Source organism: Onychomys torridus, chromosome 2 (assembly GCF_903995425.1).
Source record: "Onychomys torridus chromosome 2, mOncTor1.1, whole genome shotgun sequence".
NCBI classification, from domain to species: Eukaryota; Metazoa; Chordata; class Mammalia; order Rodentia; family Cricetidae; genus Onychomys; species Onychomys torridus.
In genome coordinates, this window is record NC_050444.1 from 153,319,773 (window position 1) to 153,462,738 (window position 142,966).

The window sequence follows — 142,966 nt, forward strand, 5'->3', positions numbered from 1 at the left end:
TTCAACCCCCTGGGAGGTAACTGTTGTTGATTAACTCTTTGCCCATGGGAGTGGAGGAGATCAGATCATACATGGTGCGGTCTTGCTATATTTTCTGAACAATGCACATCAGTACTTTACTCCTCTGGGATGAAATTAGGACTCCATCCCTCTCCATGCCTTAAGATGGATGGGGAAGTACATCCTCCATCCCCTGACTTTGAGATTGGCTAGGAGACTTGCCTTGGTCATGAAGATGTCTGGGAACTGGGAGTGAGATTGTAAATAAATTGAACTAAGTGTACCCACAGTTACTGGGTCTTTCCTGCTTTATAATGATGCTGTGCTGCCTAGTTTTTGTCTACTTGACACAAGCTGGAATTATCTGAGAAGAGAGAACCACAACTGAGAAAACGCCTCCATAAGATTGGCTTATAGGTATTGTCTTAGTGATTGATGTGGGAGGACCCATCCCACAATGGGTGGTGCCACCCCTATGCAGGAGGTCCTGAGTTGTGTAAGAAAGCAGGCAGAGCAAGCCAGTAAGCAGCACCCCTCCATGAACTCTGCATAAGTTCCTGCCTCCAGGTTTGAGTTCCTGTCATGACTTCCCTAGATGATGGACTACAAGCTGTAAGATGGGATAATGACACCCTCCCCTCTGCTCCCTTTCCCCACCCCTCCCACAAGTTCCTTTTGGTCAACATGTTTTATCAGAGCATTAGAAGCAGTAACTAAGATACAGACCTTCTTCGCAGGCCCCAGAAGAAATATAGTCAGACCTGCAGGCCCTCATGTCCCCTGTCCCTCTGTGGGAGTTTCCGTCGTCACACAAGTTAGGTACTCAGACAGCACACACTGAACACCTCATAAGATCTGAGCTCAGCAGAGCCGGGTCCCTGGCTGAGGATCTGGACCGTGGTGGTCAAGCACCGACATGGGCTGTGTTTCATAGGCAGGTTCTAGAGGAAAGATCCCCTCTGCAAGCTCGCTTGGGGGTCAGAGGGGCTCTGTTCCTGTCACTACAAGGAGGACCTTGCCTCCTTACAAGGCTATTCTCAGCTTGCAGAGATGGCCATTTCTATCTGTGTGACTTCCCACTGATATTTCTTTATAGCTGGTAAGGACCCTCTCTCTAGCCACCATGATGGAGACCTACAGGATCTTAAGAGTGACTTCCATTGTGTGTGTCCATGATTTGTACGTTCTTGTATTTGAGTGCACATACATGTGTGGGTGAGTACCCCTGTGGAGGGCACAGGACAACCTTGGGTGTTGTACTTCAAGCACCATTCACCACTTTTTGAGACAGTCTGTCACTGGGACCCGGGACTCTCCAGAGGTGTATTGATTACTTTCCTGTTGCCTGACAAGATGCAAGCTGGGGAAGAAAGGGCTCATTTTGAGGATGGTTCCAGTTCCCCTTTGAACTGTGAGCCACAGCAGACCCCTCCTTAAGTCGCTTCCTGTCAGTCACTGGGTCACAGCGACCAGAAAAGCATCTATGTGTTTGTAGTGCCGGGGATTGGACCCAGGGCTTGGCACATGCTGAACACTCTACCATTGGCCACCCCTAAGCCACTCATTACAACGCCCATCTAATGAGGCAGGAAGCCCTTCCCAGGCGCTGAGCAGATGTAGCCCCACACTCTTGAGCTTCCCAGCCTGCAGAACCATGAGCCAAATCAATATGTCCACTCTTTCTAAACTTTTTACACTTTTTTTTTAATCATTATATGTATGTGTGATGTCTGTGTAGGTGTGTGTACCACAACATGAGTGTGGAGACCAGAGGACAACTTTCTGGAGCCAGTTTATGCCTTCCTGGACTCTGAGATCAAACTCCGGTCTCCAGGTGTAACCAGCAATCATCTTTACTTGCCAACCATCAGGATAGCCATGCCCACTCTATAAATTTCCCTTCTTTGTAAACAGTGACAAGGGACACACACACACACACACACACACACACCCCTGCTGCAAGCTGTTGATGTTTGAAGCCAGCAAACCATGGCATTGTTGGCTATAGTTCTGATGTAGAGTGACAGACTTCATTTCCGTCTAAAGGGTGGGACAGTTGAGGGAAAGTGACTTGCCTCTGGTCACACAGAAGGGACTTGGGCCCAAAGGTGAGGCCTGATTGAAGGAATGTATTTCAATTCTTTGAGGGGAGGCAACAGAGGTAGGGGGGGATTTGAACCCACTCCACAAAGCCTCCAGGGAATTAGTCCCACTCCCAGCAGCAGCTGCTCACGTGACTGGGATTATGAAAGTAAATCTTTGCTCAGAGTAGGTCATGTAGCCTGAGGAGGGGAGAGAATGGATCACCAGAAGCTCTTAGGAAGACCAGTGTGGTGGTCTAAAAGAAAATGGCCCCCAAAGGAGTGGCACTATTAGGAGGTGTGGCTTTGTTGGAGTAGGTGTGGCCTTGATGGAGGAAGCGTGTCACTGTGGGGGTGGGCTTTGAGGTCTCCTATGCTCAAGCTACACTCACTGGCACAGTTCACTTCCTGTCGCCTCCTGGTCAAGATGTAGGACTCTCAGCTCTTGCTCCAGCACCCTGTCTGCCTGCATGCCACTGTGTCACACCATGATGACAATGGACTGAACCTCTGAAACTGTAAGCCACCCCAGTCAAATGTTTTTCCTTTATAAGAGTTGCCATGGTCATGGTGTCTCTTCACAGCAATAGAAACTCTAACTAAGACAGCCAGATATGCAACCACTGGGATTGGGCTAGTGTCTGTCTGGGTATCCCTCCTACCTCAGAGGTTCCATGTGTCTGCTGTCTTTTTTTTTTTTTTTTCAAGACAGGGTTTCTCTGTGTAGCTTTGAGCCTTTCCTGGAACTCTCTTTGGAGACCAGGCTGGCCTCGAACTCACAGAGATCCACCTGCCTCTGCCTCCTGAGTACTGGAATTAAAGGCATGTGCCACCACTGCCTGGCATGTCCCACCACTGCCCGGCATGTCTGCTGTCTTATGCAGTATTATCACTGACATAGCTGACAGATACAAGTATCTGTCTAATGTCTATCTCTTCTTTTTCTTCGGAAATCTGACTTTATGCCAGGTGGCAGTGTGCCCTCTTGAAGACCATTCAGTTTTCCATGGGATGCAGACAAAGGCTGTCAGGAAATGGATGACCACTAGGAATGCTTCCTAGGATTGGGTCAGGGAGCTCTCTGGGTCCCTGAGGGCAAGGTCTGTGTCTTGGTGTCTTATACTTCAGTTCCTTTTCCCAGCGCTGAAGGTGGACAACTCTGAGCTGTACCAGCATGCTGTAAACTGCCTTCAAGCCCAGTCTTTGGCTCAGAGGATCTCCATGGTAACCTGAAAGGTCCTTAGAAGTCATCTGGCCTGCTTTCTAAAACACATGGAGATCCAGTCCCAGGGGCGGGGCATGGAGAAAATAGCCTCAGGTCCTACAGCCAGTCTGATGCAGAACTGAGGGTAAAACTTGGGGAGGCCTTCACTGTCCTCAAATCTTCTTAACTTAGGGTTAAGGGTGCTTGTTGTCTGTGGTTGAGAGCTTCAGTTATAACATTAAGGGTGTGTATGGGGCTCAGCACACACAAGAATTCTGTGGAGACGGTACTAGGCAGCTTCCAACTGGTCTCAGGCCCACGGCACACTCAACTTCCTTCTAAGCCCTGCTCTGGAGAGCTTGACCTTGGCTAGATATGTTCAGGTCAACAGCAGTGACTGACCTGTGTCCTCTTTCCATCTCTAACTACCACACAATCTTTTTCTATTCAGAACTTCATCCAAGGAAACCAGCACCTTGGGGTGGCATGGACTCCCCAGTCATTCTGCCAGAGAGTACACACACTACATCTGGTACTGCTCTCAGGGGAACAGGTGCTTCTGAGGTCCATCCTAAGCAGAGTGAGAACTACCAAAGGTTCTCGGCTCAGCGTTTGTTCAGAGTTCCCCCATTCTCTGCCTCTGGGCTGCTCCCTTGAGCCCACAGAGATGCTCCAGTAGCTACCTGATATGTATCCATCTGTGTTGATACTTATTAATACCAAAGAGGCACACACAGCATGCCACCAGCTGCTTCATTCTCGGGGGGGGGGGTCATATGCAATGGGGGTTCATACCCCACTCCTGGTACCAAAGGAGATATGATTGTGTGTCAAGTTGACAAAGGGCAGGCTTGTGGTGCTAATTCTTGACTATATCTGGAATTAACTAAAGCCCAAGTGGCTGGGTTCAGCTCTGAGGGATTTTTCTTGATTGGTTTATTTCAAGTGGGGAGACCCACCTCAAATCTGGATCATTTTTGGTGGGAAGATCCACCTTTAATCTGGACCACACCTTCAGGTGGCGGGCTATATAAAGGATATGAAATCAGGAAGTGCTTGCTTTTTGCCTTTTTGCCCTCACTCTTGCTGGCAAGTTCATTCCTTCAATGGCATTAGCATCCACTTCATGATGCCAGCATCTGCTGGAGACCAGCTGAGACATCCAGCTTTGTGGACTGAAAAACAACTGGATTCTTGGGATTTTCCATTGGGAGAGAACCATTGTTGGTATAGTTGGACCACAACCTGTAAGCCAGTCTAATAAATCCTGTGTGTGTGTGTGTGTGTGTGTGTGTGTGTGTGTGTGTGTGTGTGCGCGTGTGCGCGTGCGCGTGCGTGTGCATGTGTGTGTTCATTCTATCAGTTCTGTGTCTCTAGCAAACCCACCAATACAGAGTACAAGAGAGACATTCCCACACCAACCCATTGTATACCCAGACATCCTGGTCCCCAGCCATGGGATGACAGTCAATTGAGGATACAGAACCTTCACGATGTTTTTTAAATTTCTTTTAATGTATAACAGTTACGCCTGAGTTACAGAGGCAGCGCTTACAAGCAGCAGGTAGTTAAAGCGAATACCAGTTTGTCTTCCTACTCTACTACTCCATATAGCTGAATAAATTATGGTGCGATTATATTTAGACACCCGCCCACACGCACACATCCCACTCACACCCCTCATGCACACACACTCACTTCGTATGGAGGAAAATGGCTGAAGCAACAGTGTTGCAGTTTTTAGAAAGAGGGAATGTTCTCCAGAAGTACCGGTATTTTTCCCAGTAGGAGGCTGCCCAAGTCAATGTAGACAGAAGCAACGTTAAATGCACAGGTGTCCAGAAGCATTTCAACATGGCAGCCCCAGTACCCCCATTTGGTCTTGGCTTGGTGCGTCTGCAGAAGGTGAGGATGTTTGTGTACCCTAAAAAGTGTCTGATAGGGAGAGATCTGTCCAGGAGCCTGGGGAGAATGCCAGCCTCAAAGAGGATCTACACAAAGTCTTCGTCATTGGCAACTGTGGAGTTGCTCAGCAAGGCCCAGCTCCACCTTCTAGAATATTCTATCAGTTCCACACAAAACAATACTGGACCCGGTGGAGCATGCCAATCCAAGCTCTGTCCGGGGCCACAGCCATCATCTTGCCGCAAAACTGCCCTTCTCTCTTGTCTCCCTAGCCAGCCTCTCCTCTTTCTTTTCTCCTCCTCTCTTGCTTCCCAATATCTGTTTCCCCTGCTCCTTCCTGGTCCCCGCAAAAGAAGGGCAAAGGTAAACTGAATGCAAGACAGGAGGACAGAAGCTTGGTCCTTACCACCATGACTTTCATCTTTATAGCAAGAGAAAGATACCGAATTGAGGGGACAATGACAAAAACAAAACAAAATAAAATCAAGGAACCCAAGAAAGGCTGGAATACATAATCCAAAACACAGGATGAGCAAATCCCTACAGATGGTCCCTGGCACTAGCACGACACACACCATGGGGGTTTCTTTCCTTCCCCCCCTTTTTTAAGTATATAGATTTATATATAAAAAGCCAATGTTCTATAAACAATAGCACAACACCACATTTCCAACTAACATACAAGGAGTTCAGAGGGGCCTCCACAGAACCGGTAGCCACTTGAGGTGACATGGAGGGCGCCCCTCTTATCTTGCTATTGACTCTATATACAGGGACGAGGGGTGTTTCTGGTCTGCCTGGCTAATTGGAAGTCAGGTCTCCTAGGCTGTGCTCAACCCCAAAGGGAAGGAGGCCTGGTGCCTCTCATCAAACTGACATCACCTCTCTAGTGAAGCTACAAGCTGCCCAAAGCAAGGCTGAGTTTTACAGACCCAGGTGGACAGATACACAAAAGCATGAGATGCTGGGGAAATCTGTTGGGGGTCAGAGGCCCCTCAGAACCCAAGTCCAGTTTTATACCAAGATGGCAGCTTGGGGAACATTCAGAGGTGTTGGATGGAATGGGAAGTCATTTTGTTTTCTCCCAAGCAGGTCTTGGTTGCATTTACCATAGTGAGTAGGTCATTGTGATTGGTCCAAGCAATGGAATGTTGTTCCCTGGGCTGGGGCTGGGCCCTGTAGATGTCACCTGCTTGAAGTTCCTGATCCTGAAGTGTACTGGGTGGAAGGAGATTCAGATGCATCCAGAGCCAGGCCTCCAGGGAGTGAGGAATGTGGAGGAGACAGGGGTGCTTGCTGTGAGAACTACAAACTGGGTTTCCAAGGGGTGATGTGGCTTTCCTCTTGTCCAGACCTTGAAGAGCCCAGAAGTCTTCTCTCTTGAAACCTGGACTGAGCTGACGAGCCCCATCTGTCTGGTGCTTGTTACTACCAGAGAGTCCATTTGTCCCCAGTTATTGATAGGCGTCTCTAAACCACAGATACAAGCCACCCGAGTCATGGCCCAGGTCAGGCTTCAGATGATGGGTCATGTGTTCATGGAGATAAGTGTCCCAGAGTCCTGCCAGTCCAGCTCTCCAGGCAGAAGGAATCAGTTGGGGCTCCTGAGCAGCAGCCTCTTTCTAGGAATGTCTTGCTGGCTGAGGGCAGGAGGCACGGATCAGGTCAGCAGGCGGCCTCATGTGTACAGGTGGGGACAAGCACTCAGGCCCAGTGCCCATGGGGTTGGTGCCATGGCATCACAGCACTTGATGAAGGTAGTCCGAGTGTAGATTATATCGAGGGAGAGGGTAAAGATGGGTACAATTTTGATAAATAGAGGGTGATGAAGAGCTCCAGAAAGGAGAATTGGGGGGGGGGTCTGAGCAATCCATTCCCCCTAAAGACCCAGCTCTAAAAGAGGTGGAGTGCAAGGAAGCCCCTAGAGTGCTTAAGGAAGGTGCCATGTCCCCTTTGCTGGGACTTTTGGCATCTTCCTGTGCCCAGGGGTGGTGGTGTCTTAAAAACAGTGCCACGGGTGCACTGTGTCTGGTGAGGCCACAAAAGCCTCCTGACTGAGAGCAGCCAACACTGAAAAATGCCGCTCTGGAAAAGGACAAGGACATGGCCTTCCACTGAGATGCCAAGGAAACTGGAGCATCTTCTCCAGGGGTGAGGACCAGCAGTCTTGCCTGGTCCCAGAAGGCTGTCTGCATCCAGTGGCATCATGCTGCATCTTCCATGCTGGGAGAAGGAGGCCCCTTGTCAGAGTACCAGCATGTATGAGGCAGGTTCCCATTGCCAGCAAGATGGTGTGCAGAGCTCCAGTGTTATGAACGTGAAGGCTGAATGCCCTCAGACCCTCTGAGCCTGCCTTGTGCCTCTTGTCACCTCAAGGCATTCCCCTCTCCCACCAGCTGGGGAGACTGACAGGTTCCGTGGGCTCCCTAGGTCCTGATGCAGTGGGCAAGCCTCTATAGACTGTGGCCTAGGAGTCCTGCACCTTCTGATGCTGGCCCCGGGGCCTGCCATTCTGGGATAGCCCACGGCCGACAATCTCTGCCTCTATCTGCCCTGTCCCTGGTAGAATCTCTTCCTGGTCTCTCGATGCCCAGCAGAGGTGTGTAGGGACAATCCCAAAGTCCTCTGGATTCCTGGGTAAAGCTGAGATGCCGTCTGCTTTCTTCCCTGGGAACACCCTAGGGCCTCATCTCAGTGTCCAGTGAAAGGAGGTGCAGTTCTGATGCCAAGCAGGAGGCCCACCCCTGTGAACTCCACCTTGCCCCCATGGTCAGGGCACCCAGGACTCAGAGGTCAAGGACTCCAGGGCCTTGTCTTTGGCCCCATTTTCCTCTGATGATAGGTGCTCAGTTCGGGTTGACCCTCAGTCTCTGTGCTGAGACAGGACCAAGGCCATGACACTGAAAAATGGATGTGGGCTGGAGATCATTGCAGGATGGCTAGGAGCCCCTCTGGAGATGGGGGAGGGGCAGACATAAGGGGCCACTCTGGGTCACTAACCATGGGTAAATGACACACTGGTTGTCTGTCTCCAGAGGGCCATCTGTGGGAAGGAAAGGGGTTCCTTTCCTGACCTCCTTTAGCCCCAGGGGGATGAGGGGACTGAGGTGAGGAGGCTCAGGGGTTGGGAAGAGCTAGGCTGGGCCATTGGCTGGGGCAAGTCGCCCCAGGGGCCCTAGTAGGCCTGGCCCGTTTCCACAGGGAGAAGTCCCAGCACCGCGGAGTGTTCCCCAAGCTTCATGCGGCGCTGTGTGGACAGGCTCACGTTTTTGGCCAGGTAATCAACAGCAGCTGGAAAGAGAGAGAAGCTTCTAGAAATTGAGGTTCTTTCCATGTATTCTGCCATTAAACCTTCACCCTTCAATCCATCTGTATGTACATCCACCCACCATCCATCCTTCCTTCCAACCACCTATCCTTCTGTCCATCCATCCATCCATCCATCCATCCATCCATCCATCCATCCATCCATCCATTTTCTGTCTGTCTGTCTGGTTACACATCAATTTTAATATCCACCCATTTTCCATTCACCCATTATTCTGTCCACTCATCCACACATATATTCTTCCATCTATCCATCTGCCAGTCTATCCTTCTGTCCTTCCATCCATACTATTCATCTACCCATTCTTCTGTTCATTCTTCCTCCTGTCCATTTGTCCATCTTTCCCTTATCCTCTGCTGGCTAGCTTCTATTGCCAACTTGACACAGCCTGGAATTACCTGAGAAGTGAGTACCACTTGAAGAATTGTCTAGATCAGGTTGGCTTGTGGGCATGTCTGTGGGGAACTGTCTGGATTGCTAATTGATTATTGATCAACCCATTCCATTATGGGTGACACCATTCCCTGGGCCAGGGGCCTTAAGCTATATAAGAATGAAGAAAGCTAGCCAAAGGCAAGTAAGTAGGTGATATGGGTGTATGTGTCTCTCTCTGCTCGTGACTGTACGTATGATGTGACCGGCTTCAAGCTCCTGCCTTAACTTCCCTGTTATCCTGGATTATTACATGTTATTGTAAGCAAAATGAACCCTCCCTTCCCTAAGTTGCTTTTGATCAGGGGTATTTGCCACAGCAGCATAAATCCCCTCCACCCTTCCTCCATCCCTTCTTCCTTCATTTATTTCTTCATGAATCTCATTTTCTCACCTCCTTTCCAGCCACTCTGCAGATATTTACTCAATGTTTATTTTTTCCCCCCAGCTCTTTTGTTGGCTCTTTGGGCAGTACAGGCACACATCCCAGTATTCAATGGAGAATTAAGATCCTTTCCCACAAGCCCTCTGGATATCCAGGCCACGGGGAGGCTAGTGAACCCTGCTGAATGAGTCCAGATGGCACTGAGGACGAAGGTTCTCTACCTGTCCTGGACCCTGAGTGTGACTCATGCACGAGGTCCAGCAGGGCTTGTGCAAGAGCCAAAGTAGATTTGCAAGTGAGCCAAGGGGGCCATCAGGAGGAAGAGTGGGGCTGAGGCCCGCAGCCCATCAGCTCCAGCAAAGACAGGCTAGCATTGGTGGGAATGAGGTGTGGACATGAGCAGTGATAGTGGCAGGATGCTGCCTTGTGGCCACACCTTCCAGGGTGCAGGATGCTGCCTTGTGGAAATGGAGTATCCTCACAAGGTAAATGCTGAGCATAGCATGAATGTTCATACAGAACAATGCCTACCCGTGCCCATTTGGGACACACACACACACACACACACACACACACACACACACACACACCAAGCAAGCACACACATCTGTGTGAGCCATGTGCACCTTGTGAGCAGATGCACAAATGGGAACACCCGTGCACACACAGGTCCTGTGAACATGAGGGCTCACCTGAGGGAGACACAGGTGTCTGTCACATGCAACTGCTGGCCCGCCAGCATGCAGGTCTGTCCTGATGGAAGCTCTAGCAGAAATCTGTCCCAACCAAGGCACTAGACAGGCATGTGGCCACACCTCCCAGGGTGCAGGATGCTGCCTTATGGCCACACCTCCCTGGGTGCAGGATGCTGCCTCCTAGGCAGGGCCTCGTGACTGTAGCCAGTGCACCCCTAGAGGACTCCCATGACACGGAGGGCTTAGGAGAAGATAGAAAGCTATGCCTGAAGAGTCACAGAGCTTCCTCTGTCACCTGCCTTCCAGGGCTCCCTGTAGACAGCATCTGTGATTCCCCGAGCTTGGCGCCTTCTGCATAAAGCAGGGTGGGTGCAGGGAGAGCTGAAAGAGTGACACAGCCTGATGGTCAAGCCAGGGACCCCAGAACTGTGTCACATGGGGGTTCACATAACGAATTTAAATTCTGTGGCTGTTCACCTGGAGTGTGATCTGGGGCACACCACCTCAGCCTCAGTTTTCTTGTTTGTATTGTGGGATAGAACATCTGGACCAAAGAACTGTAGGGAAAGTTAGCAGACCCCACACACATAGTCTCTGAGGGTAGAGTGTGGCACTTGTGAGCTCAGGCCCAGAACAGATGTGACCTTTAAGGTGGTATGGAGGAAGGGGTGGCCAAGGGTGGCCACATTCCTGGTCCCATGATTTTGAGCAAATTGTCTTCCCTTTTAGGTCTATTTATCCATCTGCAAAGTGTTCTTAAACACACTGTCACAGAGGGCTCAGGACAAGGCTCCCAGATCCTAAAGGCTATGCAAATGTCCAGGGGTCTCTTTGGATCTTGTCTGTGCCTCAGCTAGTCAGGTTCAAGGTGGGTAAATGGAGGAACGTCCTGTAATGAGTTCCTAGGCTTGAGGGTCTGTGACATCACTCACTCAGTCCCAGGCCCCCAGCTTGGGGAGCAGAGGCAGCTGTGGGGAGTGTGGGGTTCCCAGCAATATAGCTTTGGGAAGACCCCAGAGCGCTGAGCACTCTGTCACTTCTCCTTGGGTTCCTGCGTGCATGGACCAGTAAGCCACCTCTTAAAAGGGTGACAGGCACAGAAGGGGCAGAACCAGAAGCTGCAGACAGCTAGCCCTGTGCCGTTCTGCTCCCAGCCCTGCACTCAGGGTGCTTTTTTGTCTCATTCCAGCTCTGCAAGCCAAGTAGTGTGACTCTCTCTTTTCCTGGTTTGACAGAAGGTACAGCCAAGGTCCTCGGGGACTGTAATTAAAATTAGCTGCTTCCTCTTATGCTTTCAAACTCCGGCAGCCTGGGCCTCACCAGCAGCCCCTGGAAATAATCCTGGGGTATGAGCATCATGGCAATGGCCCCCAGTGTGCACGTGGCCCCCGGTGTGTATGTGGCCCCCGGTGTGCATGTGGCCCCCAGTGTGCATGTGGCCCTCAAGACTGAGGCATTTTGCCCCCCATGCTCACATTGTCCCGTTTCCACTCAGGCAATGTCATGGACTTACCAAGGGCACACATCACCTCAGATGACCTTTCTTTGGTCACAGAAGGCAGTGGCCTGCCTTGCCTCAGTCTATGCCATGCTGGGCTCTAACACTGCCTCGTTAGTTATTCCTGTGGTGGGCTATGGAGTCTGTCACTGAGCAACGATAACAGCAAAGGTTGGCACTTACTGTGTACTAGGGGAACATGAGTTCTGTGCCTTAGGCAGGACAGTTCCCCCTTCATAAATGTGGAAACTGAGGCACAGTACAGTTGCCAGTTCAGAGTTACACTTCACATCTTGCCTGAAGGAGCTTAAGTTGACACCCGTGGAGCAGGGGAGATGGCTCAATGGCCAAACTGTGCAAACATGAAAATCAGATCCCTAGAGCCCATGCAGAAAAGCCAGACATGGTGGTGTCTGTACCCCAGGGCTTGGGGGACAGGTGGCTGCATCTCTGGGGCTTGATGGACAGCTTGCCTGGTGGCCTGCTTGGTAAACTCCAGGCCAGTGGGAGATGCTGTCTCAAAAAACAAAATGGACAGTGTCTGAGAATGATACCAGAGCCTGACCTCTGACCTCCATGTGCACAATTGCACACACATAAGCATACACACACACACACACACACACACACACACACACACACACACACCTAGAGGAAAAATAAAGAATTGTTTCTCTGGCACCTCTACCCACTCTGTGCCTCATTCCTGGTTACCCTCCCCTAGCACACAGTAGGAGCTTTCCCAGGCTCCTTGGGGTAGGCAAGGAAGCAGCCAGAGGTCAAACTTTCCTGCCAACCCTGACAACTTCCAGAGCACTCCGGGGGGCCAACTGTAGGGCTTTCGTGCCTCTTCCTAGGGTAGAGCCAAGGGGAGAAGACAGGGAGGTGACATTCCTCATTAGGGACTCTGTCAACAGCCCTCGATGTCCCTCTGTCCCTCCGTGTTTCCCTTCTCCTGCCACACACCCCGCCTGGGCTCTGAACATCTCCAATTACATTAATCAGGAGTTGGCAGGAGATGGGCCAGCAATGCCAACCCGTAAACAAATCTCAGCCATCAATGCCTCGTCAGCGAGCGGCCCCAGAGGAGGACCCTTCTAGACACAAATTCTTATTAGAGTTGTCAGATCTATTAAAATTCTTTTCACACTCCTGCGTTCTATCAGCCCCATCATTAGTATGGCCCTGGCCTCTGGGAACACTGGGGCCATATTAATCTACCACGTGCCCCATCCCTGGCCTCCTGCCCCCACCCACTCCAGGGACAGTGAGAGATGGGCAGATGGATGGACATGGCCAGAGCTGGAAAAGAAGGTGTGAAGGTGTCCCTGGGAAGGTGAGCAGCCCTAGGAGATGGGGGAGGGTTCTGCTGCACAGGAGTTGGGTCATACACACATTCCAAAGACACCTGAAAAGTGTTGCTTGAGGGCCAGGATGCAGGCGTGGCTACCTTGCCCATCAATACCTCAGGCAAGTAACTTCTCCAGATGCCATTTCTGTAGCGTGCAGTGAGGATAACCACGTATACAGCTCCGTGTGGCAGTGTAGTTAGGATGTCAACTCTGTAGTAGATGCTCAACTAACGAGCATTCTCCTCCCTTCCGGCACATGCGGTTAGCATAGCTAGGCCTTGGCTCTCTGCATTTGCTCAGTGGCACTCACATACATGAGTCTGCACCTGGAAGAGCGTGCACCAATCAATACCAAGCATCTTGCACAAGACTGGCTCACCTGTGATTTGAGGTTAGAAAGCTGAGTCACAATGCTCCTGCTGTGGGACCCTGGGACACTACTCTACCTCTCTGAGCCTGGCCAAGCTGAGGACTAGGAACTGAAAGCTATGTGAATAGGCACACATTTCACACAGTGCTGCCAGGCTAAACTCAAGCATGGGGGACAAGAGGCAGCAGATGGCAGGTGGGTCAGGACCAATATAAGGATGTGCAGGATGTGTGACTTTCTAAGCTTATCAGGGAACCTGGCCACCATGTGCTCAGGGGTGTCGGCAGGTGGTTAATGGGAATATGACATGCCCTTGGGCTGCTCCAGAATGTCAGCAGAAGAGGAGCCGGCATGACAGGAAACCTCTGAGACAATGTGTCTGGTCCCTGGTCCCATCCTGCAGGTGGGAAAGCAGAGGCTGGATGTGTGTCTTGTCTTGGGTCACACGGTGGTGGAGGAGCCTCAGTGAGTGGGGTCTATGTGGGGCTGGAGAAGATGGCCCCAGAGGAGCCCCGAGTTCTCCCTGCAGCGACAGAGGAGCAGGGGAAAGAGGGGAGGGGCAAGGAAGGAGAGGAAGGGCAACTGCCTCTCCTTTCTGGCCTCCTGGGCCTCTTCTCTTTTGATCCCCCTCCCTACCACCCCCATGCTGACTTTGGGGTTAATTTTATTTCCGAATTGGGCAGGCGCCCTGGAGCAGGGCAGGGGCTCCAGGCTCCGGGTGTGACTAACGCCTGCCCGGGGCCAGCCACGCTGCTGCTTTCTGCTCTCAAATGTTTTATCAAGAGCATGTGTGTCCCGTGTTGGGCTGGGAACATGCACTAGGTCAGGAGGTCAGCCAGGGACCCACTGGAAAGGCTCTGTGCACATGGGTGTGTCCTGCTCACAGATGGTTGTGTAGAGAGAGCTGTTTCCCATGCATGCATTCACACTCACGGTCCTGCATATCCATAGTCACACATAATTGCATACACAATCATGCCCAGACACAGCATATGAACATACAAGGCACACACATCACAACCGTGCAAGCAACCAAGCATGCATAATCATAGACACCTTTAAGCACATGCACACACCAAAATACACATGTACCACAACCACACTTATCTGCATTCTCATTGTACACAAAGGGCACACACACATATATTGACACACTAGCCTATAAGAACTCACCTATGAAAACTAAAATGTGTGCATATTGCCACCACATATTGTCATATGTATGCATGCCTATGTGTGCTCATACATGCAAAGCCATATATACATACCAGTGTGTACACAGAATGGTCACTTGTATGTACTTGCATGTAGTTATAGGTAAATATACACACATATGTCCATCACATATTTACACACATATAGTCAACTCATTTATCTGCAAATATATGGACACTTAGCAACTGCTGAATTATTCAAACCCCATCACTTGTACACACTATGTGCATAGACACTTGACTGTAATATACCTGTGATGCATGCACATATGCACATGGGAGGTAGAGGCCCACACAGCTGGCCCTCATTTAACCATGGAGGCCAAGGCCATGCGGTTGGAATGGGCTGGGGGCCTCAGGAAGCAGAGGTCAGTGTGGCAGGCCCAGGCAGCAGCTGGAGGAGAGGATGCCCTCGGGCTGGGGGCCTCACTCTCTCCACACGCCCTCCTGATTAGTTTGACACCAGCAGGTGAGGCCTTCGCTGGGAGGTGGCAGGAGGGCAGCCTTGTGACCTTTGGCTCCCCTATCCTGTCTGGGCCTGCCCTGCTGCGGGCCTCATCAGGTGGTGGCCAGAGATTGTGGCCAAACCCATCTTGCCCAGCTGTTGGCCTGAGGGTCTGCCGTCCCTACATCAAGGCAAGATGCCAAAGGGACAACGGCTGGAGTGGGTATGTGAAACTCTGGAGTCTGAGAAGCGGGGTCACGCAGAAGACAGGGCTCTACACACATCCGTCCCTCATGCATAGGGGAAAAGGGAGCAGACCCCCACTGTACTGTCCCTCTTCATGCCACTGCCCACACGTGGCTAGCTGTCCTGCACTTGACCTGGACCTAGTGCAATGGGGAGCAGACTCACAGATGTTTTGTGCCATTCAAATTTTATAAGCTGATCTTCAGTTTGTTTCCCAGTTGAAAATCTTACCAATCTATTTAGAAGGACTTGGGGTGCAGTACTGTGTCCCCAATAGCACACTCATGAACTTTAAGTGTTGATGAAGGACAGCAAACTCAAGTCCCATCTGGGCTACATAGTGAGTTCAGGCCAGTGTGGACATCTTACTGAGACCTTGTCTCAAAGTAAGAAGAAAATAGAGGCCTGAGGATGTAGCTCTGTGGTAGTGCTCTTCTCTAGCTTGGGCAAGGTCTTGGGTTCGATCCCCAGTACCACCAAAGAATAGCAACACAAGCCACTGGGTTTTAAAAACAGAGTCTGAACAAAAGAATATAAACTGCTTCCTGGGTAATCATGTGTGGACTGTGTGAAGCAGTGACCTACTCGGAGTATATTGGGTTAAATAAAATGCTAATAAAAATTATTCTGCTCCTTTCTTCTTACACTTCAAAGTTTGGCCTTTAGAAAACACAGGGGCATATGTGGCTTCCAGGACGGAAGCAGGAGTGAGTCACCAAGAGTTGAACCGGGTTAGATGGGCAGCTGAGAACATTTTAGGTCACCTCTGCTGCCTTTAGGGACCTCTGTTTTCCCACCTGTGAAAGGGACATCTGGGTCTGTGCAGTGATTCAAAGGGTAAAAACACATCCTTGAGTTTGAGTCCCAGAACCCATGGAGAGGTGGAGAGAAGCAATCCCCAAAATTTGCCCCCTGATCTCCACTTAGGTGCAAGTCCATGCCTCCACTCACATACATTACACACACACACACACACACACACACACACACACACACACACACGCACACACACACACACACACACACACCACAATTTGAAAAATTGGTTTTGTTTTTGTTGTTATTTGTTTTTGAGACAGGGTTTCTTTGTGTAACAGTCCTGGCTGTCCTGGAACTTGCCTTGTAGACCAGTTTGGCCTTGAACTCACAGAGATCCATCTGCCTCTGCTCACCAAGTGCTGGGATTAAAGAAGTGTGCCACCACCACCTGGCTTATTTTAAATTTTAAAAGAGGGTCTGAGAGATGGCTCAGTGGTTAAGAGCACTGGCTGCTCTTGCTAGGACCTGAGCTCAGTTCCCAGCACCCATAGAGTGGCTTACAAATATCTGTAACTCCAGTTCCAGGGGATCAGACGCCCTCTTCTGGTCACTGTAGCACTGGATGTACACGGTACACAGTCAGGCAGGCAAAACACTCATACACATAAAGCAATAAGATAATTTTAAAATTTTTCAAAGGAAGAGACACCCTCCACCCTGGCCACCACCTTGCCCAGGAATAAGCCAGCCCACTGGAGATGGACAACGAGGGGAGACTCACTTTGGCCATACTGGCCATACTGGTAGCCAGCCACAGGGTCCACACTATAGCCAGTGGTGCTGTAGGTGGGTGGGCAGTAAGACTGGGACGTGGGCAAGCTGTCTCCTGGCTTGATGGAGTCGGCCCGCTGGCTGCAGCTGGCAGAGATGGAGGAAGCAGAGTCCAGGCCTCCGTGCAGCGGAGAGATGGAGAAGTCTGCCTGCGGCTGTGGAGGCACCGCACTCGGGTTGCTGAGGATGCTCATCACCTGTGGGAGAGACAGGCAGTGCCAGAGGCTGGACCCCAGGGCACCGTCACAAAGGGACCATGCCTGGAGGCCCCAGGCAGGCCCCGGGCAGACCTCAGCAGTGTCACAGCCTTATGCAGGAAATGGATGCTGGTCTCCAGTGTTTCCCCTGCCCAAATGTGGGCCCAAAAGGCTGTTCCCAATCAAGAGCTCCAGGAGCAAGGCAGGCCCCTTGTCACTTCTCTGTCCATTATGGCCTAGTTTGAGGGGTTACCCTATGCCTTCTGCTGAATGAATGAATGAATGGTTGCATGCACAAGCAAATTCACTAACTAAATAAGGGGTATCCTGAATCTATTGGCTGAATGAGTGAGTGAATGATGGATGGGTGAGTGCATGGATTAATGAATGTGCTTACTTGACAAAAGGCACCCTGGGCCTGTCAGCTGAATGACTGAATAAATGCTAGTACATTAACTAGGCACCCTGAACTTACCAGCTTATCAATGAATGCATGAATGAACCAGTGGATGCATGCATGAATAAATGAACTAACTTCACAAAGGGCATGAGTGAAGAAATGAATGAATGCATCAATGAATGGGTGTATACATATATGAACTAACAAATGCACTCATTACACAGGGTTCGTCTACCCACCAGATGAATGAATGAATCAATGAGGAAGTGAATGGACACTAACTAGATAAAGGGCACTCTAGATGTTTGATGGATGGACAGACTGACTGACTGCACACATGCACAAGAGATAAATTTACTAACTAGATAAAAGGCGCCACGGGGCTATCAGCTGAAGGGGTGAATGAATGAACGGATCTGTGCATGAATTGATGTGTGCATTCCCAAGTGTCCTAACTAGATGATGGTGACTCTCTCACCAGTCGGGGGGCTTTTCCCCCATTAATTAGATGACTGGGCCACCTCCATAGGACTGGGATGCCCTTCGTCACACACACTGAAGCAAGGCTGATCTTCCTGGGTTCACGACTCTCACACTGTTGTGCTAAGTTAGATGGTACCATTCTCGACCTCTGTGGACTTTGGGCTCCTGCCTCTATGACACTAAAGCACAGTCTGTGCTTTCAATATTTTATTAACTTACTTGTAAGTATATGTGTTTTTGTGTGTGTGTGGGGGGGTGCATATCATAGCATGTATGTGGAGATCAGAAAACAACCCAAGAGAACCAGTTCTCTCCTTCCACCAAGTGGGTCATGGGGATCGAACTCAGGTCATCGGGCTTGGCAGACAGTGCCTTTTACCCACTGACACATCTCACCAGCATGCTTGATGTCTCTGGCCTTCACTCATGACCCTGCTTGGCCTGGCTCAGCAGTAGAACCCCCAGACTGAACTCTAGGAACTGAGCCTGAAGAGTGGATGTTGGGGTACTTGGGTGCTCACTCAGTCATTCAATAGGTATTGGTAACAAGTCTAGCCTCATGTCCCAGGCTGAAGGCCATGGAACATCAGAGCAGAGAGTCCTAGCCCCTGCCCACTGAAGCAGGAGAGTGGAAGCAAAGGGTCCAGGCAATGAGCAAAGACTCTCAAAGCATAGTGCATTGAGGGGTTTATAGAGACACCTTTGGCTATGAGAGCCATGGAGGGCACCCAGACTGCTCAGAGGTCCAAAGAAACTTCTGGAGAAGGTGGGACCTGGCATGGAGCATTCCAGGGACAGTAGGGACAGGTGATACAGGTGGATGATGCTAAAGAATGAGAGGGCACGGTGATCCAGAGGGGTCAAATGTGGAGGTAAGCAAAGCCTCACAGACCTGTCTGGTGACCTCCTGGGGGATGCCACCCTATAGGAAAGAGGCCCTGGGCCAGGAGAACACAGCTGGGTTTGTTTGCCCAGCTCTGGGCAGAACATGAGGCAGCTCCTACTGACCCTGAAACTGTACTGTGACCTCTTCACCTGTCTCTAGGGATAAGACTAGCCGCCAGCACAAGAAAAGGTGAAGGCAGACCCTTCTGAGGACATCTGTCTCCCCAGTGACTTGTCCTGCACAGGATCTGAAGCAAGAGAACAGGTCAAGGGAAGACACATGGGTTCTTCAAGCCCTGGACAGAGGCAGAGCTCTCATACTTAACAGCTGTGTGACTGAGGGGGTGTGAACAGCTTGGAAATCCCATGACCCCTGAAGTCCCACGCAAAGGAATTGTGAGAGTGCCTGAGTCAGAGGGTGGCTGGGAGGATGCTGGGAGCTCTGGCTAGGACATGCTCTGCTTTGAGCCTGCCTAAGAGCTGGGGAAACGGGGTCCTGTTATCACAGGCCTCCTCAGTTGCCCCTCCCCTGCACACTTTTTCTTACTCATTCACCTACATGGCATCCCCAATCCAGAGCACTATGTATGGAGACACGTGGGGCAGAGCTAAGAACCCATTGCTCAGGCAAAACCAGGGAGGTCCACAGAGAACTATGCCTCCACCAGACCTCACAGCTGGTCAGGGAGTCAGCAGGCTAGGGCCTGGTTCATGGCCCAGATCACCTGCCACAGATTCCCAAAGATCGAGTTGACCCATCCAAGCCCTTTAGAGGGTATCACCCCAGGGTTATGTAGTCATCTGTTTCTTGATGAACCAATGGAAGAGGAGTGGAGCACCTCCTTCGGTGCCTGGACTTTGTGAAGTAGGTGTCTGACCTTACCAGAGCCAAAGGTAGGGGATGGTAGGTTGCCCACAGACTTTGCTGGTGGGATTTTTAGGCTGGATGGAACCCTGTTGACCCCTCCAAGATGGTGAAGATATTATGTGTCTTTGGGGAGGTGGGAAGGGGAGGTATGAGGCAGGGTGGGATGCACCCTGCAAAGCTCACAAACTGGTCCTGCCTCTGGCATCTCTGTCAGGGCAGGATCAAGAGCAGGGCACTGGGTTTTGGGGATGTGAAGACAGCCAAACCCTAAGCTGGGTCTGTGGTGTTCAGATCTTCAAGATGGGTTTCCCCAAGCCTGGGAAACCTGCTGTTAGGGGCAGTACAGGGACTCCATGGTGAACTCAGGACTCTAAAGCTGAATTGGTCCTGGGAGACTCCACTCTTCCCAGCTGTGTTTCTGTGTTGACTCCTAATCAAGACCCCACTTTCTCATCTAAATGATGACGCTGTCACTCATCTTGTCTCTCACAAACAACCTGCTACCCCTTATAGGAAGCCTGGGTCTCAAGAATAGACTCAGTGGCCCCTTGCTTTCTTTCAGAACATGCATCAGGGTGGGAGGATCCTGGAGGAGGTTGGGACCAAGCTTGACTCTAGTCTTGCCCTTTACCAAGATGGCCAGCTCAGAAGAGATGTGGGGAAAGTAGAAAGGGGAAGGATGGGTAGGGAGAGAAGGTGGTACTCCACAGACCCCATGCACATACATTCTCTGTGACACACCCACCCACACACATGGTGGCCAGACCTGACTGCATCGCTCAAGAACTATCAAGGGCCCCAGCAAGGGCTTCTTGTGACCACACCTTTCTCTGCTCATCCAGTTTCCCAGCCCCTTTGCGACCTTGCAATATTGTATTCTCTAAAGTAGACAACATTCATGCCCTCATTTATTATTCAACAAACGTGTCATGGAATGCTGCCGTGGGCACAACGTCTGTGCTCTCAACTGCTTTGGCTCCAGTGTGTGATGTGTGTGTCTGCCGCCTACAAGGAGCTCAGAGGGCTCACTGAATCCACACAGAGAGCTCTGATGATATTTATTGAGCATTTATTATGCACCTGACCCTAAGCCCATCACTAGGACATCCCGAAGAATAATCCCAACTCCCTCTTGGAGCTGCCAGTCTAACCAATAGGTAGACAGATAAAAAGCCTAATTATCTACTACTGGAACCACTGTGGACAAAACACTGAAGGGCATGGGGCGGCAGAGCAAGGGAGGCAGGGTGGGGGGAGGGGTGGGAGTTGGGTCAGGGAAGACCTGCCCAGAGTGTTGATAACCATCAGGCCCAGAAGAACTAGTCATTGCAAGATGTGCTCATCAGAGACTTTTCCACTGTAAGTGCAAAGGCCCCAGCGTGGGAGCACTCCCATTAGGCTTAAGAAACAGCTAGAAGGTCAACACTGAGGGGTTGGGGAGATGACCAGCAACTCTTGAAAATGACTCGTTTGCTACCCAGAACTTACATCGGGCAGCTCACAATGGCCTGTAACTATAGTTCCAGGGGATTTGATGCCCTCCTCTGGTCTCCTCAGGCACCTGCATATACATGTTGCTCATAGCCTCTCACACAGGCACATATGCACACTTATGTGTATATATGTACATGCCATTTTATAATGGAAAGTAATGAAGTCTGTCTTAAAAGTATTTTAAGCTGAGCATGATTCTAGATGCTCAGCACTTGAGTGGCAGAGATATATGAAGCTCCATGAGTTTGAGGCCAGCCTGGTCTTCGTAGTGAGTTCCAGACCAGCCACGGCTGCACAGTAAGGAGACCTGCAAGCTGTGAGACCCCCCACAGCCCTTTGTAGGAAGGGGTTTGTGTGGTGCCCAGTGGCTCCGAAGGCCTTGGACCCTGCCGGTTATCAGACAGCTCTGCCCAGGGAGCTTTTCCCATAATGGGATTTGCTCAATGGGATTTGGCCTGGAACATCAAATCAAATCCACATCTGGGGTAGGTGTGAATGGTGGCTCTGCGTCCCTGGAGGCCTGTGGATCAAACGGTTTCCATTTCATCTGCCTGGGAGCTGCTTCCCAGCAAACAGACAGGGCACAACCCATGGAGGTGAGGCTTCAGCCAGGGCACTGCAGCAGCTTCTCAAGCGAGGGGTTTTCTACCCCTAACCTGTAAGTGGGGAAACTGAGGCACCAGGGAGTGAAAGACCTGTTGGATTTCATAGAGTTGGTCAGTGGCCACTCCAGGGTGGGTCTGCGCCTGGGTCTCAGATCTCTCAGGTGTTGCTCCCACTATGCTTCCAGGTCTTCTCAACACTGATGGCATGGAGCCCTGGGGACCTCTACCAGAAGTCCCTCTGCCACAGAAGCAGGAAGCGTCTTGCCCACAGTGAGGCCTGGCGGAGGTCTGGGCCCCCGCACACTTTTGAACTTGAGGAAGTATTGGTCTGATGTGGTAATGTACACCCCCTCAGGAATGCTGAGGCCTCTCCCGGGTGGGGTTGGCTTTATCCCAGTGACCTTGCTTCCACTAATGTATTACTTCTTGGTAAGGTACCGTTACTAACTCAAAATCAATACTGACCTCCACATCTGTAAGGTTTTATCTGAAGGCAAATCTCGGGGCTGTCCGTCAGCCTGACTGACAGCCTTACCTTCCTCTCTCTTCCTTTCTTCCCCCTTCACTAACCCCCCCACCAACACTCCACCCCCACCCCCTTCCCCAAATCAGTCCCAGCCCAGACCTGGCTAAATCAATAAGGGGCCAGCCTCACCCACCCCCTTCCGCCCCTGGGGAGAGGCCTGCTGCTTTCAGGGGTGCCCCCCCTCCACAGTCTCTGCTCCGCAGCCCCTCCTCTGTGGATGCCCCAAACGCACTCCCCTGCTTTAAAAGGGGATGGTAGAATGTAATTAATTCCCTCCGTTCTTGAGCTGGCCTGAGGGCCTGGGACTGAAGAGCCCGAGCTTGGAGCTCTGCACCCTCTGTGATAACCCAACATGGCTTGGGGAGCGGAGCTGAAATTAGAGGTGTCATAGCTAAACCAGGGCTGTGTGGCAGGCTCTGGGTGGTGGGGAAAGGGAAGAGATGGGCCTGGGACTGAGAGGGTAATGGGAGGGTTACTGTTAGGTCAAAGCTGCAGGTTGGAGACTTCCTTCTCTGAGGCTATCCCCAAGAGCTATAGCACTTTTGCCAAGGGCCCTAGACCAGCTGAAGGCAGAAAATCCGGGGACCCTCCTGGAGCCTGGAAGGTGTTTGTGTTTTGAGCTAGTGTTTCACTGTAGCCCAGGCTGGCCTCAAACACTCAACTCTCCTGCCAGATCCAGTTTCATAAGTTCAAGGCTGCTCTGGAACTCCTTGTGTAGTAGTAGTAGTAGTAGTAGTAGTAGTAGTAGTAGTAGTAGTAGTAATAATAATAATAATAATAATAATAATAATAATAATAATAATCCTGAATCGCCTTGACAGGCAGAGCACTGGGATGACAAGTGGGCATTCCCACACCTGGCTTTGGGAACAGTTCCTTTAGTTCAGGTGCTCAAGACCAAGTCGCTGACCCCACTATGCCCCCACTCGGACCCTCACACCATCTCCCACCACCACCCCTGCTGCAAGTTCTTTAACCTAGGAGGCCTTTGTCTTCTCTCTGTGGTGGGGATAACACTGAAGATGCCTGGAGGGTTAGCGTGCAGAGGAAGACACAGTGAGGATGCTGAGGATGTGCCTGCATCCGGCCAGCCTGTCCTCCCTGCCTGCTGGATTCTGGCAAAACCTGGGTTGCAAGGGAGGAGCAAGGAGGGGCCCTGGGACCCCCTGAGATGGAAATGGACCTAAGAGGGTAGAAATGGGGGGCTCTTCTCCAGCCACCTGGGCGAATGTGTCCCTTGCACTCCGCCACCAAGCTTTCTCCAGAAGCCCTGGACAAAGCTACCTAGGAGTTGGCTGCAGTCTCCAAAAGGGAGCAGGCACAGGACACTTCAGCAAGCCACTCCCCCTCAGGCATGATGGTGCTCACCACTAGGGAGGTGGCTGGGAGGATTTGGAGCAGATCTCTGAGGTTTCCTAGTCTTGGGCTGCTGGGAAACTCACACTTCGTTATAGGCACATATAGCCACACAGATGGAGCAACCTTCTTCTGGTCCCCAAACAGTTTTTGCTCCTTTCCCATCAAGAACACCCTTTTATCTCTACACACACATTTTGGTAAAGGGTCAACCCATCCCCTCTCCCATCCTCAGACTGTGTTTGGTCATAAGGACTCTCTGACTTAGCACTCAAAAGACTGGTCCTCCAGCCTCGCGTGCAGCTCCATCCCTGGCTCGCCCTCTTGCTAACACACATCACTGTGACTTCTGAAAGTGGCCAGGCCAGAGTGGGCACATACAGGGACAGCCTGTTCCATCGCCAAGAATGGGAGGCAGGGTTTGTTGGAGCCACACAAAAATGTCTTGAAGGACCAGGGGGTAACACAGACTGGGATTAGCTGGGGATAGCCCTGGCTCCAGGCCCACTCCATCAGGGTGGACTGAGGAGGGAAGTGGAGTAGAACTATGGTCCAATCTCTGTTCCTTCCACTTAGCTGTTCACTGGTGTCATCTGCCTGCATACTGGGAATATTTTCAGTCTCCCCAGGTGACTCCAATAAGTACAAATGCCTACAAGTCTGCAGTTGCTACACAGGTAGCCCCAAAACATAGCCAGGGCCACTTAGACAAAGACATGGGGTGTACACAACACACACACACACATACACACACACACACACATGCATGTATATATATGCGCATATACAAACATGCACACACACATATATGCATACATACATGTTAGGCCACAAGTCATCCACAAACCCCACAGTGGCAAACTGACCCACACTTACTCCCATACACGACAGCTTCACACCTCAACATTCTCCAGCTCTCCTGTGCAGACCTATGCATCTATATCATTCTCCTCCAATCCCAACACAACACACACACACACACACACACACACACACACACACACACACACACACAAGCATTTCCCCCTGCTGGTCCCCTGCCTGTCTCCAGCTGGGATTAGTGCAAGCGAGAAATCCCCCACCCAGGCAGCCAGCTACCACTGCTCCCCTCTCCCGCCTCTCAATTCTCTGCTAAGAGGATCTATGCCCCCCCACCGCCCCCTGTGGACAGCAGTAATGGGCTTCGGGTGCTGACTCGGAACTTCCAAACAAGATTTCTCCCAGGTCTCCTGGGCCCCGCCCCTTCACCAGCAATTGCTGTGTAGGGCCTGCACCCCATCCCCCACTTCACATGGAAGTCCCCAGGCCTGCATCCCTCCAGCCTCCAGTGAAATTCTTCATTTGCTGAAGCACAGCCCCCGGTTCCCAGAGCCTGTACCTGTCAAACCCACCACCTACTCTGAGGCAGTTGCCCTACTTGGCAGAGAGGAAACTCAGGCTCAGGGGCTTCCTGGAGTCACCTAAGGGGGAAATAATAGTGAGGTCCTGAGCCCTGGCTTCAGTGCTGTGCTCTGGTCTGTCCCTGTGCTGAGGTATGCCCTACTAGACAGCTCAGCAGCTCAGTATGGTGTGTACTCCATGTGCATGGGCTGTGTACAGATCACATGTGTGCATGGGAGTGCAGAGTGCACATGACTGGTATGTATATGCAGGATTACTGTGTGTATGTATGTTTACATGGGATTATCATACAGAGGACTTTGTCTGCATATGGACATGAGTGTGAAAATTGTGTGTGTGAGGGCTATGTGAGCAGGTGCATGAGTATGGGAATACTGAGTGCGAGCAGGTGCATGAGTATGGGAATACTGAGTGCATGTTTGCATAGCTGTTAACTGTGTGTGTGTATATGCATGAGCATGAGGTGTACATGTGTGTGCACAAAGGACTATTGTATTCAGGATTGTGTGTGTACAGGGGAATATTATACATTCCTAGGAGAATCTTTTTGTGTCTGTGTACATTTGTGTAGACGGCACTATTTATCTCTGTGTACATGGATATATTGTTTGTGCACACATGTGAGTACACCTGTGAGTTTGGTGTATGTGTGCAAGGTAAAAGTTGCAGGTAAGGTCTCCTGGAGTGAAGAGGAAGAGGAAAGGCCCACTGAGAGCTAGCATCAGAAGGGATCCATGAGAGACTTTGGAAGGCCCTCTTGGAATCAGAAGTGGAGTGGAGAAGGCTCATCAGGGAGAGGCTGGAGCCTCACCTCACAGAGGCAGCCCTCACCTTTCCTGCAGCCCCATACTCTTCCCAGGCTCAGGCTGATACTGACCTCTGTGCTGCTGTGCACCCGCAGATCCCCGTGCACACAGACACCTCTTCAACATTTACACATTCTATTTTGGCCATCCACGACAGCCCAGGATGGGCAGGAGCTGCTTGGGGACAGACTGAGTGCCTGGCACACAGTAGCTGTCCAATAAACATTTGCTAAATGAACAAGTTTAGAAGGAAATCAAGGACTGGATCTTTTTTCTCTCTAGCCCAGGCCTGGCACATATCTGGCTTGCTTAAATGAAAATCAAAAAGGCCAGGTCTAGTGGCATGCTTAAGTCCCCCAATCCTGAAGATTCTCAAAGGACCCCTCCCCAGCTCACAGAGCCAGGGAAGCAGGACAGGAGTTGTGGACAGAATGACCTCTTGCATATATATGAACACACACACACACACACACACACACACACACACACACACACACACACATCGGTATTGTATTTGGCTGACAAAATGCCACTCTCCAGATATCTAGAAACATGGCGGAGGTTTTGGCCATCCCTCCCGGGCAGCTCCTTAGGCCGGCCAAGGTTGGAGGTGTCCATGTGGGGTGGGGGTGGGCAGGGGGGGTGAGATCTATGATAGCTGGATAAACACAGCCAGGGGATTAGAGCAACTCACTGCTCAGAGCAGTGGCGGAGGGGTTGGGAAGGAAGGGACCAGCCGATCGCTGGGAAAGATATGACTATTTAAAGATAATGATTGCATAAATTTAATTAACAGAGTTTCACGCGGCAAATGGCCGTTTTGTAATTAATGTAGCCGGCCTTACTAAGCATGAAAGGTCCCCTCCCTCTCCCGCTCCCCCGCCTCTGCTGCCCTAATGAAAGACAGAGAGCAAGTGACAGAAACAGTTTGTCAGCGGCTCCAGGTGTCAGGGGCCTAATTGGCCAAGCCGAGGGGGAGGAGGAGGCAGAGGGGTGAAGGGGAGTGAAGCAGGAGGGGGCCTCAGTTCCCCGCCCCCCCCCCCCGTCTGTGTGTGTGTGTGGGGGGGTCCCCTTCATAATTGTCAGAGAGGAGAGTGTAGATTGGTGGTGGCAGGGACTGGGTGGTGGCAGTGAGGCCTCATTAGTCTCTGGGCAGACAAGCTGGCATGCATCACAGTGTGTTAGGGACCCACAGCCATGATGGCTTAGGCCTACTGCTCTTCCAGAGTGCCAGTTCCCCACAGCAGAGTAAAAAGACCCATGGGTCTCAGTTCCTTCTTCCATTTTGTCCCTGACACTGACAGGCCCACATTGCTATATACCTACTGTGTGCAGGAAGCCACTCCTTTCCACCTACTATGTGTGGACAGCCACTCTTTCCCACCAACCCAAAAGACACCACTGGCTCAAGGACACACCCTTCAATCTTTCTGAAACGGGGCTGTCCCTGCACCCACCAGATGTCTTCGAATGAGCAGGCTGCTGGGATGCTTCATGAAACCTTTTCTGGACACCTCCTGGTCAGCTCAAGGATGAGCCAGCATCCACTCCATGGCCTTGACTTAGTGAAGTGTGGGTCTAATGAAAACCAGCTATCTAGAGGTTGCAGCAACAGCTCAGAGGTTGAGAGCACTTGCTGTCCGTCCGCGCACCTACACAAGGTGGCTCAGAACCACCTGTAAGTCTAACTCCAGGTGCCCTCTTCTGGCTTCCATGGTGCCTACAGACACCTGCATGTACACAACACACACACACACACACACACACACACACACACACTAAAGTAAATCTTTTTTTTTTTTAATAAAAAGGAAAAAGAACCTAACAACACAGAGGTTTCATTTTAAAGTCAAGGGAACTGAGGCTCCGGGAAGCAAACTAGTTTACCCTGATTAATATGCTCGGTCACTTTTGAGGCTGGGATTGGAACCCATAAGGTATAAACTGAAAGCCAATTCCATTCCTAATACCTCCTGGAGGGACTCACTGTGGGGCCAGCCCAGATCCTGTTCCTACTCCACAGTGACCTCACTGGCTATCAAGCAAACTCTCCTTGTGATGTGGGTACAGCCACCTGTCCCCAGGGCCACTTAGCATTCTTTTTTTCTCCTCTCTCTCTCTGTACACATATGCACTGATACACATGGGTGTGGAGGCCAGATGACAACCTTACATGTTCCTCATCTGTGGCCCTCCACCATGTTTTTTGAGGCAGGGTCTCTCACTGACCTGGAGCTAACTTGGCCCTCTTGTCTCTGCGCTTAGATTACAGGTGTTCACCACCATATCAGGCTTTTTATATGGGTTCTGAGGGTCAAAGTCAGGTCAGTTCCTTTCCCCCTAATGCCTTACAACTTCTCTGTTGCCTCAGCCCCCACCCATTCTTGTTGGCTGACCAGATGGTGAGGTAGAGAATGAGTGGCCACTTCTATCTTAGGCTGTATCAGTGAGGCCGAGGCCATGTGCATCCTGCCTCTCGGATGATGGCCATTATAAGGTCCTTATTGTCCTCTCTGCTGTATTCTGTCATGCTCAAAGCCTCAGCCCGTGCCCTCAGAAAGCCAGTCCTTGCCCACCAGTTTTGTCTGTGGAAGGCAGTGAAGGGAGACCCTGAGCCAGCCTGGCTGGTGGAACTGTAGTGGGGTGGGGAGCAACCACCCTCTCCCAGGCCAAATTCAATTTCAAAGCTTAATGGGCTTGCAGAAGAGCCTGGTGAACTCTCTGACGCAGCTCCTTGCCGGCTGGGTGGTTCTGGGCCGGGCCACCGAGCGCGCAGTAGCTAAGCAGAGAGAGAGCCCTGGGCCCCATCAAGAGTGGCGGGGGCACTGAGGGAGTGAAAAATGTCAGAGCAAATTGCTCTTGACAGCGTTAATATCTGCACCTCATAGCAATAATTACATGTAAATAAATAGCAAAATCACACTCAGCTGGAGGCAGCTTGGGAGACTGAGAGGCTAAGGACCAGCTGAGGGCCTGTGGCGCTCCGCTCCACCCATTTCTCTCTCTCTCTCAGCACCTCTGCTCCCCATGCTCCTCAGCCAGCACAGAGGAGATCTGGTCACCCCAACCACTTACTCCAAGAAGGGCCAAGGGAAAGGAGCCATCGGGGTCCCCCACCACACTTTTTCTACCAGCCTTCATGGTTTATCTGACCCCCTTTACCTTCTTCCTTCCTGTGTCTTATTGCATCTCCAGCTGCTGCAGGGACCCCTCTGACCTCTACCCAGTCCACCTATCTGGTTGCCTCCAGCCTTGACCTCTAAAGAGCTGTGCCTGGTCCAGAGCCTTCCCCCGACTCCCTGTCTGTGTCTGTGACTTGTCACCCAGACATCTTTGCTTTCCCTTGCAGACTCAACACCTGGTAGGCCATCACGAGCCATGCAAAGTCACAAGCTAAACATGGTGGAACTTCCTGGAGACCAAGGGTCAACTTGACACGATGCTAACTAATGTCTCATGGATCCAACAGTCAAGTGCTAACACACATTTTACAGGGAACACTCAGGGCCCCAAGGAGAAGCACTCTCAGCTACAACCTGGGGTGACTGGAAGGTGCCCCACAGGCCCCAGATAGCCATTCCTCAGAGATCACCAATGCTAAGGAAGTTCCAGGGAACATTCTAGAGTCTCTTGCTTCCAGAGTTCCAGGGCCTGCAAATTTGTTGCTGTGGTTTTGTTCATTTGGATTGGGGAAGTAGGTAAGAGCTGAGCCTGAATCCCCAGCCAAGTCACAATGGAAAGGCCAAAAAGACAGAAAGTAGAGGCTGGAGGGGAGGGAAAGAGGGGACAGCCATGGGAGAATTCCACCCAAGCAGGTGCTCCCATGCTCACATGGTGAGCCCAGGTGGTTCATGTGTCTGGAAAGAGTCCAGAGTCCCCTCCCCACCTCCACAACTCCCAACCCCTCCTCTTGGCTCCCTGGTTGCTTTGCAGCAAGTTCTAAACTGAGACAAGGCACGCAGATGGCCCTTCCAGCGCCTCAGACACCCCGCACAGGGCAGAGAATGCAGTCTCCATTCTTCCGGAAACAAACATCCTCTGTGGCGCAGCCCCCACGCCCCACACCTCCTTGTTTAGCGAAGAGACTAATCCACTTATCAAGGCTAAGGCGCCTGTGAATCCCCGTTTGATAAAGGCAGCTACAAAATTAGCAAAAAACGTGCCCACGGCATGGAGGACTCCATAGCAAACAAACAAGAAGCTGAGGACGCACTGAGATGTTGTCTGTTCCCATCCCCAGGCGGGAGAGATGCGGTTAGAGATAGGGGCTCACTAGCTGGGACGGGATGCTGATGGCTCAGTTTATATGGTTATACGGGAAAGGGGGGACACAGGGGAACCAGACTGCTATACTAATATCCCCAGCTCCAATCTGAGCCCCCACTCCATGACCCTGGAGTTGGCTGCACTTCTAAATATAGCCATACATAACTGAAATTAATGTCTTCTGACCGCTGACCCATACCAAGTACACATATAACCTTCAGAGTACCTAGGTCGTTGGCAGTACAGAGAAGTCAAGTCAGCTGCTTACAATTGTACAGCTGGTGAGCACTGCTTCTCACTCAAAGAATGCTCTCTGACTTGACATGATCAGTTTTAACTCTAGCTGTGGTCCCCAAATCTTGACGACAACCTCCTAAACTGGCCAAGACCCCTTAACCATGGCTGTCCTTCCAGCGAGGTAGGGTTCCCTCTATTGCCATTCTGTGCAGAGACTATGAGTTCTCAAGGTTCTGGATGTGATCTGAAAACAGTCTCTCTCCCACATTCCTGAAGGAGTCCAAGTCTGTACCCCATGTCCATTGGGGATGTCTAGGGAAGGGAGAGACCAGGAGAAGATTCTAAAAGGCCAGGCAGGATTCTGTGCTGCCCACCCACAGCCAGCCATGGCTTGGGGAAGAGAAGCTGGTCCCAGGGCTAGGGGATAGTGACATTAATCACAGAAAGCACCTGTCAGGGTAGCATCTGGAACTAAAGGAAAACACTTGGCCAGGGGCAGGGCTTCTCACCTCGGGCTCTGGGAGTTTGTGGACCACCACTGCCACACTGGGAAGCCAGGACTTCTGAGGTTCAGGCCCGGCAACTCTGACAAAGGTCCCTGGCCAGGGACAATGTGCCAATGCTAACTCTAGCATGTCACCCCACTGGGCTACAAAATGGGCCTGTGTTGCTGCTGATGGGGTGGACAGGGTAGCCCAAGGCTGCACAGCTGGGCGCTGGTGCGGCTGGAATTCCTATTTGTGCTCCTCTGGCTACAGAGTAATGCTGGGTCCCCTCCTCATAGGAGCCCTCTGACCTCTCCCTGCACCCGACCCCTTGCTCTGGGCCCATCTACCCAGACTCCTGATCTCTGCCTCACTGAGGGAGGGCTCTGGCCCTCTGTCAGACTTGGCCACAGTGCCCTTTCCTCTCCTCTGCTTCTTCTGCCTCTCTCCCTGCCTCTGCCCCGTCACAGAGCCCCAATTCACCCCTCTGCTCTTAGTCTTCTGTCTTCTCTCCCTCCTCTCTCTCCCTGCCCCCTCTTCTTTCCATGACCCCCCTTCCTTCTCTCTCCAGCATCTCACAGTGCAGCTCTCTGGTCCATCTGTCCATAATAGGTTCTTTTGCTTCTTTATTCCCCTCTGCCCATGCCCCGCCCCTCACCATAGGCCTCCTGGTCGAGCCTGGTCCAGCTAATGGTCAGCACAACTCTCACAGACCTCAGGGTCGAGGAGCCTTTGGGCTACCTGTCTCACGCCCTTGCTGTTTCCTCTTGGCCCCTGGGGTCTGGGGTCTGGAGTCTGGGGGTTCCCTCTCACATGCCCTCCTCTCTTCACCCTCTGCTGCCCAGGGTGGTATGATATAAGTTGGATTGCTGGGAAAGGGAGGTTGGAGAGGCCACCTGGCCAGCACTGCTCACACCTTCAGGACACAGTATCCCTGGAGACCCTCTCAAGAACAGCTTAGATCTAAGCAGCAAAGGTGACAACCAGCCTGTCCCTCCGACTGGGGTGGCCCAGAGAGGGGAGGACATCTGCCCCAGAGTAGATCTGGGTTTTGGATTCTGACGTTGTCCTGGCATGCTGACCTTGGATTTCACATCTAAGTCAGCAGAATGGACAGGCTACCTACAGGTCCTCTGTGCTCAGTCACCTTCAGACCGCCAGTGGGGACAAACATACTTGGTCAAGCTGTGTGTGAAATCACATACCCGTAAACCCAGCCATTTTGAGGCCAGACTGATCTACACAGTGAGTTCCAGGCCAGCCTAGGCTACAGGGTAAAAGACTGTCTGTAAAAAACAAACAAACACACACACAAAATAACAAAACAAAACAAGGTTTGGGATGTAGTCCAGCGGAAGCACACTTGCACAGCACCTACCTACAAGGCGCTGAGTTCCATGCCCAGCACGGTGAAAACCAAATAGAACCATTACTTCAGCCACTGTGTGCAGTAATCATATCAGACCTACTTCTCAGTGGCTCGAAACAGAGCAAAACCCCAATGGTGGCAGCTATTTTACCCCAGAGACCTCGAGAGAGGCTGAAGTTGGCTGGGAGTGGGATGAGCCCTGAGGGAGCTCAGAGCAGGATGCTGGAGTTTCAGGCAGGGAGAGCATGTCTGTGGCTGAAAGGGAAAGGGAGCCCTTTGGGTAAGGATCAGGAACTTCTGCCCCTGGGCACCACGTCTCAATTTCAGCCTGGACATGTCCCCTTTTTGATAAGACACTTGCCAGGGCCCTCATGGGACCTTAATCCTCTGATGCCTCTGGTCAGACAGCGCTGGTCTGATGAGAGGGTCTTGTTCATTTGGCCTCGGGCCAGCTCCACTTGGCAGACCTCTGGGCCTGGGGAGCTGAGGTCTGAGCCACTGCAGGATGACAGGACAGAAAGAGGGCAGGGTGGGTCTCCTGTCCCCTTGGTCACTATTGTCTCACCCACAAGGCTGCCTCTGACTCTGTTTTGGATTTGTGACTTACCAGGCTCTGTGAGACATCACCCTGGCTCTGCAGTAGAAACAGACAGCTATTCAGAGAAGTCTGAGAATAGGTCCCTCTGGCAGCCAAGGTTTGGGGCCTCTCTAGGTGCTAAGTAATACAGAGGCTATTCCGGGGTGTCTCCCAGCTCTGAGAGGTCAGGGGCAAAGTATTAGGGCAGTTCCCAAACAGTCAATTTTGTTTTTCCTTTTTGGAGGAAGTGGGGTATGTGTGTGTGTGTGTGTGTGTGTGTGTGTGTGTGTGTGTGTACATTTGTATGTGTGCAGGTGTGCATTCACATGCCTGGATATACATATAAAGACCAGAGGTGGATATCAAGTGTCTTCTTCTTTAAAGAAGTACTTATTTATCTTAATTTTATGTGCATGGGTGTGTCTGTATGCCTGCAGTGCCCACAGAGGCCAGAGGGCATCAGATCCTGGAGTTAGGGACTGCTGTGAGCTGCCATGTGGTTGCTGGGAACTGAACCCAGGTCTTCTGGGAGAGCAGCCAGTGCTCTTAACCATTGAGCCATCTCTGCAGCTCCCTCAAGTGTCTTCTTTAATCACTTTTCACTTTATGTTTTGAGACAAGTTTTCTCACTTAACCTGTGCTTGCTGTTCTGGCTAAGACCAGATGTCCCGAGAGCCTGAGGGGTCTTTCTCTGTCTGTTTCCCTGCACTGGGGTGACAGGTGTGCACCACTTCACCCAGCATTTTTGGTGGATGCTTGGGACTGAACTTGGGTCCTCATGCTTCGTGTAGTAAGCTCTTAACCAGCTGAGCCATCTCCCCATCCTGGGGGAGGGGCTTGCTACGCAGCCCAGGCTTGCTTTGTACTCATGACAGGTCCCCTGCCTCTGCCTCTTACACAATGGGGCTGCTGGCTTGTACCACCACACTTTGCTCCAGAGTCATGTCATAAAGAAAAGGGGGTTGGCATGCTGATGCTGTTGGGATACACGGGGCACCCAAGCATACTGAAACCAGGGAGGCCTTTGACAGGGTCTCCAGCCATACTGGGTAAGACTGCCAATGTTAATCCAGTGCTCTGAGGTGTCAGGCTGCCAATGGGCTGCCTCAGATGGTTGGTGCTGTCTTTAAAGCCAGGTTCCCCAGGCCCACTGCAGACCCGTCATGGCTGTTATGGACCAATCTGGAAGCCTGAGTTTTAACAGACACCCCAGATCATTTTGGTGCCCAGCTCAGGAAAACCCTGATCTGGTACTGATCTTATATCTCTGGCCTGTGAAGGACCTGCTCTGCTCGTACCATCCCAGCACCCATGGGTTCTCATTAGTTTTCCTAACTTCCCCCTCCATCCCTGGCTTTCAGGACTCTTGAGCTGAATCCAGTTCCTTTGACCCCTGCTTCTGCCACCATGCACACACAAAAGCTCTCTGTGCCACACACCATGGAGGGAAGGGGTCTGTCATGGGGGTTCCTAAAAGTTCCCATCAGTGAGGGTCCTCCAGACCTTACCATATAGAATCTTATCTCCTGGTCTCCATGCTGAACCCTATGCCAGGGACAGAGAACTCAGCCCAGCCTCCTAGAGACCTGTGTGTCACACCAAGAAGGTATGCCCCTGGGTTGGGGTGTCTAGGACCCACAGACCACCCCCTACTTTATCTTGGGCATGTCTCCCTCTCTGAGGGCTTCTGCCTCAGTGCTGTTTCTTGGAGGCAGGGCCCAAGCAAGGCTGGTTCACTTTCCGTCCCTCGCACTAAGCATTAATCAGGACCCTGCTATGTGTCAAGCTTTGTACTGGGGATATAGGCCACCAGACAGCCTGGACCTTGCTCTACTGAGGGAACTACCCAGAAAGTTAGAGCCCCAAGCTAATATTGCAAGCACAGGGACAAGAGGGGCTGGGAACATGGAGAGTGGAAGAACTGAGGACCAAGAGGGAGTCGGCTCAGGAATGTTCCAGGGAAGGAGGCAAATGCCTTGGTGTGGATGGCACAAGGAAGATTCCCCGAAATTGCCAACAGAAGGAGGCCTAGCCTGCCAGATTGCCAGATGCACAACCCCTTGTCCTGGGTTCCCCCCACTGGTGTCGGTACTCAGAGCTGTACCTCATCCTGGGTCCCAGGACCAGGCTGGTTCTCAGAGCTGCTTGGGCTGGCAGTCGGCTTGCTGCTGCACGGGATCCCAGGCCGGGCAGCAGGAATTAAGCAGGCTGCGGAGCCCAGCGAGTCCTTATCTCAGGGAGACAGTTGTTGGGAATCACTTTGACTGAGTGGTTTTGTCTCCCTGCATTTTCCACTGTCAGGCGGCCTCAGGCCATGGATCAAAGGCGCGGCTGCCGCAGCAGCCGAAGCAGCAGCAGAGAGGGAGGGGTGTCAGCCGCCCACCCCGCCCCCGTCTGTGTCCCCATCCTGGTTCCCCTGCTCCCCACCCCCACACAAGGCCTGGGGACCCTGCACCCAGCTCAGCAGCAAGCACCATAGGTTGGATGAGCTGACCAGAGAGATGAAGAATTGTGGAGGGGGTGGAGGAGGGACTGAGATGAGGAAGAAGAGGCCCTTGTTGGAGCCAGGGAAAGGAGAGGGGTAGAGAAAAATGACAGAGATTAGGTCAGGACAATGGGGGTGGGGGCTGGGACGGCCCAGGAAAGAGAGAGGGAGAAAGGAATAGGGTCTGAACCTGGAGGAGAGGGGCCTGCACCTGTGCAGGTGTGCAGAAGGGTGAGACAGGGTCCAGGAGGATGTCGGGGGTGGGGCCCATGGCTCAAGAGACAGTGGGGCTGGAGATGAGGGAAGCATGGGGACAGGAGAGGAATGGACAGAAATGGAAGAGGCACTTCCCAGCAGCTGCGCGCCTGAGAAAATTCTGGGCTGGGACCTCAGGTGAGGGAAGTGTGGGAAGAGGAAGGGAAAGGCTGCCCATCCTTCCTGGAAAGTGCAGACAGAGAGGATCCCTGGGGTGAGTGACCCACAGCAAGGTACACAGGAATGAGATCACAGTCCACCGTGCCATTCCAAGGGTCTCCAGCAACACCTGGAGAAGAAGCCCAGACCTAGCTATTTCCAGAAGCTTCATGCCAAGCACGAGTCTCCCATGCCTCTTGCCTTTGCTTTAGCAGAATTCTGTGGGTGGTCGAACACCTGTCCCAAATGAAAAGGGGGCTAAAGGAAGTGTCCCAGCTGGGGAGAGAGCCAGAATGGTTAGTGGGGACCCTTGGTTAGAGCGGAGCCGGAGCCGGGAGCGAGAGAACAAGACAGAGACCAGGAGCTAGTGAGAGGTGCAGGAAAGGGATTCGGAAGCAGAAGGTTTAGCTGAGACCTACCTTGTCCCCTGGTGACCTTGGGCCCACTGTGTTCCCTAACAAAGCACACAGCTCCTTTCTGCAGCCAGCCACATAGGCTGTGCAGGTGCAATTTGGACGCCATATCTGCAAACCCATGCATTTCTCCTTACACTCCCTTTACATGGGGAGATGTTGAGACAGGAGAAAGGCTGTCTGGGATCACACAGGTATGGAGTGACAGGGCTGCAGATACCCCTCCCAAGGGCAGCACTTGTCTGTCCTCTGCTCTCCAGCCTCTGGCCTCTGTTTCCTGTCTTCAACCTCTGTTATTTCCCTCTAGCGGGGTCTGTGATCAACTAAGGTCAAAGAGTCCCGGGAGGGGGGAGGGGGTGTGGCGGCTTACAAGGTCCTACCATAAGGCCAGAGATGTGGCTCAGAGGGTAATGAAACTTGCACCAAGCCTGACAGCCTGAACTTGATTCCCTAGGACCCAGAAAACCGAGTCCCTCAAATTGTCCTCTGATTTCCATATGCATACGCACGTACACTGGGGTGCACCTACCATGCATGCATGCACACATGCATACGATAAATAAAAATAAATCAATGTACGTTTTAAAAAGTCTCATCTATCCTTATGACATACCCTGGGGAAGAGCAGTATGTCTGGGGCCAGGCCAGCTGGATTTAGGTCCAGGGTTTGCCCTGTGTTAACTTTTTAGACCCATTGCTTAAACTGCTCCATGCCTTTACCTGCCTCCACTTGTGATGCAGAAATGATTCCAGGGCCTCCTCCGAGGGGATGTTTTAAAGATGGAATGAAGTGACCCACATACTGGGCTCAGCGCACATCTGGCCTGGGGTGAGCACTCAAAAAAAATGTAATCATCATTATTACTATTTAAAAGCACTTGTCTACAATGCAGGCACTTTCCATATGCTGATAAAAATTGATAAAAAGCCTGAGGAAGTACGGCTAGCCCAGTAGGAGGAGGCAAAGGAACACTTCTCAAGAGAAGTCTAAAAGAGCAAACGGGGCTGGGTTCCAGGGGAGGGTGGGGAAGGGGATCTTATAACACAGGGCAGCAGTTTCAGGGCCGGGATGCAGGAAGAGTGCGGCCTTTTGGAGACCTTCAATGTGACTCCCACCTCTCCTCAATGGGCTCCTTGTGGCTTCCTCCAGGAAGCCCAGGGACAGGTCTCAAGGCTTCCAGCCTGCCTGCGATATTGTTAACCTTCCTCATTTTCTTTCCCTGCTATCTACGCGGGACTGTCTCTCCCTGAGCTCCTGCATTACTCAGAAAGGAGGAGAAATCAGCCGTTTGCATTCTTCCCCACCAAGCCAAGAATCTCCAGAAGGCTAAACCCTTGACCTTCTACAAAGAAGCTCAGCAGCCCAAGCTAGGGTCCCGAGAAGTAAATAGGAAGATGCCTTGGTAGCAGCTGGCCCACCTCTGTCATGGCATGAGGTAGGAAACTGAGGTCCCTAGCAAGGACACATCTCATCAGATCGCATAGTGAGTCTGAGATAGAGCTGGGACAGAGCTCAGATCTCTCCATTTTTTCAACCAGTGGCTGCCTGGTCTGCAGAAGGCTGGGCCTAGCAACACTTCCCCACAAAAGGATCTGCTCAGAGTGGGGGAAGCAGAAAGATCCTGGTTACTAAGTTCTTGCCTTGTACAAGGAAGGTGTGGCAAGGGCTCTTTTCCATGAACCATTTCCTTCTTCTTGTCTTTCTTTAGATATGGTCTCATGTATCCTAGGCTGGCCTTGAATTTGATGTGGAGCTTAAGCTGAACTTGAACCTCTGATTCTTCTGCCTCTACTTCCTGAGTACTGGGATTACAGGTGTGCACTACCATGCCCAGTTTATCTGGTGCTGGGGGTGGATCTCAGCTTCCTGCATGCTAGGCAAGCACTCTAGCCACTGAGCTATGTCCCTAGCCCCTCACTTAAGTCTAAGGCTATAGATGAGCGATGTGGATGAGGAGAGGGAGGTTCACAAAGCTCATGTGGGTTGTTTGTGGTCACACAGTAGAGAGAGGAGCTGGAATGGGAACTCTGATCTGCAGACCATGCCACCAAGCCCACACTACATCTCTATGACTGGCCATCACAATCATTGCTAGTTATAGCCCTTCTGTCTTATATATCTCCCCTCTCTTCCTGCAGAACCAGAAACCCTTCAGAATTATCCACAATCAATTCTCCAATAGGGTGGGGGAGGGGTAGTATCATGGTGAAGAGAGGAGGAGGTAGTGTCTTTCCCAAAATGCACCTCGCTAGAGCACAAGTGACCTTGCATCCCTTCTTTCCAAGCCTCCCCATGTACTGTGCCCGGTGAACTTGACAGGCATCATGAAGAATCCAAGTGCAGACCAGATGATCAGCTGCTTCCAAATACTCCCGCCCCTGCAAGCCAATCTGAGCTATGCCTCATCAAAGCCTGAAGGTCTGGGGTTGACCAGCAATGGTTACCTACTATGTTCCAGATGCCGAGAATGACGTGTGTCACCAAGCAAACAGTGCGCTGAGTAGCACAGAGCTCCCTCAGCCCCAGGAGATGTGGAGCTCCACATAAACTCTTGTCCCTTCCTGGTGCCCTTGGCCCCACACAGGAACAGAGAATGGCTCTGACCACACTTTTCCTGGGGTGGATGGGAACACTTAGATAGATGTTGTTATTTCTATAGCGGACTAAGCTGCGGCTCTCAGGATCTCATTCTGAAAAGGGACCAGTAGAACCAGCCATCGTCCTTTCTATCATTAAAGTCTCCAGTGTCACCCCAAAAGCCAGGCCACAGGCCATTCACCCTGATCACCACAGGCCTGGTACCCGCTCCTCAGCTAGCTACCTAGAGGCTTCCCATTCTGTTTTAGGGAGGCAGTTTCTCCCCTTGGCCCCCCTTGTTCCCTCCACCCAGGATAAAGGGCAGAAGCAGAGACATAAACAGGGCTCTGTTTTCACTCGAGGTGGCTGCCCAGTCTCTCCCCGGGGACCAGGGCCATGGCTTCTGATGGATGAAAGCAGGTGGTTGTGTCAGGAGCAGCAGCCAGTGGGAAATAACTCAGCTTTTCCACGGAGGTGGGTGACCTCGGACAAAGGCAGAGGACTGGATAGCAGGCACCGGCAGGGTCTAGACCCCCGAGAGGGAGGCTCAGCATATCCCACCAGGGACTAAAGCTGGCTACCAAGACTGTGGGTTCATACCTCTGCAATAGCTAATTCCTTGCCAGAGCTGGCCAGGCCAAGAATGCTGGAGGAGAGAAAAGGATGCTTGCAGTGTGAGGGACCCCTGGAGAGCAGAGTGATGGTGACATATCTCCCAGCTGCTGCCCCATCTGGCTTTAACTTGGGGCTGGCAGATGTGGCCTGTATCTCTAAGAGTGGGCTATTACTGGGTATGAGGAAAGCCAGTTGAGGAGGCAAGATGCTAAAAAAAAAAAAAAATATGGTACTGGTCTTTGGGTCCAAAAAAAAAAAAAAAAAAAAAAGAAAAGAAAAAAGAAAAAAAAGAAAAGAAAAGAAAAAATCCAGCCACAGACTCCTGGTCCCATCTGAAAACTGACCCCTGACCCTACGCTGGTACTGCCAGCCATGATGAGAAACAGGGCAGGGAAGGGAGGGTGGGGGTGACTCCACTGACTGTCCCCTGACCCTGGGAAGCCATGCAGAGTCTGAGTCATCCCCAGCCTTCCCCTCTCAGCTCACCTTCTGGGGAGCACAGTGGGCAGCTTCCTGTGCTTTCTGTAGAAGAGTGCTGCCCAGCACTGCTCTGTCCAGGTTGGGTCAGCTGAGCACGCTACACTGTTCTAAGGAAGAAACTGGCACAGCCATGTCCCAGCTAACCAAAAGGGATGAGAGAGAAGGCAAGGAAATGGGGAGGCGTGAGGGACGAGAGGATGCGGAGAACACACATTTACTGAGCACCTACTGTGTGCCAGGAACTTTGCTCAAATCTCCATTTAGTCCTCACAGTGCCTCTGAGAAGCCAGGAAAATGTCCCTCCTTCCAGGTGAGGCAAATGAAGCCCAGAGAGGTTAAGAAAGCTGCCCCAGGGTCATGCAGCACCATAGCAAGTAGCAGAATCAGAACTTGGTATCTGCCCTAAGGTTTCTTCCGACCCTGCCCACAGTCTACTTGTGGGGCCTAAGTGGAAGGCTCCCTGAGAAGAGTGCATAGAGAGCCCATGAAGGCAGAAGGAAGGCAGACTGGCAGGAGAGTCACCTAAGAAGGGAGGCAAAGGAAGTAGTGCTGGGCGGGAGCTGGTGTAGAGGAGACTCTGGCTGGGGTTAAAGCCCCGTGTCCCTACAACCTGCTAAGCCTGAGAAATGAATTCCGATCCCTCCAAATCCCAACCTTGGAAGATGTTGGAGAGAAAGGGTCTCCTTTCAGGGGAGCGGAAGATCCTCTACACCTCCTCCCAACGCCCCGGTAATGCCAGGATGTCCCCAATCTGCTTTGAGGAATGGAGGGATTAAGAATAATAAAAAAATTGCAATAAAATATGTGTGAAGGAGGGGGTAATTGTGGACAAACGCAGCATTCAAATTCATTTTTCAGCTCTTTTACACACCATTTCAATCTTATTTTCTGCTTGTTAATGAGATCTTGTTGCCTGGGCTAGGCAAACCTTCCAGTATCAGGGCATAATTGCACGTAATTTTCTCTCCTACCAATGATTTGCATCAGGTTTTTAAAAATTCTGGGCTATTTAACACCCCATGATCCCCCCCACACCGCCCTGTCTTCCTGACTACATGTCTCTCACTCCCTCCTCCTTCCTCATCCCTGGTCCAGCAAGACTCATTTTAAATGCTTATTAGAAACGCAATGTCACCAATAAAGGGGTGGAGACAAAGAGGAAGTGAGAGGAGAAAGAAGCTGAAAGTCTCCTGTGCAGGTGAAATCCAGTGCCAGGAGCCAGCTGACTGCCCTGCTCCTGTCCTATGAAGGGTCAAGAGTGGTGAGGTTCAGAGGTCAAGTCTATCTCAATTAGAACCCCAGTTCCACTGCTCAATGGTTCTGAGACCTTCTATGAATTTCTTAACTTCTCAAAGAATGCCTTCCCAAGAGGAGGGGTGTTGTGGGACTTGAATGACCTCAAATAGGCCAGTTGTTTACAGGGCTCTGATGCTAAGTGTCTGACCTTGCTGGTCTGTCTCCCCTGGAGGTCTTGGACTGTGATGGAGGGCAGAACTGGGCACCTCCCATTGAGAGACACTTGGGAGATGACATTTGTCAATAACCTTTCAGATCTGAAACTCTGTATTAGGAGGAAGATGATGATGCTGTTTGTGAATGCAGATGCTGAACCCAGATCTGCCCTTAGCTGCTCCTCTGGCCTTAGAGCTTCCTAGTTTGGACCATCACACAAAGCTTCTTTTATGTGAACCATCATACCAACCTCATGGGGCAGATACAACACAACAACATGGTGGACTCTGCAGGCAAGCTGCTCCAATTTCAGCTCTGATGCTTTCTAGAACCTTGGAGAGACTGGCACAACATATTGGATGGATGGATGGATGGATGGATGGATGGATGGATGGATGGATGGATGGATGGATGGATGATTGGGTGAGTGGATGGATGGATAGATGGGTGGATGGATGGATGGATGGATGGATGTGTGGGTGGATGGATGGATGGATGGATGATTGGGTGAGTGGATGGATGGATAGATAGATGGGTGGATGGATGGATGGATGGATGTGTGGGTGGATGGATGGATGGATGGATGATTGGGTGAGTGGATGGATAGATAGATGGATGGATGGATGGATGGATGGATGGGTGGATGGATGGATGGATGGATGGATGGATGGATGGATGGATGGATGGATGGTATAGGACTGCAAATGAATAAATGGAAGGGAGGGAGAATGGAAGGGTGGATGGATGGATAGGTAGATAGATGGATAAACTGTAGGATGGATGGATGTGTGGATTGGTTGGGTAGATGGATAGGGGATGAGTGGGCAGGTTGGTAGATAGGAGGATGGATGAATGAATGAGGATAAATGGGGGTGGGTAGATGGTAGATGCATAGATACCTGAATGTGTGCATGAGTAGATAGGCAGAACAATGGATTGGTTGGTAGATAGATGAATGAATAGATGGATGGACTTGGTGGGTAGGTGAATGGATGGCTATGTAGATAAATGAGAGGATGGACAGCTGTGTGGCTAGTTGGATGGATGGATGGATGGGTGGATGGATGGATGGATGAGTTGGTAGGTAGATGGATGATGGATAGATGGGTGACTGGGTAGATGAGTTAGATAAACGAATAGATGAATGAATAGATGGATGGACTTGGTGGGTGGGTGAATGGATGGCTATGTAGATAAATTAGAGGATGGATAGATGTGTGGCTGGTTGGATGGATGGATGGATGGATGGATGGATGGATGGATGGATGGATAGGATGATGAATGGATAAATAGGATTGATGGAGGATGGATGGATGGATGAGTTGGTAGGTAGATGGATGATGGATGGATGGGTGACTGGGTAGATGAGTTAGATGAATGAATAGATGGATGAATGGATGGATGGCCCTGGATGACATAATCTTCCCACCTGCAGAATGAAGGTCATAGGCCAACTACCGTGATTCTAGGAATGGAAAGAGGCACCACATTTTGCTGCTTCTGTGCCTGGCCTGCATTCAGCATTAAACTTTGTGTTGACAGTCACTGTAATTATTATTGATCTATCTATCTATTTATTTATTTACATTTATACTGCTAGGGGTCAAGTCCAGGGCCTAGTGCAGGGTCAGCAACACTTTGCCTCTGAGCCACAATCCCTACCCTAGCCCATCAGGGCACTACTACTCTAGGCACAGGAGGAAAAAGGAAGGAGCACAGAGGAAGAAAAGACAGAAGGGCTTAGTTTGCTGAGATCACAGGCATGTGACTGATGGCTCACCTATTTTGGAGGGAACTGTGAATGTGGAGAGAGACAAAGAAGATGATGGTGAGGGTGTGAAGAGTGAGTGTGAGCTGTGACCCTGTCACCTTCCGTGACACAGCAGCAAGAGCCCTTGACTCAAGGTCTGGAGTGTGACTTTGCAAGAGCCTTGGGACACTCGGCCCTTCCCAGACCTCAGTTTCCACTCCCAAGTCCATCCACCTGGTGGATGAGAAAGGAGCATCAGAGAATGACTTCTCCCCCTGGGTCCCACAAGTCTGCCCCAAAGAGGCGTGAGCACAGGTCCCCTGCCTGCAGCGGAGGTGCCCTGTGTGGCAGAACTTTGCTTCCGACTCTTTGCTTTGGTTCTGGGTGGGTAATTCTGGCAGCTCAGCATAGCCTCTTGATGTCTGTCTCTACATCCCCCTGGGACCTCAACAAGGGAGGCCATCACACCAGGGCACCTGAGACAAGAAATGTATTTCTGCCATGCTTCTACTAAGGTCAGGGGTCCTACTTTGCCCTCAGATTGGGACCCTTCCATCAGGCTGGTATCTTGCTTGTCCTGTGGGTCTTTCATGCTGTTCCTGGAACCAGAACAGGAAGCAACTGCCCATCTTATCCATGTGCAGTACTGAGGACCCTGGGGAGTCTCCTTGCAAAGGCTGCCTGCCTACCTGCCTGCCTCCCCATTCCACTTGCCGACAGTGTCTCTTGTAGCTCAGGCTGACCTTGAGCTCATTATGTAGCTAAGGATGATCTTGAATTTCTGATCCTCCTGCTCCTACCTCCCAGGTGCTGGGTGGGATTACAGGTGTGTACCACCATGCCCGGTTTCTCAGGAACTATTTTTAAGTCATTTTCCAAGTAACTGACCTCATCCAGGAGCAAAGTCTTAACCAGAGGAGCCATCAGAAGTGAGATTCCTGGACAAGCATCTCCTTCCCTGCACCTCACCAGAAGGACTCAGGGTACAACCAGGAGGTCCCTTGTGAAGTACTTAATGGCCAGTGCTATAAGGTGGGAGTCTGTGGGTGGGAGCATCAGAGGTTCTGAGCTTCAAGGAAAGCTTTGGACTGAGGAAGGCTAATCTGAGGTGTTTGTACCTTGGGTTTTTTTGTTTGTTTGTTTGTTTGTTTGTTTTTAAATTCACAGCATGGCTCAAAGGAACCCTTCTTTCCATCCAGCTGAGAAGTTAAGATCTGGAACTTTTGAAATGTGGGTTTGAATCCTGCCTCATACATGGGTTAAAATATAAATAACAACAGGACAGTGTCTGTCCCAGGACTGTGGAAAGCTCAGTCCTCTTGTCATCAGTCACTAGGACACGGTTGCTCTGGTGACTCCCCAGGGCAGGGTCTCTCCACTTGTTTTTACTGATTTGTCCCAAGTGCAGGGACAGCACCTGATGTATGGCCCACACTAGGTCCTTCGGACCTCTGAGGTGCTACTTCTAGGATGGGTACCTTGTATAACTACAAGGAACAAAGGGATTTCTTATGAAATCCTGCTAGGCCTCTTCAGGGAGTCCCTGGTGCTCAGAGTCACCCATTTCCAAGACTGGATGGGGACAAGAGATCCTAGTCAAAGCATGGGAAGAGGAGAGGTCTGTTTTCCCACAGGCAGCCACAGACCACCAGTAAGATACACAGGAAGGCTGGTCCCATCCCTAAATTTCCCAGCTTCAGCTACACACAGAATCCCCTTTGGTTTCTGGACAAACAAAAATGCCTTCCAACTTGTATGGCTAACACTATCCAGGTGACAGGGACCAGATCTCTGTTCCCAGGTAATAGTGTGCCAACCTACCTCAGCTCAGGTGACACATTCCTAAGGGCCTAGATGAACCATGGGGGAATGTCCTATTGGGGACAGAGGACAAGGGAGGTCAACTTGTACTATGAACTGTTCTCCCCCCGAACAGATCCCTCCCAAGACCCCAGAGCCATGAAAATGAGAGTGAACCCTGAGTTAAGCGGGGACTTGGACATGTTGAGACTTTTGACTTACATCCAGACTGCATCCCACCCTCTGTATTTGGAGGATACCCTTGCCACCCTCAGTGGATGGGCACACACACACACAGCCGTCCACATATCACAGCTGTATTCCTGGTAAAGTATTAGAACAGACCCTGTAAACAGGGTAAAGCTGAGGCACCCAATGCACACTGGCCCCAGAGCAGCGGGGAGAGGCTCTCTGTCTCCTCCAACGCCTGCACCTTTTCCTGTACAACACAGCTGTTCAGATCAGTTTGCTCCCCTTGCCAAGACTGGCTCCTGCAGACAGGAGGAAAAAAGGCATGGCTGGTGGGAGACAGAATACACTTCTTTCCTCAGGGGAACTTGGGATCCTGTTGCAGCCACAGAAGCAAACCCATCAGCTCCTCAAAAATCACTCAGATGCCAAACATCAGGTCTGTCCACCAAACCCACCAATAACCACTCCAAGCTCTTCGTTATTGCTCCATCTGTCTCTAAAACCACCACTCCATTGGGCCATGAGTGACTGGTCCAGCAACCAATTGCACATGAGTAAACCCAAGTTTCTAAGTTCCCATCGAAAGTAGAGATCCTGGCCCAGAACCTTGCCAGCAATTCTCTCCACCAATAGTAGAGATCCCTTCATCCCAACGACTGGTCATTCCTGACAACAAGAGGGGCATGGAGCTCTGACTGGATCTAGGAAGAACTCTTGGTTCTAGGTTCATACTCAGCACCAGCCTTCTCCTGCTCACTGCAGGAAAGTGCCTGGTGCACGTGATGACGCCGTGGGTCAGTTATCAAGCTCAGATTGGCTGTTAGGCCAAGAGAGGGTCCTGTAATCATTCCCTGCTGATCTGGGGGAAATGACAACCTGTTTCCCAATCTCCAGCTTGGCAGCAAGAGGAAGGTCAGCCCAGAGCCATGATCACAGACACAGACAAGGGAAGGAAGAAGGAACATTTGTTTCCCATTCAAATTCTCTCAGGGTCCCCAGCACCCAGAGGCTTCCCAAGACCATCGAGTTCTGAGTGACACTTTTCCCCTGTGGAAGAGAGAGAGAGAGCCTGGGTTGCCTTGAGCCCCTGTGATTGGGTCAGCAGGAGTCTGGCAGTGAGACCCCTAAATGGAGCAAAGAGGCCACTTACCTGAGGAGACAGGCCGTTGCTGACAGGGTTCATGTGGTTGGAGGGGGCCCCTGGGTTCATGAAGCTGTCCGAGTAGCTGGAGAAGCTGTGGCGGGCTCCATAGGCAGAGCTGGTGTCTGCTGCGGCAGCGGCTGCAGCCAGTCCGCCCTGATGCATGGTTGACGGTGGAAGGGGCTGGGGCCTGTGCACTGTGCTGCCCCCATCTGAGGAGAGACCCAGAGAGGTCCTTAGCAAGTGGCAAAAGCAGCCTTGGGATTCTTCCACCCAGACGTGCCCTCTGGAGAGAAGGGACCAGCTTCTCAAGTGACATGGGCTGAAAGAAGCTGGTTCCCAGGCAGCCCTACAGACTGGCCCAGGCTTGACTGACGCTCAGCTGATGTGTAGAGATGACCTCTAGGCAATTTACACACAGGTGGGTCTGGTGCTTTGTGTTACGCGGGGGCATCTGAGGCTCAGCCAGGTTGGGCCAGGGTCGAGGTCAATGAGTGAGTGATGCTTGAAATGACTGAACTCAGTTGTTTCTCCCCCTGGCCAGTAGAGTCCCTCCGCCTAGCATTCCAGGGCTGGGACCCTGCTGTCCTCAGCATTGGCTTGATTTCGTATTGAGAATCATGGGCAGGGCCCTCTGGCTCTTTAGCCTCCAGAACGTCAGCCTCCAGGCCCTTCAGGAGGCAGCCCTGTGCCTCAGATGACAAGGGGTTTCTTGTGTATGCTGGGGTGGGAGCAAGACTGGGGGTGTGGAGGGAACTGGGGAAGGAAATCTTTACTTCCCAAGGCCTCTGGGTATCCTGGGCTCTCTCCCTGCCACCTCCATCCAGCAGTCCCCTGATTGGGGCTGTGTGGCATGTTAGGAGCTACCAGAAGAACTGTGCCCCAAGGATCTTCCTTCCTTGAGGGGTCTCAGTGGCCCAGTGCTGCCCCGGGAGGGTGGAAGGGCAAGAGCTTTTGTTCTTCAGCCCCAAGTGACCATGAGTTTCTAGGTCAGAACAGCAGGACTGTGCATTTTCTAATCACAGACACTCACCTTGGGAGATGGTGGTGGTGGGATAGGTAGAGTCTGGCAGCTGGTAGGGTGGCAAGGTGGGCATGCCAGTGGGTGGGAAACCTCCAGGCAGAAGGTGGTTGAAGGCAGCCAGCTGGTTAGCTCCTGCCTGCTTGCGCCAGCGGGCACGGCGGTTACTGAACCAGACCTGAAGGGGAGAAGATGCTGAGCCTGGGCCCCTGCAGACGCATGGGTGAGGTGATGCCCCAGCAGATGGCTCCCAGCTGGTCAGTGTCTTCTTCCATGAAGCAGAGGCCATGGTGCAGCCCAGGATAGTCTGCAGCAGGGAACTTCAAAGGCAGGGACCCCTGACCACTATTCAGGAAGGTCTTTTAGAATGATCCCTGTTTTATAGGTGAGGGACTAAGAACCAGAGGAAGTAGGTAACGGTCACAGGACAGGGTGACAGGAGGCCTGGAGAAGTCTGTTAGTGCTCTTCCCAGGGCAGTGCTCCAGCCCAGGTTTCCAGTCCTTGCTCCAAAATGCCAACTCCTCCAGGAAGCCCTCCAAGAGGACACCACATACAGAATGTCCTGCGTAAGGATGTCTTTGGCACCCAGCTATACCAAGTGGAGGCTGAGACCCTGCCCTGCTCACACAGCCTAAGCAATGCTAGGACATGCACAGGTACACACATTACATAAATGCATACCAACACACACACACACACACACACACACACACACACACACACACACACACTACTGCAGGGAGGTCCTTTCCACTTCTAGGCTTTATACATGTTGTTCCCTTTCACCGAAGGCCGTTCCTATATCAGGCTATTTAGCTTTTAGACAGAAAGCCCTTCTTCAATGCCAACACCCTCACGGCTGCATCTAAGGCGGGGCAAGCGGGGGCCCCCACACCTTCAAGGGAGCTTGGTCCTTCCTCACGTGAACCATCATTCTATTTTTCTGCTCCTGAATGAGTAGCTCTCAACATCTCTTCAGGTTTGGGACATCCAGGGCAGAGGCCCTGCATTCCTTATACCCTGCAGGGTGAGCATTCCATAGGTGCTCAATAAATACTCATTGAATGAAGAAAGGAACAAGAGAGGAACAAGGCCTCACTATGTGACTGTCCTGGAACTCCCTGTGTAGACCAGGCTGATCTTAAACTCACAGAGATCCCCCTGCCTCTGCCTCCTGAAAACTGGGATTAAAGGTGTATGTCATTACCCATTGGCTTTTTGTTTTTTGGTTTTTTTAGACAAGGTCTCCTGTAGTTTAGGCTGGCTTTGAACTTGAAAGGTAGCCAAAGATGATGTTAAACTTCTGATCATCCTACTTCCATTCCCAAATACTGTGGTGTGTACCAACCAGTTTATGGAGTGCTGGGGACCAAACCTTGTGCATGCTAGGCAAGTGCTACTGAGCTACAAGCTGCCCACTGAGCTACAAGCTGCCCACTGAGCTACAAGCTCACCATCATCAATTCCTAACATCTTGTTGCTTTGCATTTAATTGTGTAACCCTAGACCTGAGTAGACCCTGCTGTCATGGTCTCCATTTTGCAGAAAAGGACCCTGGGACAGGGAGGATCTTTAGGGGCAGATTCCAACTCCATGCCCATTTCAACCTCTCCACTCACCCACATGCTGAGATGAGATATCCCAGAGATCCTGGAAGTACACATTCCTCCAAGCAGAGGCTAAGTGGCAAGATGGAGATAGAGTTGGAGAAGTGCAGTAGCACCCAGGGCCTTTAGTTCCTGGCCCACTCCCCACAGCAGGAACCCCAGGCCAGGCTTCCCAACCCAAGGTCTCTGTGGTTTTGTTTGAACACCTCCATCCACAGTGGTCTCATCCCCTTACTGGGCATCCACGATGCCAGTAAGACCTCAGAACCCAAAGGAGTCTTAGTGACCACTGAGCTCCGACCCTGAGCTCCTGGTACAAACTTCATTTTAGAAGAGGAAGCTGAGCTACCGAAGGAGACTCAGCTGGTCAGTGGCAGGGATGGAGGCTCCCCACCTGGAGCCTCTTCCTGCAGACCTCTCTGTTGGACTTCAATGTATGTCCTGTCAGCCCTTGTTCCACCTCCAGGGCCTCTAAGTGTCTGAGTGATTCCAGACTCCTCCCTTTGGGCTAAGTCTTCAGATTTGGGGTCAGCCTCTCTATAATTTTGCTTTTGTTTCTTCCTCTCTGCTCTATCCTTCCCAGGGAGCTCCCAGGCCACTAGAAGAGAGGGACCCAGTGAATCTATGGCTGGTGGCCTTTCTGTGGTTCGCCAAGGTTTGGCCTCCTCCATTCCCAGACCCCTCCCTCCCTCCTTGGACCTTGAGTAACACCTGTTTCCCTGTCCCCTGGGCCAACGAAAGCACTGTCCTGATGGCCAGGAACTTTTCTAAGAAGTTGCCAGGCTCCGGGTGGTGGGAAGCCACAGGCTGCCAGACTAGGCAGTGAGGAAGCTGGGAGGAATGCACCAGGACAACAGCTGCAGGGATCAGGGAGAGAGGGCAGGCAGTCTGCAACTCTAGTGTCATCAGGTGGGGAGGAGATGAGACCAGCTAGCTGGCTGCCATGGCTTGCCCTCTTCCCCTAGAGGGTGGGAAAATGGAGGGAGGTCCACCAGTTCCTGGAGGGTTTAAGGCCAGTTTCTTCTAGGCCTTTCCTTATTGCTTTCTAATTCCAGTTTCTGACTCAGCTTCCTTCTCTTGGGCATAGAAAGAATGCAGGCCAAGCTGCCACAGTCTAGCTCTGTTGTCCCACAGGCCACTTCTCTGAGCTCCAGCCTCCTAATCCGGGACTTGGGCTGGGGGAGTGGCCAACCCAACCTGAGTGTCAGTGTAAGGCTCCATCACCTTCAACATTGCGGCTTGCAGCCATGGGGTTGCTGAGGAGAGCCACTTGCCAGGATGGCATGGTTTGAGGCGGCCCCTCTAAAGACCCACCTCCTTGGTCCATGAAGGCAACAGTCTAGGACAAGGATCCCATGCTGAACCATTCATCAAGTCACCCTGCCCTCCCCCATCTCCTCCCTAGCCTTAGCCCTCTCCAGGCAGGTGCAGAGATGAGTCTAGTCTGTGTGCTGCAGGAGAAGAGATCCTCAGGACTCAGCCTGGGGCAGATGAGATGGGCTGCCCCTCCCCCTTGGCCTCCTCCACACAGACCGGAACCTCAGCCTGGCGTCTCTCCCCTGTCACCAGCCCCACTGATTAGGGACTGTGTGCTTAGGGTGTTTAAGGCCTTCGGTGAACCTGCTCAGAACACATCTTGCATTCTAGCAATGGGAAACTTATTCCCTGCCTGAGGAAGAGAGGCCTGCTGGGAAATTTCGCTCCACACAGGGAAGTCTGGAGATTCTGTGTGCCTGCCCTCTTCTCTGACCGACTACTGTCTACTCTCCCTTTCTCCCTTCCTTCTGCCTCTCTTTCCCATTCTCCCTCTCCCCTTTCTTCTTTCTTCTCATCTCTCCCTGCGTCCCTCCTCTGCTTTGGCGTCTTCACCTCAATCTGTCAATCTGTAACCAACCGACATGGGCCGCCTCTTGGGTGGCTGGGTGCAATACCGTGTAGGTGATCCTGGGATTGCCCATGCAAACCTCTGGAGTCAGCACTAGACTCAGAAGAATTAGCTTCTCCACCCCAGCCTCTGACTCCAGTGAGCACCCAATTCTCCCTACCTGGACTCTTGCCTCTGTGAGTTTGGTCCTCTGCGCCAGCTCCTCTCGGGTGTAGATGTCCGGGTAGTGGGTCCTCTCGAAGGCCTTTTCCAGTTCCTCCAGCTGCTCAGCAGTGAATGTCGTCCGACTGCGACGCTGTTTGCGCTTCAGCGGGAGGTCGGGTTCCGACTCCACGTCTGAGCCCTCGTCCAGACGATTCCCTAGAGCCGGGTGACACAGTGGACAAGGGGTCATGCCTATGTCTCTCTCTGAACACTGTCCTGGGGACCCAGTCTCTCCCAAAGGGAAAAGACTTCTTACCACATCATGGCTTAGCAATGAAGGATGGGAGACTGGGTAAACACTTTCTGCCCAAGGATTCCATTGTCTTTAAAGCTAGCCCCTCCAGCTAGGCACTTGGATTATCTTCACTGACACGGATGCCCCTGACTTGATGAAAAGAATCTCTCAAAACTCACGGGATAGTTGCCGTCGAGGAGGCTCTGGGGGTAAAGTCTGCACAAACCCGGCTGACCTGAGTTCAGTTCCCTGGAAACCACGTGGTGGAGGGAGAGAATCCACTCCCACAAGTATGTGCATGCTGTGATATGTGCCTCTTCCCCAAATAAATAAATGTAAAATAAAGTTTGAAAAATCCTCAAAGGATGATAAGCTCCGAGGCAGGGAGTGTGGTTGCGTGTTTCCTGCACACCAGTAAGCCTGTCTTTAAGAAAAGCAGGAAAGCAAAAACCAATGAGCAAGGAGCAATTCCTCCTTTGGGGAAAGCATGCAAGATAAAGGCTTTGGTCTCCTGTGGGTGTGGGAAGCTGGGACCACTGCCAGGCTCTGTCTGATTGTGACACTATGCTCCATGGCCAGAGAGCCAATGGAGCTCAATGACCTAAGGTTAAAGCCAACTCTTCCCCTGTCCTTATCTAGACAGACAGCCAGCTGCTCACCCACCCTAGCTCTGGTGAGAGCATCAAAGGTGGGCATGCATGGCACTCTGGGGTTCCCAGCACACACTGGGCTCAGAGCCAGACACACCAGTGGTCTCAGTGTTCTGATGGGGATCAGGAGAGTGGTTAAGTCAGGGGAGTATTCATGGCATGAGCAGGCTCCAGGGACTGTCCCTCCAGGTGACCCTGGACTCAGAACTCAGACACTGGCTGGGTGGATGGTGATCAGGACTGTCGGGAACAAAACCACAGGCAGAGATCATCCTGCTGGCTGAGGGCAGAAACCCAAAGTGCTGTATCATGGCTAGACTCTTGCCCCCTCCTCACCCTTTTCTCCCTGCTTTTCAGACTGCAGCTTTCTGAACAGACTACCAACTTCCTCCCTGGCTCCCTGTCCCTCCCATCCTTAGTAAGCAGGGATCTGTGGAGCTCTGTGGATCTAGAGGCACCAATAATAGTGAAAACTGAAGAAAGCAAAGCAGGGCCCACAAGCCTCTGCTGTTTGAGAGAACTGGTCCTCTGAGATGAAGCGTTGCCATAACAACCCTCTAGATGCTGAGGAGGACAGGTCTATCCCACTGCCCATAAAGATCCAAAGAGTTCTTAAGAGACCAGGATGCAGCCTACTTTTGACTTCAGTTTCCAACTCTCTGACCCATGCCAGGGTACCAGACCTCCATTCCTGCAGCCTTTTCTGTGTATCCTCATTTGACAGATCTGTGAAGCCCCCAGCTACTGAGTCCCTTAAAAACAGGCCAAATAAGATTGGGAAAGATTCAGTCACTTGAAGGAGACCACACAGCCCAAAGTCCAAATTTCTCCATTCTGTGGAGGGATGTAGTTGGGAGATAGTTTGGGTGTTTGAGGATTCCTGGGACAACCCTGGTCCAGCTGGGACCTGAGAACTGGACCCAGGACTGGGTCTTTGGAGAAGTCACTTCCTTTCTTGGTCTTCTCAACTGGAAAGAGAGGATGGAACCTATTTATGCATACCACCCCACCGCTGGAAGGATCCGGGACCAGAATAAAGCAGGCGGGGAATGATTTGAAACAGAAAGCACACAGGTGGGATCATTATTATTAATGATGATAGTAAAGATGAGAGAAAAATGAGGCCTGAGAAGGGACACCAAGAGCTTCTGTGCCAACCCTCAGTGCCCTTGACTCAGTTCCTTGTACCCTACCCTCTCAGTACCCCCTTCTCTACCCCTAGGGACCCTTCACCTTCTGGGTTAAATTAATAAGACTAAGTGTGTTGGTGGCCCTGCAGGCTGCAGCTTGTCCTCTGGACAGGGAAAGCTGGTGGCTCACTGGAGCCTGGGCATCGGGCCTGGGCAGAGGGATTGTGGGGAAAGCAGACACAGAAAAGCATTCATTAAATAATGGGCAGATTTGGGGTGGGCAGGAGGGAGCAGCTCCTGGCCAGCTGTGACCTCTGCCTTCCTCCTTCCCTGCAGCTGGGAGACGCAACTGTCCCAACCACTAACTCAAAAGAGAGGAGACAGCAAGGAGCCAATCCTGCCTCTGCTTAGGAGAGCAGGAGGCCCATGCCAACCAGGGAAGAATGGTTTCTAAGGTGGGGAGAAACAGTCTGTCCTAGGGAGCTTGTCTGATGGAGAAGACATCACTCCTGTGCTGGGATTTCCTAGTCCAAGGGGGAAGCACCGTATCCAGCGAATGGGTGCACAGGACAGACAGACAGACAGACATCAGACATCAAGACTGCTATATGACCCACAAAAGCCAGGGAAATATGAGGACAGTTCAGGGACCAGAGATGTGGGTTTGTCAAAGCCCAGGATAGCCTATCCCTGGCTGGTGGTGGGAGATAAAGGGAAAGTCACGTGGCTACCATAACCTCCCACAGATACCCTGCTTCTGCCTCCTCCAAGGTCTTCTTCTAGAGCCCATCCCATGCTAGGAAGCCATCACCGAGTGCTGGGCTATGCCAAGAAGTCTCAGTAAACCAGTGAGGCTACTAACCATCTGCCATTCATGTATCCAGATTCTATACTCCCACATACAAGGCTCCCAATCAAGCTCACCATTTCCTGTATGAATATGTAGGGCCATCTCCTGCCCTCCCTCTAACCATGTCCTTGCTGTGGGATGGAGCCTGCTTATCCAGTACAACCCCTCACAGTGGGTGATCTACCAGCAAGGAGCCAGAACTGGTAGATTTCAGCACCATTTTGGGGGGCTTGTAAGTCTTAACCGTCAGAAAACAGGCATGAAGGGCTGGGAGATAGCTCCATGGCCAAGTACTCGCCGCACAAGTGTGAGGACCTGAGTTCAATCCCCAGCTACCACATAGGGAGCCAGTGGAAGTGTGCACCTGTAATCTCAGCACAGGAGATGCAGAAACAAATGAATCCCTGGTAATCACTGGCCAGCTATCCCAGCTCAATTGGTGAGCCCTAGGGCCTAGTGAGACACCTTGTCTCAATAGACAGCTCCTAGGGGAAAAACTCCCAAGATTGACCTCTGATCCCCATGCACATCCCCATCCTCCAACATACACACACACACACACACACACACACACACACACACACACACACACACACACGCAGAGTGATATCTTAAGTCTATGGAGACAATGGCCATGTCTCTGGATGGGTCTACTGGTCTTACTAAGCCAGCAGACCCTTGACTGTGACACCAATGGTGCCTGGCACACAGCAGGCACTCAGGATATCGGCACCAATGCTCGCAGCCTGGCAGAGCAATCTCAAGTGCCTTTTGAAGTCTGGCATCCTGCAGTACCTATCTCTGTGTACGAGAATGCAGACCCTGCATGCTGCTAACATGAGACCATTGCTCTGATTAGGGAATGCCAGAAGTTGAGGTCGGCCCATTTTACAGGTGCCCAGTGGAGTCCTGGAGCAGTGAGGCTGGAACAAAAACCAGGGACCCTGGCTCCACACCTGGTGGTGGACACCTGCCACAGCAGCTTCTCTGTGGAGCCCGTCTGTGATCTTGACATCATGGTGGCTGCTCTGCCCTCCCCACCTTTCCCTTCTCTTTCTGGCTGGAGAAGCCTCACAGACAGTGCTGGTTTTGGAAGCCACACACCTCCCAAGGCCTCCCCACCCTCAGGTGGTGAATGCCAACACTAGCCAAGAGGCACAGGGTCTCTGTACTCGGCACCCCATCACAGAAGCCCTGCCAGCCCCGTTCCCCTCTCCCTCCTCCTCCCATCCCAGTTATTACAGTTTAACATAGGCCCTGGTCTAGAGCTGCGGCGGAGAAACGAATCACATAATAGTTGATATGCGTTTTAATCAAGTAATTCGGGCAGAGCCGAGAGCTGGCGAGTATGGGCCCAGTGTCTCTGAATACCAAGCAGGCCTGGGCACAGGCCTCAGCAAATGGAAAAGTCATTTACAGCTCAGCTGGGGGCCGCCAGTCTAGTGGTGGCCTGTCCTTTCTCCCCTCCGTGCACAGTGCTCGGCTGTAACTGGCTCACCAGGTGTGCACAGGCCAGGCTAGTTTGCAGAAACTGGCCAATGCATGATTCACAGAGACACGGGGACTCCTGCCAGGAGATGAAGCTCCTGTCCACCTCTCCTAACCATATTCCTCTTTGACACCCAGCCCAGCACCAAGCAACTCAGCTTCAGGCCCCAACTCTCCGTCCTCCCCAGCTCTGCCCTTTCTGTCCCACCCCGAACTGTACCCTCTGCCTCGTCATGTCTCCTGGCCTGGCTCACTCATGAAGTCTGTGGCTAGCTAGCCAGGCCCAGGAAGGTTGGAAGTGGACAAAACCGAGTGATGCTGGCTGCTGACACACACAGGACTCCTGTGTGGAATCATCTCATACTGGAGACCCAGCCTTCCCAATGACATACAGGCCCTAAACACTGCTTATACACACACCACTGCCAGCTGTGTGAAATGGGAGTTCGCACTGGCCTGGCACTTTGTTCATCGCTGAGCCTCTGAGGCTGGGCATTGAGAGCCACTGAGGGTGCATGGCATAAGTGAACAGATGATGAAATGGGTTTGTGTCTCAAGACAAAGAGATGGATGCTGGGGACACGCCACGCTTCTCAACAGTGCCCTGCTCTGTCTGAGTTTGAGGAGGGCTGTGTGTGCATTGCTGGTAAAGAGCAGAATGGTCTAGCCTCGACTCATTATAGAGCATCCCAGACACCGTCTCTATCCTTGTCACCTGGGGCTCAAAAATGGGTCCTGCCCTGAGATGCTTAGGAGAGCAAACGCTGGCCCCAAGGTCTGTTCTCACTTCTGGTCACACTGGACTGTTCTTCCTTCCACGTATACACATCTTCCCTGCTCCTGGTAACAAGGACCCAGCCATGTACCCTTCCCCATGTAGGCTGTGCGTCCACCAGTTTGGGAAGAAGGGAGAGAGCTGAGAACTCAGAAGCAGCTGAAGAGTTTTTCTGTGCGGGGGAGGGGGAGTCTCCGTCAACCCCTAGGCCCTGCTGCCTTCTCTCCCTCACCCTATGTGGGGGATCTGGTGGATCCCAAATGTCCTGGGGCTCCAGGAACTTCATTAACTCCAGCTTCTGGGCCAAGACTACATCACAGAACTGAGAGCCTGTGTTGAGGTTAGAGTCTCACTCATGTAGCTCATAGCTACAGCCAAGAAGGAAGTGGTGGCCGGTGGAGGGTGGTGGGGCTCTACTCTGGGGTTTTCCACAGCCTGAGCCCAGTCTAGCTCAGGAGCTCTGCCATATCTACCCCCTGTCTAGGGAGGTAGGTGAACTGTACCAATCTTGCAGGGCTAGCTCCTACTTCTTAAGGGGACTCTGGTCTGTCAGAGAGTAAGGTGCCTACCCGCTTAGGTCTGAAGGATCCCTGTGAACCAGAACCAGATACCAGGTTGTCAGAACCCTTGCTTTCTTAGGGCTCCTCCAGAGGTGGGGGCCAAAGAGAGGAGCAGATATAAACAGGATCCCTGGGCCCCCAGCAATTCCCCCAACAAGAAAAAAAAATGTAGCCTCTCTAGGAGAGCTGGAGTTGAACTCACATCTACTCACAACTTGACAAAGCCCCTCCTTGGCTAGACAGTCATCATCGTTTATATCAGAAAATGTGGGGTCCATGTGGGGCAGTTTGAACATAATCCCTTGCTAAGAGCATAGTACTGTCCTTAGGCATTAGAGGGTGCTGTCTATACATTCCTGACAGGAAGGGGCAGGTCCAGGAAGAAGGAAGTAGTGCCGCTTGGAACAATACTGTGTGATAGGGATTCAGTCATGTTTTCCAGGGTGGATCTAATATTCTTTCTTCTGCACTGAACTGGGGATCAAACATACGTCATGTGTGGGAGTCAGGGGTCCTGGGTGGGAAACATCTTAGCCAAGGACACTGAGTCATGGTGCAGAGTTCAAAACTAGAGTGTATCTGTCTGAAGACTGAAGGTCAAGGGTCCTGGGAGCTTGTCCCACTCAGTCTCTTTAACCTGTTGTCCTCTGTGGCTAATGTGGTGTATGGGGAGACAGGAGCAAACCTACCCTAACTGGAGCTGAACTCCAAAGCTTTATACTCTGGCTTTAAGAACACTGATTCATCCTCTTCTTCCTCAGGTTATTTCTGTGTGTCACACACCCGGAGGTGCATGTGATTGGTGGGGGTGGGGTGGGCATCATGAAACACAGTAGTGAGGACATCCCTGGGGGTCATTCCTCAGGCACTTTCCACTTTTTGTTTGAGACAAGGTCTTTGATTGGCCTGGAACTTGACAAGTAGTCCAGGCTGGCTAGCCAGTGAGCTTCCAGGGACATGTCTGTCTTAACCTCAGCACTGGGATTACAAGCGTGTGTCACAGTGCCTGGCTTTTTAAGTGGTTTCTGGGAATCAAACCTGAGTCCTCCTGCTTGCAAAGCCAGGTGCTTCCCCAACTGAACAGTCTCCCTATTCCTTCCTTGGGTTATTCCAATAACTGGCTGACTGACACCACCTATGAACATCAATCAGAGAAAGTGACAACCAGTGTCAGGCAGAGTAGAGCCCAGGACACCATTTCTTGCTGTCTTAGTTCTAAGAGGGCGTGGCCAAAGCCACCAATGCTGACCAGGGCGCCAGAGAAATGGGGGGGGGGGAGGGAGCCAATCTGGTGGCTGGGGATCTGCCTGCCTCCTTCGCCACAGGTACTGCTGGGCTTGTCACTGCTAAAAGGGCCACTGATGACAGTGTGTGTGGGGGAAGCTAAGCAGAGAGGAAACTGCTCTGATGGAGTGGAACCCCTGAGCTCCCAGACCTGTGTGTGACAGAGTTCTAAGGTGACCAGCACAGTGAGCCGCCACCCCAGACTCCTCTTTTCATTTCACCTGGTACAGAAGACCAGCAACCTCGGACTCTGGCCCCAAGTGTGTCTGTCACCCTCTCCACCAGAGGAGGCTGGCTGCCTGGCACACAAGAGGCAGCCAAGCTTCAGCACCATGAAGTCAGATCTGCCCTCCCTGCTCCTCAGCCTGCTCAGTGCAGAGCGCAGGAGACAGAGGGCGGCAGTCATGGAGAGGTTCAACATGGAAACTGGCTTCGGGACTCAGGCTTTGCTTCTTGCCTGCACCTCTCCCAGCTCAGCCACGAAGAAGCCTGAGGTTGAAAAACTAAAAGAGAGTCCAGGTATGGTGGCCCACACATTTAGTCCCAGCACTCGGGAGGCCGAGGTAGATTTGGGAAGCAGAGGTAGGTGATCTCTGTGAGTTCAAGGTCAGCCTGGGCTACATAGTGAGTTCTAGGCCAGCCTGGGCTACATAGTGAGTTCAAAGTTAGCCAGGGCTATGTAGTGAGACCCTGTCTCAAAAATAAAATGAAAGAGCCTGCAGCCACTAGCTAAATACAGAAGCCATGTACCTTACTCATCCCAAAACTCAAAAAGTGGTGGGAGCTGGAGAGTGTGCTCAGTTGGCAATCAAGAGGACTTGAGTTTGATCCCTGGAACCCAAGTAAGACCCAGATGTCATGCACAGCCTTGTCATCCCAGTCATGGAGTAACTGAGACAGGAGGAAGTCTGGGGCTCACAGGCCAGCAGACCTAGCCTCCCTGGGGAGTTCTAGGTCACTGGGAGACCCTGTCTCAAAATACAGGTGGACAGCACCTGAGGAATGACATCTGAGGTTGTTCTCTGTTCTCCACACACGTGCATACGTTTGCGTATGCATGGGTGTGCGTGCACACGCACACACGCGCACACACACATTCAAGCATGCCCAGGTTGCAGCTTCCTCCCCAAGGCCCTGCCACCCACTTTCCTTTCCCAACTTGTTCCCTTCACCCAACCTCCCCCCCCACACACACACCACTCCTCATTTGTATTAAGTAGGCCTTGAAGACATTTCTGGAACTAGCATTCTGTTGCCAGGGAAGGTGTATGATTCTCTGTGTCTCTATAGACACCACTGAGTCCCTCCTGCAGGCTGCACAGGTCCACAGACCAACATCAACTGTCTCCATCTTGCTTCTAGTACAGGCTCGGCTTCCCACTGCCATGGCCACAGCTTAGCTGGCTGCTGGGAGGCTGGGGGGGTCACTGCAAAGCTGGGTATCTCTCTATCCCTGAGACAGGCCATGCATTTCTCTCTAGAGACAGCCTTACCTAGGACACCCACTTACCAGAAGTGACTTAAAGTGGCAACCCTCTGAGCATTCCAGTGCCATCACTGTCTCCTTTGGCTGCCTCCAGGAGCTCCAGAGAGATGGGAGACATGGGTACTGGCTAATGGGACGTGGATGCTGTGGGAGGTGGAGGGAATCTCTTCTAGTGTTCTAGTGTACAGTGGGTCACGATGGTAACAATGAATAATGGAATAGTTTAAGATGGCCAGGACATAAGAGTGTACATGTCCCCAGCACAAAGGAATGGCGCATGTCTGAGGGGGTAGGCAGGTGAACTACATACCCTGTGGCCCCTAAAATGTCCTCTGCACCCCATAAATATGGTCAACTACAATGTATCTCTTAAGAAATTAAGATGTGGGTCTGGAGAGGTGGCTTGACACTTAAGAGCACTGGCTGTTCTTTCAAAAGACCTGGGTTCAATTCCCAGCACCCACACAGTGGCCAACAACTGTCTGTAGCTCCAGTTCTAGGGAATCTGCTGCTTTTTCTTACAGGCATTGGACACATGTGGTATTCATGAATACATGTAGACAAAAACTCATACACCTCAAAAAGCCCAAGATGCATTAATAAAACTGTACATGAGGCAGGAGATGTAGCTCAGAGTGCTTGTCTAGCAAGGAGAAAGCCCTGGGTACCATCACCAGCATCGCAAAAACCAGACGGGCATGCCTCTGATTTAGCACTTGGGGGCCAGCCTGAGCTATATAAGACTGTGTGTGTGTGTGTGTGTGTGTGTGTGTGTGTGTGTGTGTGTGTGTGTGTGATTGCAGAGGCCCCGCAACTCACCCAGGTAAGAGGAGTATAGCCTCACTCATGGGAAGGTTCCCAGAAGGCCTTTGGGCTGGTTAAAAAAAATGGGGACCTTAAAGTTTCACCATCTTGCCTTGTGACCTCTGTTGATTCTCAACCACCTCTCTGAGCTCCATTTCTCCATCATTGAGAAGAAGGTTCTCCTGGGTGTCTAAAATCAACCTGAGAAGGAGCCCTGGCTGTATGTGGCTGATTTATCACTCATCAAAGCCCAGGACAGTGTACTCAGCACACAGTAGGGCTGGCTGTCACCCTAGAAAGGACTGCAGAACAGAGGGGTTGAAGTTCCAGAAGGGACCTGGATACTAAGTTGTGGGGGACAGTGTGAGCCACAGGACATCCTGGAACAGTTTCCTGCATGGAATGGGAAGAGCTTTTCCTTCACAAGCTGTCTGGGGCCAGCTCTGCTTCTTCTGTCTCCTAAGCCCTCTTCTCTTAGGAGGAGGGAAGAGGTAGACTCTTCCTCCTCTCCCCTCCCTCCTCTCCCCTTCCTCCTTTCTGTCTCTGTCTCTCTTTTTCTCCTAGTCCTAGAGGCCCCTTGCTTCCTGCTGGTCACTGGCCCCTCTCCTCTCTATCTGCCTCCTCCAGTCCTGCCTTCTCCCCAGCAACCTCTTCCCAGGGCAGAGGTGGGGTGGGGTGAACACAACCCTCTATCAATCTGAGCTGCCCAGCCCTCTCCAGCTGGCCTGGCCGGGCTGTTCCCAGGCAGAGCAGGTCCACAGTGGAAGGTGGTGGAAAAATGTGGACAAATTTCTGATTTGCAACACTCTGGGAAAGAGTTTATTGCCATTGTTTGAGGACGAATGTGTAAATAAAGCAAGGCGAAGATGGCGGGGGAGGCTGAGGAGAGGCAGAAAACGAGAAATTTTATGGCCATAAGGAGCGTACTCTAATGGTGATTTCTGAGGCATTGGACCATGCTAGTTACTTAGCCAAATGATTGCCGAGGTGCTGGGCGAGGCGGCTTATTTCTTAATTACAGTTACGTCTTACAGCAAGCAGACGCCTCTGCCCTGCAAGGCTTGGTCCAGAGCAGACGCTGGCCTGAAACCATGTCCTGACACTGGGGTGCTGGTGGGCAGCTGAGAAAATGGGAGCGTCCCTTGCCCTGATCAGGGCAAGGGGGACCCAGAACTTCTGTCTGTGCCCCTGGCCATCCTGAGAAAGCCACCATGCTTGGAAGAGAAAGATAAACACAGAACTTGGGCTGAGCTCCCTTGGAGCTGCCTAGCTGTGAGGACCCAAAGGGTAACACCAGGGGAAGTAGTCAGGAGGGGGTGGCCAGCTGGCTCTCACACACTGTGTCACCTGGACCAGGTACTATGCCCTCACGATCCTGCCTCTTCCTGCCAAGAAAGGACTAGGCTAGACAGTCGCTCTGGGTGCTCACATCTTTGTATCAGTTCTAACATCCAGCCTCTCTGAGGCTCTCAGAATGGGTGATATTCATTCTCAGAGTTGGGGAAACTGATTTGCAAAAGTGACCTGTATGGGCCTGTTGAAAAGAGACTGCCTTCTGTGGTTCTGTCTGTCCGTAACAGCACAACAGAAGAAGGTGCCTGTTGATTAAAGGTTGGCTTTGACCTGAGATGTCCCAGCAGCTCATAACTTAGAATCTTCAGTCCCCTATGGATGGGAAAATTGGGACTCCTCAGGAAACACCCAGAAAGGCCAGGAGAGAGACCTGAGTAGATGGTAACATGCAGGGTCTGGGTTCTGCATCCAGTCAGCATACTATACAGCAGCAACTCCTTCCAAGCTTCCCACGTGGGGATCACCTGGTGGGTCTGTGGGTGGTGCCTAAGGAGATGCATTTGTAGCTTAGATCCCAAGTGTCACCTGTTAGGGCTAGTCATTGCCAGCTTTGAGGGCCACTCATGGACAGGGCTCTGCAGAGAGGGAAGCGTCATGAAGACTTACAGCTCTCCTCCCCTGTTGTGGAAGGGAACAGAGAGCCTGCAAACCACCCTGAACCTGTTCCTGCCACCTGACATGGCCACTGCATCTCATGGTCTTGGCAGTCCCCAGTTCTCTTGACCACCTCCCACAGGCCCCAGCCTACAGGCTGCCCTTTCTGGACGTACCCCCCCTTTCCATCTAGGCTCTGATCTAAGTCCTCTCTTCACCCCGAGTCTTTCCCTCTGGACTCTGTAGTCAGAGGCATCCCTGATATTTTCCAGAGCAAAGAACTGTCACCCAGTCAAGACAGGCTTTAAGAAGCCAAAATCAGGACTGGGCCTGTCTTGGACTAACTCTGTGGTTGAATGATTTGGAGGACCCATGTGAGTGTATGTTGTCACAGACTGATGACATACAGTCATTTCTGTTTTGTTCATTGCATTATTCCTGATGCCCAGGAGAGGAGCTGGCCTACGATCATGAATGAATGAATGAATGAATGAAGAATGAATGAATGAATGAATAATTTCTTCTCCATGTCCAGATGGGTGTCCTAACTTGCAGGGCCCCAGCAGATGCCCACAACAGTTTGCTATTTAAGTCAGAGTGATTGCTGGCCAGTCTGTTAGCCTCTCCTTGCACAAGAATCTCATTAGAGATTGATTTATGTGGCACCAGCCACCTGCCTGGTCCCTGCTGACTGCTCCAAGAGGACCGAGGACATAAGCCCTAGAAACCAGCACGCAGAGCATCCATCCAGTCCCCTGTTTGTATCCAGATGTTCAATTCACTCCTGTCCCCCTGTAAACACGGTGTCTTCCTGACTGCTGACTAGCCCCCTCTACCTGGGGACTCTGACATTCCCTGGATTCTCACTAGAGTCAAACATCTCTATAAACAGATTGCTGAGGGAGTGAAAATCCAGTCTGTCCCTGTTGCCTGTGCCGTTTCTAGGTTTATATGTTTTTGATAATGTAGACAGACAAACAGACAGGCAAATCTGTTACTTGCAGCCTGTGGCAATTACTGCTCTGAGCTCAGTTAGCTGAATCTTGTTAAAATAAATAATATCATTTCCTCAAAATGTGGCCAGCCATTGTGGGGCATTGGCATTAAGATACCAGGAGGCAGCAAATTCTGAAGACACACTGGTCGTCAGAGGGCAAAATCCTTGCTTCTGTGTCTTGTGAACACGGAAAAAAAATGTTCTCACTGAAGGCGCTGAGGGTAGAGGGCTGAAAAGCTAGAGGCTACTAGGTGAGGATAAAAGGAGACTGGGTATCTGAGATGCCCCATCAGGTGTCAGGCTGTGCACTCAGGCTCTGCACTCATAACTGTGTCCTGTCCCTTTGGGCACCAAGGCCAACCTCATTCTAAAGCTGGCAGCCAGGGAGAGGCTGGGTCTTACCCAGAGCACACAGCTGCCGGGGCTGAGGCAGACTTGAATCCAGACCTCTAGACACTTCATCGCCCTTTGTGAACTGAGGTATTGAACAGATCGTGGAGACTGTAGAACATGCTTGAACTGATGCCGATGTCTCTGATCTCCTGACAGCCCCCCCCCCTCCCCTGTCCCAGAGAACTGTACAAAACCGCTTATTCCCAGGGGAATCTCATTAGAGGGAGGGGGTCAAGCTGGGAGGGATAGAGGCCAAGGTTGGGCTGGGAGGCCCCAGTGGCTGGTTCAGGAGGAGGACAGTGCTTTGCTTGCTGTGAATGGCCTGTGAGGGGAGCTGATAAGGACCAGATCTCTGTGGACTGAGGCTGCATTTGGTGATGATGGATGAAGCATTCTGGACAAGGACACATATGGTGGTGGATGTTGAGTATGGTAAAACCGATGGGGACAGTCTTACTGGCACTGCCAGACCTGGGTCAGCCAGGCACAGGTGTCGCTGTCTTCCTTATAATTCTGGGGATGTTTCTTGACTTTGATTTTTGAGACAAGGTCTCACTCTGTACTCACACTGGCCTGAAGCTCACTGTGTGTGCTGGAGATGTAGCTCAGTTGAGAGAGAGCTTGTCTAGCAGGTGTGAGGTCCTGTGTTCGATCCTTAGCACCATGATACCGGAAACAGGAGGATCAGGAGTTCAAACTCCTTTTTTGTAAACATGAGGAGTTCCAGCCAGCCTAGGATTCCTGACGAAAAAAGATCCATACACAAAGTACCCCACTGTGTAGCCCATTCTGGTCTCAAACTCTTGACAATCATCTTGTCTCAACCTCCCAAGCCTTGGGATAACAGACATGAATTAGCAAGCCCAACTATTTTCTATGCTATAATTTCGGCAAAGTCAAGCTACAGGATTCTTGCTCAGGTCCCCAAACCTTCTGTGGTGCTGTGAATGAAAATGTTCCTCCACACTGTCCTCCTCCTGAACCAGCCACTGGGGCCTCCCAGCCCAACCTTGGCCTCTATCCCTCCCAGCTTGGCCCCCTCCCTCTAATTAGATTCCCCTGGGAATAAGCGGTTTTGTACAGTTCTGCTGAAGGCAAAAAGGTTTCACAATTGCTTTTCTTTCTTCTTGTTAATAACTCGCTACATCTCAAGGAGGTTGTACTTATGGCCGGCACGCTGGAAAATTATCCTGTCTCTTACGCACTTACTTTTCTCTTGAGGAAAATTGAAACCTGGATTTTCTTCTCCATCCCAGGCCTCTCTGTACCTACCTTGTGCTCAGAATATTCTCACCCTGGTCCGCAGCCCCTCCATGCCTTCAAAGCAGAATCTTCTGCTTCCTGCCCTCAGCATGGAAAGGCTAGTGGCCCGAGGCCGATCTGGGGAACAGTGAGGAATCTTTCAAATGTCTAGGGAGCTGTGGTGAGTGGTTAGGTGGCCTGAGGTGGGAGCTGAGCAGTCGGTTCCACTTTGAGGTGCTTTTTGCCTCTAGAACTGGATGGGCTCCAGCTTTCCCGAGGCTGGGCACTGGGCACGCTGGGAGCCTTTATTGGTCCCATCGGGTTCCCGTTAAGGGTCAGGGAGTAAATCACAAACAAATGGACCACATTTCCATTTCTGAAGGCATCTCCAGCCGGACGGCCCTCCACGTGAGGGACATCCTCTTAAGTGGGGCCTGATGGGCTCAGGAGCTGGATGGAGAGTCTACCCACAGGCCAGGGCTTCCATCTGCACAGCCCAAGGCCCTCACTGGTCAGCACCACCCTCTAGTCCCCAAAGCCTGGCTAGTAAGACTTCCTTCACCATAGGAGAATAGACAGATGATTGGATGCCTGGTAGGGGTGGGGGGGGGGGGTAGTGGGATGTAGTGTGGGGTGGGTGGGTATTGCTGCAGATTGGGATCAGGAGTCCCTGGGCTTCAGGAATTAGGGGTGGAGAATCCTAATCCAGGGGCTACAAGGGGGTGGAAGGAAAGCTTGCTAAGGAAACAGACCCAGCTTAGGTGGACCCACAGCCAGGGTTAAAGGAGTAGGGTAGAACACAGGTGGGATGCAGAGCCTGGGCACCCAGGATGCCCAGGTACCTGAGCAGGGTCACCAAAAGCCACATCACTCTGTGTGTCACACTCTTTAGCTCCCAAACTCTCCTGTCCTGCTCTCAAGACAGGGTTTGGCAAAGGGAGAGAGACTCAGCCACACCCGTGGAGATAATTGGCTTTTGCAATGATCGAGACTATTTGCCGACCAAGCTCCAGGTACCTAGTATCTCATTTAATCCTTACGGGAGCTCCTCCCTGCAGAAAGAAACCATCATATCCATGTGAGAGACCAAGGCTCCAAATGGGGGTGGGCGGGAGGCAGCTCCTCTGCCTCAGGTGCTTCAGAAACATTTATAGAATGGCTCTTTCCGGTCAGGCATCACAAAGAGTCAGCTCTCTCAACTACATTTCAGAGAAAGCAGCCCCCAGAGGCGAAGCTACCTTCTGTTGTAACAGAACTTCCAGGATGACTATGGAGCTGACCCCAGGGCTGCTGTCCTCAGAGGTGTTCAGTCTACTGATTTGAGACCTCCTCCACATCAAGAGTCTCCCTGCCTTACTGTTGAGAAGACTGAGCCCAGAGAGGGAATGGAATTCATGGGAAGTCACACAGCCAGTGACAGGGGGCGCTAATGGCTGATTAACATTTGTTCCCAGAGAATCCCACATGTGCTTAGAGTATGTCACTGAAGAGCAGGGTGAATGACAGCATGTCCTAACAGACAAAGAAGGAGTCTGGGGTCCTTCCTGTGGCTACTTTTCACTTAGTCCTGAGGTCACCCATCACTGGCTCTAAAGCATGGTGGCTCCCTTCTGCTCTCCCCCTGGGAGCCTGGAAGCAGGACTACCCTACTCCCAGTGAGGGTGTCCTAGACCCAGAAGCCAGAAGTGGGGAAAAAGAGAGACCCTGCCCGCCCCCCAAGTGCCAGGAGCAAAGTGTTATCCCACCAAACTGGGGTCCTCTGCTCGCTGAGGGACCAGAGGCATCAAAGACAAAAGAAGGAGGATTAAAGAGAGAAGGGACAGTCTCTCAGCCCCCAGCCCCTACCTGGGCCTCTTGGGAAAACTGACACAGGAACTTGCCACATCCTCCTGGGCCCTGACATGTTGGGGAGAAACCTGAGGAAGCGGACTAGCCTGAGAAGAGACTTATCTATAGCCAAGCGGCTGAGTCACTGTTTGCTGAAGGTTGCCTAGATATGTCCCAACAGGCACCAGCCCAGGGCCTGCTCCAGCTGCAGACACACCCCAGAGCCCCAAAGCAGGACAAAGGCAACCCTCCTCTTGGTGTGTGTGTGGGGGGGTCTACTCCAGAGATGAGCCTGTGTAAATGAGTGCCAAGGGATGGGCACCTGATTGGTGCTCCAGAAATGGAAGCCATTATTATGGTTAGCAAGCTTTTAATGGGCACCTATTAGGTGCCAGGTGAGCTCTCTCGAACTGGTGTCTCTTCTAGTCTGCCTGTCACCTCTGTGGGATGACTGATAATGTTCCGTTTTATAGATGAAGAGAGTGACGCCTGGGCAGGGGTTGGCTTGGGCAGGACAGTCCCGGGGCTGCTGGACTGTCCACAGTGTTGCTGTTCAGCCTGGGTAGGTGGTTGAAATCATCTGTGAGCCTTTTTCTTTTTTACTGTTTTTGGGGGAGCATGGGGTAGGGAGATGAGTTAGGTTCTCCTGTAGCCCAGGCTAGCCTCAAACTCACTATGCAGCTGAGGATATCCTTGAACTTCTGCTCTACCTCCCCATCTTGAGGGCTGAGTTTACTGGTGTGTGCCACCATGCCCTGTCTGGTACAGTGTTGGATTCTAGGGGAACACTCTTCCGACTGAGCTACATCCCCTAGCCTTACCTGGGAGCTTTTTAACAACTACCAAAGCTCACTCTGGCTTGTTTGATCTCACTGGACTGGAGGAAGTTCCAGATAGGCACTAGGGTCCGCAGCTGAAGGAGACAGTATGCCCAAGACTCTGGGTAGGAACTGGGGCAGTGAGTAGCCCATGCCTCTGTGTTTAGGGAGCTTTCCAAAATCCTCAAATTGCTACCCCTCCCCCACCCACTGCAGCAGAACGGGTAGATACTAAGTAGGGCACATATCCCTATGTCTGGCCTCACACCCTACGTCTGTGTCCCTCAGACACACATGCTGAAGTTGGGACTCCTGACTGAGCTCTTTATGGGCCATAGCTCAGTGGGTAGCCCGATCGCCCAGCAGGCAGGACATGGTGGGTTTGGTCCCCAGCCCGGCTAAACTGGGTCTGGTTGTGCTCTAGTACTCTTGAGGTGAAGGCAAGAGGATCAGAAGTTCAAGGTCACCCTTGGCTACGTAGCCAGACTAGGCTACAAGAGATCCTTCTTGGGCTGGTGTTGTGTGTGTGTGTGTGTGTGTGTGTGTGTGTGTGTGTGTGTGTGTACACGGGGTTGCAGGACCAGCCACTATTACACCCAGAGGCTCTCGGAAGAACTCAGGTGAAGCCCACCCACCCAACACCCTTCCCCATAGCTCTTCCCCTTTTCTGTAATGTGTTACAGTTGGCCAGGAACTTTTTTTTCTTTTGTTTTTTCCAGGCAGGATCTCACTATGTAGCTCTCACTGTCTTAGAATTTACTATATAGACCACACTGACCTCAAACTCAGAGATCCGCCTGCCTCCTTTGCCTCCCGAGTGCTGGGATTAAAACTGTGTGCCCACCACCACCAGACACTTGGCCAGGAACTTCTAACCTGAGTGTTCTCACCTTCCTCCATTTCACAGATAGTTATGGCAGAGAGGTAAAGAGGCTTGCCCGATGGTACTCACAGCTAGCTATGGAAGGGTCAAGGCTTGGATCTCTCCTTAACTTAGCTTCAAAACCAAGGGCAAGCTGTTTGTATGTTTTTGTTTCTTTTTCTTTCTTTCTTTCTTTTTTTAATCTGAAGCAGGAGGCAATGGAGTCACACCAAAGGAACAGCCAGACAACCTTGGGAGTTCTAAGCCCTAGACAGAAGCCGCTGTCAAGGGCCAGAAGTGGGGCATGGGAGGTGGGGAAGGCTCTAGAGCCCTCCTGGGCCTTTCCTCAATAACCATAAAAGGCTCCTACCCCTGAAGTCTCTGAACCAAGTTCACCAGCAGGCAGTGTGGATTTTCCCCAGGTGAGGTGAAGGGAAATTCAATCCTGTTTCTTCAAGTCCTAAACCTGCCAACATTCTGTTTGCTTCAAGCACTCTGAGAGGCCCAACAGGCCTTGGCTGCCTTGCTTCAAATAACTGACTTTCAAAGCCTGTCTTTAGGTAAAGTATTGCCTCATACTACCTGGGTGAGAGGTGGGACCCCGAGGACCTTGCCAGGGACCAGGGAGGTGCCCGGCTTGGTAAATGGCCAGATGCTTTCTTTGGTGACCTCACTGGACCTTCTACCCCAAGACTTTCCCACGGGCACAGGCCAATTGGGCCTTGGGTCACACAGGAGGCTGAGCCAGCAACAGCAGCAGCAGCAGGTAGAGCCCCTTGGTCCCTGTGGCATTACACCGAGAGAGAACTGTGGCGCCTGGGGGTGTGTCCACCCATGCACTGGCCATTCTAGAGCAGAGGCAGAGCGTGAGCCACCCTTCCCTCAACAACTTCTTTGAGAGCCTTGGGTTCCTACGCATCAGAGCAAGCTCAGTGTCTCCCCTTAGAATAAGATGGACCATGTGTATGGAGGCATGTGAACAGACATTGTTTTGGTCTTGGCTTTCATCCTGGAATGCAGAATTATTTTGTCTTTTTAATCAATTTCTTTTCAGCCACTTTTTGTTTTGAGTTTTTATTTATTTATGTTTGGGTGTTTGAGAACAGGGTCTCACTGTAGCCAAGGCTGGTCTTGAACTCTTAACACTTATGCCTCCACCTCCCAAGTTCTGAGATGACAGACATATGCCACCATACCTAGTTCACAGATTTTGTTGTTGTTTGGCTCTGAAACAACAGTCTTATATCTGGAATACTATTTGAAACAGGCCGATTTGGAATGTGTCATCCTCCTGCCTCCACTCACAGGTGCTAAGACGTCAGGGATGAGCCATAGGGCAGGCTGCAGGACAGTTTGAAGTAATCAAGCCCTTACTTTGAAGCTGGTCTGACTGTTGCACCTTGGGGAGAGAGAGATGCCACAGCTCTTGCTCTTCCTCAGAACGGCACCATTTCCATAGCAGAGCAGACACACACCTCATCTCTCCAGCCCGGGGCATGAGCTTTACCTGCTCCCACCTTGACCGCTTCCGGTCATCCACGAATGACACAAGCTATGGACGTGTTGTCAGGGACCCAAAACTGAGAACAGAGATGCTGCCAACCCCTCCTAGCCAGTGAGCCTGACAGCAGCACTTAGGTCATGACATATGTTGAGGACCCACTGTGTGTACTGAGTAGCTGTTCTACCTTGAAGCACCGCCCCAGTGAGGTAGCAGGTGACTGCTACACCTGCCTATGACTTTGAAGTACATGCCCCTGAGGCATGGCTGCTTGGGACCCTTAAGACCTGGGATGCACGTACACAGCTTTATCTTCACTCCCTCATGGTTTTGGATGCTGGAGACAGTGGGAAAGAACAGCGTGGGGCTGGGCCTCAGCCTTCCAGGACCTGCAATAATTCCTCTGTTCTGTATCATGAGTTTTCCTTCTCTAATAAATTCCTTTGCCCTTTAAGCAAATTCTGTGGATTGCTAGCAGTATCTGGACCCATTAACTGTGACCAGACTGAGTGCGCACAAGAAGTAATCTCCCCTCTCAAGCACTCTCTAAAGAAATGCACGCCGCACGGAAGAAGATGGAAGCACAGAGAGACAGTACCATTTTCCCAAGGACAAACAGTAGATTCAGGTTGGAACTTGAGGTCAGCTGACACTGGAAGGGACTGCTATGAATCCTGCCTTGCTCAGAATCACTGGGGTCCAGGGGTCTCTGCCAGCTCGGGGCTCACTGTCCTCTGTCTGGAAGAGGCTGCAGGGCCGGGAGTTCCTGGGTTCCACTCTTCAGTGCCTCACCTTCGTTTATAAAAGCAGGGAAGGACTGTGTGGTTCCCAAGTCCTCAGCCTACCCAGACCTGATAGTCCCTCACTTATGGTGTGCTCTGAGTGACTGATATTACCCTTGGAGCCTCAGTTTCTCCTATTGTAAAAGAGGAGGCCAAGGTTCCTTCACGGAGGGTTATGAGCGTTACAGCCTTGAAGAAACGTAAAGAGTGAAGTTCTAAGCCACATTTGAGCACTGTGATAGCTTCGTTCCTGGTTATCCACATGGCTGCTCCACCTCATCCCTACAGCACCTCCCCCCCACACACACACAGAATGCCGCCAGTGCCATCCTTCCCACCTTTGTTTACTTTTCCCACGTCACAACCACCCCTCGGTCTCAGAAGACTGGATCTGTCCCTGCTTTGCCATCAGTGAGCTACATGACCTTGGAACAGTTAGGTAACTTTCCTGAGGACACAGCCTCTCCCTGTGAAGAGTGAGAGGGTGTTTCCAGACCTAACATCCAGAAGGTTCTCATGATCTGATGATTAGGGTGGTTTTCAGTGTAGACTCAAACCATAACTGGACTTGGTGACCAAGAATTGCCCTCCAAGCCATTTATAAGTCGGAGGCAGGAAGATCATAAGTTTAAGGCCAGCCTGGATTATAGAATGAGTTCAAGGCTAGCCTGGGCAACTTAGTGAGAACCTGTCTCAAAATAAAAAATAAAGAGAGCTGATGGGGGACTGAGATGGCTCAGTGGGTAAAGTCACTTGCTGCCAAGTCTGCCGAGTGTGATCCTGGAGACCCACGTAGTGGAAAAGAGACCTGATTCTGATCCACACAAATTGTCCTTTGACCGATCCCCCACTCACCCACGTGCACACTCTGTGGCAAGTGCATGCCCACACATCAACAGACATACACATACAGAAATGACTAACTAAATTAATGTAAAAAAAAAAATTTAAGGGCTATGTTTGTAGTTCAGTGGTAGCTCACTTGCCCAACCTTTGAGTGGCCCTGGGTTCCATTCCCAGGACTTCAAACCAAACAACTGCCTACCCTGGAGCTATGATAGGGGGTGGGTGGGGGCCTAGGTTTCCACAGGGCAGAAAGGGAAAGGGCATTCAGCCCAAGAGGCCCTCTCTTGGGCTAGAGGGTGGGGCTCTATAAACCCCATCCCTTCTCTTGTACAGGCAAGGGAGTGCATGTACATACACACACACACACACACACACACACACACACACACACACAAAGTGTCAGCTACTTCAAAACTAGAAGTCACAATAGTTCTGCGGCGCTAGGTCTAGCCCTCTGTGAAACAGTGAGGGCACTAGCTCGCTGAGCCAAAAGGCTACTAGGAGAAACTTGGAACCTGGCACTTCAGCTACTCCCGGCACTTCAGCTACTCCCGGCACCTCAGCTACTCCCGGCACCTCAGCTACTCCTGCACAAATCAACAGCAGCCAAAGGAAATAAGGAAGTCTGGCACTGGCGGGGTGTTGAGGAAAGACCCTCGTGTCCCAAGCTCCTAGCAAACACTGTCATCCAGGTAAGGTTCCACTGCACTGTCCCGTTGTGAGAGGACACATACGTGGAGATAAGCACACTTCTCCACAGAGAAACATCTAGATAACAGACTCTCAAAATATCTGCATCTGATGTCTAGCAGTAGGAAGCAGGGACAGGCAAACTTATGCCCTTTGACTGATTTCTTTCTATAAAAAGCAAGTGATTCTCAATTTAAAAAGTTTATTAACTTTTTATAGATGTCAAGAACCAGATTTCTTCTGTTCAAATTCCAGGCAGACATGAAACTGTAATTTCACAGGTTCAGGAAGTGAAAGGTGAATGAATGAATGGTGAATTATGTGCAATGAATGGCAAATAATGAATGAGTAGTGAACAAGTGATGAATGAATGATGAATAAGTCGTGAATGAATGAATGGATGGATGGATGAAGACTGAGTGGATGAGTGGATGAGTGGGTGATGAATAAATGGATGATGAATGAATGATGAATAAGTACTGAAGGAAGGGATGGATGGATGGGTAGATGGATGGATGAAGACTGAACGGATGAATGGGTGATGAATGAATGAATGGACAATGAATGAATGAATGAGAATGAACAGAAGGAAGATGCAACTCAAACCCTAACACTTGACAAAGGCTTGTTAATTGGGTGTCACCAATAAGTGTCCCCAGCACATCCCTGAGGTACTGGTCACCTGTGGAAGAGGGGAGTCCAAAGCTCAGAGACAAGGGACTCTACCCAGCTCAAGCCACACATTGTGGAATGTTCTTCTTGGGCCTGGGGACACCAAAGTTCCCTGTTTTACTTAGCCAACCCAGAAAGGTGGCATACCTAACCACTGGCTACCCACAGCTGTCACCCAGCCCCTGAGCCGACCTAAAAGGACTCTGGCACAAGCTGAGAACAAGTTGTGTTCCAAAAAAAAAGCAAATCTCCCTCTAGATCCAGGCTGACTACCGCCCCTCCCTAGGAACACTCTTTAATTCCAACGTGGGGCTGCAGCACAAGCCAGCAAAGTGTTCTACACCCCTAAACAAACGGGCAGCTGCTTAAACCCCCCTCGGTGCCCTCCACCCACCCCTGCCCCTTGAAGGCCAGGCTGAGGGCATGACAGCACCATTGTCCCTGGATGATTAATTGTGGTAATAAAGGGCTGCACTGACCTTCAAAGGCTGGCCAGGCTGTGGGAGCCCAGGCTCTGCACTCAGCCAGGAAGCCCATGTGGGGCCCAGGGCCTCCTGGACATCAGCACTTACGTTCTAAGGGTCCACTGTGTGCCAGGTCAGGAACTCAGCATGTGGCTTCCTCCCCCTGTGAGATGGCGAACCCACCCCTGCCCACAGAGACGGTGTCTTGCCTGAGGTGGCAGAGCAAGGGCTGAGCTAAGATAGAAGTCTGCCCAGTGCCAGCTTCCAAAGAAACCTGGAGGGACAGGGGGGACAGACCATCCCCCCTCCACCGACCCAGCCTTTACCTTCCTACCTGAAAGATGAAAGATAGCTGAAGTCCAATTTAAGAGACATGGGTAGACAAAGGCAAGGCTGGGGCAGGAAAGAGGAGGTGGGAGCAGAGATCAGAATCTCTCTCTATTTCATTCTCTCTCCCTCTCTCCCTCTCTGTCTCTCTGTCTCTGTCTCTGTCTCTGTCTCTCTCTCAATCTGTGTGTGTGTGTGTGTGTGTGTGTGTGTGTGTGTGTGTGTGATGTATTCATGTGTGCACAGGCATGCAGAGACCACAGGAAGATAACATTATCTTGTTCTGTCAATCTCCACTCTATTCCCTTGAGACAGAGTCTCTCACTGAATCTGGAGCTAGATCAGTGGCCAGCAAGTCTCAACAGTCCTCCTGCCTCCGCTGCACCCTCCCAGCACCAGGGTTACAGGTGCACACAGCCCTGGACACTGGGGATTTGAACTCAGGTCCTCATGCTTGCCGAGCAAGCTCTTACCAGATGAACTAGCTCCCCAGACCAGAGATCTGAAAGTCTGCGGAGATGCACAGGAAATGCACTTTGAGAAAATCAAGACAAAAGCAAGCCAGATGGTAACCTATATCTGTCATTCCAGCGCTGGGGAGGCTGAGGTAGGAAGATCATGAATTCTGTGCCAGCCTGGATTACAGGGTGAGTTCCAGGCTAGTCTGGACTACAGAATGAGACCAGGTCTCAAAATGCCAGCCAGCCACACACAATGCGCAAAGAGAGACAGAGACAGAGACAGACAGAGATAGAGAGACAGAGAAACCCACCCATCACCTGTTCAACATGAGACATTGTATACAGGACGGGAAGGAATGCATTTGCCTATCATCTATCTTTCACAACAGGGGTCCCTGGGGACAGAGATGAGTCCACATTCTTCTTGGCTTTTGCACTGTCTGGCATTGCACCTTTGAGTTAATAACTGCAGCCTTCATCACTGTATTTGTCTCATCCTCTGTCCTGCCTGGGCACAGACCTTTGCCTTGTCCCCCTCCAACACAGACAAGTCCTCACTACTGGCTAGGCCTATGGGAGCTGCCATTCCCCCATAGCGTTCATGCATCCTTGCAAAAACCCACAAGGAAGGCTACTGTTCCATTTTACAGGTAAGCCAACACAGCCAGAGAGAGGATATATAGTCTCACATTGTGTGTGTGTGTGTGTGGGGGGGGCAGCTGCCCTAACTCTCTCTACCTCCCAATCACCCTCTAGGAGCCCACTCCTCTCTCCCTCCACCACGCCAGGTGCTCTGTGGCCACTCACTCACAGGCTAGCCCAGTTCCTCCCAAATCCATCTGGGTTTTCACTCAGGATTCCTAAGCTCAGGACCTGGCTTGCTGATGGCCCTGTTCCCTAGGTCTGTCTCAGGGCAGCTCTCAGAGGAGCTTTTGAAGGTGCTAAATACAGGTTACAGGGGTCATGGGTCAGAGCCCTTCCTCCAGGGAAGTTTGGCTTGAATCATCCGTGAAATAGTTATCTTTCACTGGGGTGGGTGGGCAGGGGTGAGAGGCAAATTTCTTAAGTTACAGTGTCCCATCACCTCCCCCCACCTGGTGTACACGTGCACATGCGTACACACACCAACACACGCATCTGGATTTCCTTTCTCCCAATTCTATCCTTAAGCAGGAAGAGACGAAGGGGGCTGGGGCAAGAGCAGAGACAGGGCTGGCCTGGATGCCTGAATATTTGTCCCAACCTGAACAATATTTATGGACCATTTCCTTTCTGCTGGCCATATAGACTTGGGTTTCAGTGACTTGGTTGGCAAGCAGCAGGATTTGAACCTGTGCTGGTCTACACCAAAGGTGTGGTAAAACGGAGGCCACCCTGCTAGTAGAATGAGCTGATCTACCTGAGCCCTCTGGGCCTGGGGCGGGGGAGGGGGAGTGTGTTCCACTGCAGAAACAGGGGGAACTAAGAGCTGTTCCCTATCAGAGAGGGCCATTAGGGGAGGGCTTCCTACTCAGGCTGTTGGCCCGGCCCCATTCTCTCCTTCATCCCTATCCTCAACGGGAGAATAGTCTATTCCCCTAGCATGGCCAGGAAAGGACTGCTCAGAAGGGGAAGACAATTGTCTCTGAGGTTGGGAGGGAAGAGCTTCAGCCCCCAGAAGCAGCAGCTGCCCCTCTGGATCTCAGGAAGGTTCTAGATGCAAGGAGTATTGATTGAGCACCTCTCTATCACAGTGTCCTGACCCTGGAGCTGGGGCATCCAGACAGAACAAAATGTAGTTGACAGTAAAATGAAGCTCATTAGTACAGTGATTCGAAGTATACACACATGGACACAGGCTTGCATGTATACACTGCCCAGCCCGGCTGAAGAGGGCAGATCTGACCCTTGTTAGCTTTCTCCGTCCAGTGCCCACCCCTGTCAGCACCCATGGTCCTGTCCCACTCCTATGGATCTCCCACAGTCTTGCCCACCCTACTTCCTAGGGTCAGGCATCCAGCTGTCCCTGTCTCTGAGAACAGTTTGCCTGCTCTCATCAGCTTGCCGCATGGGAAACCCACCGTACCTAGCTAGGGACTGTTGAACACAGACACTGAGTTGGCCAGGTCTGGAGAATATCCCAGACTTCCATACATGGGACAGAGAATTCCCAACTTGGTGTCCAAAGCTACAGGGTGACAAAGTAGCTAAATTCCCATCTCCCGCCCCCTGGGGCACAGGAGCATCCATAATGATGGGCCAAAGAAACAGAGGCTCCAGGGCCCTGCTCTTTGCTTCTTCTCCAGAAATATGCATCCAAGGGTATACTCCGAAGACACAGACAGCAGAGCTGGGTAACATATGCCCCTAGGACAGCTGTGGGGAGGGAGGAGGTGGCTAGGGGAGGGGCAGGTGGGGGCAGGGCAGAGGAGGAGGAGAGTGTATTTAAGAGAAAAGAAAAACCCACACAAAACCAACAGAATTCCAGCCGATTATTCCCGCGGGTGCAGATGTACATTAATGCAGGAGCGAAGTGGGGGGACGCAGCTTTGCGCCCGGCCAGAGAGAAACGGCTAGCAGTTCCTTTTAACAAGCCGTTGTCTGGCTTGATCTTGTCACTCTGAAGAGGGCCATTGAGAGGTATTCAAGCGTCGGCCCTGGGGGGACAAAAGGGCCCAGTATATATACTGACTGCTCAGTTGCCTGCAGGCCCGGGGGCTTTTGTCTAACCTCCCTTAATAAACTTTTTGGAAGAGTTCATCAATCCACTTCAATGGCTGATGTTCTCATTTTCAAGGAGAAGGAAAACAGCAGAAGGCTGGCGTCTCTCTCTCTCTCTCTCTCTCTCTCTCTCTCTCTCTCTCTCTCCTCTCTCTCTCTTTTAAAGAGGGTATTCTCAATAAGAGGGGGAAGGGGGAAGGGGAGAGAAAAAGAGCCAGAGACCGCAGACACCCCACTTTAAAGAGAAAAAGAACACATCATAGATGCTAAAAGGGGACCCAGACAAAAGGGCTCTTCATCGGCTGGATGCTGGCTCCCTGGCCTGAGAGCAGACCCAGGGAGGCAGGGAGGCCATCTCTGGACTCTGCAGACTGGGGCCCAAGAGGAGACTCTGGATGCAGCAGCAGGCTTTTTCCTGCTGCAATTTATAGACCTGAGTGGTTTGGGTTCCTCTGCAACAGGCAGTGTTTGAAAGCAGACGTGTGGGGTGAGGGTGGGGGTGACACAATAGTTCGCTGTCCTTTAAGTCATCTTTTCTATGCCTCCCCATGCTGAGCCTCAGCTCCTGTATCTAGGCAAGAGCTCTGTGACACGGTTTCCCCCTGCTAAATGTGCTTTCTCACTCTAAGAGCCCTTGGGTTCAGACGCTCTTCTGGAAACCTCCACTTTCTCAACTTCAGACTAGGGTCCCCCTTCCAAACACATACCCTTCTCACCCAAGGACTGGGATCTAGATTCCACCCCTGGGATTCCACACTGTGTGGCAAGGAGTTGAGGGTGGGCAGCAGGTAGAAGAGGTGGGTGGGTGTGGGTGGAACAAAGAAGAATTTCTCTTCCTAATGTCCCGGCAGGACCACAGGCCTCACTGGTTTTACTCTTGTACCAGCTCACTCCTCACTACAACCCTGCTTCTTTGCTGAACTTTTTAATTTGGGGAAACTGAGGCTCAAAGGAAAAGGCTGTCCTGCAAAGACTGGCTTGCAGCAGGAAGCCGACGTTGGAACTAAAGCTGGGGAAACAGCTCCTCGAAATCACAGCAGCTACCGATGCCAGGCTCTGAATGCAGCAGGCTCAGGTAGGGAATGAAACTTGGCGGCAGAGTGCTTGGCCCAATGAGCTAAGTCCCTCTGTGACAGACCAAACAGTCGAATGCAAACTCAAACTCCAGTTGAAGTTCTCCATTCTGGGGGCCTCATACCCCGCATTGTTCTGTCTTTGATAACCGGCAGATGCAAGAAAACGAACCGTTGTGACTTCTGGTCCCCTCTCCCAGGGCCTGGCTCAGCTCCGGAGTGCGCGCTCCCAGATGCTCACACACAGCTAACACATACCCTCTCCGAGTTCCCCCAGTGGCTCCAGTTCAATGTTTTACAGGCCTAATGAGTGTTGACAAGTTTAATGAGTTTGTTTTAAAGAGGGGAGGGGGAACCTGGTCAAGTTGAGATTTCCGAGTCAAATGAATTAGCAGAGGCCGCCAGACTTCAGCTGACAGGCCTCGGGACCCTCCTGAAGTAGGTAGCCTGAAGGCACAGGACCCCAGCTCCTCTCAATGGGAAGCAGGGCCCCACACCAGACTCTGGGGTCCTCTGAGTGGCCCTGGGGTGCCTGGATCTCACTGATACCCTTTTCTCTATCAGCCAGCCCCCTCCTTTGCAGCCCACCCCGGTGCACCCCCCTTCTGCCTGACTCTCCTCCCCCACCGAGTCCCCAATGAGAAATTGATTCAAACCCAGTTTGGCACTTGTTTGCATATTGATTGCGTGGTAATTAAGTGGTTTCATCTGCGGAGGGGACTCACCACCTGCATTTCTAAGCTCTGCAGTCACGGGCTGGGACCTGCCACAGCCCTTGTTTCTGATCCAAGGAGACCCGCATCTGGCTACTAGAATCGAGGGTGCATTGTTTTCCACCCAGTGTCTTTATTTCTTTTTTGGTGTGCTATGAGAAGGATCAGAAAGACGTGAGCAGCCCCTGAGAAAGAACAGGGCTGAATTTACCAATAATGCCCAAATTCAAGAAAGACATAGTTGGCTCTGGATTGGGAGCTAAAATCTACACAGCACTGGAGACACCAGCTAGGCAAGCCAAGCAAAGTCAGTTCTCTTTTTAATGGACTCTTTCTGACCCCTCCCCACCTCTACTCCCCCCCTACACACACACACACACAGGAAGGCGATATCCATCTTTTTGTTTTGATTTGGTTTTGGTTTTTGAGACAGAGTTTCTCTGTGTAACTGTCCTGGCTGTCTTGGAACTCATTCTGTAGACCTGGCTGGCCTTGAACTCAGAGTGATCCACCTGCCTCTGCCTCCCAAGTGCTGGCTGGGATCAAAGGTGTGTACTACCATGCCCAGGAAGATATCAGTCTTAAGCCCAAAGCCAGATGGGCTAGGATCCAATGCTCCTCTGTCTCTTTCTCTGGCTCTGTGGTCTGGGCCGAGTGACTAAATCTCTTGACATCACTGAAACCTCTCCTTCTCAGGGCTCTGAGATGGAAGGCAGTGCCCAGCACTCAGCAAGTCATCTGCCAAAGGTCTGCACCTAGAAAGTCCTTCCATCCACAAGCCAGCAGGTTCTGTTCACCTTATGCCCTGTCCGGGCTCATGTAGCTGGATCACTGGGCTACATGTCCAGCCTAACTCCCACTCTCACTGTCGTGAAAACCAGGGCAGATGTCCACCTGGCCTTTCCCACATTGGCTTCCTTCCCACCCTAGCTCAGGATGAACTTTTCAAGTAGCCAGGGCCATTTCAGCTGTCACGGGGGGGGGGGGGGGGGGGGGGAGGGACACGGGAGGAGAAAGGCAGTGTACCAGCCTGGGTTGGTTTTGCTTCTCCCCACCTCCTCCACAACCCCCAGGATTTTGCTAGTAGCCCAGGCTACTACCTCAGCCTGACAAGTGCTGGAATTGTCAGTTTATCTTGTCTTTGTAGAACAGGGTGGGTCGAAGCCCCCAGCTGGGATTCTGACCCCAGGTCCCTCCCTAATACTTGATTATTTCCTAGCTGGGGGGTACCCCTCTTCTTCTCTACCCCCCCATTTCTAGTAGAAGGCTTTACTTGTGCAAAGTGGTCTGGTCTTTGGAGGGAGAATTTCTACACAGACTATTCATGTTTCCAGACTGGAGCTTGGAGCTGGAGCTGGGGGAAGGGCGGTCGGTCGGGGTCACTTGGAGTCAAGCGGGCAGACCGTGACCCACCCGCCTCACTGGACAGGGCTCTGTAGTCCCCTGGCGATTCCTTCACTTCCTAGGTCTTGCCATTGTTTAGGGCTACAGCCAGCTGCAGGCGTTAATCTTTGGCGCGTTTGCAATCCCCAGAAAGAAAGGCCCCTCGTGTGACGGGGCTGGGCTGGGGGCCCAGGAATGGGCAAGAGCTGAGAGGCCAGATGAGAAGGGGGGCATGCATGTGATCACACACACGTCCGCCAGGCCCCTTGATGACAGTGGGGCCACTGCATGCTGCCAGCGCCTTTAAACTTCTTCTTGTCACTTAAATCTTCCCTGGGGAGCAGAGAAGAGAGGCTAGGCTCTGAAGCCAGCCTTGGTTTCTTGTCCCTACTCAGGCACTCACAGCTAGATGCCTTCACAAAACTGACTTGGTCCCTCGATCCCATTCCCTATCTATGAATGGGGCTATGGGCAAATCTACAAGCCTACACCAAGCAGAGTGGTTTCCACAGTCACATGAGCCACACACCTCTTTTGTTCTATAGCTACACAGTGGATACACCCCACACATGGCAACAGCACCCACACACCTATGTACACATAGCACTCAGCTGGCACACAGCCTAGGCTATTTCACACACACACACACACACATACACACACCCCAATGACCAGAGATGTCTGCTGTGCTATCTTCCTGAGACCCAAGATACAGCCCAGTGCAAGTCAGGTCTACACAGGACAGTGACACAGGGAACAAAATCCACACAAAAGGGAGAAAAAAGTCCCTTAACAGGGATTGTTCCACCTAACCCATCCAACACACTCCCGGGCCACTGGAGTTTCTTGATTTGGGATCACAGCCAGCAGGTTGGCCACACTGGCCGCCGGAACTCCATTTGAAAAAGAAGCCTGCACTGCTCTCCATGAATCTTCCCTAAAGGATAAACCCTTCCCAGGAGGAGACAGGGAAGTCACTCTCTAAGGATACAGGACAGGACCCTGTGAACTTCTGAAGAATGTTCCAAAGTTGCATGCCTTTGGAAAAGCTGATGCCTCAATAGAAAGACCTATATTTGTTACTGGCTCTGCCTCTTTCTGGCTGTGTGACTCAGGGTGAATGAATGAACCTTTCTGAGCTGTTTTTTTGTTTTTGTTTTTGTTGTTTTGTTTGTTTGTTTGTTTTAACCAGACAAAAGATAATGGGGCTGGCTGGTTGAATGAGAAATGGTTGACTCAGCATTGTCCTTCACGTTAGTTAAAGGTGGTCCCATTGAATGTGGATGCTCACTGAGATGGTCCTGCCCCATTGTGACCACTATGTCTCAGTTTTTGTTTTTTGGTTTTTTTAAATCTAGAAATGGGCTGTGTGATAATTCCTACTTCCAAGTGTTGTCTGGTGAGCCTGGAGAATTCACTCTGTTAAGTACAGAGTTGGTAGCAGATTTTTGTTTGGTTGCTTCTTGTTTCTTTTTCTTTATTTTTCTCCTCCCCGCCTCCTCCTCCTCTTCCTCCTCCTCTGGGTTTCTTCTCTGTGTAGCCCTGGCTGTCCTGGAACTCACTCTGTAGACCAGTCTGGCCTCGAACTCACAGAGACCCACCCGCCTCTGCCCCCTTAGTGCTGAGATTAAAGGTGTGCGCTGCCGCCGCCGCTGCCACCACCACCACCACCACCACCACCACCACCCCCAGGTTGGTTTTCTTAAGACAGGGTCAGGACCTTACTATATAGTGCAGGCTGTTCTCTAAACTGTGGACCTCCAGCCTCAGCCTCAACAGTGCCAGGTCTGGGATTATAGATGCTACCACCTTGCTTGGTTGGTTGGTATCTTCAGTAGATGTCTGCCTCCCTCCTGCCTTTCAGGTCTCAGGCCAAACTGCTTCTGCCCCACGAGCCTCCTCCACAATGGTCTACCGGCTCTGCATGCCCCATCCCCTGCTTCCCATTCTGCAGCCCCATCTCTGCCTTCTGAAAGTCTCTCCTAGTTTGTGGACCAGTTCATTGTCAGTTTCCCCAATGGACATGCCTGAAGTGGGGTCCTGCACCTTCATACCTACGCTCTCAGCCCTGACCCCCCCACAGTATGTATTCTCCTCATCTCTAGCAGTAATAAAATGATAGCTCTTAACTCCTCCTTCTCAAGGGAAAGGAGTGGGGAAGAGACTGCTGTGTGTGTGTGGGGGGGGGGGGGGGTGTTCTCTGAACACGCGTCACTGTGACCCCTGGGGTAGGGTTCCTGGGGTGACAGACCAGTTGGCCCAGCCTTTCTGCTGCCCAGGATTCCCCTGCTGCCTGCTGCCAGGAGGCCAGCAAGCCTTGAGGCCTTGATAGGTTTACCTGGGTGTTAATCCCAACAATCTCTTCTGGCCCGACCTGAGCGCCAGCCTCCATTCTTGTCCTTCGTCTAATTAAGCCCCTAAAATACCACTTCCCCTTTCAGGCCTCGCTGCTTTTCTCAAAGGCGGGCAGGTAAAGCCGTGCCTGCTGCTTTGAAGCGGAGGAGGCCGGAAGCTGGGGCAGGTGCAGGAGGGGGAAAGGAGGGGAGGCATTTGGGGGGGCTGCTTTGAGAGGACAAACACCTGCAAATATTCTGACTTGGGTGTTTAACCTGCTAGGGACACTGAGCTCTGACAGCGCTAAGGGTACAGCTTGAATATCACAAGTACCCCAGGGGAAGAAAAAAAAAAAAACCAAGAAACACAGCCCACCGGGTCTTCCCAGGGGAACAGCGCACATAGACCGAATAGAAGCTTGACCTGGGGTTCACTGTCAAGCACACCCCCTCCACACCGCTGTGGTCACAGAGTGAATGGACATAGTCCACTTTACACCCCAATCCAGCTCCAGGTCTACGGGGAACACTCAGATACACACAGCCACAGCCACAGCCACACAGAGAGACTCCAGCCTGTTCTGCCCCAACTCTGGAAGATTACCCATGGGTCTGAAGGTGAATCCTTAAACATTAATTTCTATACTTTAAAATATTTTTCAAGTGAATTTCTTTTACTTTTACATGCAGAAGTGTTTTGCCTGACTGTGTGTGTGTGTGTGTGTGTGTGTGTGTGTGTGTGTGTGTGTGTGTGCGCGCCACATGTGTGTCTGGTATCTGTAGAGGTCAGAAAACAGTATCAGGTTCCCTAGAACTGGAGTTCCAGATGGCTGTGAGCCACTTTGTGGGTTCTTAGCTGGGGTCCTCTGCAAGAGCAGCAAGTGCTCTTAACTACTGAGCTGTCTCTCCAGCCTCATTTAATACTTTTTATTATTTGAAACTTCACAGGGGCTGGGGATGTGGCTCGGTTAGCAGAGTGCTCACTGAGCCAGCATGAAGTCCTGGTTCAATCACTAGTATTGCATGAGCAGCGGTACCGTGTGACCCTGTAATCTCAGCACTTGGGAGGTGGAGGCAGGAGGATCAGAGATTTAAGACCATTCTTGACTACATAGTAAGTTTGCAGCTAACTTGGGATACACAAGACCCTGTCTCAAAAAAAAAAAAAAAAAAAAAAAAAGTTAATAAATTTCCAGTGGGGTGGTGGTGGCACACGCCTTTAATCCCAACACTTGGGAGGGAGAGGCAGGTGGATCTGTCTGAGTTCAAGGCTAGCCTGGTCTACAGAATGAGTTCCTGGACAGCCAGAGCTGTTATACAAAGAAACCCTGTGTCAAAAAACCAAAATAAAATAAATAATAGTAACAATAACAATATAATCAAATAACAACAAACAACTTCACAAGCATGTATCACCTTTGCAGTAAATCTTTAGATGCGCGAGATGGGGAATTCGATTCCTGTCTGTTTCAAAGTCCCTGGTGACCGGTGCACACCTGGTTTGGGAATCCCTCATTCAGTCAGCCTCAGTGTTTGCTCCATCCTACACAGACCATCCTCCAATCTCTCCCCTCATTTTAACCAGGCTCTCCTAAAGGCCAGGTGCCTCTTCTGCTGCTCCAGCTCCCTTCCTGTCTGGGTGACTCTTATCCTCACTGGAAAGTCAAGATGGAGGACAGAGGGAATGAAAACCACGGCTCAGGGAGAGCCAGGCTCGAGATGGAGACACACTGCCTAGGAGGCCATCCCACCAACCCAGCAAGGGCGGGCATCAGCAGGACAGAGCGGAGGTGGCTGTCCTGCCAGAGGAGATCCTTAACAAGGCCGAGTGACCCGGAAAAGACAAGGAACCCCGCAACTTTGGAAGAATGCTCCATTGAAGGACCTACTGCAATGGTCTGGAGATGGCGGCTCTGTTCAGGTGCTCCTGACTTACTCTGTGACAATCACCACGTCCCTTCCCCTCTCTGGGCCTCTGTTTCTTTATCTATATACCTGTGTTTTATTCTAGGCCAGTGACTCTGAAACTTGGTGGCCATCAAATGACCTGGGAAGATTGTCTCTGAGACAGACATTTGTCTTGCTGGCTGGAGAAACTCCATTCTTCACATTCTGCCGAATCCTCCATCTAGTACCTCCCTTGAGAACCAGTCTAATGTGCCCCACTGCCAGCACCCCCCCCCCTCCCCACCACTACCCAGAAAGCACAGGGGATGCTTCTTGCCCTGGTCACACACACAGCAAGCTGGACAACCTTGGGAGGCAGACACCAGTGTCCGTAAAACAGCCCTGCCTGAGACTCTCAGCCAGGAGAGAAAGTTCCCTAATCAGGGAACTAGAAAGGGAGAGGATTCACTTGTCACCAGATAAGCATCACCACCTTATCTCTGAGGACCAATAACCACAGCCCCAGGCTCTGATTCCAAGAGAAACAGAGCTTCCCCTCCACCCCCTCCTGAGAAGCCTTGGAGAGCAGCCGGCTTGTCCTCCCTGGGACAAAGCCTTGCCTCACTAGAAAGCCCTCCATCGACCAACCGACCGTCTGCCCACACATCTTCCCCTCCAGTGCATACCCGTGCAGTGTTGGGGCTTTGTGTCCATCAACACAACTTGAAAATCACTGGGCTGAGCCTTGCTGCGGTTCAGACAAAGAGACCTGAGGACTCATGAAGAGGCTCGCTCTGTCTCCCTCCGACTCTTGCCAGCCTGTGGCCACCTGGCCTCTGAGCTTCATTTCCCTGTTGTTTACTGAATTTTTCACAGGGTGACAAAACAGACCTCTCAGAGGCCACTTTTGAGACATCTGTGTAGTTTCTGCTCTCATAAGTTACTTGGGGATCTGACATCCTAAGAGGTTAATAGATGCCTGTTGGGACCACAGTCTCCCCAGGGACTGAAGAAGGTCCAGGGCTCATGAAAGACGGGAAGGTGGTGGGCCTCAGTTGTCCAGCCTAAACAAACAGAAGAGCAGGGCTGGGTCCCTCCAGGAAACTGAGAACCAAGAACATCAGGGTCTAGCAGACTCAGAAGAGAGCTCTCCTCCCCACCAACCACCTCTCTGCCTCAGTTTTCCCCTCAGTGGAGTATTTAAGCTTGTGCCACACTCAACACAGAGTCTGCAGAGATGCCGGGTGGTGAGGTTCACTCCTTTGATCCCAGCACTGGGGAGGCAGAGGCAGGCTGATCTCTGTGAGTTCAAGGCCAGCCTGTTCTACACAGCAAGTTCCAGGACTGCCAGGACTGTTACACAGAGAAACCCTGTTCTGAAAAACCAAACCAAACAAACAAACAAGAGTCTGCAGAGATGAGAAAGGGGATTTCACCTTATGCCTACTGAATACCCGGTCATCTGCTTGTTGATCTTGGTCCTCTACCTATAAGCTCTGTGACCTGTCCCTCCTGGAGTTCACTCCTGTCACGTTTTTTGAACTTTCACTGTAAAGCAATGAGCTCAGAGGCCTATCCAAGTCTGTGCCCTCCCAGCCGGATGGGGAATCCATGGGTGGCAGTTGCTGGCTCCACACCCTGGAGCCTCCAGGGCAGGGATGAATCAGGGATTGAGCTGCCTCCTCCCTCCCTCCCTCCATCGGAGGCAGAATGGTCCTCTCCACATCTCTCCCCTCCATCCTCTGCTCTCCACTCCCAACTGCATCCCTCCCAGCTTCTGGGTCACAGCATCAACCTCCACACCTTCCACACCATTCTCTGCTCAGGCCTTCATTCTCCAGCTGAAACCCCTCCATGGCTCCCCACTGCCCTTGGAATAAGCCCTAAGTTGAAGTCTTGAGCTCAGCTTTTTAGGAGCCTACAACCAGGTCCCTGGTAGAGCACCTCGCCAGCATTGTCCACTATGACAAGCTTAGCTTCTTGGGAGAGGATGAATGGCTGAAGAACAGTAGGCCTGCACATCACGGCCCAGCCATGCAGGGGTCACATGTATCCCGTCTCTAGGGGGCCCTGGGGTAAGGGAAAGATACAATGGGCAGCAGTCTGAGTGGGTTAGGGCTTAAAACCAGGGAGAATGGGGGCCCTGTCACCCAACTTTCCCCGCCTCCTTCATACCTATCTGGAGGGATTTCTACCATTTTTGGTCCCTGGCCTTTGGCCTCACCCTCTCCACCCAGCTTCCCAGCCTCTACCGACCAAGGGATGGAGCTACCAAGGTCTTTGCATTCATCTAACAGCGTTTGGTGGACTTAGGAACTGGCTCTTACTCCTTTGGTCCTCTGTGGATGGGCAGCTCCCCCCAGTCTATCATGTTTCCTGGCTCCGGTTTGTAGACTGGAAGGATGTGGCCATCTGTACATCCTCCACCGCACTCAGCTTTGGATGATGGCTGTAGACTCACAGCCCACCTGCCAAGGTCATAAGGGAGGGTCTCTTCTTCTTAAAGGAATCCTTGAAGGATGAAGAATGCTGGGAAAGCTGGGGGTGATATTTACCTAGCCTGTGGTTTGCTCTGGGTTTGTACGGTGTCATCTTTCCCTCTTCCCAGCATCTTGCAACCTATGCCCACCTGCCATTTGCCAAAAAGACTTGGATTTAATCCCAGCACTTGGGAGGCAGAGACAGGCAGATCTCTAAGTTGAGATCAGCCCAGTCTACAGAGCTATTTCCAGGACAGCCAGGGCTGCCCGGAGAAACCTTGTCTTAAAAAAGGAAAAGTACATGGAGTCTCAGAAAAATCTCACTGAATTGCCAGGATCTTCTTCCTCCTTGAACCCTCCTGGGCTTCAGTCTCAACCACCTCCTCTTCAGCGTCGGAGTGGTAGCCTCTAACAGCTAGGAAGCCTCTGCTCAGGTGACTTCTGGATGCATCAGCTTCCTGCACTGACAATGGAGGGACATTCCAGAGGCAGAGCAGCGGGGACTATCACCACCACCCTCTCACCCAGCAAGCCAAGGTCTAGGGTGGTGGAGCTCACTGTCCCAGGCCCTCGGTGGGCAGCCTGGGCAGTCACCCTGAAGCTGCTCAGTAGACCAATCCCTGGCCGGAGGAGGGGGGGGGCTGGCTGCTCCCCTGTTGGGGTTTTGTGGGCCTGCCCCCGCCCCTCGGCGCCCTGCGTGTGTGCGACTCTTGACTTCATCCACTAAGTCAATAGACTGGCTCAGGGGCCGCTCCCCCCTCGCTTCCCCCTCGCGCAACCCCCCCCCCCCGTTTTCTTCTCGGGATAATGGGGGCTCTTTGTGGCCTAATCAGCCTCCTGAGGGGCTGGGAGGCCGGGAGCTCTTCCCCCGCAGCCACCGGTGGAAATGAAAGCGAGATTAGGCCCGGGCCTGGCCCACACCACAGCAAAGCGCCACCAGGCATTCGCGGCTTCAAAGCCCCTTGGGAGTTTGGTTACTTTATTTCTAAAGTTGTTTGTATTTCTAAAGTGGCCATTGAGGCGAGAGCCGGCCGAGACTGAGGGGAGGAGGAGCCAGGGCCTCTCTCCAGTTTGGGACTCCCCGCCAGGCTCCAGGGAGCTTTCCAACTGCCCGCCCTGTCTTTTCTCCTGTCGGGAGAATGTCCACCGCGCAGATCAGATGGGGAAACTGAGGCCAAGGCTGGTTGGGAAGTCACTGCTGTTGCAAGGCTCCCTGCCAGGGGGCGGATTTCGGGATCTGAACTCACCAAACAGCAGAGGGGGAAATACTAGTCTTTGGGGGACAGAGCAAAAGGCCATCTGCAGCCTGGTTAGGGGCACTCTCTGGTGGGACCTCAGTGTGGCCTCAACTGGCTATGGAAGGGAATGTCCGAACTGGAGCACACCGAGAGTCTCCCACTTTTCAGTAAAGTTCCTGGGCCTCTTTTCTTAGGGTCCTCTTGGAACCCCACTAATAAAGGTATGAAAGGCAAGGGTTCTGCGGTAATTTCACTCTTGCTCCATCCCTGACAAAAGAGGGGTGGGCATTCGGACTTCTGCTCAGTTCGGACAGCAGGAGGAAGACGAGACAAAGGGAATGGGCCTCCAGGTCAAGGCGGCCCAAAGCTGAAGCCCAAGGTGCCTTCCAGCTGCAGCCATCCCACCCCCCATCCATTGGAATTTATTGTTTTCCACGGGATTTGGGGGCCCTGGAAAGGCCTAATCCAGGAAGTCCCGTCGAAGAAGGAAATTACAAGGATGGGGGCGGAGTCAGGAGTTTAAAGGGGAGGGGAAGGAAGGGCTCAGTATTCCACTCTCTTGGTTCTGCGATCACAAGAGAAAGCGGAGATGGGGGTACTTCTGGAAGCTTCCATTAGGAAGCAGAGGTCCAAAACTTTCCCTAAGACTCACCCAATCCCTAACCACCCCAAAACTTGCCTAGGAGGAGAACCCCAGCTTTGATTTTCATGTCTACACAGGTCATATAAACTCGGGTTAGACTTTTAAGACAAGCTTCCTGAGATCCAGGAAGCTTGAATCCAGACACCCCTCCTCCCCATCTCCACATCACACTCCTCAAACACCTCCACACCCACACAAAACACCTCTGGAAGGCTGGGCTCCACTTTCTCCAGTCACCGAAAGACCTGCTGTCTGAAATTAAACCCACATCCGGAGGCGTGGCTGATCACCTGTCAGCCCTGCTGAGGCTTTGGGCCTTGGAGAGGAACCCCCAGAAAGGCCCCAGCCCACTTGCTGGGGTTTCCCCCAAAAGGACCCCAGAAAAGTCCAGGTTAGAGTTTTCTAAGCTATTTCTCATTCCCACCCCCTTTTCTGTCCTGCTGGGTCCTCTTTGATCTCAGTTTTTTTGGCCCCACAGACAAAGAGTCCAGTGAAGGCCAGAGGCTCTCATCTCCCTCCACTGGTGCCTTGAACCCTCAGTGCAGGAAAGCTAGGCAGCAGATGCCTGCAACTCCAAAGGTCAGCTTGGGGGCTGCCTGCTACTCAGTGCCAGCCCCAAGCACACCCCGCTGTGTGCTCCCAGGCAGACTGGAACACATTTGCACACCATTCACACACACACACACACACACACACACACACACACACACACTTCACTCCTAGAGACCCAGGTGAACACAGACACGCACAGTAGAAGAAGTCTGTTCTTTGGGGCTTATTGTCTGTTCCCACTACCAGGATCAGAACTTCGGGAAGGCAGGAGACCTGATATCTGGAGTCTAAGTTAGGTGTTTGACACTGTGTCCAGTACCTTGAACACACTTAACAAAAGTTCTAAAGAACAAATGATGATACTCATATATGTTTACTCCTTGGGAAGATTTTTTCTCCTTCCTTTTCTTTTTTTCCTTTAATGATATGCACTTATCTGTGCAGAGACCAGTGAGATGGCTGGGCCAGGAAAGGTGGGTGCCTTCAAGTCTGATCACCTGCGCTTGATCCTGGGACCCACATGATGAAAAGAGAGAACCACTCCTGCAAGTTGTCCTCCACAAGTGCACACTCAATCCCAAACAATAAACACATAAATGAAAACGTGTAATGTCTGGGAAAAGGCCCTTCCAGTCATGAAGCTGAGAGGTGGCCTCTGTTTTGGAGTCAGACTAGTCAGACCCTACTTGTGTCTCCGGTCCTTTGAGTGTTTTGGAGAGAGAGAGTGAGAGAGAGAGAGAGAGAGAGAGAGAGAGAGAGAGAGAGAGAGAAAGAGAAAGAAAGAGAGAGAGATCCCTTCATTTAACCTTCATTTAAATCTCTTCATTCTGGGAAGTTGGGGCTCTAGAGAATATGAGGCTATCAAAAACAAAAAACAAACAACCACCACCAACAACAACAAATGTCGCTGTGGGGTTCTGAGCAAGGTGTGACCTCAGGAAGCAGAGAGGCTCATCTTTACACAGTATTTAAAATTTTGTCCCTATGGACTCCAGTGAAGGGTTGGATTTAGTTTGTTGGTTTTGTTTAGCTTTTACCTGACTCTCAAATGGCTTCCGGAATCCCATCCAAAGGATGGGGACCTTTGTGTAAATCCCTGTCCATGGAAAACCGAGGCGCCGACAGACTCATCGACGCGTCCCAAGTTGCAAGGCTAGTGTGCTGGAGACCGGGGACTGGTGCATTCTGCCCCTCCCTGCTCCTCCAGCATCCCCCCACCCGGAGCAGCTGGGGCTCGGAGCACAGGCCGGTGAAGGGCCGGCGAATACCCAGTTGCGGATAAGCAGTGGGTGGAACGGGACACGGGGCAGCACTTAGCCTTCATCGCGCCCTAGGGTGCAGTTTTCCAGCCCCCCGCCCCTCAGCCCCATCCTTTGACTCCAAGACCAAAACCTGGAGCTGATGACTTGCGCGCGGTCACCGGGTACTCTGGGTACTCTGCAGTGGGACAGCTACACGGGAAGGCGAGAGCGGGGCTCACGGCTGGGGGCGTGGGGGGTTGAGGGGGAATCGCGCACCGCTGCGCCGCTGGCCGAGGCCCAGCGCTGGGTCACAGCGCGCCGCCCGGGTCCCCGCCCCACCAGCTCGGCGCGCTTGCCTCTAATTAAGCGGCTGGATCCCGGGAAGCCGCCGGGCCGCGCGGTAATACGATGAGCTGCTTTTGTACTAATGTCACCCAACGCCGAGGATCAAAAGCGCTGCGACCCGCCGGCCGGCCCCGCTAGCTCTGCAGCCCGCCGCTCGCAGACCCGGTCTGCCTCTCGGCTACTGCATCCCTTTGTCCTTCCAGCTGCTGTCCTGAACCCCCCGCCTCCCCGCGCCCCTTTGGAGCTGCTTAGCAGTCCCCACACTCCACTCCGGGCCGTCTCTCCTGCGTGACTTTCCACGGTCGCGCCCTTTCTGCAGACTCTCTCCGACTTTCTCATCCCTTGTCTAGGGTTCCGGGTCCCCACCGTTCCATCCCACCGCTGCATGGCTCTCCACTCGGATTCAGGCCTCGCGTACTTCCAGGGCCTGGCAACCGAGCCACCCGGCTGACCCTAGACCTCGGACGCGCTAGGCCAATTCATGGCTGCAGTGGACTTCCAGAGACCTGCGGCGGCCTCCCGCTCCCTGGGAATCTGCCCGAGCTCCACTTAGCTGTCTCACTGAAGGACTAGACACACGCTCTAGGGGCACTTTGAAACTAGATTGGGGGCGCACACAATTGTCCCTCACACCTCCCGAGGCTGCTGGGATCTATCCGAGTTTTCTCTCTCCTCGGGGGCTTAAGTTGTTGACCCCGCCTTCACATCTCTCTCTCCCCACACCCCTTCCTTTGGCCCCCACCTCCCCTTTGCCCTCGACCCCTTCTCTTCCTCCTGCAGGCACCTCCCCTCCCCACTCCCTCCCTTCAGCTCTTTCCCCCTTCGCAACCCAGCCTCGCCTCTCCCCAGCCCCACTTTGTTTGAAGTTATGGAGAGATCTAGCTACCACTGGTGCGGCTTCCCCCTTAGGTCGCCGTTCTGCCTTGATTAGATTTGGGAAGGCGAGTTTCCTCCCTCCCCCGGCCTGACCCCAGTGGGGCCAGTCCCAACAGAGCGGGTCAGAAAGTGCTGACCCCATTTCCACCTCCTCCCGGTGTTCAGCAGGAGTTAGGGGTAAGGAAAAAGAGAAGGAGGGCCCAGAGTAACAGAAACTTAGGGGGGCATCTCAGTCTTCCAATCACCTTGGGTCCCCAACTGGGTTTCCTAATTACCCCATTAGTGGAGTGGGAGGAGATGTGGCTATTTTTCAGGAATTCCCGGAATGCACCCCCCCCCCCCTTAGTCAGGCCTTCGTGGCCCTGGAGAGAACCTTCCCTTTGGGGTTTCAAAGCAGGAGCCCTCCTCACAGGCCGATTGTTCTCAGCCTGTTAGTTTTCGGGTTTATATCCTAAGATGCCCTTACCTGGGGCTGAGGGCCAAGGCTGCCTTAACTTAGTTGATAGCCAAGGACTCACGGCAAATAGCAACTTTATAAAGACTGTCATTTGCTCGGTCCTCTCTGCTTTATATAATATCGATACGCAATTTAACGTGTAACAATTGTTTTTCAGAAAGAGGATCCCAAATAAAAATCAAAGTCCCAATAGTCACCTCACTGCCTTGTGGCCTCGCTATGTGTGCTTAAAAACCCTTCCATGTAAATTCCACTCAAAAATTTGGAAAGCTGTGAAAGGGAGGGTGGCGGGTGGGGGAGGTTAATCCGGGTTTAACGCTCTTGCGCTGCAGACTCAGGACCAGGGTTGGCCCGATTGCCTTATCGCCTCCCAACATTTGAGACGCCCATATTTTACCCAGCCAAATAGCTTGGAGAGAAGCGCAGACGGCTGCCGTGGTCGCGCCTCAGGAAAATGTGTTATTAATATCTAAATAACTTCCCAATACTGTCTGGTAAATCTCCCTTCACCGTTCCAAATGATGAATTCGTTTGAAGTCTTCCCCCAGTCTCATCTTTTCAATGTGTGTGTGTGTGTGTGTGTGTGTGTGTGTGTGTGTGTGTGTGTGTTCTCTCTCTTCTTCTTAGGCAGGCTTATTTCAAACTGGTAAATATCTAATTCCTTTAACTGCCGTTCTGTGCACACGAATCTTTTGGGTACAAACGCCTTGAAATGGCCGCTGCGCGGCGGGTGCGTGCCCGGAGGTGAACACAGAACCCGCGCGTCCTCGCAGCGGGGAACCCCACTTGCTAGACTCTAGCAACTTCTGTAGGCCTGGGCGTCTTCCTTGAACGCCCCCCCCTCCCGCGCCCAGCTCCTGCACGCCCCCTCCCGCCCCAGCATTCCCAGTATCCCCGAGGCGTCCCCAGCAACCAGGCCCAAAGGCCGGTTGTAGCCTTGCGAGGTTAGCGCTCTCGGCACTCGCCGGTTCTCTTGTTTATAAAGTTTGTTTTCTGAATGTCTTCTATTAGATTACTCTCCTTCATCGCCCCTCCCCAACCTTATCTCCTTCTGTCTCTTCTCTCCTGGCCCGTCACACTAGATTTAGGCACCCGTTTATCTGGAGCGCAGTTTGCAGACTTTATTTACCGCGGGATGCGAGGCTGCGAGCGTGCAAGCGCGTGTTCGCCTTTGTAACAGTTATCGCCTCATTGTAGTGTCGTTTAGTCTCAGCTCCCTCCTCCTCACTCTTGTCTTGGATTCAGGGGGATGGGGGTGGGGGTCTTGTCAGCGCAGTGTGGGCTCACCCCCTCGATAGGAGTTCGCTCCCCCCACCCCGGAACCTTCCTGCGTTCCATCCCCCATCGGACTGTGGGGCCTCCAGGGCCCCCTCCCACGCTTGCTCTGTTCCCTCCACATCCGTAGCGGAGCGCTGCCTAAAGCCGAGGAATTGCCTGACACCCCCTATCTTCCTCGAAGCCCCCATTATGCGAAGCTGATCCTCCTCTGAACAGACTCAAATCCCGCCTGGACTGTGTTTGATTAGATTGCCAACCCGGGGTAATCCTTTGATTTGGTGGAGTGTCAATTACCTTTCTCTAAACACACATTTACAGAGGAGGGAAGTTGTAGGTTTAAATCAATGCAGATCGCCCCCTGATAAATGGGCCGACTAGGTCCCCTCTCTGCCCAGCCCTCTTCTCCAAGGCCCCTCCCAGCCCCCTTCTCACCTATGCCCCCCCCCAATAGCGCCCCTTCCAGGTGTGAAGTCTCCCGGAAAAATAAAAAGAAAGAAAAAGAAAAAAGAAAAAAGAAAAGAAAAAGTGTGGGCCGCGAGGAGCCCTGCCCCCCCTTCCCTATTCATTCGCTCCCCCGGAGCCTAATTAAATTTGGCAGGTCCTTGTACACACAATCAAAACAGCTTCCTCCGGTGCGGCAAACGACCGAAAACCGCATTAGCAGCCATCGCCGCTGCCAAATTAAATTGTTTCCCACCTCCTTTTACAAGTGTCTAAACCCGACACTTCAGGCTCTCCCCTCCTCTCCATCCTTCCCGGTCATATCCCACTCCACACCTGTAAGTTTGCCTTTCTTCAAATAAATTAAGGGGGAAATGCAAGGAAAACAAACCTAAGGCCCGAGCTGCAGCTCAGTGGGAGAGTGCTTGCCTGCCGTGTGCAAGACTCTGGTTCAGTCCTCACTATGGAAAAATGAAGTCCTAGACCCCACATCCTCTTTGGCTCCCTAGCCTTGGAGGGCTTTTCACACTCCAGGACTCTTCCCCCGCCGGACCCTGACACCCATACGTATTCCCGGTCACACAGGAAAACATCTTCTCATCCCCTGGTAACTTTGGGATGTTTTATGTTAATTATAACCTACTGGGCCTTGTACCCTCCAGAGCAATCCTCTGTCTGATGTGCTCATCTATGGCTTCCGCTGGAGCACTGTCATATGCCTGAAGGATGGGCTGCATTGTACAGCTATTGTTAACTGGTTGTCATTTATCTCCCACCTCGTCTCTCTCCGGGTCTACAACCCGTTTTTGCATGCCCTTATCGATTTCTTCGGGGAAACCTTCTTCTTCTTCTATCTTCTCTGCTCAGATCTCTACCAAGCCGGCTCGAGGAACTATACCCCTGTCCTGACTCTTGGGGAGAGGGATGAAGAGGACAGGGTCCAACCTATCAAGGGTGCAGACTGTCTCCTTCCTTCCCCACCAGGTAAGCTGAGCGAGGCCGCAGCCCCTGTCCGCAGCAGTCCTGAGAATTCTCACAAGCAACAATCCTAATAACTCAGTCTTAACTAGGATAAGAGGGAAAGAGGGGGGAAAAAAGCCCACAGTCTCATGAATATCAGCCCAAGGGAAGCAGGAGTGAGCCGTTCAGAGATGAAAGTGCGTAGAAATAAAAGCTCAATTTAATCTGCTTTAAATCCCTTCAACTTAACGTTTGTGCTTCAAACTCTGAGAGTGAAGACTGATTGCGGATAAATAGTTTCTTACCATGCCTGGAAGCTATTACACCCCTCTCCAACACAGCTTCCTATTCAGCAGCCTCAGTTTTCATTACCAGCTCTAATAAGTCTTAACGTTATTAAATGCCAGGCGGACGATAGGAAGAAACGGACTCAGGGAGGGATCTCTCTTTAGCGCTTAAAGAGGAGCCCTCTTAAACCCCTCTTTGGTGGCTCCCCGCCACGAGAGGGGCGACCCTGGGAGAAAGCATTTGTCAAAAAGCAAGAAGCCAAAACAAAGTTGTGAGTGTGTACCCCTCCTCCTGCTCTGCCCACGGTGGGGAGGGGGTTGGGCATCTGGGTCCTCTCCCGGACTCCTACAACCCAAGCGCAGGCTGGAAGAGCTTTAACTCAGCTGGGAAACTGACGTCTTAAGGGTCTAAGAGCGGTCCCCACATGTCTGCCAGCCAACTGGCCAGGGATCACACCAGACACCAAATCTGTCCAGGATGAAAACAGTCTCTCAACTGAATCACCACTGAATCACCACAGTCACTTCCGATTGAGCTGCAGACTCTGCCTGCTAAGATCCGAGGCATTCCTGATCTGATCCAAAGGCGCGAGGATAGGCAGTCACCTGGAGGATGCAAGCAAGCATCCACGAGGCCATCCAGAGCCCCTGAGTGCCACTCATACCCCGCGAACTCTCAAACCCTGGGGTTCTGTTAGGACATCAGCCCCCTGCAAGCCATTTCATTTTCACGGCCAACACTTGTGGTCTCAGCCGTCCCGTCTGGAAGGTCCAGTCTGGTTTCTAAACCCCTGGGGGCTCAAAGTGTCCTGAAGTGTCCTGGGTCTCTGTCAGGGAAACCCTCTCTCCAGTGAAGCCGCTGGCTCACTGGGTTTTGTGAGGCCTATGAATTCTCTAAGTCGGAGGGATTCCTCAAGACACAAGCCTTTTTCTTTCTCTTCCTTTTCTCGGAGGCCACTGACTTCTTGCATTTCATCACACACTGAACTAGACACATCCCCCTTCATACACACATGCCAGCTATCTCCAAACAAACTCAAATATCCCAACTGCTTCCTGAGGGTAACTCCTAGAGGTGTTTGGTGTGTAACATGGACCTTGAGAAGATTATTCAGATTCAGAGTCCACCACTAATACCACCGATTTAAAAAAAAAAAAAAAAGTCCAATTTGTCTTTCTGATAAACTGAGATAAACCCTGGGTCCCCAGGAAGGAGTCCTGGGGCTCTGGGCAGAACGGCCAAGCCAGCAGCTACTTGATAGTGCAGAGGCCGTCTCCGGAAGCAGACCCTAGGCCCCTCTGGCAGGCCGGGCACAGCAGGGCACCAGGCGCTGCTCTCAGCCTTTCTTCCCTGGTCCTTTTGTCGCTGGAGAGACAGCAGCTCCTCTAGGGGCCGGGAGAGCGTCAGCAGCCTGCCCTTCTCTTGCAAGAGACTGCCCTAAGAAGGGGCTGCCTCCTCCCAATCCTCCCCACTTGGACTGAGCTACTGGGGGCTGGTGGGGGCTGGGCCTCCGTCTCTGGGAGTTGTCTTTAGAAGTGGGCTTTGGTTTGTGAAGTTCATCTTCAAGGTTGGGAGGCACTCCTGAAAACCAGAGAGAGACCTAGACAGGCGGTGCAGGGAAGGGAATCTGCAGAAACCTCCGGAAGAATTTTTGGGCAACAAGCGATCCTTAGTAAACGTCCTCCACTTTCCCCAAAGACATTTGGCTTCCAGGTTCATTCTGCCTCCCTGGCTTGTGTGTTTCAGGCGCCCTCCCCAGACGACACCCCACCCCCCCCCCCCCCCCCCCCCCCCCCCCCCCGCGCGCCGCAGACCGGTTTAGTCTTTGTGGCTATGAAGGCTTCTATCCCCATTCTACCTACCCACCCACCCTTTGGCCCCCACTTTCACAAAGACAAGAAAACTTCTACGGAAGGGGTGAGGAGGAAAGACTTCCCCAAGCAGAAACAGAAACACAGCAGGGTTCTCCAAGGCGGGGTGCAGGCGCTTGAAAGATGAACTTGGACATCAGCAACTCCCGAGAGAAGCTGAGCTAGGGAGATGGCGCAGAGAAGCCTAGCTAAGGTTGGGCAACGGGTGTGGGGCGCCTGACTCTCTCTGAATCCACCGACCCTTGGCATCTGGGAACTTGGCCTCCAGCCCCCCGCCACAACAGTGCTTGCCAAGAGGAAAGCACTCGAGTGCCCCCGTTCCTCCCTAGCCATGCGGGGCTGAAAGGCAGCCCACGCGGCCCGAGCTAATTTTTATTGATTTCAGCGGTCAGTCAGCTGTCAGGCGGGGTTTCAAGGGACCGTTTAGAAAGCGTGTGCGGGTCTGGTTAACAAATTCATTTAGGGAGCCCCGGGCGGGCTCCTCCTTCCTCGCCCTCCTCCCTGTAGCCTCCCCCTCCCCCGCAAGCTTGCCCAAGTTTTCTATAAATAATTGATCGACGCCAAAACGCCAGCTCCCGAGGATGCACAGGCTGTGGGCCGGTGCGCGCGCGGCGGGGGTTGGGGGTGACAGTTGAGGCGCACGACGGTGCGGCTCCGCAGCCGCGATCCCCTGGACTGGCTTGGTGGGGAGGAATAGAGCGGCGCACCATAAAGCCTTCAAAACGCCGGCCGCCAGCAACCTGCGACTTTTTCCGACCGTCCCAGCTGTGGCCGAGGTTAATCCGCAGGAGCCCTCACCGCCAGCCTAGGAAAACGTGGTCTCTGGCGGCGTGGCAGGCCGCCGCAGGTTCTTACCTTTGTCGCCCAGGATGCCGTCGATGCTGTGCTTGGCTTTCTTCTCGCCATCGTCCTCTTTCTTGTCCCCGTCTTCATCGTCCTCTTTCTTCCCGAACTTGATTCTGAGCACTCGGCTAATCGAACTCACTAAACCTCAGAAATTAAAGGCAAAAGAGAGAGTATAAGTTATTGGGGCAGAGGACCAGGAGGCAAAGGTCAGAGAGACCCATTCTCAGCTCCCTCGCACCCAGGCATTTTAGGCTTGCTCCAGCAGAGGCTTAGGTTTCCAGAGGAACCTAGGTCACTCCCGGGCCATGGAGTCCAGGTAAGCCCACAGAGCACCCACCTAGTGCTTCTCAGTACACACCCTTGTACCCTCATCAGGTGCTAACCCCACTTCGAGCCCTGCATACACTCACAGCATGCCCACTGCCCTAGTGAGACCCAGAGTCCCCCAGACCTTGCTGCAGCTGTGCAGGTGTGTCCTGGCCCTGCATGCTTGCACACAATCACACACATTTGTCAAAAACAATTGGAGTAGCTTTCCTCCTCATCACAGCATAGTCTGAGATCTGAGCGTCAAAATAGAGGTGCTAGTGGGTGTGAGTATGTGTGCCAAGGACATCAACCTTCCTGGGGCAGGTGTCTCTTCTCCAGATCACTTTCCCCAAAGTTCAAGGGCATCCCACCTTCAAGGTTAACTTCTCTTCAATTCCTCTAGGCATCCCCATCTCCCGTCCTCTCTCCTTTCTTCCATTTTCCTTCCTTCTTTGGACCACTCCTTTTCCAACTTCCTGTTCCCCTCTTCCTTCAATCCCCCCTGCATTCGATTCACATCCACGCTTAACTATTTTCCTCCCAGGTGCCACCCACCCATCCCTTCCTCTGTCCACCCTCCAGCCCTGAACTCTGAGTCTCCAGCCAGACAACTTGGTAGCTCGGCTGTCGGCTCAGCTACCTTCTCACCTGAGGGCACCGTGCCGCGGTCACAGTGGCCGTCCTTCAGCAGCCGGTCCCGGATCTCCCAGCTGAACATTCCGGGATTTTCTCTCTTGTACTCCTCAATCTTTTTCTCCACATCGGGAGTCGCCACCTGCTTCAGAAGTGGAGGTGGGGTAGCAGGAATGGAGAGATGGGGTGGGGGAAGGGAAATAGTTTTAGTATCAACCTCCCAAAAGCTCCCATGCAGGCCTGCTGCTCCTGTGGCCATGCCCTTCCTCCTGAGATGGACTTCAGGTTTTCCAAAGAAACTATTCCTGGTTCCCAGGATGGCATCGGTGGGGGCAGGGATAAGTAATAAAATAAAATAAAATCTAATTCATAACCCTGTGGTCCCCCCTCACCACCCCAGGCAGCACCGAAGGGAGATTTCCTCTGGCTAGTGTGGAGGGCAGATGTGGGGGAATTCTGGTGAGATATTATCGGCTTCACAGTCTTGGACAATCTAAAGCCCAGCTAACACACGAATCCTTCAAATGTTCAAATACTGAGGCAGTATCTGAGCGCTAAGGAGGAGCTCCTACAGCCTTTTCCATGGGAAGCTTCCAGACACCCAGGGCTGCTGGGTGACAGGATTTAGTGAGAGGTGACAACCAAGGTCCCCACACAAGGGAAAGCCTGCTGCCAGCCTCAGAGGCAAAGACACTCACTCTGGGCTTGCTTCCACCTATGGCCCCAGGTCGGATGGACCCGGTCTCCTGATACCGGCACAGAATCTTGGAGACACAGCCATGGGAGACACGGAGCTGACGGGAGATGACGCAGGGCCGGATGCCGTGATGGGCCATTTCTACTATCTTGTGACGGATGTGGTTCGGCAGGGGTCGCCCGTTGATGAAGACCCCACCAAGCTGATTGACCCGGCCTTGGCCAAGAGGGGTGGACACTGGAGGAGAGGGGAAGATGATGAGTAAGAATAACACAGGAAAGGGTAGTAGTGTGTGAGAGGGAGCTGAGACCCAAGACTCCCAGCAGCTTGTCTTCCAGATCTTCCTGAAGCACTGGGAGGGAGAAAGAGAAGGGCCCTGGCTTCTGAGTCTTGGTGTGTTTGTCCCCAAAGTCCCCTCCACTGTGGGAAATGAAGACACAGCTTTGGTGATGTGGATTTCTGAAGGGACAGAGAGTGGAGTCTGGCAGAGACTAGAGAGCCTATTAGCAGTGGCAAATGGTTCTGAGGCTATAGCTTGAGGTCACAGGCCTATTGCCTCTTGGAAGAGGCTGACAGTCAGTGGGATGGAGCCCACCAGGCCAGTTCCACAAACCTGGCAATCAGGACTCCACTATCAGTAGGCCTCCTGACTCCCAACATTTACAGACCTGGCTTAAGCAGCCAGGGTTGTGGCACCATAAGTCTTCACAGCTTAAGGACTGGTGACATAAAGCTGTCCTGGACTGCTTCTGGGAGCCCAGGCCATCCCTTAACGGATTCCCTTTGCTTCCAAACACCCTCAAAGTTCCCATTTCGTTTGGGGACAAATTGGGGGTACATGCTACAGTTACCACAAGCTCCAAAATACTCCCACTTGGTCTCAGAAATGCAGTAACTGTCCCAGAAGTCTTTGCTGCAGTGAAGATGTGTGTGTGTGTGTGTGTGTGTGTGTGTGTGGTGTGTGTGTGTGTGTGTGTGTGTGTGTGTGTGTGTGTACCGGGAAGAGAGGCATACCTGGTGTGTTCTGGGGAGGGGATAAACTCAGGCAGGCCTTAATGCAAAGTCTACACAATTTTCTCACAGAAGGTTGGGGGGACACCCGGTGCACTAATCCGGTCTCGATACCCCCAATTTGGGTACTCGCTGCTGCAGAGATCTGGAAGATTACAACGATTTCACAGCGGCCCAAGCAGAGAAAGCAGATAGAATAATTGGAAAGGAGGAGGCTAGAAAAGGCTCAGGCTGCTGAGCTGTTCCTACCGCCCCTCCTCACTTTTCTGCTCCCCCCACCAATTTCTCTTTGTAAAAGTAGGTATCTGAAGCCACCCTCGGATTTAATCAGAAATCGTGCGTCGCCAAGCCAGAGTCACTCGGTCTCCGTGGCGGGATACGCCATTAGCGCTGGAGAGCTCTCGAACGCCCAACTTTATATTCAAGAGCCTCTTTAGCGACCGGCACTCGGCTCTCCTCAGTATTCTGCGTCATGTTGGGCAAATATTGTCCTAATCCTTCGCGCGTCCTCAGCCGCCTGTTTTGCTTGCATTCGTTCCAGGAGAGGGCTCTGGCAAATCCCCGGCTGCCGCGCTCTCCCGCCTGCGTGGCCGCTCGCGCACACTTGATCACGCAGCCCGCTCTCTTCGCCTCTGTCTAATTCGGGGACCCGGCGGCTTCTCGCTGCCTGAGGGGGGTCTCCCTCCCCAGATCGCAGGCTGCCAGACAGCCCCTTCTCACCTTCTCTCCCCATCCTCCCGTACCCGCAAGTGGAGCCCACATACTAGCCAGAGGAGCGACTAAAAAATAAAATAAAATTGGCACGCCATTTCTAACCGCTGCCGTGACACCCTGGGCTGCCTGACCCGAGGAAGCCTGATGACCCTTCCGTGACTGGCTGAAAGCCTTCCATCAGTTTAAATAGAAAAGGGGGGGGGTGCGCAAAGGGGCCTTTCTCCTCTCCGGGCCCCGTCACCGCCTGCTGGTCCCTTCTACTCCCTCGAGTGGCTGAAGAATTTGGCTGAATATGTTTCATCACCACGAGAGTCCCCTGTATTGGACATTGCTGTACTCTCTCTCTGTCTCGAGCTTCTCTTTCGGGACATTTTCAGACTTTAGAAAGATCGAGGGAAAAGTTGTGTTTTGGGTTTTTTGTTTTTGTTTTTGCGGGGAAATATGGTACTATGTATTATTTCCAATTAGCTTGTTTTCGGGCCGAAAAGACAAGCCCGTTAGTAAGTTGCTTTGGAGGAAGCGGACAGTTTGGTAGGGTAGGAATGGAGTATCGCCCGTCGGTATTTCGAAATAAAAGGGTTTAGGACCCCATCCCGAGGCTGAGGGGCAGATTCAAAACTAGGGAAGAAAGCCGGCGGCACGGCGCAAAGACTCAGCAAAGTGTCAGAAAATAGTGGGAAAACTGGAATTTATCCGGACGCAAAACGGACCAGCTTCAAACTCCCCGGGGAGTCTCACCCTGCGGGGAAAGGCTTGCTGCCGGTGACCCGCGAAGCCCGTGCCGCGGGTCAGCGGAGCCCACGGAGAAACCGACAAGTGTTGGCTCTAGAAACTTCCCGGGTCGCACGCGAAGACTGGGACCCAGCAGGGCCAGGAAGACCCACGGCCCGCCTCCCGGTTGGTGCACCCCCGAGGCCTTCGGGGTACCCGGTGAAGGCCTCTTGCGCGCTCTTACCTTCTAGGGGGAAGCCGGTGCGCGGGTAGTTCTGCCCCGGGCCGGGTCTCATCATCCTGGGGACCGCGCCGGGCAGCGCCGCCATTCCTGCGCACGCCGGAGACGAATCCAGAGTCGGCTGGAGAAACCTTTCGGCGTCTCTTCCTTTCACCCCTGCTGCGATCCTCCTCTCCTCCCCTCTTCTCCCCCCGCCCCCCCAGCCTCTTCCCCCTCCCTTCTGCAACCCCCCCCCCCCCCCGGCTGCAGACGCGCCCCTTCCAGAAGCTGTGCAGGGGGGGTGAGGTGGGGGCGGAGGTGGGGGGGAGAGGTGGCGACCAGGAAGTTCAAACAAACAAACACTCCAACCCCAAGTCCGCCTCCACCAGCCAGGCCCAGCCAGAAGTTGAGCCGAGTGACACTGGCAGCCACCCGCCCTGCAGGCCTGGCTCCGGGTCCCCAGCTGCGCCTTGCCGGCCACTCGCTCCCGCGCGCCCAGCCGAAGTTCCTGAGCCGAGAGGCTACGGAGTGGATTTCTTTGGGTCTTTATTTATATATTTATTCTCTGGCTCGGGCTCCCTCCTCCCCTGGATCCCTCCTCTCCACGCCTCTTTCTGCTCGCCCTCACACCCTGTCCCCGGAGGACTGGAGCGGGGACGCGCGTCTGCTCGGGTTTCTGGTTGGAGGGGAGGCGACCCGAGTGACAGGGCTGGGGGTGAGAAGAGGAAAAGCGAGGGGGCGCGAGCGATCAGCTGGGTAAGTTGTGCAAAAGTGCTCAACCGTAGGGGAGGGGAGGGAGCAGGCGACAGCCAGAGCGATCTGATAGGTTCGGACTTTTCTTTTATTCATGAGGAGGGAAGAGGGCCAGTTCGGGAGGGAGAGGGGACCGCTAACGAAAAGAAGTCGCCAACGAATATTTTTTCTCTTCCTTTCTAATCTCCAACTCTACTTCGTTTCTCTCTCTCTCTCTCTCTCTCTCTCTCTCTCTCTCTCTCTCTCTCTCTCTCTCTCCTCTCTCTGTAAGGGGTGGCAGTGGAGGGAGATAATTTGAACCTCTGGTGAAATTAGAGGGAGCAGAGTCCAGGGATGCGGTGGGCTGGGGGTGCCCAGAGAGAGGGCGGGGACAACTTTTTGCAAGTGAGGTCCAGAGAGGAACGGATAGTCTCGTGCTCCCCGGCGGGGCGGCTGGGGTTCTCCCGACTGCTCTCAGCTGTCTCCCTGCTGTGTGGGAAAGCCGACCTGCGCTGGGCGCTTCTCTGTCCTCCCTCGTGGTCTCCGACCTCTGGGAGTAGAGCCCACGGTTCCCCCCTCTTCTCTTATTAACTCACTAGCTCTGAACTTTCCTTGGCAACGACTCCTTCCCTGGGGGAACATACTAGGGTGATGTCGGGGGAAGAATTTTTACTTCTCTGGTACGACGTCAGGCTTTACTCCTCCGGTCTCACTTAGCAGCTCGGAGAAGCCCAGCTGGACATACCTAGCCCAAAGTGGTAAACTTGGGTCTGACAAACCCTTGGGGACAGCCTCCCTCTCTTTCTCTGGCTCCCAGGCCACCACCTAGGACCCCTTACTAGTGAACTGCGTGGTGTCGGGAAACGACAGCCGCAAGGCCGTAGATCTGGGAGGCAGGTGGGAGATGAGCGGGAGATGGTTGGCTGGGCAGAGCTTGGTACCAACTCAGCTCCTCCACTGGTGGGCTGGCAGGGATGTGGTGGTGCCCCAATTAGATGGTCCAGAGTGTAGGTGTGGGTTTGGTCAGAGGTTCCACAATTCTCTGCTCTCTAAAGCCGGAGTAAGCAGGTCTCAGCCTCAGGACACAGATTCCTAGGGTGAAACGCCCTCCCAGCAGGGTAGGACGCCACTTCTACAGACCTTTTGTGTCTTCCCGCCCCCTAACACTCCAGGCAAAGGCCTCGCTGGCCCAGCTCTGGAGGTAAAATACAATAAAATAGATCCATCCCCAAACTTGCCCCCCACCCGCCCGCCCTCTCCTCGTGGCGGAGGGGGCATTGGCCTGAGGGTGCTCTCTGAGGCTGGCCTAGTGTGTCCTTCCTCACCTGTGACCTTTGCCCCTCTCAGCATGCTACTGACCTTTTCTCCAACCGTGGGGGAAGCGCCAGACTTTTTTTTTTAAGGGGGGGAGGCTTTCCGGGGATGGGGGCCCTGTGGAAAAGCTTGTTAAATACATGCTTGCCGCACTGAAAGGGAGAGGGAAGAGGCCATTTGGTTTACGAATGTTGCCTGAGACACAGGCGCCCTCACCAGCCAGGTGGAGAGACAGTTTTTGGCCTGTAGTTTGAGCAGGGAAAAGGCAGCTTGCTCGGAACCTTAGCCTGCCTTGACTCCTGAGGTGGATATTCATTTTGATATGAACATGTCTATGTTCATGTGTCTCTCTCTAAACATACAACACACATATTTGATGTGTTCTCATTCAGTCGTCCATCTGTCTGTCCATCCAGGCACCCCCTGGCATGGCAGGTTTTTAGGTGCCCTCCAATGTATGGTGGCATGGTCACCCACTCATGGGGTGAGCGTGAGTGGCTTTCACTGCATATTTGGGTTTTTACATGCTGGTGGGGTCTGTGTAGATCTGTCGTGGGTCAGTCTAGGTAAATTAAATGTGGGTTCCTCAATAGAGGTGTTATGTTGTAGATTCCATGTATGTTTAAGCATAGCTCTAAGCAAAGTCTGGAAGGGGTGGCGGTCTTTATTTTGATTAGCTCCCCTGCGGAAGGGTGCTGCCACCTGGGCTGTTAGGCCCAGTCTCTCCGTTACAAACCCTGCAACAGAGTGCAGTGGGACAAACACCCAGTTGCTGGGATCCTCAAACCTGTGGTTGGGGGCCACCTTGCCCTTGAGGCGATCTTCCACTCTCTACCCTCCAGAGAGGGAGACACAGAGGCAGAGGCCCACTACCCTGGCCCTGTGCTGGCCACACTGCCTTCCTACAGCTGGGGATCCCTGGAGCCCAGGCGGGGCGGGCACCAGGGGGGAGGAAGAGGGGTTGTCTGTCAGAATGAGCGTGGCCGTTCTTGCCTGTTGGAGACCAATTTCACAAATGATTTTTGCAACAATTAAGAAGTGTGGCGGGATGAAATGGCGATTTCACATCCACAAGGGGGAAGGGGGGTTCACCTGGGGATGGGTGGCTGCAGCTGGGGTGGGTGAGAAACTCTCTTACTCGACTGGTCCCCCTGGCTAGCCCCCTGTCCCAGTGCACCCCCTCCCAAGTCATCAATCAACTCCCAAGACCTCCAGAACCTCCGCGACTTGCTCCCAGGACTCCTGCCCCAGCTGTGAGTTGCAGCTTGCACTTGCTCAGGTCTCTTTAGCCCCCCACACCCCTCCCCTCTCCGCCTCAGTTCTCTGCACACTTTTTCTGTCCCAGCCTCCCTTTGCACCCCACCATCTGTCTCCTTTGTGCCTAGGGTCCCTCTCGCTCCCCCCCCCTTCCTCCTTGCCTTTCTGACTCCTCCCCAGCGGGGGTTTCCTCTACCCGACTCTGTGGTCTGGTCCTCCCACCTTCCATCTCCATGGTTTCCAGAAGTATGACCGGCCTCCACTGCTCTGTGGGCTGGAACTCAGACCAGGATCCTTTGGTCCAGATGCGGCTGGACCTTGGGGAAGAGACTCTCCCCACCCTTCCTTCCCTTCCCCCTTCCATCCGCCCTCCTCTTCCTCTTCCTCTTTTCCTCCTTACTCTCCTTTCTCTTCCCCTTCCTCCCTTCGTCTCGTTCCCCTCCTCTCCTTCCTCTTCTTCCTTTCTCTTCTCTCCTCTTCTTCCTTTCCCCTCCTTTTCCCTTCCTGTTCCTCATCGTGCCCCTCTCCTCCCTCTTCCCTCCATCTTTTCTCTTCTCTTCTTCTGCACTGTCTAACGGTGCAGGCCACCCTCTTCATCCTCCTGGGAACCACTTCTGTTCCAGGACTGTACCCGCTTGGGCAGTTGTCTTCTGGAATCTCTGCACATAACCTCCCCCTTTCTCCGCCCCCCGCGGCCCCCCACCCCACGCTCTCAAAGGGCTACAGCAACACCAACAATCTTCCTTTCAAGTTTTTAGTGGAACCCTCCAAACTGCATTAAGCAGAGGAGAAGGAAATGGAGCCAGTATGGACTGTTCGGAAGAGCTGGGAGACCTTGGTCCTGGCTGCTCAGATCTACACAGGACCGACAGGAAGTTGAGACTTCAGACGGCACCCCCACCCCCAGTGTCCACTGCTGCTCCCCTAGCTCTAGGGAGTAGAGGCTGATTATTTCACCTCAGATGCAGAGAGTTTGGGAAAGTGATCACCCAGTGCATATTTCTTTACAGGGTGCTAAAGACACAGAAAAAATGGGGCCTTTGGTTTGGGGACTTTGACGTTTCCTAAGGCTCCTGACACCTCTGCTGGGATGGGAGGGGCCAGAACCACCAGCTGCGGTTGGATGAGGCAGGAGGGTGGATGTGGGGAAGGAGACAGGCATGGGATAGCCTGGAACAAAGGGCCCTGAGGCTCCAGCATCTCCCAGGTGGGGCCCTGGAGCCCTCCCTGCTGGAAGAGGCTCTTTGGGGACACAGCGGCATCTTCTCTTTTAGGGAGCATGCTCTTTTGGGGGGTGACGCCGAAGTGCCAGCCAGCGCAGGAATGGGAAAGAGAAGGAAGCCCAATTGTTTTCATATCTAATGTTTTAATTTCCCCCAGAAAAATAAAATCAATTTGCATAGAGAGTTCTCTTGTCAAGGCAGAACTACATGCTGACAGCCAGGAGCCTGGGGCGGGGCCTGGAGGCTCCTCCACTGGCTTCCCTTTTCCTCCCCCTCCCTCCTCTTCCCCTCCAGCCTCCTGCTCCCCTTCTATTGCTTCTCACCTTTCTTCCTCTCCATTCTTCTCCCTCTGCTGCTCATAGGTCTCTTCTCTCTCTTCTTTTCCCTTCTCACTCCCCCATTTTCCTTTCTCTCTCTCTCCTCACCATTCTTTTCTACTTCTTCATCTTCTGCCTTCTTCTCAGGCTGGTCCTGGGAGCCTGCACTTCCGAAGTTTCTAGAAATAAAAGGCAGGGCAGATGAAGCTCGGGGAGTGGCCCAGGAGTGCCTCCTGCCATCCTTGACATGGAAGGCTACTGGTTTCCTTTTCTTCCTCCTTGTCCTGATGCACCTGCCCTCTGCTTCCCACTGGCCTCTAGAGACCTGGCCACGGCTGCCTTTGTGGGGCAGTCACTAGCTTGCCAGGAGTGGAAGGGTGGGTGCCGCCATCCAGTTGAGTGGGTTGGGGGTGACTGTGTGTATGAGAGTGTGCATGCTCACTGTGTGTGCACACATGTACAAGAGCCCAGGAGCAGAGCCTGGGTTGATGCACACGTGCCTCCTCTGGGCTCCCTGCAGTCTAAACAAAGACCAAGCATCAGATGGCATTGGGCTGCTGCCTCTGGCCCCTTTAGATCCGTCCCCCAAGTTCAATTTGCACCAAGTCTGGGCGGTAATGGGCTGTAGACCTTGACCTCGCACAATTACCTTATCACTGCTGAGCATCTATGGCACCCGCCAAGTATTTTCATTAAACAAACCAAAGGGAGGGGACAGTTAGCCCAGTCCAGCCTGCAGCTCTGAGGTTAACCTGCAGCTTGGGACTGTGTGCCAGTCCAGGGAAGCCTCTAAGCCCAGGAATACTTTCCTTCAGCAACCCAGGCTTTTTAGGGGCTCCAGGAAGGATGAGAATATGGGGACAGAAGGATCAAACACTACCTGGTCTCCACCTCAGATTGGCCAGTTGCCAAGAGGAAGCTGGTGGAATTGGGCTCCCTAGGCCCCTGGGGCTCCTGCTTCTTCCTGCTTCCACCTGGAGAGGAAGGTGTCTTCCTCCACTCTTACGGGCTGGAGCAAAGGTCTTGGAATCTTCTGGAAGATCCACCAGTGGGAGGGCATTGTTCTATGTACTGATGTCTCCCAACTGCCCTTGTCGATGCTCAATGTATTCTCACCAGGTGAATGAATGAATGAGTGAATGAATGATTTTCACATAAGCAGGCTGTCTGGGCTCAAGGGAAAGCTGAAGGACCTTGGCTCAGATCTTGTGGACTCACTGATTTGCTTCAAGCCTTTGAACTTCCTTGTGTTCTCTGCAAACAGGTGGAACACCAGGAGGGTATGTGGCCATCTATGCATGGTGAATCCCAGACACAGCCTGACAGCCCTGAGTTTGAAGACTCGGTTGGCACTCAATGCAGGCTGGCTCCTGCTTGCTCTTTTCCTTGGCAGTGGGTGGCGTGGGTCCATCTGTACCTCTGTTGTGCCTGGGCTGAGCATATGAAGTACAGAGTAAATGATGCTTGATTGGTAGCGGAGCCGAATGATTGTGAGTTGCCCTGGACCATTGGGATACGCATCCTCTGCTTTGGGTATGTAGAGCAAGCCTGTGACCTCAGAGCTGCCCAGTGTCGGGGGAGAGGTTATCAAAACTTGTTCTACAATGAGAAAGTAGGCTAAGTTCTGACTCAAGGTAGTAGGAAAGGATTTTAATTTAAAATTCCCCAATCCCGTGGCCTCAGTTTCCCCTTGATGTTGATACCCAATATCGGGCATGGAGTGGACACTCCAAAGAGTGAGTGAATGAATAAATGAATGAAGTTGAAGCATCTGATGATGACAGGACTTTATACCCTAGAGGCATGGTGGAGGTGGGAAATTGAAGACTAGGAATTAGAGCTAGGAGGAAGCCTGGGAATGGATGACCTTGTCCAAGGCATTTGTAGTTTCTGGAGCTCCAGCTTCCAGGGATACCAGAAGGGCTTCAGCTTGACTGGCGGGTGCACAGCAGAGGAGGTAGCCATTGTGGGCCTTTGGGGCTGCTGGTGCCTGGCCTTCATTGGAATGTGTGGGTGGAAGGGATGCATGGCTTATTTGTCTGGGTGAATTAGAAGCACAATTCTGGTCTCCCAGAGGGAGCCGTTGGTTCATATTTATACATTTGGTCTTACAGGTGTAAAATAGGGTTCCTTTATGCTTATATCGTAATTTTTCATTTGAATTTCAAGGCTTTATTCCCTTCCTTGGATTCAAGCCTTCCACCTGAACTTGATTCTCTCCATAACCATTAATTCCTTCATCATAGAAATGAATTCTATCTAATTTTCTATAGTGGCAGTTAGAGCAGATCAAAAAGTGCCTCGGCAGAGGCTCCTTCCACCACGGTGGCTGTCGGCTTCCCTCCCCCCTCCCCCACCAAGGCTGAGGTTCAGAAACCAGGGCCTGAAAGACTGAAAATGGACTTCTCTCTCACCCTAGACTCTGCTGGCTTGTGGGGGCACGACTGTGCATGTTGGAGAAAGTGGTCCTCTCCTTCAGAAAGGCCTATTTTACACTCAAAAAGGCAGGCAGTGGGCAACAGTAGCCTCACACTGGAGATGAAGAGAAAAAGGCCCAGAGATGTGAAGTGAGTTCCACGGAGTCACACAGCTTGGATGCTGGAGCATCTGGGCTTAATTCTTTTTTATCTTTAATAGCTCCCAGTGCTAGAGATGACTCAGCAGTTAAGAACGTGTGTTGCTCTAACTTGCAAAGGGCCTGAGTTTGGTTCCTAACACAGTTGAATGGCTCATCTGTAACTCCAGCTCCAGGGATATGATGCCCTCTTCTGGCCTCTGTAGATATTGCACCCATGTGGCAGATACACAAACATGCACACATACACATGAAGAAAGATAAATTAAAAAATTGTGTGTGTGTGTGTGTGTGTGTGTGTGTGTGTGTGTGTGTGTGTGTGATTGTGGGCATGTATTTGTAGTGTTCACATATACACATATATGCATATTGTCTACAAGTGTGTGCATGCTAATAATTATGCATTGGTGCAGGCACATGAGCACATGCATTTGTTTATATATGTGTGCATGTTGTATGCATGTATGTATGACAGGATGACATGTATGCATTAGTGTGAGTTCCTTGAGGTCCTAGACCTTGAGTGTAATGGATGTCTGTTAAATGAATGGGTGAGTGTGACTGTATGTGTGTGTTGCCCTCAGAGGCCAGAAGAGGGCATTCCATCCCCTAGAACTGTTGTTATAGATGGTTGTGAATGGTCCGTTGTGGGTACTGGGAACTGAACTTGGGTCCTTTGAAAGAGCAGCCAGTGCTCTTAACATAACTGAGTCATCTTTCCAGCCCTCTTCACACTCACTCCTTAACACTTCTCACTTCTGTACTGTGTGGTGTGAAGACTGCCCAGCCCTTAACAGTTCTCACTTATGTACTGTGGTGTGAAGACTGCCCAGCCCTTAACAGTTCTCATTTCGGTACTGTGGTGTGAAGACTGCCCACCGCTTAACAGTTCTCACTTATGTATTGTGTGGTGTGAAGACTGCCCAGCCCTTAACAGTTCTCACTTCTGTACTGTGGTGTGAAGACTGCCCACCGCTTAACAGTTCTCACTTCCATACTGTGTGTATGTGTATGTGAAGGGGACTCTCATCTTAGATGGTGCTGGCTCCACAGAGTGGTTCTCTGGTGTCTTAAAATTATCAGCTAAGTATTAAGCATGGGGAAAGGCTTGTGGATGGAGCAGACTTGCTAAGTGTAACCTTGGCTTCATGTCTTGGGAAGGTCTCCAAAGGAAGTCACTCAACTTTCATCTCTCCTAAAGAACAAACACAGTAGCCTCAGCATGTGGAAGCCTCTGGTTAGGCAGAGCAAGGCAGCTCTAAGTTAGCCCCACTCCACACACCTACCCTCAACGGGAGTATCACTTTCTGTCTTGTAGTCCTATGTAGTTCCCACATTTCAGCCACAGCAGAACCAGTTGGCTGGCATGAACTATTATCACCAGGGGGCTGGAGTCATCCCTCTTTGGGGGTCACTGGGGCGTGATGACCTGTGACCTGTGACCCCAGCCAGCAGGGGTAGGAGCCCAGTGGGTTGGGGTCATATTGGAATTCTGGAAGGACTTGATAAGCCACTTTCCAACTAGGACTCTTCATTATGTAGCAAATCAAAGAAACTGCCCCAGGCTGCAAGCTGGAGAGGGCCCAGGGCTGGTGGGATGGGAGGTTACAGGCTGATAGACAAGGGGCCCCGAGTGGTGACCAGTGGATCTCAGAGGAACAGAGGAACACCTGAGGAAGGAAACCCTGTGAAAATAAGACAGAGATAATGCGGGGCCAGGGAGCTGGTTCAGTAAGAGTGCGTACTGTGCAAGTGTGAGGACCTGAGTTCAAATCCCCAGCACTCATGTAAAAAGTGTGTGTGTGTGTGTGTGTGTGTGTGTGTGTGTGTGTGTGTGTGTAACTCAGAATTAGAGGACAGAGACAGGCAGATCCCTGGGTCAAGGCAATAAGGCAGAAAGCAATGAAGGAAGACATAGTACCTTCTTCATAGATGCTTATGGGTGCATGCTCATATGCATGCCACACACACACACACACACACACACACACACACACACACACACGTAAAATAAAATAAAACAAAAACAAAGAAAATGCCAAGCTAGAGAAGATATGTTTAGAGTCTCTGCTTTAGAGGGCTGATATCTTTGCTATATAAAGAGCTTTTGTAAATCAATAAGAATGATAAACAAGTGCTGGGCCAAGGATACAGACAGGCAGTTTATGAAAGATGTACCTTAGGGCTTCATGGGTGTGAAAAATTGTCAATCTCACCCAATACCCAAGGAAAGGGAAGTGAGAGGAACGAGACGCCACACTCGCCCATCAAAGTGGCAGCCGTGAAGGGGTGATGGTATCGGGGCTAAGTCCCTGGAAACTTTTAGTAAATTGATACCAGCTTGCTGAGGCGCAGTTTGGAAAGTCTGAGAAGCTGTAGCAGTGTTTAGCGCCTTCCTTGGCATATCGTTCGTGGTGTCTGGGGTTTGTCACGCATGTGTGCCGAGACATAAAAACATCCCAACATTCCCACAATGGGGACGAGGGATAAGACCCAAACTCATAATGATAAGATACTGACAGATACAGCAGGAAGCATTCATCCAATGGAATGTTCTAGAAGCATTGGGCAGACCTGAAAGAAGATGGACAGTTATGCTACGTGTGTTTCTTCCTCTCCATCTTCGCCGCCGTCTGTACATGGATTAGCTCCCTCCTTTCTCACAGCTTGTGAGGTACTAACAGCATTTCAGTTCTGCTGGAGGAGAAGGGGAGCATGATACCCCCTCCTACAGCCCCTCCCCCTCCTCTTCTTCATCCTCTTCTTCCTCCTAACCCCAACACTGCAAAAGAGCAAGACAAAGCCAAGGACAACCCAATCCCACCCTGGCGCATGAAAACCACTCTGATGGCATCTGCCTTTGTTCCCAGCACCCACGTAAATGAAGGCAGTCACCAGGGGTGTCCCCACCCCACCTGTGACCCTATGCCCTCCCCTCCCCAGTTGCTCTCCTCTCAGGAGACAAGAGGCCCTGTTGTGGTCTACGCCTCTCACAAACAAAGGTAACAAGCAGAGACACCCTCGATCATTGCTGCAACATGCCCACCAGGTTTGGAGCTCCCCAAGACCACCATGTGTGTACGACTCTGTGCTTGTGTGTGTTCATGAGAACACACAAGGGGCAGTGCACACGTGTGTGCACCAATGTGGAGGCCAGAGGTTGTTGTCAGGTGTCTTCCTTGATCAGGCCTCATCCCATTTTGGGGGGACAGGGTCTCCCTCTGAACTTGGGGCTCACTAACTAGGCTAGATTGGCCAGCTGGTGAATCCCAAAAGATCCTTCTGTTTCCATGTAGCCACTGCTGGAGTTACAGGTGTGTGCTGATACTCCTGGCTTTTCATATGGGTTCTGGGGATCTGAACTCAGGTCCCCATGCTTTCAGAGAAGGCACTTTGTAGACTGAACCATCTCCCAGGGCCTGCTTGACTTTTGAGTCCCCAGTCCAAAGCAATGCACCCTTCTGCTCCAGGTGAAGAAAGGCACTCTTCCGTCTGAACCATCTATGTAGTGTTCAGGACACTACTGATGAGCCTTGAAGAGTGGGCCACAGACCAGCAGCCTCTCAATGTCTCCTGGGAGCCTGTGGGAAATGAAGCTTCTCAGACCCCACCACTACCCCCAACAGACCCCACTCCACCCCAACAGACCCCACTCACTCCAACAGACCCCACTCCTACCCCCAACAGACACCACCCTCACCTCAACAGACTCCACCCCACCCCATCCCTCCCCCCCAACAGACCTCCCACCCTCAACAGTCACCCCAACCCTCAACAGTCCCTACCCCCAACAGACCCCCACCCCCAACAGAACCCACCCACCTCAATAGACTTGCTGAGTCAGAGCTCTGAAGAGTGGAAAGGCTGGTGGAGGCAGCAATCTCTGCTTCCTTAGGCCTTCTGAAAGATTCCAAGGCGTATAGCTAGTGAGTCACTGATGCTGAGGGCCTAGTATACACAGAATTTGGGGTATCTGTGGAGGATGTGGGCTTTTCCTATCTTCTTGAATACTCCCAGAGTGGCTGGCTCTGCTAAACTCATTTCTGAAATTGGGAAGCCAGGCTCTGGTAAATGAGTTAGTGTCTCCGCCAGCCCTCTCTCTGTCTCAGCACAGAGAGACAGCTGATTAATGGGAACAACTCCCCAAAGATCTCTCCACATACATTAAGCCAAGGAGTCTTGGAGAATTCTCTGTGGTGCTGGTGTCTGCAGAAGTGCCCTCATGGCTCTCCTCTGGGCAGGAAGCATTATCTGTTTCTTTGTGACTTAGACATTGTCCTCAATTGTTTGTAAATGTTTGTTATTGATTTTTATTTTATGTGTATGAGTGTCTTGCCTGTGTGTATGTGAATGCACCAACTGTGTTCCTGGTGTCCTTGGAGGCCAGAAGAGAGAATTGGATCCCCAGGATCTAGGATTACAGACAGTTGTGAGTTGCAGATAGTTGTGAGCTGCCATGGGGTACTGGGAATTGAACTCAGGTCCTCTGCAAGAACAGACAGGGTTCTTAACCACCGGGCCATCTCTCCACCCATTGTCCTCCTCTTCCTCCTCCTCCTTCTTCATAAATGTGTGTATATTTAAGTGTGGGTGTGTATGTACATGACTCATGTGTTGTAGTCAGAGGACAGTCTCTGGTGCTACTATGGACTGGCAAGTCCCAGGGCTTCTGGGGATTGTCTGTCCCACCATAGGCATGCTGGGATTACAGCACGTGCACTGCCACACCTAGCTTTGAGGGGGCTCTAGGATTTGAACTCAGGTCCTCATACAAGTGTGTTATCCACTGAGCCATATCCCCAGCCCATGTCTTCAATCCTATGCCTCTCTCCCTATACTTGGCTCTGGGGTCACAGGCCTGGGTGCCCAACATAAATTACCAAAACGATCTTGTGCCTTTTCCTTTCTTTCTTCCTTCCTTCCTTCCTTCCTTCCTTCCTTCCTTCCTTCCTTCCATCCTTCCTTCCTTCCTTCCTTCCTTCTCCTCCCACTCCCCCTTCTCTCTCTCTTTTTTGACCGGGTCTAACTGTGTAGCTTGGAATTTACCATGCAGACTTGCTGACCTTGAACTCACAGAGATCTGATTGTCTCTGTCTCCCAAGATCTGGGATTAAAGGCATGCACCACCACTGCCCCACAGTAGGTTACTTTTTTTTTTTTTTTATTAAGATTTATTTATTATGTATACAGTGTTCTGTCTGCATGTATGCCTCCAGGAAGAGGGCACCAGATCTCATTACAGATGGTTGTGAGCCACCATGTGGTGGCTGGGAATTGAACTCAGGACCTCCAGAAGAACAGCCAGTGCGCTTAACCTCTGAGCCACCTCTCTAGCCTAGTAGGTTACTTCTTGCCCTGGCCTTTTTGTCCCTTGATTTAATTATAGAGTCAGGGGCTCCTGATCTTGACTCCATGAATTGAAATCTGGATGTTGGGCTTTGCATATCCAGAGCAGTACTGTTGAATGTGAGAGACTGAAGCTGAGCTTTGTGTGTGCTGACTCAGTCTAGGGACAGAAGCTGAGTCCGTGTGTGAGCAACTGATGTGTGTGTGTGTGTGTGTGTGTGTGTGTGTGAGAGAGAGAGAGAGAGAGAGAGAGAGAGAATGTGTGCAAGTTTAACTGTACATGTTTGTGTGTCTGATAGTGTGTGCTCTGCTGTATGAGAGAGTGGGAGTGTTTGTGTGAGTATGAGTGAGCATGTTTGAGAGTTCATGTAAGTGGGTGTCTGAAGATGTGAGCATGTTTGAGTGGATGCGTGTGGTGTGTTCCCCAGAGCTGTTCTGGTTCTTTCTGGGTTGCAGAGAGCAGCCACAGGATTAGGAGGCCTAAACCACCTGCAGCTGCACCCCAACCCCCTTCCTGCTGTGAGAATTCCCACTGTGGATGCTGCTGCAAGACACTTGCAAGCTGAGAGCCCTTTCTTCTTTCTTTTTTCTTTTCCTTTTTTTTTCTTCTTTCAAGACAGAGTTTCTCTGTGTAACAGCCCTGGCCATCCTGGAACTCTTTGTAGACCAGGCTGGCCTCAAACTGAGAGCCCTTTCTAAGGGAGTCTGTTCTTTGATATCGCCTGGAGTTTTCTTAGGAAGAAAAAGGTTTAGGGGGCTGGAGGGATGGCTCAATGGTTAAGAGCACTGACTGCTCTTCCAGAGGGCCTGGGTTCAATTCCCAGCACCCACATGGCAGCTCACAACTGTCTGTAGCTCCAGTTCCAGAGGACCTAACACCCATGGCAAAACACGTACACAAAAGAAAAATAAACAAAAACCACTTCGGATTAAAAAAGCAATACTGGGCTGGAGAGATGGCTCAGCAGTTAAGAGCACTGGCTGCTCTTGCAGAGACCCTGGGTTCTGTTCACAGTATCTACATAGCTGTTCACAGCCATCTCAAGTTCTAGGGGAGCCAAGGCTCTCTTCTGCACTCCTCAGGCACTGCACACATATGGTGCACATACATCCAGGCAGAAGACCCATGTAGATGAAAAAAGAATCCTTGAGAGAAAAGCAGATTCATTCTTTGCAGTCAGGAGAATGAAGAAAAGTGTTTAGACTGGGGATGCATGTTCATGTGTGTGTGTGTGTGTGTGTGTGTGTGTGTGTGTGTGTGTGTGTGTGTGTGTGTACATACGTGTGCTCTCACAGCATGCCCTGGGTTCAACACCATAAACTGAACATGGTGGAGCATGACTGTAATCCCAGCATTCCAGAGGTGGAGGCATGAGAAGCAAGAGCTCAAAAGGCATGCTTGTTTCTACAAAAGAGTTCAAGGCCAGCTTGGGCTACATCTCTAAAGTAAATAATTAAATAATCACACAAAAAAGGGCTGGGCATGTGGTTGAAAGCTTACTTAGTATTTACAAGGCTCTAGATTCGTTCTCGGTGATGAGTAAGCAAGATAGGGCCAGGAGCCAGCGAAGGCCAGCGCCTTTTCATCCCATCTCTGCAATATTGGAATCCCATCTGTATCCCAAACCCACCCAGAGCAGAGAAGTGTGAGAAGCCAGAGCATGGAGCTGGGAGGATGGACTGGGGTCCTGGGGCTGCCTGGGATGCCGGTCAAAGGGATATTTTGTCTACACAAGAGTGTGCAGCTGGTTCAAAGCTTGGATTTTTGTTTTCTTTTCCCTCGCTTGGACTGGCCACTTTAACTTCATGAAGAAGCAATTTGAGATTGACTGGGGAAAAATAATATTTTCACTCAAGAGCAGGGATCCAAACTGGCCAGTTAATAGGAGAGGATAGGGCTATCTTTGAAGGGACTGGCCCTCGGGCAATTGGAGCCAAAGTCAGTTTTGGTCTCAGTCCAAGCCAGAGAGAGAATGACGAAACAGGGGGACCCAGAGCTACTCCTCTGGGGAGGAGTACTTAACAGGTGTGCTGGGTCAGTGTTTACCCCGGAGGTGGGGGGTGGGCTGGGCCACCCAGGTCTCAGCTGGGAGCAGTGAACGCAGCTGCTGTGTCCACTCTGCAGAATGCTGAAGCTCTGGATCACACTGTGTGCAAAAGTAAAATAAATCCAAAGGACAAGAAGAAATAGCTTCATGTAGATTTGAGGAGGAACGCAGGAGCCATCGGTCAGATCACAGGTGTCTATTCTGTTTTCTTTTCTTTTTTCCCAAGATAGACAGACTTAGAAAGGTAAAGGTTATGCTCTCCTTCCCACACACAAGGTCTCATGGTTTCTTGTTTTTAATTTTTATTTGATGTTCATTGCTGTTTTGCCGACATGTCTACCTGTGTGAGGGTGTCCGATTCCCTGGAACTGGAGTTACAGACAGTTTTGAGCTGTCGTGTGGGTGCTGGGAATTGAACTTGGGTCCTCTGGAAGAGCAGCCAGTGCTCTTAACCTCTGAGCCATCTCCCCAGTCCCTGTCTCATGTTCTTAAGTCTCATCTGGAACTTGGTATGTAGGAGAGTGACTTTGACTTCCCCCTGAGTGCTAAGATCACATGCACATTATACCCAGCTATTTATTTATGTGTTTATTTTATGGTGAAACAGACATACTATAACCCTTGTTAAAGCCATCTATAACTGCAGGAGGATCCAGAGCTTAAGACCAGCCTAGGCTACAAAGTATCCAATGATCTGATAAGGACACTCAAGACCAGCCTAGGCTACAAAGTATCAAAAGATCTGATGAGGATGACAAACTTTAACAGGCACAGCCATTACTTCCTGTCTTAGGAGATCCTTTTGTCTGGGTTTCCCATTGGTGAAGTTGCAGTGTGGATCCTTGGGAATCCAGCTTCTTCCATTTGTCACACATTCCAGGCTCACCCTGTTGATCCCTGCACCTCTTTTCATGGCTGAATAATATTCCCGAGTGCAGACACCTACTTCTGTTCCTTTGAGTTTGGGGGCACATCGGGCAGCTGGTCAAGGGCGCAGGAGGGGACAGTGTGGGGATAACTGGCTGGGAACCAGTAGATGAGATCCAGTGTTAGCCTGCTGGGGTCTTTGCCTGTGGAGAGAACTAGTGCAGCTTGCTTTTGGATGAGGAGATCCGGTTTGGTCACCTACGCTGGCTGGGGATGCTGCATTTTCTCATCAGTTAAAGGAAATTATGCCATGCTTTCAGGGGTCATTGTGCAGATGAATTAGCCACTTCAGATCATATGTGAAGCACTGTCACTGCCTAAGTATGTGACGCTGATTACCTGGTCTCAGAGATTCCCTTTAATTCTCCAGCAAGTCTCAGCTCGTTACTCACTGAACACCTGGAACTGACTCAGTTTCTCCACCTGCTTGCTTTATATGGCTTTAAAAATGATGGAGCAATTCACAAGAGAAACTGCCCATCAGGTTAGGGGTTGGCTCAGTTAGGGAGATCAATCAGTTGGTAATGCACTTGTCACACAAGGACCAGAGGTCTGTCTTCAGAGCCCACCTAAATGCTGTCTGTGGTGGCATACAAACCCTAATCCCAGTGCAGGGAAGGAGGAGCCGGGAGGATTTGGGGGACAACTGAATCAGCAAGTTCCAGGTTCACATGCACACACCATGAGACATAACATACATGTGCAAGAAAAAGAAAAGTCCAGAAGGCCTGTTGAGAGAAGAAAAGGAGAGAACAAGCGACCACGAGAATTGGAAGAGAAAGAGTTAAAGTTAGAAACCTAGGTCTGGGGGCTGGAGAGATGGTTCAGTGATTAAGGGCACCGACTGCTCTCCCAAAGGACCCAGGTTCAAATCCCAGCACCCACATGGCAGCTAACAACTGTCTGTAACTCCAAGGTCTGACACTCTCACACAGAAACCTAGGTCTGGACAGATGACTTACTAGTTAAGAGCACTTGCTGCTCTTGCAGAGGACTCAGGTTCGATGCCCAGCACCTACAAGGTGGCTCATGACAATCTATGACACCAGTCCAGAGAATCTGATGCTGTCTCTGGCCTCCTCAGGAACAAGGCGTGCACTTAAAACATGCATACATATAAAATAATGAGATAAAGTTGTGCCCACACGCTTCCCTGGCATCTGCCCGTTAGATGTGGATGCACCCCTGTAGCTCAGCTGTGAGACCCAGAAGTACACCTTGTTGTGAAGTCTGCAGACAAAGGGCAGGGCAATGTGACTCCAGGACACTGTGTCCACTTGGGAAGTCACCAGCTCCTCTAGATGACCCTTAGCTTTTCCTGAAGGATGCCATTTCCTTTGTGAACTCATTCCCTGAGTTCTGAGCTAAGTATTTCGAGTACGGCTCTCAAGAATTATGTCCTGCGGTCCCCAGCACCTGTATTAGAATCTTGATGATCCCATTTCACAGATGAGAAGACAAAAGGTCAGAGAGGTTAAGCCATTGGCTAAAGCTACTCCAGTGTCTTTAGCTGCTAGAGCTTGTGGTTCCTAGTGGGTTAGTTCCCTTCTTGGTGAGCAAAAATTTCCAATGAGCAGCAAATATGTTGATGAATTTGCTATCATAACTGGGGAGGGTTGGTTTCTGCAGGTGCCTGCTGGGTAGAGGCTGAATATCCTACCTGAGACAGTGGTGATGCAGAAGTGGGAAGCCCATGCTGTGGACAGTGATTCAGAGAGGGGAGGGGGATGGGCCTGGTGTTGTTGGGAACTGTGGAGAAGCTGAGAGGATGCTGGGAAAATGGTGTGCTGTGGTTTGGGTATGATTTAAGGATATCTGTCAAAGTCCTCATCTGGAAGGGTGCTTTCTAGCACAGTTGTGTTGAGAGGTGGTAGGCCCTTTAAGAGGCAGGGCCTAATGAAAGGCTGTTAGGTCACTGGGCTTTGCCCACTGCAGAGGTTCATGAGGGTTTCTCAGGACCCTGGTTAGTTCCTGCAAGAGCAGGCTGCTGGAAAATACTGGACCTGTCCTTGAGTCTTTCAGGCCTCCTCTCTTGCCAAGTACCTTCTCCCTGTCTCTTGGCTCCCACCACGATGCCCTGCCATGTCCCGATGTGGCCGGGCCCCACTCCATGCTCTTCAGTCTGCAGAATGTGAATTAAAGAAACCTCTTTTCTTCATAAAACACCACAAACTGGGGATCCTGTTACAGCAACAGAAACCAGACCAAGATCTGGTGCCTCCAGTGCCACACTGGGTTTGGCAGCTGTATCCACTCCCTGTCCGTCTCTCAGAGTAAAAGCCTGCAATATCCCCACAGTCCCTGGAAGTCTGCCCTGACACACAAAGTCTGCTGTGGCTGGGAATCGGTGCGGGGCTTTAAGATTCGAAGCACACATTTGTATTTATTTTAGGTTGATGAGAAGTTGGATGATGAAGGTTTAATCCTAGACTCACGGAAGCATCGTGGGTGCTGATGCCTGGTCCCCAGGAGGGATTTGGAGTACAGTACTGCAGACACCCAGGGCAGGAAGGTCACACCCACACCCCCACCAGCTTGCCTCAGCCCCACCTTTTCCTCTTGTCTGCAGTAAGGATGAAACAGTGCTCCCCACCCCAAACCCGAAATGCCGTGGGGAGGACTCGGTGAGAAGTTGTATGCTACAAAGCCTGACCCGGTCGTTCTTATTTTTGAGGCAGGGCTGCATGTAGCCCAGGCTATCGTTAAGTCAATTTATAGCTGAGGATGATCTTGAACTTCTGATCTCCCTGTCTCCCAAGTGTTGAGTTTACACCCTTGGTTCATGTGGAATTGGGGGCTGAACCCAGGGCCTTGTGCATTCTAGGCAAGCATTCTACCTGCTAAGCCACACTTCCAGCCCCACTGCTCAGTTCTTACATTCAGAGTTAGGAGGCTCCAGAGATGTCCAGTCAGGTCCATCATGATGGATGAAAGTGAAGCCCAGAGCCCTATGCTGATGGAGGTCTGAACACTTGCCTCTGCTCACAGGAGGAGGAGCAGATGGAAGAGCGGAAGCCCCCCCCCCCCCCCCCCCCCCCCCCACCGAGCTGGGCTGTGCCTGCAGAAGCCCTCTCCCCCTGAACCAATCTGTAATGAATGGCTTGTGGCCATGTCTCCTTGGCCTCTGGGGCAGACCTGCTAAACCTGTATGGGAAGCTGCAGTGGGCAGGGCTCCTTTGTCCCCCAGCTAAGGTAGGAGGAGGCGGGTTGATGGCACCTCCTGTCCTGGCCCAGCCCTTCCCTGCAGCCAGCCACCCCTTGGCTTAGTCTAGGCTGTCATTTGTGGCTAGTGAAGGCTGTTCTGGGTGTGGTGTCCTGCCAAGGGGGTGGCGGGGAGACTCTGAGGCAGGGGGTGCACAGGAGAGAGACAGCAGCCAACTCTAGGCTGAGCAGGAGCATGGATCCTGTAGCCAGGCAGCCTCCCCTCCCTGTCTGAGGCCCCTGGGGCGATACCACCGAAGCCAGCCCAGAGTTCCGGGAGCCAGGCTGCTCTGCCCTAGCTGCTGACTTTGGCAAAAAGGGAACCCTCCTCCTGCCTAAGAGAGATGGGGTTTGGAGTCAGAGGAGGAACGGGAGACAATCTAGTTACTAACGCACCGTGCAATACAGTAAATATTCTGCTGACGGCTCGGAGCCTAGAAAACAACCCCGACCCTCCAATAATAACAATAAAGACAATAAAGCAAGAGCCGGAACCTTCCAGAAGCCTCTTTCTTCTTTGGTAAAATGTTATGCACATAGGAAATGAAGCCAGCTCCCTGTCCCTGTCCCTGTTCCTGCCCCCATGGCTCCTCAGGACTCCCAATAGCCCACCTTCACTTCCACACCAGAGCCTCAGTCTTGGGCTAGGGTACCTTCCGGTGTTTGTGTGAGGTCACAACAGTCCTGGGGTCGGGACCCGCCTGAGCTCTCATCCATCCTATCCTCTAGCCTGTCTCCCGGCACCCCACGTTCACATGTGGCTTCAAAAAAAGCGTCTGGAGTTTTCCATTAAATCTGGGAGTCGATAGGGAAGGAGTGACCTGGCTACTTCAATTAAATTTTTCCCCTTTCAAATCATGAGGTTCTATTTCCTTGGGAGAGGGGGTGGCGTCTCGCAGGGTGGTGTGGCATCGAAAGCGGAGGGCTGAGTTTGAATGTTCTCTCTCGATAGCAGATAGGGCCAGCATGGAAAATTACCCCTATCAGTCAGTGCGGAGGGGAAGGCTAGGCCTGGCTGGCATACCAAGAGCCCGCCAGCCCTTATCATAATCCCAGGAGACAGCCACCCCTCCACCCCCCCACCCCTCATCAGTCACCTCTGCTGTTCCAGGCAAGTGTCACATTGGTTTCCCTGCTGAAGGAGCCAGATAGCATGGAGTAGGGCCGGCGCAGCGGGCATAATAAGAAGTGAAAATCGTTCTTAAGGAAAGTTTCTCAGGAATTAACTTTGGATGGGTGAAGAAGGTGCCATGGGGGTGCATGGCAAGGAGAGTGGGCAAGGAGGGGGGGAGCAGGAGGTGGAGGAGGACCTGGGCAGGGGTGAAGAGAACACTTCTTCAGGGCCTGAGGACAGAGGTCGAGGGCATGGGGATTGCACAGCTCTGCTGGTGTGTGTGTGTGTGTGTGTGTGTGTGTGTGTGTGTGTGTGTGTGTAAGGGGACATGTGGCTGGGAAGACCTCCGAGACTCTGAGACGCCCAAGGGGAGGTGTGTCTGAGTTCTTCGGTTGGTACTCCACAGCTCTGCCTCCTCTGGAGGTCTGGCTTGTCAGCTTTGATTACTAGCCAAGTTGGGGTTTCCATCCCTGCCATCTTGGTCTCATTGCCTCCCTCCGGTGACTTCTCCTAAGGTTCCCCACCCCTCAGCCTGCCACACACCATTTCTACCCCACACTCACACGGGTGTGTTGAACATCTGCTTACTGTGCACCTGTTTCACGCTCTGAGCTCCCATTGTGGAAGAGCGTGGAGTCAGGGCAGACCAAACCACTGACCTTCCCAGGCACAAGGGCAGGTACAGATGGACACTGGGAGCAAGGAATGTTCCCGGGAACATGAAAGCTGCCAGTTGTGGTGGTGGCCGTGATGACATATACCAGTAGGCAATTGCTGAAGAGGCTGATATAGGAGGATCATGAGTTCAAGGCCAGCCTGGGTTCCCCTCCCCTCCCCTCCCCCCAATAGGAAACAAGCAGCCATTGGCTGGATTTCAGCTGTGAGAATCTGGCTAATTCCCCCATCCCCCCATTCTTTTTTTTTTTTTTTTTTTTAATTTTTGGGACAGGGCTTCTCTGTGTAGCCCTGGCTGTCCTGGGACTCACTCTGTAGATCAGGCTGGTCTGGAGCTCACAGAGGTCTGCCTGCCTCTGCCTCCTGAGTTCTGGGATTAAGGGTGTGTGCTACCACACCCAGCCCAACTTCCGTTCTTATTCTGCAGGATTCCCAGGAGTGAGGTTGCTTGGTGTGGAACCGCTCTGGGTCAAAGGTCACACTGGCTCGTTCCCCTTGGCCTCAACTGTCAGCCAGGGTACTCAGAAGCCAGCAAGTGTCTATGCTGGGAAGAGTTCCCAAGATGAGAAGGGTCTACGTTGAGATCTCTGGCTTTGAGCCTTGGTTTGTTACTTTCCAGGACCTTCATAAGGTCTTGCCCACCTGCCTCAGTTTCCTCTTTCACAGATTCAGGATGATAGACAGTAAGGACTTTATAGAGGGTTGGCTGGGATTAATGCATTACTATGGAAGATTCTGGAACTTCAATCAGCACTCATTAGTCCTCCTGTAGGCTAAGATGAGGGGCAGGCTGAGTGCTCTGGCTCCTCTCAATCAAATTCACCTTCTCTTTGGTCATTTGGCACACAACTGTGGGGCCAAGATGCCCAGAAAGGCATGTGAATCTACTAAGGCCACATGGCATCTGGAAGGACTGTGTCTTGAGTAGAGGGCACCTCTAGGCCCAGCCTGGCCCTTGGTGGGGACAGCAGAGAGGTGTCTGGAATATGGCAGAGAGTGTCTGCATGAGTATGGAGGAGCTGCTGAGTAAAGATGCATCCTACCGCCTGCCTCCTCTTTCATCCTCACAGCCCTCTCTAAGGATCCCCAAGCCTTTACATGACAATGCCACCATCAACTCATAAATCCTCAGGCCTGCTGGGAAGAGAGGTGGGTGGTATCATGCAGGCCAGAAATTAACCTCAATTATTTCCCTCTGATTTAGCTTCTGGGAGCTACCAGGTGGGCTGTGTCCCCCTGTGTTCCTGGATGGATGTGGGTGGGGGTCCGGAGGCTGAGAGGGGCAGCTCTGTTGGCTCATATCAGCCTGGATCTGGTCCATGGTTTCAGGGCCTACTGATCAGCACAGTGCTGAGGGTAGGGTAGGGTAGGTATGTCGAGAGGAACAGGACTCATCTGAAGTCACTTAGGAGCCAGCTGCGAGTATAACCCCAGTGACACCCCTCAGCATGGAGTGATTTCACAGTGGGTCATAGGGCAGCAGTGTGTGTGTGTGTGTGTGTGTGTGTGTGTGTGTGTGTGTGTGTGTTTTCCTGGACAGGAGGTGTGGCCTGGCGCTACTATGCTGTGTGGCTCCAGGCTTCTTGTCTGTCTCTGGTCATGCATGCTCCCTGAGCAGGTGGGAGAAACTCAGGTCTAGAGGGAACAGGGTGAGCATGGAAGTGGCTCTCCCGCTTCCTTCCCTGTCTCACACATTCCTTGATTGGTTTTGAGCATGCCCATGTCGGGATGGTTCATTGTGTAGTGAAGGCTCTGGTGAGGCTCTCCAGGGCCAGTCCGAGAGCCAGGTGGCCTCTTACAACTTTCTCTCTCTGAGTCTCAGTTCCCTTATGTGTGGAAGCGGCACAGTAAGTGCCCTGTGCTGACGGCACTGTCCCTGAACTCACCACACAGCAATGCATCCAACACCTACTATGTACCAGCCTTGTCCTACCCCTGGGAAATGTCAGTGAGCAAGACCTGACTGACTGGAAGTTGTGTGACTTGTGGGAGGGGCTTCAACATGCCCATCATGGTGTGTGTGTGTGTGTGTGTGTGTGTGTGTGTGTGTGTGTGTGTGTGTGATCTCTGTGGGGATATACCCAGTGACAAGGCCCTTCAAATGGAGTTTAGCCAGGGCCAGAATTCTACCGTGCTGGTGCCCTGCTGAGAGCCTGGGACATGCAGGGCCCTCATCAGTGACCATGAAGTCCCCTCTGCTCACTAGAGAGCAAGACTGAGGCGGCCCTTCACACAGACCCACACCAGGATCTTGTGGGTTTGGGGAGTGTTCCCAAGCTCTGCCTCCTGGGGTAGGGCAGTTTCTATCCCACAGGTGTAGAAACTGAGGCCCAGAGATAGGACAGGATTCATCCAAGGTCACATCCCTAGGCTGGACTCCAGGAGCCACGGATTGCCCCAACATTCTCCTGGGAGCACCCTAGAGAGCTGGGAATACACTGCAGAGGGCTGGACTTAGGCAAGTTTTGTGGGAAGTGATTGTTCTCACAGTTTTTGTTTGTTTGTTTGCTTGTTTTGTTTTGTTTCCCTTTTTCTCTCTGTGGTGTCAGCCTTGGAAACAAGGGCCTTGTGCTAGGCAAGCATTCCTGGCTCTTGTTTCATAGGTCTTTGTTGTTCAAACGTGTGGTGTGTGTTCACAGCAGGGCCCAGGGTGCCAGGCCAGCATGGCTCAGGTTGGGGAGGGACAGACACAGACACATTGGGCATGTGTCATCCTGTCCCACCTGTCCTGATTCTTAAGGACAGTAGTAACAGGGGATGGAGGGGGAGCAGGCATGTCTCAAGCGAGAAGACAGCCAGATTTAGCAAACAAAGCCAACAACAACAAAAAGAACCAAAAAAAAAAAAAAAAATGCAGGTTTAGCAAACCATAGCACAGATGGAGCAGATCAAATTGCCCACTGAAATGTGAATTTTGGATGAATTGTAAATACATTTTTAGCATAAGTGCTCCCCAACCTTTGTCCTGTGTCTTATCTGGCAAGGTTAGTTTCCTGGGTAGAGCAGAAAGGATGCACAATGCAAAGTGACTTCCCCTGGGCCTCTGTGTCCCTGTGTGTGGCAGAAATCCCAATTCCCCATCAGACAGGAATGAGGAACCTCTGGGAGCCTCCAATGGCTGCCTCAACCTATGGGGATGATGGGGCACTTCCTGGGGAGGTGACTACCATCCTACCATATTACTTCTAGTCTTGGCAGGAGGATTAATCTGAGGTCTTGGGAACTGGTCAGAGCACCCATCCATCCATCCATCCATCCATCCATCCATCCATCCATCCATCCATCCATTCACCCTCCCACCCATCTGTCCATCCGTCCATCCATCCATCCATCCATCCATCCATCCATCCATCCATCCATCCACCCATCCACCCTCCCACCCATCCACCCATCCATCCATCCATCCATCCACCCACCCACCCACCCATCCATCCATCCATCATCCATCCATCCATCCATCCATCCATCCATCCATCCATCTATCCATCTATCATCCATCCATTCATTCACTAATGTGCACACCCTCTCCTATCTACATAGCATATTTTGGAGGATGAGAACATGGCACTGAGCCAAAATGGACTAGGTGGGGAAGAGGCGTGGGGCTCCAAGAATCTGTCAAGTGATTGTTGAGTGCTTGAAGAGCAGGTCTACTGGTGTTTGAATTGGCCTAGGGTGGGAGGCAGAGACATAAGCACTCTCTTCCTTAAAAAGTATTTATGTATGTATACACGTATGTGTGTGTGTGTGTGTGTGTGTGTGTGTGTGTGTGTGTGTGTACCATAGTGTGCATGTGAAGGTCAAAGGCCAACTTGCAGGAGTCAATTCTCTCCTCCTATGTTGGTTCTGGGGATGGAACTCAGGCTCAAGATTGGTGGCAAGTCCCTATACCTGCAGAGCCCTCTCCCAGGCCTTGGCACTCGGAGGGTCAGAAGGATAGTCAGGCAATTACAGTATATTTCTCTGCTGGTGTTTGTTTCTCTCTTCCTTTCCTTCTGACAGGCTTGCCCTGCAGCCCAGGCTGGTTGTGAACTCACAATCCTCTTGCCTGAGACTCCTAGTGCTGTGATGACAGACAAGGGCCACCACAGATGTCTTAGTCCATCTTCATTTGCCTCAGGCTCACTCTGGACATCATCTTCTGCGAATGAGAATGGAGTTCTGACCCTCTGGAAGGGTCCCTAGGAGACAGTGCTTCTCTGCCTAGCTTTTCCTTCTCAGCTGAGCTCCACACCTGAGCCAGAACCAGACAGTGACCTCCCCCTCCACCCTCTGGCCCCTCCCCCAGCCGCCAGTGTGTGAGCTTCTGGAAAGGGTCAATCAGTGGGAAAGAAGGGGTGTCTGGGATAGCCAAGCCCTGTCCCTGTTTTCAGATGTGAATGGACCATGCATCCTATGCTCCATGGACGCCAGCTCATGGATTTTCTGAGCACCGCATGGTGTTTGGTGAGGAGCCTGGACAGCACACCACAGAGTCTCTCTGTCTCTCTGTCTCTGTCTCTGTCTCTGTCTCTGTGTGTGTGTGTGTGTGTGTGTGTGTGTGTGTGTGTGTGTGTGTGTGTGTGCCTTCTCTGCCTTCTCTGCGGAGCAATGCTGCCACCCAGTGGCCAACTCATCCCTTCCTTCTGGAATCCAGAACTGACTCAGATGCCTGGCCTAGGGAGCTGTCCCAGCAGACCCTCCTACAAAGGTACTGTTACAGCATAGTCATGTACTGTTTCGTGATGGGGCTATTCTTAGAACTGTGTTGTTTGAATTGGGGGATTGTGATGGATATTACTGGTTGTCGACTTGACTGCATCTGGAATGAACTATAATCCAGAAATAGAGGACACACTTGTGAGAGATTTTTTTGCTTGAAGTGGGTGAATACATTTCTAGTCTTGACCTTTGAGGTAGGTAGGAAGGTACACCTTTAATCTGGGCCACACCTTCTTCTGGAAGCCTATGTGAGGGCATGGAAGAAGGAGCTTTAGCTCTTTGCCCACTTGCCCTCACCTTGCTAACACACCCATTCCTTCACTGGCATTAAAGCCTACTTCTTCAGGAATCCAGCATCTACCGAAGACCAGCTGAGACATCCAGCCTTGTGGACTGGCAACTTCTGGATTCTTGGACTTTCTGTTCACAGCCATTTCTGGATTAGCTGGACTGAAGCTTGTATGTAAGTCATTTTAATAAATCCCCTTATATCTTTATATTCATTCTATAACTTGTTACTCTAGAGAATCGTGACTAATACTAATTAGCACAATGATGTCCCCTTCCCCCCTCTCTCTCTGACAGAGTCTCAGTTTGTAGCTCTGGATGTCCTGGAACTCACTGTGTAGACCAGGCTGGCCTTGAATTCACAGAGGTCCACCTGCCTCTGCCTCTCCAGACTGGCTTAGAGGTGAGCAGCACCATGCCTGGCAGGACTCTCTCTGTAAGCACATGCTCCTCCCCCACCCCCCAGTATTGAGGATGGAACCCAGGGCCTTGAGCAGGATAAGCAAGAGCCCTGTCATTAGCCTATAATTAGTCCCTTTTAATTTAAAAACTTGAAATTTTATTTATTTATTTAGTGTATGTGTGCACGCACACACACCCATGTACATACTTGTGCATGCATGTGTGCTCATGCCACCATACATGGCTGGAGATCAACAAGTTTCAGAAGTTGGTTTTCGACTCCTGCCATGCGGGTCCTGGGTACTGAACTCAGGTCTTCTGGCTTGGTAACAAGTTCTTTACTTACTGATGCATCTTGCCAGCCCAATTTTTAATTGATTCTTTTTTTTTTAAAAAAAAAGATTTATTTATTTATATGTATACAATGTTCTGCCTGCATATATGGCTGCATGCCAGAAGAGGGCACCAGATCTCATTACAGATGGGAATTGAACTCAGGACCTTTGGAAGGACAGTCAGTACTCTTAACCGCTGAGCAATCTCTCCAGCCCTAATTAATTCTTTTTGAGTCAAGGTATTAACATGTAACCCAGAGTGGCCTCTCACTGTGATCCTCTGGCCTCAGCCTCGTGATGGCTGGGATCACAGGCTTGTACCATTTTACCCAGCTTGGTTCACTTTTTTCCTCTGATGTGGCTTTTTAGTGCTGCCAGAGGCTTGGGTGGCAAGCACCTTCACCCCCCGAGCCGTCTTGCCAGCACATGAGTTTTAACTGTCAATTTGACACAATTCGGAGTCAACTGAGAAGAGACTCAGAAATGTTCTGGAGGTCTGTGGGCGTATGTCAGTCAGATTTCTATTGCGGTAGCAAAACACCCAAGACAGCCAGCTTATAAACAGGAAAGGTTTGTATTGGTTTCTAGTTTTGGAGGTCCCACCCATGACTGATTGGTCACATGGCTCTGGGTCTGTGGTGAGCCTGTCAACCATATGTGAGCTTATGGTAGAGTAAAGCCATCTACTTCACAGTCAAGAAGTAAAGGGAAGAAGAAAGGGGTTTCCAGAATCCTCCTCTGGAACATGCCCCCCATCACAAAAAATAATAAGAAACAGAAATACCAGTAAATATAAATAAATAGCTTAATTTGCTTAGTCAAAGGAAAAAAATTCAGATTGGATCAGAAAAACAAATCAAATCCCGCCTTCCAAACTAGGCCATCCAAACCAATATAATTCAAGGTGTCTAGACATAAACCATGGGTCAAGACATACCAGGCAAACGTGGATCAAACGTTAACATATCTCCCTCCTTCTCCTCTCTTTTGGTTCCTGGATGTGAGGTGAATGGCTTTTCTCCACCACAAGCTTCCACATGGTGTGCAGTCTCACCACAGGCCAAAAACCATGGAGCCAATCAATCATGGCTGGGAACTATGAGCCAATTTTAATCTTTTCTCTCAGTAAGTTGATTGTTATAGTAATGGAAATCTAGATCACACAGATCTGAGTAGTAAGACAAAGAAAGGAAATCTGTAATGTATAGGCATATTATCCATGGCAAAGATGGGAGCCATGGGCATATATGTATTAAATCATAGAGCAGGTGCATGTACAAGGGGTAGTCATGTGAGATACAGAAAGAAAAGCTTTTTTAAAAAATTATTTATTTTTATTTTACATGTATTGGTGTTTTGCCTGCATGTATATCTGTGTGAGGGTGTTAGATCTTGGAGTTACAGACAGTTGTGAGCTGCCATGTGGGTGGGTGCTGGGAATTGAAGTCAGGTCCTCTGGAAGAACAACCAGTTCTCTGAACTACTCTCCAGCCCCCAAGGAGACACACTTTAATCAACTTTTCTCATTCTTTGATAGGTAAGGAATGTAGAAAATATCACCAGATGATCAGTAATTCTTACCCATAACTCATAACTCAGTTCTGGTGATGCCTCCCCACTCCTGGCACTAATCTCAACATTACTGAAGACACAGCTAACTCTTGCAAGGATAAGTGCTATTCTATACTAACTTGATAGACAGAGAAGGCGAACTGTCACATGCAGATGGTTTGCTTATTTTATGGTCCAAAGTGAAAGAGACGAAGAAGACGATGGCTCTGCAGCTCCCTTCAAGGGAACACTTCCATTGACTTAAGGACTTCCTATTGGCTCCCACTCCTTAAAGATCCACCATCTCTGTGACAGACCTCTGGGGAGATCTGGGAGGGAGCTTCTAGATTAGGTTAACTGAGGAGGAAAGATCCATCCTCAATATGGGCGGCACCAGCCTGTGGCCTGGGGTCCAGGGCTGAATAAAAAGGGGAAGGTGAGCTGAGCACCAGCATCCATCTGTCTCTGCTTCCTGACTGCACAGGTGATGTGACTAGCCACCTCCTGTTCCTGCTTTAATTCCTTCCCCACCACGATGGACTGGGCACCCTCAAACTGTGAGCTGAAATAAGCCTTTCTTTTCTGAAGCTGTTTGTCATTAGAGGTAACTGAGAAAGTTGACACTGAAGAGGGGCGGGGCTGCTGTTGTGATAGAGCTGGCTTCATGGTTCGCAGCATTTGGAATTGATTTGTAGGATAAATGTGAAAGAGTTTAGAGCTGTGGCCTGGAGAAGCCTTAGAATGTTATAAGCAGAATGTAATGAGCAACTCCAGGGGGGATTTAGAAGACCAAAAGGCTGAGGGGTCATGGCATGGGGACCTGTATAGTGATGTTTCAGAAGGAAACAAGAATTTTATCAGGAACGGGTCTAGAAATCCAAGCTATATTCTGACAAGGAATCTTGGAGAAAGAGAGAGAGAGAGAGAGAGAGAGAGAGAGAGAGAGAGAGAGAGAGAGAGAGAGAGAGAGAAGAAGAAGGAGGAGGAGGAGGAGGAGGAGGAGGAAGAGGAGGATATGAAAAGCGTGCAGTTTGAGGAGGAAGGAGTGTGATCGAGTATACAGTTCCAGATGTGGAGGGTGCAGAGAATACACCGTAATTATTACAGGGATGAGAAAGCTCACATTCTGCATTGTGACAATAGGAAGTTACCCTGAGGACAAGGCACCACCCATGGAGGGCTTCCCCTTGTGAAAATACAAATTCCTTTGAACAGAGAGCATTTGTACTGAGAATTCCACAGAAGGAGTCCCCTGCTCACAGAATAAATGCCTGGGAAAGTATTTTCACCAATTAAACCACCAAGACTTAGAGAGGCCACCACAGCTGTGGTCCAAGGGTTCAAGTCACACCTCAAGCTGGTGGCAGAACTTGACCGCATTAGCCATGTGATATTGGTTTTACAGGCATGAAAAAGGGGAGAATGAGGTTGGGGGTGGAGTGGGTCATGGAGGCTTGCACCAAGATTCCAGAAAGTCACTGAGGCCAGACAATGGTGGTAGGATTGGAGTCTTTGTAAACAGATGTGGAGAGGCCATTTCATAAAGCTGACAAGGTGAAGCCTGTGTGATGGTGGGGACTCCAGGATGCTGGAGATGCCAGAACCATGGGACATCCATTGAGGTCAGCTAGAGAGGACAGCGTGGTGCTGGCCCAAGAAAGAAGCTGTGTGTGCTGCAGGTGACAGAGCTGGAGGATAAAAGCCCTTTGGAACACAGATCATGAGCCCTAGATGCTTGACAAGGAGCTGCAGGATTTGCTGTTTGTCTTGCTGGGTTTCAGGCTTGCTTTGGTCCAGTGTTGCTTTGGTGTGACCCCTGTTTGTCTGGCTGGGTTTCAGTCTTGCTTTGGTCCAGTGTTGCCTTGGTGTGACCCCTTTAGTCCCTGTTGGAATGGGAACTAAATGTTCATTTTGTGCCATCACATATTGGAAGTATGTAAATTGTTTTGATTGTATTGGTTTTGCATTATTGGATGGCCTTAAGCCATGGGAACAAGGGGTAGGAAGTTATAGCTTAAAAGTGATTGTATTGTTGGGTAGTGGTGGCACACGCCTTTAATCCCAGCACCTGGGAGGCAGAACCAGGAGGATCTCTGTGAGTTTGAGGCCAGCCTGGTCTACAGAGTGAGATCCAGGACAGGCACCAAAACTATACAGAGAAACCCTGTCTTGAAAAACAAAACAAAACAAAACAAAACAAAACAAAACAAAACAAAAGTGATTGTGTTTAGTTGTCAACTTGAACTTGTGATGTTAATATGACTGTCAACTTGACAGGATTTAGATTCACTCAGGAGACCCCCTGGGCATGTCTGTGAGGGAGTTTCTAGATTGTGTTCGTTGAGGAAGGGAGGACCACTCTTAGTTGTCACTGTCCCATGGCCTGGGGGCCTGGACCAAACAAAAAGGAGAAATTGAGCTGGGCACCAGCATCCATCTCTCTTTGCTTCCTGACTGTGGGTGCTGTGTGACCAGAGGCCTCATGCTCCTGCCTCAGTGACTTCTTACTATGATGTGTACTGTCAAGCTGAGCCAGGACCACCCCGTCCTTCCTGAAGTTGCCTATGTCAGATACTTGGTCACAGAAAAGTAATGGATCCAACTTCCTGATCACGCCGTTCTGGGGACTGAGCTGTGAACACTTGGACTTGCTCGGTTGGTGGGCATGTAGGCATCTCTGCTCCACAGAGGGGTTCAGGAAGCAGAAGCCTCTGCACATCTCCCTGCCCTCTCATTGGGCACTGCCATTTGATACTGGTCACTAAGTTCTAGAGGGGACATACACAAGGCTGATGCCTGGCCTCTGTATACACACACACACACACACACACACACACACACACACACACACACAGAGTCTGGAAAAAAGCCAGGCTTCACCTTGCACAGCTGTAACCCCAATACTCTGTTGACTGAGGCAGGAGGATTGCTTCAAATTCAAGGCCATTCTGAATTACAGTGTGAGGCCTTTTCTCAACAACAAACACCTCTCTGTCTTGGAGACTAGTGGCATACCCCTCTGGATCTGTCTGTGAAGGGAAGTTTTACCAGAGACAGTCAGATCTGAGGGCTTTCATTTAATGAGTAGGTTCACCCCTTGATTGGTGGGTGGTAAAGAGGTAGAGGTGGGGCCTAGCTGGAGGAAGTTCTTGGGACCTGTACACTACCCTGGCTCCTTCCTCTGCTTCTAGCTGACCATGAAATGAAGCAGCTAGTCTGTCGCATGCTCTGCCCCTGGAGAACCCTTTGAATACATGAGCCAAAACAAGTCCTTCCTACTTAAAGATGTTTCCGTTAGGGATTTGGGGGGGGGGTAGAGTCAAGCGGGCAAAGTATTTACTGAGCAAGTCTGAGGACCTGAGCTCAAATCCCGGCACCCAAGTAAAAGCCAGGCATGGTGGCACATGTCTGCAGGCTTTGCAGGGGCAGAGACAGGTGGATCTTGAGGCCTCGATGGCCAGCCAGTCCTCTAAAACAGCAAGCTCCCTTTTCAGAGAGAGACCCAGTCTGTTGGTTAGTCTTCTGTTGCTGAGGTAAAACATCATGACCTAAAGTGACATATGGAAGAAAGAAATCAAAATATGGTTCCAGAGGGAGAATCCACAATGGCGGCGGTGGCGGGGGTGGGGGTGGGGTGGTTGGGGGCGGGGGGGGGGCGCGGGGGTGCGCGAGAGCGCTGCATGGCAGCAGGCAGCTGGAGCAGGAAGCTGAGAGATCATATCTCCAACCACAGGCTGAAAGCAGAGAGAGCAAGCTGGAAGTCGGGTGGGGCTGTGAACCCTCAAAGCCCACCACCACCACCAGTGATGCATTTCCTCCGGCAGTTCTCTCCTTCTTAAAGGATCCTAGCTCCCCAAACACATGACCCTGGGTCACATTTCTCACTCAAACAACCACACTCTACCCACTTCCCCAAATAAAGCATAGAGCAGTGGAGGTAGGACCATGATGTTGACTTCTGACCTGCACATGCATGATGTACGCATACAACAGAGAGAGCGCGCTATGTTTCCATTAGGCATTTGTTGAAATAGGAAGTAAAGTAGCCACTCACGGGCAGAGGGAAGGAATAGCCAACCTTTGGAAAGCTGTTTGGTGGCATTTGTCTCAGCTCACAGACACACCTATAACCCAGGGCCACAGAAGACTGTCCTGTTGGGCATTACAGCCATTATCATCTTAATTATGACAACATGCTACCCAATAGAGACCTTCAATGAGATCAGGCCTATTGACAGTCCCACATGGAAGGTCTAGGAGCACACATCTCTCTCTGCTGTATGTAATTTTGCCTCAGCGCAGGTGTTTAGAAGGTGGAGAGTTGATGAAGTGGGAACCCCGTCTATGCATCTATGAAACTGTCACCCACACTGGAGTTAGACCCTTCAGTGATTATGCTTCTTCTTATAAGTAACCTCAATAAACTCATTGACTTACTAGGCTAGGCTTGGGTGGCATTGTGTCTTTGATTTCTTTGTCCCTGGTGCCCTATATAATGAGGTGAGCAGACTTTAGGGAGTCAACCAACATGAGCAGCAGATGTGGATTGTGATGATCTGTTCTTGATACTGTCATTTGTTGCTGTTATTAAGACCCATTATAAATTGTCAGCAGCATCCCCAACACCGTTCACTATTCCCAATAACCCAAACATCCATTAGAGGGAAAATGCCCAGATGCACTATGATGCTGTCGGCCAGTGGAGTATGCTGAAGCCATGAAGAAGTATGAAGGGCCACTGCCTGCAGAGCATGGGCAGCTCATGCTGCATGGCGCACTGACAGCCAGATCCCAGGACATCTACAGCTGGACTAAATGACAGAGCCCAGGGGGTGCGGTCCAGTGGCAGAGTACATGCCTCGTGTCTATAACCAGACAATGCAAGTCTGAAGAGCGCTTGTCTAGCATGCTTGAAGCACAGGGTTCAGTCCTCAGTGTTGCAGAAACCAGGGATGATGATGCTTGTTTGACATCCCAGTACTGGGGATATGGAGATAGGAGGATCCGGAGTTCTAGGTCATCCTTCACTACTTAGTGAGTTTGAGGCTAACCTGGGCTATGGAAGACTCTGTGCCAAACAACAATAACAATGATTAAAAGCAGACAATGCTGAGGACATTAGAAACAGAACAGTGACCCTTCTGGGCATGACGGGCTTCCAGGCTGCAGGTCATGTCTGGCTTTCAGTGGGGGTAGCTGTTTTACATGGTTGAAATCCACATATCAACCCCAAATGAGTTGTGACTTTTCTATACATGTGTTCTATTTCAAGAAGTATTTTAATTAACAAAACAAATACAAAGCAAAGGAGAAGAAAGAGCAGGAAGATACATTGAATTCCAGGAAGGAGGCTCAGCACCATGTAATTTTAATTATGTCTGAGCTAATTGATAAATACACTTTGATTCTGATCATGACAGCAGCTGGGCTGGGAAAGATGAAGCAGTCAGTTAAGGGTTTGTCTTCCAAGCAGAAACGTGTGTTTAAGCCCCAGAATCCATGGGAAAGCTGGTCATGGCAACCCATGCTTGTAATCCCAGTGCTGGGCAGCTGGAGACAGGCAGATCCCTGAGGCTCACTGGCTGGCCAGCCTCACCAACTCTGTGGGCTCCAGGCCAATGAAAGATTCTGTCTCAAAAACCCTGAGAAGGATGGCACCTCAGCAATAACACCCAAGGTGGTCCTCTGCCCTTTTGCCCCCATCCAAATGGTGCAAGACCACTTGCACATATGTGAAGAAACACACACACACACACACACACACACACACACACACACACACACACACACCACACATTCACACTCAGCAACAGGGTTGAGTTTTTATTGTTGTGAGTTTGTTCTTATTGTTTTGTATTATTCTTTGAATATTATATACATTTATACAATGTATTTTGATCATATTCCTCTACCATACCTCCTTCCAATTCCCTAGAACCTCTTACCCTATCTCCCTCCCAACTTCATGTCCTCCATTTTTTTGTTTTCAATAAAGTCGAGTCCAATCAGAGCTGCCTGTATGTATGCACACAGCACTGGCTGATATTGTTTATGTTGACATAAAACTAGTCAGCACAATGATGGACTATGACCTGGAAGTGTAAACTCTCTCCTCCCCAAGTTGCTGTTGTTCACAACAAAACAACACAAAGAAACCAAGACACCTGCTCACCTTGTTTTTATTTTTTTCATAAAAAACATTTTTAAAGATTTATTTATTTCATTTTATGTGTATTGGTGTTTTGCTTGAATGTATGTATGTCTGGTATGTGGATGTTAGGAGGGGAGTCAGATCCCTTGAAAATGGGATTACAAATCTGTGTGAGCTGCCATAAGGGTGCTGGGACCCAAACCCGGGTCCTCTGCAAGAGCAGTCCATGCTCTTAACTGCTTTTAAGTCCCTGATTTTTCTTTCTCTTTTTGAGACAGGGTTTTATGTAGCCCAGGTTGGCCTCTAGCTTACCATGTAGCTGAAATAGCCTGTGGACTCCTCATCCTCTTACCTCTACCCCACCTACTGTAAGAATATGAGAATGCGTCAGCTTTTCTTAACTAAAGATGAACCAAAATTTAACATAATGGCCAAGGAGGCATGCTATACCCATACTCTAGCCCCAATCCAGCAGATTCCTGCTGAACCTCAGGAATGATCTTAGAGCTGGTGGCCCTGAGCTCCACAGACTGCAGATCCCCGTGGATGCTGCACCAGAGAGTCTCCCTGAATTACACAGAGCTCTGACAGGGGTCCATCCCCTCCACCTCCTTCTCCCTTCCAATCTATCTTAGTGTTCTGTTGCTGTGAAGAGACACCATGACTATGGCAACTCTTACAAAGGAAAGCATTTATCTGGGGCGGGCATAAATTTCAGAAGTTCAGTCCATTATTGTCATGGCGGGAAGCAGGGTGGCAGGCAGGCAGACATGGTGCTGGAGAAGGAGCCGAGAGTTATACAGATCCACAGGCAGCAGGAAGAGAGACACACTGGGAGGACTGGATTTCTGAAACTCCAAAGCCCACACTCAGTGACGCACTTCTTCCAACAAGGGCACACCTACTTCAACAAAGCCACACCTCCTAATCACTGTCAAATAGCATTACTCCCTGGTGATGAAGCATTAAAATATATGAGCCTATGGGGGCCATTCTTATTTAAACCACCTCATTCCACTCCCTGACTCCATAGGCTTGTAGCCATATCATAATGCAAAAATACATTCAGTCCAACTTCAAAGTCCCCATAGTCTATCACAGTCTCAACAATGTTTAAAAGTCCAAAGTTCAAAGTCTCTTCTGAGACTCAAAGGACTCTCTTAACTGTAATCCCCTGTAAAAGCAAAATAAAAAAGCAGATCATATACTTCCAACACACAATGGTATAGGATATACATTACCATTCCAAAATATAGGGAAGGGAATACAGTGAGGAAATGCTGAACCAAAGCAAGACCGAAAACCAGCCGGACAAACTCCAAACTCCATATCTCATGTCTGATGTCAAAGCACTCTTCAGATCTCCAACTCCTTTCAGCTTTGTTGATTGCAACATACTTTTCTCTCCTGGGCTGGTTCCACACTCAGTCTGTAGCCTCCCTCAGCAGGTGTCCCACAGCTCTGGCATCTCCAACATCTTGAGGTCTCCAAGGCAATCCAGGCTTCACCTTCATAGCTTCATGAAGTGTCCTCTCTAGGTCTCCATGCAGGGTCACCCCTGACACACGCCTGGCTTCTGTGGCTAAAAAAAGCCTAGTGTATCAAGTTGCAATGAGACTAGTCATCTCCTATTAAGGCTGGATGAGGCAATCTGGTAGGAGAGTGAGTCCCCAAAGTAGGCAACAGAGACAGCCCCTGCTCCCACTTAGGAGTCTCAGAGGAAGACTGAGTTACACAACTGTAACAAATATGCAGAGCGCCTAAGTCAGTCCCATGCAGGCTCCCTGGTTGTCTGTTTAGTCTCTGTGAGCCTCAAGAGTCCAGGTGAGTTGGTTCTGGGGGTTTTCTTGTGGTGCCCTTAACACCACTGGGTTCTACAACCCTTTCTCCTCTGCAGGATTCTCCAAGTTCCACCTAATATTTGGCTGTGGGTCTCTGCTTCTGTTTCTGTCTGTTGCTGGATGAAGCCTCTCTGACGACAGCCAATTTCTGTCTTAGTCATTGCTGTGAAGAGACATCATGACCACAGCAACTCTTATAAAGGAAAGCATTTAATTGGGGCTTGCTTAGAGTATCAGAGGTCTAGTCCATTATCAGCACAGGGCTGGAGAAGGACCAAGCATTAAAATACATAAATCTATGGGGGGCCATTCTTACTCAATCCAACACACACCCCTATTTCCAGAAGCCACCTTTAGTTAGTCACTGTGTGGAACAGACACTCATGTGTGGTGGTTTGTGTTCCCCAAAATATTGTGCACCGTAATAAATTTATCTGGGGTCAGAGAACAGACAGCCACTAGATACAGAGCCAAAAATGGTGGCTAGAAAATGGGTCAGAGCAAGCCATAGCAGAAACTAGGTGGTGGTGGTGCACACCTTTAAACCCAGCACTTGGGAGGCAGAGCCAGGTGGATCTCTATGTGCCCAAGGATATAGCCAGCACGGTGACCCACACCTTTAATCCCAGGGAGTGATGGCAGAAAGAGAAAGATATATAAGACGTGAAGACCAGAAACTAGAAGCATTTGGCTTGTTAAGCTTTTAGGCTTTGGAGCAGCACAGTTCAGCTGAGATCCATTTGGATGAGGACTCAGAAGCTTGCAGTCTGAGGAAACAAGACCAGCTGAGGACCTGGCGAGGTGAGGAAACTGTGGCTTGTTCTGTCTCTCTGATCTTCCAGCATTCACCCCAATAACTGGCCTCAGGTTTGTTCTTATTAATAAGACCTGTTAAGATTCCTACTACACTCATGTCTATGCCTGTGTGGATGACAGGGCCCATTTTGGGATGGTCAGATGTTAACTATGTGTGCACACAAGCACTCTCTATTCCTGCAGGGTGTGAATGAGGGTGCCTCTAGCCCCAGAATGGCTAATGGCTAGCCCATAATGACACCAGCGGTTGGCTGTTTGTGGTTTGGATGTGAAACACCCCCATTCCACAGCATTTGAACACTTTGTCCCCAGATGGTGGTGTTGTTTGGGAAGGTGGCTCTTTTTTCTAGTCACCACCTGCTTTCTGGTTGCAGATGCAGTGTGATTGCCAGCTTCCTCCTCCCCCTGCCACCGCTGCCTTCACTGGTTTACTGGGATGTGTGTCCTTGACTTGTGGACAGGATAAACCTTTTTCCCCTTAAACTCCTTCTTGTCAAGAATCTTGTCATAGCCACGAGAAAACAGCAAATGCAGCAGCTCTAGGACAGGGCAGAAATCACGGAGGAAGCAGCGGATTCTTGGCATCTGTGTAGTTAGCCCTTGCCAACCAGACCTCAACATGCCTACCTCATGGTTCCTTTTGCTGGGTTTCTAGTTCCTGGAAGTCAAAATCCTGCTGAGAAGGCATTTGGCGTGTAACTTATGCAAGGGGGCAGAAGTAGGTAGAGGTGGTGGGATTTGAATTCAGACCTTGATCCCAGTGTCACCTGCTGAGGGGATCTGGGCACAGTCATTTACCAACTAAGACATGATTGTGCCTGGCCAGGTGAGCATGCTCTAAGGGTACTCTTTCCAGTGGTGCTGAGAAGCAGGCCTCAGTTTCTCCTTTTACATCACAAAGAGCTGGACTGATGAACTTCCACACTTTGCTCTAAAACCCCATGGTTCATGGGATTATGTGGGGTTTGGTGAGCTACTGGGGTGTCTGGCTTCTTTAGCCACTCATGGGACCAAGGCAGGAAAAGGAACATACAATTTATAAAATGTTTAGATGTGAGCCTGATGTGACACTGTTGGTAATGATAAGATGTGTGACAAGTCATTCCACAGTGGCAGAGACAGGCTGGAGGGAGGGCCACGGGTGGTACCCTGAGCTCCAGCTCCAGGATGTTCCTGTAACCCACATATTGACTCATGCCAGGGACTAGTCAGGGCGACACTGGCATCCCCACATTAGTGCCTGCCTGATACATCCATCTATCCATATAAGCAGGCTTGCTTACCAAGCATGTGTGTGGATGCTCTGTGGCTTTGGATGGCACTAGCTTGGCCCTGGGTTTGAATCTCACCTCTCAAGTGACCTGGGACCGGGTCTTTCAGGTCTGTGGCTTTAGTTGGCCCATCAATGAGTAAGATGGAGCTGTGATTCAACTTCATGGGGATGCTGGGCTGTAAAAAGCTGCACATCTTCCCTTGTCATGTTTAGGAGAGCAAGGGAGGTGGGGACAAAGCTCTGAGGCTGCTGTACAGCCTGGGGCCCAGTCCGGGGGTGAGAGAGGAAGGGGCCAATCACAGTTGGCCAAATGATGCCCCAGCTCAGGGGATCCCCACAACTGGAGTCTCTGTCCCATGCAAGCCCATTCATCTTCAGCTGAAGGAGTCCATCTCTGTGGCTGTGACCACAGTGTTTTTATGAGTTTATAAACTGCTGAGATAGGCTGCTGGGGGCTCCAGGTTGTTAACAGACCATCAGTTCATGCTCTGGCTCATTTTATGGGGTTCTGGGCAAGAAGGTGTCTCCATAGCTGCCCTCAACCTGGACCCCTGGCTTCTCTCTGGAAGCTTCTAGAAACCACTGGTGGCTCCCCTAAGGAGCTGGGTTCCCAGCCTCAGCTAACTCAGAGGTAAAAGGAGACAAGAGTAGGGAGGTAGGAGAGTTTTGCTTGCCTTCCCTGGAGTCCCTGTTTTGAGCACCATCAAGTCAGCCCTGGATTGTTGAGTGGCCTCCTCTGCGGTCTCTCTGCCTCCTCCCTCTTCCTACAATTCTTTTTTTTTTTTAAACTTTATAATTAATTTAATTTTACATTTCCGCCACCGATTCCCCTGTCCTCCCTCCTCCCGCCCTCACCCTTACCCCCAATCCACCCCCCCCCCCCCATTCCCACCTTCTCCAGGGCAAGGACTCCCCTGGGGATTCAGCTCAGCCTGGTAGATTCAGTAGAGGCAGGTCCAGTCCCCTCCTCCCTTCACCCAGGTTGAGCAAAGTGTCCCAGCATAGGCCCCAGGCTCCAAAAAGCCAGCTTAGCAGTAAGGACAGGTCCTAGTCCCAATGCCTGGGGGCCTCCCAAACAGTTCAAGCTAATCTAATCGACTGTCTCACTTATCCAGAGGGCCTGGTCCAATTCCTCAGCTATTGGTTCATAGTTCATGTGTTTCCGCTAGTTTGGCTATTTGTCCCTGTGCCTTTTCCAATCATGGTCTCAACAATTCTCAATCATACAATCCCTCCTATCTCTTGCCAATTGGACTCCCAGAGCTCCACCTGGGGCCATGGATTTCTGCATCCACTTCCATCAGTCATTGGATGAGAGTTTTACCATGACAGTTAGGGTGTTTGGCCCTCCGATCACCAGAGTAGGTCAGTTGGGGCTTTCTCTCAACCATTGCCAATAGTTACAGTGGAGGTATCTTTGTGGATTCCTGGGGACCTCTCTAGCACTTTGCTTCTTCCTATTCCCATTCTTCATTTATCACGGTCTCTCTTTCCTTGTTCTCCTTCTCTGTTCTTGATCCACCTGGGAATCTCCCGTTCCCCTAAGCTCTCTTTCCCCCGGGACCCTTGCCCTTCATTACCCTCACCTCATGACCAGTTTGCTCATGTAGATCTATTCATATGTTACAGACAGGAGGAGCCTGAACCAGATTCTGCCTGTCACTTCAGCACCCCCTAGAGGAAAGCCAACGTCCTTACAATATCCTGTCCCTAGTTCACCCTTGTTCCCATCACCCTGCCTCTTGCCATGGTGGCAGCTCTTTCCTGCCCCAGGACCTTTGCACAGGTATTATCTACCCTCACATGTGCTAGGGCCACCTACTACTTCCTTCAAAATTTTCTCAAGTGTCACCTCTCAGTTAAAATGGAGAATTTAGGGCTAATAAGGTGGCTCAGCTGGTAAAGATGCTTGCCACCAAACCTGGTGATCAATTTAACCTCTGGGACCCACATGGTAGAAGGAGAGAACCGGCTCTTACCAGTCAATCTCTGACTTCAAAACTTCATCACAATAATGATGGTGATGATAACAGTGATGATGGTGGAGAGGATGGTGATGATGGATATGGTGATGATGATAGAGATGATGATGATGGTAGTGATGGATATGGTGATGATGGTGGAGATGATGATGATGGTAGTGATAGATATGGCAATGATGATGATAATGATGATGATGGTAGAGATGATGATGATGGTAGTGATGGATATGGTGATGATGGTGGAGATGATGATGATGGTAATGATGGATATGGTGATGATCATAGTGATTATGGTGCTATTGTTGCTGATGGTGGTAATGTTGATGAAAATGATGGTGAAGATTAAGGTGATGGTGGTAATGTTGACCGAGATGGTGGTGATGATGGAGATAAAGTTGATGGTGGAGATAATGCAATATTGGTGTTGATGACAGTGAGGATGGTGGAGATGGTATTGATGTTGCTGGTGCTGGAGACAACGATGGTGATGGTGGAGATGAGGGTAGTGATATTGATGATCATGATAGTGCAAGTGATACTGATGATGGTGATGGTGGTAATGATGGTGGAGATGTTGACAATAGTGGTGAAGATGCTGCTCTTTGTGGTGGTGATGGTGATGGCAAAGATGATGGGGATGGGGGAGATGATGGAGAGGAAGGTGATGATGATAGAGATGGTGGGGAAGAGGATGAGCTAGCTTTTATCGTATGCTTTCTCTGTCACAGGCTTTGGACCCTAGCTCTTTTGCCACCCAACAGAGCACCTTCTTTCTCCAAATCTCAGTTTCTTACGTTGTGATTTGGGAGATTTTTTCTTTTCTTTTGTTTTTTAACTGCCACTCTACCCGTAAAACTGAGTTCTGACTCCAGGTGAGACCTTCATAGAGTTAAGGGAGGTGAGGTGCACAGATATGACACACTGCCCAGAGTTTCTCATTGTTTAGCTCATACCAGCTGCTAATGGGTCTGTGTAGTCATTATGTCACATGCCATCTACCCCCCACTCAATCCTGCAGTCACTCTAGCTACCTTGTACAGAAATGAACACTCAGAGAGGCTAAGTGACTAGCCATGGTCACACAGCTGCTGAGGGGTAGACCCTATTTGGGTTACTTGTTTCTCATAATTAGCTAGTCCCAAATCAGTGGCCCAAGTGACTTCCATCA

At 51.4% G+C, this 142,966-nt stretch overlaps 1 protein-coding gene across 3 annotated transcripts; it reads right to left on the reverse strand.

Annotated features, from left to right (window-relative positions):
- Positions 1-4,779: 4,779 nt before the first annotated feature.
- On the reverse strand, positions 4,780-101,918 carry Pax7 (paired box 7). Of its 3 annotated transcripts, none has more exons than XM_036179404.1 (9): positions 101,754-101,918; positions 99,075-99,310; positions 98,392-98,518; positions 97,444-97,578; positions 50,695-50,894; positions 47,054-47,219; positions 46,030-46,232; positions 16,696-16,942; positions 4,780-8,481 (listed from the first exon to the last, which is right to left on the reverse strand). In XM_036179404.1, the coding sequence occupies exons 1-9, from the start codon at positions 101,836-101,838 to the stop codon at positions 8,366-8,368; spliced, it is 1,515 nt and encodes a 504-aa protein (XP_036035297.1). In that variant the 5' UTR covers positions 101,839-101,918; the 3' UTR covers positions 4,780-8,365. The 3 variants fall into 3 exon arrangements, with proteins under 3 accessions (XP_036035297.1, XP_036035298.1, XP_036035296.1); XM_036179405.1 differs by having other exon boundaries at positions 97,444-97,572; positions 98,392-98,521; XM_036179403.1 differs by having other exon boundaries at positions 98,392-98,521.
- Positions 101,919-142,966: the final 41,048 nt, after the last annotated feature.

Excerpts from the sequence above, each read along its gene's own strand:
- Pax7 (XM_036179403.1), bottom strand. The coding sequence starts at position 101,838 with ATGGCGGCGCTGCCCGGCGCGGTCCCCAGGATGATGAGACCCGGCCCG. Across the intron at positions 97,579-98,391 it reads CCGCGGCACGGTGCCCTCAG|GTTTAGTGAGTTCGATTAGC; the intron begins GTGAGAAGGTAG and ends TTAATTTCTGAG. Across the intron at positions 50,895-97,443 it reads CGGCATCCTGGGCGACAAAG|GGAATCGTCTGGACGAGGGC; the intron begins GTAAGAACCTGC and ends ACCCGGCTCTAG.